The sequence below is a fragment of the Cornus florida genome, unplaced genomic scaffold (assembly GCF_030987335.1).
Source record: "Cornus florida cultivar Cherokee Brave unplaced genomic scaffold, ASM3098733v1 CherokeeBrave_3.0.0_Hap2_Chr05, whole genome shotgun sequence".
Taxonomy (NCBI): domain Eukaryota; kingdom Viridiplantae; phylum Streptophyta; class Magnoliopsida; order Cornales; family Cornaceae; genus Cornus; species Cornus florida.
In genome coordinates this window covers 110,007,747-110,151,201 of record NW_026775575.1, presented here as the reverse complement: position 1 = coordinate 110,151,201, position 143,455 = coordinate 110,007,747, and the positions used below count along the sequence as shown (strand labels likewise).

At 35.2% G+C, this 143,455-nt stretch overlaps 13 protein-coding genes across 19 annotated transcripts; 7 read left to right on the top strand and 6 right to left on the bottom strand.

The window, feature by feature from the left end:
• The first annotated feature begins 890 nt into the window (after positions 1-890).
• LOC132309955 (ABC transporter G family member 9-like) lies at positions 891-4,737 on the top strand. The gene is made up of 4 exons (XM_059808204.1): positions 891-977; positions 2,161-2,950; positions 3,300-3,619; positions 4,081-4,737. The coding sequence occupies exons 1-4, from the start codon at positions 891-893 to the stop codon at positions 4,735-4,737; spliced, it is 1,854 nt and encodes a 617-aa protein (XP_059664187.1).
• A 7,569-nt stretch (positions 4,738-12,306) lies between these two features.
• Positions 12,307-14,070, top strand: LOC132308528 (NAC domain-containing protein JA2L-like). Its single transcript, XM_059806634.1, has 3 exons — positions 12,307-12,588; positions 12,686-12,954; positions 13,057-14,070. The coding sequence occupies exons 1-3, from the start codon at positions 12,408-12,410 to the stop codon at positions 13,594-13,596; spliced, it is 990 nt and encodes a 329-aa protein (XP_059662617.1). The 5' UTR covers positions 12,307-12,407; the 3' UTR covers positions 13,597-14,070.
• Positions 14,071-24,930: 10,860 nt separating this feature from the next.
• LOC132310477 (NAC transcription factor 56-like) lies at positions 24,931-26,533 on the top strand. Its single transcript, XM_059808648.1, has 3 exons — positions 24,931-25,178; positions 25,420-25,727; positions 25,811-26,533. The coding sequence occupies exons 1-3, from the start codon at positions 24,995-24,997 to the stop codon at positions 26,402-26,404; spliced, it is 1,086 nt and encodes a 361-aa protein (XP_059664631.1). The 5' UTR covers positions 24,931-24,994; the 3' UTR covers positions 26,405-26,533.
• Positions 26,534-32,673: 6,140 nt separating this feature from the next.
• Positions 32,674-37,067, bottom strand: LOC132308527 (uncharacterized). The gene is made up of 7 exons (XM_059806633.1): positions 36,450-37,067; positions 34,865-35,005; positions 34,651-34,764; positions 34,398-34,571; positions 34,019-34,134; positions 33,231-33,300; positions 32,674-33,143 (listed from the first exon to the last, which is right to left on the bottom strand). The coding sequence occupies exons 1-7, from the start codon at positions 36,978-36,980 to the stop codon at positions 33,138-33,140; spliced, it is 1,152 nt and encodes a 383-aa protein (XP_059662616.1). The 5' UTR covers positions 36,981-37,067; the 3' UTR covers positions 32,674-33,137.
• Positions 37,068-39,655: 2,588 nt separating this feature from the next.
• On the bottom strand, positions 39,656-48,919 carry LOC132308526 (peptidyl-prolyl cis-trans isomerase CYP37, chloroplastic). Its single transcript, XM_059806632.1, has 12 exons — positions 48,677-48,919; positions 46,215-46,475; positions 46,041-46,130; positions 45,051-45,146; positions 44,286-44,393; positions 44,028-44,077; positions 42,772-42,874; positions 41,805-41,858; positions 40,595-40,753; positions 40,374-40,496; positions 40,135-40,184; positions 39,656-40,026 (listed from the first exon to the last, which is right to left on the bottom strand). Exons 1-12 carry the CDS (start codon positions 48,869-48,871, stop codon positions 39,915-39,917), a joined length of 1,401 nt encoding a protein of 466 aa, XP_059662615.1. The 5' UTR covers positions 48,872-48,919; the 3' UTR covers positions 39,656-39,914.
• Positions 48,920-50,606: 1,687 nt separating this feature from the next.
• Positions 50,607-52,609, bottom strand: LOC132308525 (uncharacterized). 4 transcript variants are annotated; one of them, XM_059806629.1, is made up of 3 exons: positions 52,292-52,609; positions 52,069-52,218; positions 50,607-51,826 (listed from the first exon to the last, which is right to left on the bottom strand). In XM_059806629.1, the coding sequence occupies exon 3, from the start codon at positions 51,748-51,750 to the stop codon at positions 50,872-50,874; it is 879 nt and encodes a 292-aa protein (XP_059662612.1). In that variant the 5' UTR covers positions 51,751-51,826; positions 52,069-52,218; positions 52,292-52,609; the 3' UTR covers positions 50,607-50,871. The 4 variants fall into 4 exon arrangements, with proteins under 4 accessions (XP_059662612.1, XP_059662613.1, XP_059662611.1 ...); XM_059806630.1 differs by having other exon boundaries at positions 52,414-52,609; XM_059806628.1 differs by having other exon boundaries at positions 52,069-52,609.
• A 14,024-nt stretch (positions 52,610-66,633) lies between these two features.
• On the top strand, positions 66,634-70,324 carry LOC132308524 (receptor-like protein kinase THESEUS 1). The gene has a single exon (XM_059806626.1). The coding sequence runs from the start codon at positions 67,412-67,414 to the stop codon at positions 69,950-69,952; it is 2,541 nt and encodes an 846-aa protein (XP_059662609.1). The 5' UTR covers positions 66,634-67,411; the 3' UTR covers positions 69,953-70,324.
• Positions 70,325-70,928: 604 nt separating this feature from the next.
• LOC132309954 (protein ULTRAPETALA 1-like) lies at positions 70,929-75,676 on the bottom strand. The gene is made up of 3 exons (XM_059808203.1): positions 75,604-75,676; positions 71,556-71,765; positions 70,929-71,269 (listed from the first exon to the last, which is right to left on the bottom strand). The coding sequence occupies exons 1-3, from the start codon at positions 75,674-75,676 to the stop codon at positions 70,929-70,931; spliced, it is 624 nt and encodes a 207-aa protein (XP_059664186.1).
• Positions 75,677-90,579: 14,903 nt separating this feature from the next.
• On the top strand, positions 90,580-95,565 carry LOC132308523 (uncharacterized). The gene is made up of 12 exons (XM_059806625.1): positions 90,580-90,753; positions 91,245-91,358; positions 91,709-91,819; positions 91,902-91,964; positions 92,090-92,203; positions 92,286-92,435; positions 92,743-92,820; positions 92,888-93,109; positions 93,202-93,288; positions 93,637-93,756; positions 94,777-94,869; positions 95,110-95,565. Exons 1-12 carry the CDS (start codon positions 90,580-90,582, stop codon positions 95,167-95,169), a joined length of 1,386 nt encoding a protein of 461 aa, XP_059662608.1. The 3' UTR covers positions 95,170-95,565.
• A 1,691-nt stretch (positions 95,566-97,256) lies between these two features.
• On the top strand, positions 97,257-102,000 carry LOC132308522 (uncharacterized). Of its 2 annotated transcripts, none has more exons than XM_059806623.1 (5): positions 97,257-97,388; positions 98,194-98,488; positions 98,603-98,725; positions 99,896-100,186; positions 101,502-102,000. In XM_059806623.1, the coding sequence occupies exons 2-5, from the start codon at positions 98,240-98,242 to the stop codon at positions 101,706-101,708; spliced, it is 870 nt and encodes a 289-aa protein (XP_059662606.1). In that variant the 5' UTR covers positions 97,257-97,388; positions 98,194-98,239; the 3' UTR covers positions 101,709-102,000. The 2 variants fall into 2 exon arrangements, with proteins under 2 accessions (XP_059662606.1, XP_059662607.1); XM_059806624.1 differs by lacking the exon at positions 97,257-97,388 and adding an exon at positions 97,575-97,715.
• A 914-nt stretch (positions 102,001-102,914) lies between these two features.
• LOC132308520 (uncharacterized) lies at positions 102,915-110,176 on the top strand. 3 transcript variants are annotated; one of them, XM_059806620.1, is made up of 7 exons: positions 102,958-103,545; positions 104,434-104,511; positions 105,784-105,818; positions 105,921-105,976; positions 107,964-108,062; positions 109,533-109,620; positions 109,845-110,176. In XM_059806620.1, the coding sequence occupies exons 1-6, from the start codon at positions 103,093-103,095 to the stop codon at positions 109,589-109,591; spliced, it is 780 nt and encodes a 259-aa protein (XP_059662603.1). In that variant the 5' UTR covers positions 102,958-103,092; the 3' UTR covers positions 109,592-109,620; positions 109,845-110,176. The 3 variants fall into 3 exon arrangements, with proteins under 3 accessions (XP_059662604.1, XP_059662603.1, XP_059662602.1); XM_059806619.1 differs by having other exon boundaries at positions 102,962-103,545; positions 109,533-110,176; XM_059806621.1 differs by lacking the exons at positions 107,964-108,062; positions 109,533-109,620; positions 109,845-110,176 and adding an exon at positions 105,483-105,600 and having other exon boundaries at positions 102,915-103,545.
• A 1,883-nt stretch (positions 110,177-112,059) lies between these two features.
• On the bottom strand, positions 112,060-116,066 carry LOC132308521 (uncharacterized). The gene is made up of 4 exons (XM_059806622.1): positions 115,856-116,066; positions 114,674-114,744; positions 112,758-112,847; positions 112,060-112,351 (listed from the first exon to the last, which is right to left on the bottom strand). The coding sequence occupies exons 1-4, from the start codon at positions 115,980-115,982 to the stop codon at positions 112,328-112,330; spliced, it is 312 nt and encodes a 103-aa protein (XP_059662605.1). The 5' UTR covers positions 115,983-116,066; the 3' UTR covers positions 112,060-112,327.
• Positions 116,067-138,798: 22,732 nt separating this feature from the next.
• Positions 138,799-143,100, bottom strand: LOC132308519 (uncharacterized). The gene is made up of 2 exons (XM_059806617.1): positions 142,754-143,100; positions 138,799-139,315 (listed from the first exon to the last, which is right to left on the bottom strand). The coding sequence occupies exons 1-2, from the start codon at positions 143,031-143,033 to the stop codon at positions 139,029-139,031; spliced, it is 567 nt and encodes a 188-aa protein (XP_059662600.1). The 5' UTR covers positions 143,034-143,100; the 3' UTR covers positions 138,799-139,028.
• Positions 143,101-143,455: the final 355 nt, after the last annotated feature.

Sequence of the window (143,455 nt, the reverse complement as noted above, 5' to 3'; positions counted from 1 at the left end):
TATCCAAACACCATTTTCACAATTTATTTATTTATTATTATTATTTTTTCTTTCCAAATTTCTCCAAATCACTCCAGACAAGCCCAAACCAAGCATAAATAAAAGTACAGTGACCATATAATTTTGGTGCCATATTTGCCTACTCTGCTCTGTCCTGTTGATACCGTGATGTCACCACGCTCCTAAACGGTTGGTCCCAAATATTTCGACTAGAAAAATAATACTCCGTAAAATAAACGACGCAACCAATATCTAGTTTATTGGCAATCAGTGGAAATTAATTAAGAAGTCAAACTTATTGAAATTATTATTATTTTTTTCCCCGGTAAACAAACAACTTCTATAAATGGACAAAAATATACAAAAGGGCCAAGCCCAAAAGCCCGTAGGCATACAAAATATCCTACTTAACCCGATCCATTGACCTCACAAGTGAAACGTTCCAGAGATTAATTTAAGAAGATCTCTAACGTTTCCGGGAAGATAACATAATCTACATTTGAGATTGTAGAAATTAAAAGAAGCAGATTACAGAGAGAGAAAGCCAGAACCAAAAATAACTCAATAAAAGCGGTCAACCACTTGTGACCAAACCCCTGTAATCCAGGTGCCCTGTCTTCTCTCTCACGCATTACATGAATATGTGGCATGTCTACGTACGGATCCTTCTTCTGTATGTTCCCTTCAAGTCCACTATCATTTAACATATTAACACCTCTATATAGTATATATACAACAAACACATAGAAATAGGGAAAGAGGGATATCAGTTTTTCTCTGTCATCATATTTATTCACTTCATCCTGCTTTTTTAGAGAGAGAAGAAAGGAGTTTGAGAGAGAGAGAAGGAGTCGGGAGGTAGGAGGAACTAAGCAAGCGAGGAACTAGAAATGGCAGAGATAGAGGTGCAAATTCAGACAACACAACACCACCACCCTACCATTTTTAAGAAAGCTAAAAGTCCTGTTACTGTGAGGGTACGTTCAGATCATGATCATCAATGTTTTATGCATGCATGTTCTTTATTAGTCTCTTTTTGTGATAAATATGAATGTGAATATATATTTTTATCATTCAAAGATTGAACATGCATGGTTCTCTGTTCCTGGATTGAAAGAGTGTTCTGTTGGGAAAAAGGGCAACAGTCTCACTAATATATTATTTAATTTTGATCAGAAGATAACACAGCTTACCATACATTATAATACATAAGATCTTACATATCTATTTGAGATTTTGGTGTGTGTGTGTGTGTGTGTGTGTGTGTATAATAGGTGTATATATATGTATAATTATATATGAGAAAGCCCAAGAAGGCCAAACTGGACCAATAGAACCAGACCATGTCCACCCTGATTTTTGTATTGTTTTACTAAAACAGTTAACTAGGTATTTTATAATTTTTACCTTGAAAAAAAACATAGACGTTCATTTTTGCCTTTATGGAAACTTGAACGGTGAATAAATACTATTGGGCTACAACATTGATGGTAATTAACTATGTATTATGGGTTCATGAGTTTGTAGTACTTTTTTTTTTTTCTTTCAAAAATATATTGGAAAAAATGAGATTGTTCAAGTTTTCTTTATTTTGACCAAATCGATTTTCAAGGGTATATAGTTGTGTATTCTTAATTTTAAATTTACTTGTGAAGAGATTAATTATTATCTTGAGAAAGAAATAATGTTGCATTTGAAAGTATTGAATCCATGTATTGAAACTAGATTTGAAGAAAAAAATTAGTTTAAAATTTGAACTAATTTTTCTCAAATTTCAAATCCAATTCAAATTCCAAAGGACCCAATCCATGCTCCTAAACATAACTTCCATGATTTTATTTTGGGTAGTGTTAGCAGATTTTTTTGACCAAGTAATTGAAAAGAATAACTTTGACTGAACAGTTTTAATTGGTCATGTATACAAAATATAAAGAAATTTTTTTAATGGTGAACATGGAAATATATATAGACCCTAGTGCCTCACGAAACATTAAGTTTCAGAATTGATTCTATGCAAAAAATTCCTTGGTGGGGGTGTATGAGTACCAACTAGGAAAAAATTATATATATACACACCAAATAATTACATTATTATAATCATCCATCACTACTTTTATCTTAATTCAGTAGGTTGGACTAATAATTTAACTAACTTCACAGTTTGAGGATGTTGTTTACAAGATTAAAACCAAGAAAGGAGGAATCCTAAAGAAGAAGTCAAAAATTGAAGAGAAAACAATATTGAAGGGAGTCACAGGCATGGTCCTGCCTGGTGAAATGTTGGCCATGCTAGGCCCTTCTGGCAGTGGCAAAACAACTCTCCTCACTGCATTGGGTGGCCGACTTGGAGGCCATATCAGTGGAAGCATAACATACAATGGCAAGCCTTTTTCGAACCAATTGAAGCGGAACACTGGATTTGTCACTCAAGATGATGTCCTGTATCCTCATCTGACCGTGACTGAAACACTAGTATTCACTGCTCTTCTCAGGTTACCCAATACTCTCACTAACCAAGAAAAGGTCACACATGCAGAGTCTGTGATCACTCAACTTGGATTGACCAGGTGCAAGAACAGCATTGTAGGGAGTCAATTCCTAAGAGGGGTCTCAGGAGGTGAGAGAAAAAGGGTAAGTATAGGCCAAGAGATGCTTATAAATCCAAGCCTGTTGTTTCTTGATGAACCAACATCAGGCCTTGACTCGACAACGGCTCAACGGATTGTATCAACACTGAGGGAGCTGGCTAATGGAGGAAGGACGGTTTTGATGACGATACACCAGCCATCGAGTAGTATATTTTACATGTTTCACAAGGTGTTGTTGCTATCAGAAGGTCATCTTTTGTATTTTGGTAAGGTAGCAGAGTCCATGGATTACTTTGCTCATATCGGATATTCCCCATCAGTTACCATGAATCCTTCTGATTTCTTGTTAGATCTTGCGAATGGTATGTGCACTACAACTTATTATCTTATATTGGAACTGATTATTATGTTAATTAGTTCATTACTGCTGCTTGATTTTTATAGGAACTGCTTAAAGAATTGAGTCAATGAGTTTTATTTTAGAATTTATTGCTAAATTTTAGGAACTTCATATTGAATGTAAGTCAGTGATTTTTGTTTTCATCCTAGCTCTTTGCAAATACATACCATGTTAACATCTCCTTTCTCCATTTATTGCAATGATATAAAATGTCACTAGAGTAATAGTTAAAAGAATTGAACTGCACTAAAATTAATTCCTATGTTAGGCTGTATAATCACATTAAGTTGTCATTGTCCTTGTTTCTGTAGGCGTTTTATCATATGATGGCCGGGAGGCTGAAGCTGTAGTTAAGCAGACTCTGGTTTCGGCTTTTAGAACCAATCTAGCTGACAGATTGAAGGCAGAGCTTCGTGAAATCAGCGGAGAAGTTCGTGAAGGTTTAGAAGACAAGCAGTCCACAAAGTGGACCACAACATGGTGGCAACAGTTTTCAGTGTTGTTTAGAAGAGGGGTGAAAGAAAGGAAGCATGAGACCTTCGACACCCTCACAGTTGTGCAGGTACTACTGGTAGCTTTCCTTTCAGGTTTACTATGGTGGCAATCTGGCATTGCTCACATACAAGAACAGGTAACATATCTTCGTCTCTCTCTCTCTCTCTCAATATATATATACATGCGTGTGTGTTGCAGATAAAAATGTGGTAGAGAGTTATGGTTTTATCAACTCCAAGAAAGTCATTAGTATATAGAGGATTATTTATAACAAAAAATAGTTGAATTGAAGTTGAATTTGGTAAAGGATGAAATGCTTAATTAAAATGGTCTACTGCAATTCAACATAAACTTCATTTCAGTTATATTATGAACAGAAGGGGTGAATAATATTCATGCCATTTACAAGTTGAGATGTGAGTGAAATTTCTTCAATCATTTTAACAGCTTGAAATGTGAGCATATCAATTATTTGTTCTTAGCATACATTCATATAGGGCTTTTTCAATCATTTTAACAGCTTCAAATGAAAGCTTATCAAGCCTAACATTCTTACCAACTTAATTGAATTCCCTGTTTGGCTACACATGCATGCAGATGGGGCTTCTCTTCTTCTACTCAGGATTTTGGGGCTTCTTACCTATGTTAGAAGCCATTTACACTTTCCCCCAAGAATGCATGATGCTGGAAAAGGAAAGATCTTCAGGGATGTATAGGCTGTCATCATATTTCATAGCGAGGACCGTGGGTGACTTACCCATGGTGCTTGTCCTCCCCACAGTTTTCGTTACCATAACCTACTGGATGGGAGGGCTCAAACCCACAGCTGGAAACTTCTTGGAAACCCTATCTGTTCTCCTATTACATGTGCTAGTCTCTCAAAGCCTAGGACTTGCCATTGGTGCTCTGATAATGGACCAAAAATCTGCCACTATACTGGGAACAGTGACCTTGCTTTTGTTCACTCTAGTTAGTGGATACTATGTTCAGAAGCTGGCTTCCTTCATAGCTTGGTTTAAGTACATGTCTATCCATCAGTACACATATAAGCTGTTGTTGGGGTCACAGTATAAGCCCAGTGACACGTACCCTTGCGCTACCACTGGCACTTGCTTGGTTGGGGAGTTGCCTTCTATAAAGCTTGTTGGTCTTGATGGGCAACTCATCTCTGTGGTTACTTTGGCTATGATGCTTTTGAGTTACAGGTTCATTGCTTATATTTCTCTAATGAGGATCGGAAGGACAAACAAATAGGTAAGAGTCCAAATTAAGCCTAGAAGGCTAGTCCAAGAGTTCTCTGTGGAACTGTATCTTGTTCTGACTCTAAAACAAGGAAGAAGCTAGCTAATATATATGTATGTGGAATAGTTTATGTGAAATTAAAGGTACTTTCAAGTTTTCTAGTATTACTTGTTTTCTGTTTTCTATAATACTTTCAAATTTTATTTTGGACAATGCTACTCTGACTTGATAGTCTAACCGGTCATGTTAGTTTAACATTTTTTTATCCCTTGGATGCATTGGATAGAGTCAAAGTTTTGACGTTATCCAACCTATCCCATGGTAAAAATTCCTTGACGTACTAGACTTCTCGGTTAGATTTACCGGTTACTGGACATTCCAATGCCACAAATTGTGCGGGATGATATGATGATGATGAACTAGTTATGTGTGGTATCAGAATTGGCAGCCCTTATTAATGAGCCACAGAACATGCAACTGTAGTACTGGACAGCTTTCCAATTGTTGGGTTCCTAGTGAACAAGCAGATGGGTGTTTTCCTCTGGCGTAATATTTGGGCTTGCTGCAGGGACACCATATCAGCAGACCAAACACATGCATCCAGTCCAAAATGGTCTGCATCATTTTCTAATTAGGTGTGTATCTACCTAAATCAATGTAAAGTTCTCATTCTGGTGTCATATTTGCCCATTCTGCTGTGTCCTGCTTGGATGGCTCAAGTTTGTTCTATTGTTTGGTAAAAGAGAGAGGAAATGGAAGTATATATAGACAAAACTTTCATATGCACCCATCAATTTGGTTGTGTCCAAAATTGGGTAGGAAGGAGAAGGGAATAGAAGAATATATTTTTTACTAAAATGGAAAGTTAACAGTGAGAAAATTATATTAAAAAATTTCTAGTTCCGTTCCTCGTACTAAACAATGAAAGGATTAGGTGATTTCCTTCACTTCCACTAGGCCTAGATTCTTTATTTTTTTTTTTTTTTTGAGAGACTTGAAACCTCTGCCTTTCGTTTAAAAAAAAAAAGTTACCACTTACTAATTTACGAGAATAGTTTTTTTTTTTTTTTTTTTGTTCTCTAGAAAAAGTAATAATAATAATAATAAAAGATGGTTGAAAGGTTTTCAAATAATCAACCAAACACCTAGTTTTCTTTCATTTGATATGTCTTTTCCACATATTTCTTTGGAAACTTTATGTGACTTATTTTTCTTTGTTTTATCATGTAATTCTCAAATTCCAAATCAATGCAATGTTGATTATATTCAAATTTAAAATAATTTGTTATCAGCATATCTTGAATTTCATATCAGGAATTGTTACCAATAAACACAAGTCTAGATAGTATAAATTATACAGGACAAAGCTCTGTAGGCCCAAGAGAAATTTCTTTTTTCTCACCCACTACCACTGTTAATTACCAACTAATAATAATAATATTATATTTGGAACAATTGGGAATTTAGTCCTAAGATTTTTGTAATTCATGTGGTTTGCAAGTAATTTTACTAATTCGAAGTTACACAGTGAGTTTTGGGGACTATTGAAGGAGTGATGTAAAGTCGGTGTAGTTGAAAAGGAAATTACCGAAGGCCCCACCCAAGAGAAGATGAATAAATGATGGTATACTGGTTATGGGATCGTGACTGTGTGCACTTTAAACAAAAAAAAAAAAAGAAGAAGAAGAAGAAGTGTGGAACTCAACAAAAACATTGTTCTTCATGCGATTGTCCTCCTAATTTTGATAATGACCTAATTGGCCTCTCATACATTGTCAAATTCAACCAGAAATTCTTAAGTCATTCACCATATTAATCTAAGTCTAATCTTAATTACACACGTATGGTTGAATCACAAGTCTCATTATGTTTGTAAATTGTTTTTAACAATTGGAACTGACATGATGAGGAGCTCAAATTTCGCTTCAAAATTTTACAACTACAGGTAAAGCATCCGAGATTATAGAATGAAATTTAGTCCAAGTCCAAATTTGAACAAAATTCAATCAACCTCAGTAATCCAAAAAAATCTCAAATATAAGAAGAGTTAAATCATTTTTGTTTCTTTTAAAGCAAAATAAGGTTGCATGTTTTATTCACTGGTGACATAATATTCTTAATTATAATTCATTACCCTTTTTTTCTCTCTAGCCACTCTAAGTAGGTGAAAAGTAATAATCAAAAGCTTAAAGTAAGAGATATTGAGGGGTGTGGCCCCACTATCTCACCATGTAGCTGTATTTTTTTAACAAAGAGTAATCATGGCGTTGAAAAAAACAAAAAAATAAAAATTATAGCAAAAGAAGTTTTTTTACTTTTTTAATTTTGGGATATGATCCAACATTACAGACATAGCCTAAACCAATCACGAATTATATAGTTCCAGAACATTTAAAAAGTTCTCAATGGTAGCCTAGCCGCAAAGGCAGCCGACCACTCAATGAATGGTGGGGATACATATGTGTGTGTATAGATATATATATATTTTGATCCACCCAATGATCTTTTCTTGTCTGCACTCCACTGCACATACATATATACTTGTATGTTTGGACTTTGAACAGTGGTATGTAGAGGCAATCTTTCTTTTTAATTACCATGTCCTATAGCTACATGTTTATTTGATGTGGCACCTAGTAGACACCCACTTACAGTGCCTCCAAACTCCAACCATATTGTCATTGGTTTTTGACTCACTTCACGTACGAGGATGACTAGCTTGGTTTTTTTTATATTATAAGCTAGACTCCACAGTAAAGTCTCTCTCAATCTCCTAAATTTAAAAAAAAAAATTTATTTCACAGTTGTTAGTGTTAATAAAAGTTTATCCAATTTTTTATTTTTAAAAAAATGACTAAAACAAGAGAACAAGATTAAAAAGTACAATCAGGGAGAGCCAAAGCCAAGATATGAACAAGGGCACACTGTATGAATGGGGGTATTTGACAACTTGGCGATCTCATGGACTACGTTATGTATTGTTTTTGTTATTATACTATCATTTTCTCTTTAATTAATTTATGTATGATATTATATATATATAAACACAAGCTTGTATAGAATTTTCATGTAACTACTATGTGATCGTTTCAGCTCTAATCCACTTCAAAACAAAATGATATATTATTCTTACATTTGGAATATATAAAATTCACATAATTTCAAGAATTAGTTTTGATGAAAGTTTTATTGTCTGGTTAAAAAATATTCATTACTTATTTATTTATTTTTTTTGTTTTAGTGTTGAACCTATCAAAGCACATACAATATTATCTCAATAGCAGCTGAATGGTGCTCTCGTCCTACACCATTTTACTTGCCACTTTTGTTAATGACAGTATGAACTCCATTTAAAGATATTAAAATGGCTGCCTAAACGTAAGCTCTATGTCAAAAGAAAATTCCATTTAATCTCTTATATGAGTCTCATTATTTTTTAATAAAAATTGGAAGACAGTATAGATAAATAGCCATTTACAACCACTAATTAAGGAATCGATGAAAAGAAATTAAGTAAAAGGAAAAATTAAGCTGAAAATAATAGCATTAGTTACAACATTTTAATTTCTCTTTTTCACATCTTTTCATTTTCTCACCTATTTAAAAACTTCCAAACTTCAAAAATATTGGGACACACACTAAATTATTGACCACTACAACCGTTTCTCCTTTGTTTCAAATTTTTAATGCCGTTGAATTAATATTGTTTATTTATGAAAGTATATTAAAAGTTAACAGCACATGTAAAATTTTCATTTATGTGGATCCAAACCTGCAGGTCAATATAACTACCTAAAAGAGAATAATATAAAAGAATCATTACCGACCCTAACCAAACAGTCAAATACCTTTGACCCTTCTGATCATGTCAAGTGATATCATTTGAACTTCTAACCATTTTAATTGTGTTAATTTTGAGTGTATGGCAATATACAGAAATATTGCGACACACTCAATTATTGACCACTATAACTATTTTCTCTCTGTTTAAATGCTCATGAATTAATATTATTTATTTATAAAATTATATTATAAATTAAAAGGCACGGGTAAAATTGAATTTATGTAGACACAAACTTGTACAACAGTATATCTACCTTATTAATAATTCTCTAATTTAAAGAGAAAAATATAAAAGAGCTAGTAATTGTTTCGGAACTAGGAGCCAATGACCCTAGCCGATGAGTAAAGCACCTTTGTCCCTTTTGAACGTGTCAAGTGGCATCATTTAGGCCCGTTTAGCATAGCTTTTACTTTTGCCCAGATCATGTAATCTTTACTATGTGAAGCACAACATTTGTTTGTATCAAGAAGAAAAAGACAAGTAGAAGCCCTCACTTCTATTGGGCTTATGTATTAATGCTTGGAAATTGCATTGTAGAAGAGTTTTTAATGTTGTAAGGGTTTTTTAATCTGTTTGGCAAAAAGTTTGCTTAAACTCTTCTACTACTAATATAACTATTTTGCCATTTATTCAATTTATCTGTAACAAGCCATATATATATAATAAAAATTTTAAAAAAAAATTGCAAAAACTATTTTGCGTTTTATAAAATTTAATAACAGTGTTTCAATATGCTATTAAAAAATCAATCAAATGAGCATTTTTACCATGTAAACCAATGAGCTTCACAAGCAAAACTGAGACAAAATAAAATTGAAAGGAAAAAGCATATGATGGATGGTAGTGAATATGAGAATAGGCAAAAAAAAAAAAAAAAAATACCAAATTACATATGGCAATAGGCATATATTTATATATATATGCCTGTTGCAATGTGTAACATATATATATATATTGTTCTCAGCCTTTAGTGGCTTACTTAGGATTTTGCAATTTAATGATTTGTTAGAGCTTGAACGACAAAGAAGAGAAGCCAAACAAGAATCTTCTTCTGGGTTTACACCCGATTGAATGCTCTATTAGATCAGTCTTTTGAGTATGAAGGGAATATGTAATGAATTTTTTTTTTTTTTTTTTTTTTCTTTTTGAAAGTGGAGAGGCAAGATATGTAACGGTTTGGAAAGAAAAATAAAGGAACTTTTATAGGAATACGCTTGGAGTTATATTTTTTTTGTTAAGTAATAAAAAAGGTACGCTTGTCATTTAAAAAGTTTCATTAAAACACCAAAACTCTTCATGTGTTGTTTCAAAAGAGCGTTTTGAAAAAGTTGGAGTCCACAGCTTTTTTAAAACGCTCTTCCAAAGACTCAAAGCTCTTCTAAAAAATTTGTCAAACACCACCCAAAATAGCTTTTTAGTCCAAAAAGTCAAAAACAGCGTTTAAAAAGTCAATCCAAACAGGGCCTTAGAGCCGAAGGGCTAGCGGAGCACTTCTGACCACTTTAAATTTATTTGATGTTTAATGTGTTGTGAAATAAAATATTGTGTTTTATTTACTTGATTCTTTATTTATGAATATATTAATTATTGTATTTAAATTTATAATATTACAGAAAATCGATATTAAAAAAATGTATTTTTTTGTATGTAAAATATATATATATTTTAAAAAAATATTATATATTGCTATATCATTATCTTATTTTTAAAAAAATTTAATCGTATTCACGTATCTAAACCGTATTATACTCCTATCCTATGTTTTTGCCCGTGCTTTTATAAAGTGGCACCATCTGAAGTCCAAGGGGCCCTTGTGGAGCACCAGTTACCACTTTAATTGTGTTAATTATGATCCCACTTTGACACAATCAAAGGGGGGTTGAAAGCGTAAAGTGTTAAGACAATCCCTCAATATAAAATTGAAACAATGAAAATCATGGAATGTAAGCGTCAATGAGGAACATATTCCTTTTTTTTTGGGCTCAACGAGGAACATATTCATTTTATGTAATACGTGACGTTTATGTAGCATCAATTATATATTTACTAACACGTGGCAGAACATAAAGAGTTGAGGCACCTACTTAGTGGTACTAGTCTAACCTTAATATTCTAACTCCACATTAATACCATTTGCTAAATATTATATGTAATGCATTCAAGTTCCACACACGTGCAAACTCTTAACTTAGACAATATATATCTTAAAAAATATGCTTCTACTTGTCAAAATCTCATGCACACAATGTCACGGGTCTACACTAAATGAACCAAAAGCCTTTGACGTGCCCATTTGACCCACCCAACATTTCAAAGCTCAATCTTTTGACATGCCCATGGATTCCAATTTCAAATCCAAACTCACTTTCTCTCTCTTGTTTTCTCTCTCTAAACATACAGCTAGCCTTCCACGTTCACAAAGCTTCAAAGAGAATATCAATCAATGAACATTTCAGTACACTTGTAGACCATTCGGACCTTGACCGAACAATATTTGATATTATAGATAACTCCAGAGAGATTGAAGAGTGAAAGAAACTCTTTGTATTAAAACCCACACCAAAGACAAAAAAAAAAAAAAACAGAAAGATTAAAGAAAAATAAAAAGAAGAAAAGCAATTTTGTGCTAACGTGTCAGCTAATTGTGACGCCGTTACCACTTTTTTTCTTGCTTTCCCTGTCACTACTCCATCTTTTGAAAAAATTCCGCCTAACTTCAAACGCCTCTCTCTCCAGCACTCCACGTGTTTGCACGTGTCCTTTACTCCACCTTCCTCTCTCTGCCGACGTGTTTTACTCCACGCGTGAAAAATGCTACCCCAACACGAATTAAACGTTGTTTGTTTGTACTACTTTGTATATGTTGTGTCTGCATCTATATATATATATATATATAAATTAGGAAAAAAAACACACACACACACCTACAGTAAAATTAGTTCATTTTAAAAAAATATTAAATTATTTTAAAGTTAATTAAGAAGAATAATTAGCTTAGACTATAAAAAAATAATAATAATAAAAGAGAATGAAGTTAATAACTTAATATATGTATTTCACATATATGTATAAATAATAATAATGTGCACTTGTAAATTATTTGACCATTGAATTGAATAATTTGATGGCTATCTCATAACTTTTGTGATATCTCATGATAGACATTATTACAAATATTGTAAATGAGTCTTTGTACATTTCTTATAAACAAAAATTCAAGAAGCATATTCTATTTAGAATTATAGATACACAATACACACTTTCTTTCTCACTACTTTTTCTTTTCTTTGTAAATGAGTCATATGTACATTTCTTATAAACAAAAATTCAAGAAGCATATTCTATTTAGAATTATAGATACACAATACACACTTTCTTTCTCACTACTTTTTCTTTTCTTTTCTTTTCTTTTTTTTTAATTTTTTATTTTAAAGGATTTATCTCTGTAGCTCGTTATCATCTACTAGAAGTTAATTGCAAAAGAGGCACGTGTCACTGAAATTTGATGATTCACAGAGTTTTTTTTTTTTCTCTTTTTCGTGACGGTTCATGCACTTGGCTCTACAACCCGGACTTCAGGATAAGGTCGGCCGCTTGATAAACTTCGAACCTTGTGCACGTGGCAACCACTTAACGATGATCAACTCTGTAGGTCCCACTTCAAATCACCGAGACAGTGACGACCGTACTTATCTCTCTCCTTCACTCTTCCCTATATAAATAACCGCCATCTCTGTTATCTCTGAAAAAAAGAAGAAATAGAAGAATTAGAAAATTTTACATCTGTCATCTATCTTTAACCATTATCTATTTCTCTCTCTAGAAAACATCGAACGAAATGGGAGTGCCGGAGACAGACCCGCTTTCTCAGCTAAGCTTACCGCCGGGATTCCGATTCTATCCGACCGACGAAGAGCTTTTGGTTCAGTATCTGTGCCGGAAAGTTGCAGGGCACCATTTCTCTATGCAACTCATCGGAGAAATTGATTTGTACAAGTTCGATCCATGGGTTTTACCCAGTAAGTATTCAACAACGAGAAATCTGAATCTCGTTCATTATCTGAATAATTTTGTTGTAATTGTTCCGAAATTGAATAAATTGGTTCGTTTTCGCAGGTAAAGCTATATTCGGAGAGAAAGAATGGTACTTTTTCAGTCCACGGGATCGTAAGTACCCAAATGGGTCGCGACCAAACAGGGTAGCAGGGTCTGGGTATTGGAAGGCTACAGGAACTGATAAAGTGATTACGACGGAGGGACGAAAGGTGGGTATCAAAAAAGCTCTGGTTTTCTATGTGGGTAAAGCTCCAAAAGGAACCAAGACCAATTGGATCATGCATGAGTACAGACTCTCAGAGCCTTCAAGAAAAGCTGGAAGCTCCAAGGTACCTAGATATCAAATTAGCATTATTCGATTTGATTCAAAGTTTCAATTTTGAATTTGTAAAGATGGTTTCATTTTGCTAATATATATGCTTTGGGTTCAGTTGGATGATTGGGTTCTATGCCGCATTTACAAGAAAAATTCCGGTGGTCAAAAGCCTGTTTTGAGTTTTCCGAGCGTTGAACATAGCCACGGTTCATCATCATCGTCTTCGTCTCAATTCGACGACGTGCTCGAGTCGTTGCCGGACATCGACGACCGGCTATTCGCTTTGCCGCGGATGAGTTCGCTGAAAGCTATGCACAAGCTTCAGAACCTTACATCGGGGAATTTTGACTGGGCGAGTCTCGCCGGAATCAGCTCGTTGCCGGAACTCGTTCCTGGCGGTCAAGCTCAGGCTCAGGAACGTACACAAGCACCTCTTAATAACAATAACGGAATGTATGTCTCTTCTGTCCCATCGATGTACCACGTGGACTCGCAGTCTCATCAGAGGTTTGGTGTCTCCGGGGGTGAAGAAGTTCAGAGCGGAATCAGAACTCAGCGACTTGAGAACTCGGGGTTCTTTCAGCCGAACCCAAACGCGTTCACTCATACTTTCACTAACTCGCTTGACCCGTTTGGCATTCGGTACTCGACTTAGTATGGAGGATCCGGATTCGGATTTGATTTGGGTTTGGAGTACAGAACAGAAACAAAAAGTAGGGAGGGTATATCTGTTAGCAAAATCAATTCTGGGTGGCGTTCCTGTAAATACCTTGAATTTTTTGGGCTAACATTTTGGGTTTAGACGCGGGGAAGAAGGCTCAAGTGTGGGTGTTTTTGGGCACCAGAAGAGTTCATGCCATTTTGTTAATGGTTAGGGGCGTAGTGCACAAATTGAATGTACAAAACAAGTACAAATCAATCTCAAATACATAATTACAATGTAATTTCATTTCGGATTTGCAAAGTTTATGTTTATTTACTTCAATATCTAATATCTTTAGAACTCTAAATTTTGCAGTCGTTTTAATAAATGTTCCTCTCAGTTACTATGTAGGGGTTACCTATCTAAGCTTGTGTAATGTATAATGTATGAATATTCTTATTTATTTATTTACTTATTCATTTTGAATGATTGGTGATTGTATTACATAATCAGGAGTATTAGGCTTTATTTTAGGTTTTGTTAATATTGTTGGAGAAATTTAATTTAAATTCTTTATTATCAATTTCATCCATTTTAATACAAAGCTCCAATTTCATATAAATCACCAAACACAGTTGTAAATTATTAGGTCTAAATTGCATTGTTTTAATTATTAGGTCTAAATGAAAACATAATTTTAATTATTTAATAATAATCTTGTTTAGGAATGTACTGATTTATGTTAACTATTGGTACTCAGTCAAACACTTGAAAACATATATATACATCTGTAGATCACATTGTTCCATTATGGTACAACTATGATTGAATTGTCTACAACTTAGAACCGAATCAAAATGGAATCAATTTAATTTGTGCTTTTAACAAGACTAGTGGTGTGTGCTAGATTGTCGGTCGATTGATATTTTCTCAGAACGCGCATGTTTCTCAGATGGTGTGGCTCAATACTTTGAAAAGGTGCCAATTTTGGTATTGGATTCGAACTTTGTAACTCCACATTAGACTGGAAAGTTGGACTCGGAAAACTTTTCTACCTAAATTAGGCCTACTTCACATGCATATATTGAATTGAATGTACACCAATACAAAAATTCAACAATAACACTTGATTATTATAAAGTGTTTGATAACATTATGGTAATAATGTTAACATATTTTATTATTATTATTGCTTTTCTTGTAATTTTAACTAACCAATGTTTTATTATTATTTTTCAAGGATTTTTTCAACATATTTTTATTAGGACAAAAATTGTCTACTCGTCCCTAAGTATGTGGTTCAATTATAAATGTATAAATAATTCATAATTATAAAATCAAGAAAGTAATAAAAAAGGACATTAATAATTTTTTTAAATTTTTTAATAATAAATTCGGTCATCATTTCGGATTTCCTTATTTATCACCTTCAATTTTGTAATTACAAGACTATTTTTTGCATTTATGATTGAACCACATCAACGGTTAGTAGGATTGATTTATTCACTAGTGAGTTGACAAGTATTTTTTTTTTTTTTATTAGGACAATATTTGCATACTCATTGTAGAAAGTACATGCTTACCTCTGATGTAACGTAAAAGTAATATGACAATGCTTATCGGATCAATCCAAAATGATGCAAATCAAATCATAATTTAACTCTCTCACTCTCTTTCTCTCTCTCAAACTACTACGCTCTAAAATCGATTGTATAGAATTAATCTCATAAAATTTAAATTTAAAACAAATTTAATTTAAATTTTAAACTAAATTTTTACGATTTTAATATTTAATTATTAATTGAACATAGCAAAAAGTATTTGGTACAACAATAAATTGAAATCCGAATGCTGTTTCTTTCTGAATGAAATCTAGAGATGTCCATATCAAATTACTCTATGCCAAATTGAAGTGGCCTAAAAAGTTTTAAGATATGCATTGACCAATTTGATTGTTTGAAAAATAAATTGGCATGTGACCTAATTAAAGCTTCACGTTTTCCAATAGTTTTTGCGGCGCCTTTAAATGTATAGAATTTTCCTATTGAAGTTGTTTTTAATATTTGAATTATATTTCTTCTCTGGCTGATTTCAAGGAATGTTAGACTCCTTCAAGCAATTTCTGTTTGACACGCAAAGTAACTTGCATCATAAAATTTGGTGTGGTGACGCTTGTAAATGTATGTGTGTTGTATGGTTTGCATCATAAAATTTATTCTCTCATTTATGAAAATACTTTATGAAAAAGAAATGGGAATAAAAACAGCTGTGTCTTCTTTGAATAGTCCTCTCTCGTACATAGATTTTTTAGACTCAATGGGTTTTTACTTTTTAATCTAGTCTTTCTTATAATGTGTACAGTGTATATCTTGAAATACACACGTATCTATTTTTTTTTTTTTTTCTTCTTATTTTATTTTATTTTATTTTTTATATATAATGGACAATTGGAATACTACGCTATATATAATGGGTTTCTTTTAACACTTCATTGCTTGCAAATGCCTTTGTAGCCCAACGATTGAGTTGCTCTTCGTTCTCATTATCTTTAGAGCTCCGATTTTAGATTTTCGCACCCTCTAACTTCTAATCTAACATTTTTGTCCTGAAAAGCAAAAAAATAAATGAATAAATCAGTTGCTATTATATTGTCAAGTCCAAGAAGAGCTCATGAGATGGGCTATTGTTGATCATTCGACTAGGGTCAGACCAACTTAGTGGGCTACAAAACCATCGTTGAGGCTTCCAAACCAATTAAGGTGGGACAAAGGAAAATGTGATATCTAGAGCAAGCCCCATCTGACCCCAGTCCTATGGGTTATAGTGGACCTGGCCCAATTTAAAGTTGTAAACCACGACCAAAACCCATTATGGTTCATTTTATTACCATTCAAGCGCCAACATGAGCTTCTGAGTATATACTATACATTTCTTAAAGTATGTTCATTAGCATATAAGAATTTTCTTTCAACTTAAAAATATTGATCTGCAAAATCTACCTAAATAAAATCCTTTCTACTGAAAAGTAGTCCAGTAATCACATCAAAAACGCAAAGAAAAAAAAAAAAAAAAATATTGATAGGCTCCGTCAGTTTATTTCAACGTATAATATTTTTTCAAAGTACGGTTATTAGCTAATAGTACTTCTTTAATTTTTAATGGTTAAGTCCGTAAGGACAAGCAGGCATGTGAATATATTTTTTGTCAACGTAAAAAATAAATAAATAAATAAAAATAATAAAATAAAAAATGAAATATTGTATTCTTAGGCTTCTATATATTATTGCTAATCATATTTTTTGAAAGATAGAATAAATTAAAGACAAATTTAATAAACAAATTAAACTAATCCTGTAAATTAAGACAATTACTCTATCGGGAGCTCCATTGCCTCTAGAATATGACTGCTTTATAGATTTGAAATAACAAATTGAATAAAGAAAGAAAAAAATAAAAAAAGAGTAAACGCCAAGAATATTCATGAAAAAATCACGAATTTCACTAGTACACACAAGTGAAATACAAGGTTTTTTTTTTTTTTTTTGGTTAAAAGGTAAGCTTGATGATCAATCCTGCTAGATAAAGTATATAGTTTTTCTATATATATAGTCATTTATGGTAATAGATTTTGCATTCGGTATATTCTTCCACATGCTCTCTATTTTCTTGGAGATATATATATATATATATATATATATATATATATTGATGGGTGTAAACAACTTAATTGAGAGGGAAGCCCAATGGGTTGACAACTCCGTGGATGAAGACGTACAATGACCAACTTTTTTTTGTCTTGATGAACAAAAAAGGGAAGTGACTGTACCTTCAACAGTGTGACCAAAACTAGCTTAAGAAGAGCTATTAATGAAAGCAATCACATTATCTTGCCTAGCATTTTTGAGCTCTACTCATTTGGAATCATCACCATCTCACAATTATCTTATATCGTCATGTCTACTTTTCTTAATTTTTTGAAAATGAAATCCAATTATTTCAGTCGTTAATGCAGTTAATTAAAATGACAGTACTTGGTTAATTGTCACGCACGCCATATCATTCTAGGAAGATCATCATGACACCCTAATCTACACCATATATATTGCGTAATCAATCTATGTAATACACATGCATGACAAAGGTCATGCTAATATTTCTTTAAGATCAATTCATTAACAAAGTACACACAATCTCCATTTTTTATTGTCGAATTAACCATTTTGACATCTAGTTGGGACCAGAAAAAACCTTAATTATGAGTTTAGAATTATATTATGTATTGTATTTTGTTACAATGATGAACTACATGCATCACAAGCTAGCCAATCTCCACGATGAGCAAATTTCATTTAATTCTACCCTGCAAATTTATGATTTAACAAGATAATTAGGACTGACAAGATTAATTAATTTTTAGTGACGGTGACTTTGAAATTGAATGTACACAATTACAGAAGTGGTACTAGTTGAAGATAATTAAACAAGATGTAATGCAGATTAAACGAAGAAAGAAAAAAAAAGATGATGAAGAAGAAGAAATGGACAACTTCATGTATATATATTTACCGAAAAAAAAAAAAAAATCTCCAGGTGTAACCTAAACAAGATTATGACATGCAACAACATGTTACAATTCAGATTCTCCAAAATATATATGTCCACCCCCCAAAAAAATTAAAGATTGTAAATTAAGTTAAATTGTGGAATCTTGGGATATATATATATATATATATATATATATATATATATATATATATATATATTGTATGTTGTCATCTTTGAAACGCAACCCTAATGGCCTCAATTCTATGACATATAGAGAGAGAGAGAGAATATATATATATATATATAAAAGAGGTAGTTTGAGGGTTAGGCTTCCCACACGTGGGTGTATGGATGGGTTGTATGATGGCATTAGAGTGGAGAAATAATATTGGATAGAGGCATACCTAACAAAATTAATGATTACGTTAGAGATATGGATAATTATGTGCAACGGATTGGATTAGCAAAGAGTCTGGGTCACATGTGAAACCTAAAAGGTCATGCAATTGTGACTTCCCTCTCTCTGTTACGAAACACCCATGTGTGCCTTTCTCATGCCTTATTTCCTGCCCTTAATTGTCTCTTCAACTTAATTTGTTTTTTTGGCGGGCATCACCATTAACAAATAAACTACAGTGATGCCACTCTTTTATTCATCACAATATATATGATTCATATTCAGAAATAAAATGTGTTTCAAATATATATATATATACCTAACTGCAGCGAAGGAGCCAATCCTCAAAGTCCATTTCCAGTTCTACAGTAAAAGGTGTAGTTGTTATGGTTTAAAAAAAAAAAAAAAGGAATTTATACATGTCCCTTTTTTAAAAAAAAATTATAAAGCACTAAACCCCTCTTTAGCATCAAAAAGTTACAAATTAAAATGCCGCCTCAATTTTTTGTGACAACAAACAATCTCAATTTATAAAAAGTTGTAAACTACGCATGCATATTTTACCCTTTATGATTTATTTTACAAATGAGGAAGTTGAAAGTGTTTGTTGCCTGCGAAAGGTATTTTGGTCAAAATAATCAACTCATGTGTCATATACTTTGTACCCAGCCACTTTAACACTAAAAATTTCAATTTTTCTATGCCAAAGAATAATTTGTAACTTTTGATAAATTGAGAGTTAATTTATTGCCACAAAAAATAAGAAAGGAGTATTTTATAACTTTTTGATAGCACAGAACAGTTTAGTGCAATTTGGCCAAAAAATAAAAAGAAATTCAAACAAACACACATTCATAGAATTACCTCTAGAGGGCTCGAACACTTACCTCTCTTTTGAGAAGGTGAGATAATACCATTTAAGATATTCATTAATAAATAGAGTATATGCTAACGAGTCGACGACTATAATCTAATAACTGGGAAAAAAAATGACTATAATCTAATACTATCTCATTTATCTTTTAAAATAAGAAATGAGTGTTCATGTTCTTAATTATTAGGGCAAATGAATTTGTAAGATTTTTTTAAAAATAATAATAAAATAAATTAGACTGTATATTTCAATCAACAACTGCATGAAAACTCAACATGTAAATAAAACTATAATATATATATCACCAACTTGATTCTTATGATATTCCATCAATATTGATTTTACTTATGATCTATTTAGAGGATCATTGAGGTTGGCTACTTAAAATCTTGTGTGTGAACAGACTTTGATATGTATAGAGAGAGAGAGCATAGAGAAAGTATATGTCACGAGGTGGTAGTGATGAAGCAAAGTATAATACGCACATGCAATATTGACTCTTTCCTCACTCGATAAATATAAAGGGCAAATTAGGTATACCATCACAAAGAAATTGACTTATACCATACAAACTTCCAATTCCTATTATTAACTTGAAGCCTTTTTTCTTTTTCTTTTTCTTCTTCTTTTTTTTTTTTTTTTTGACTCTAAAAGCTTTTAAGCAACTCTCACATGGATGCTAATACAAATAACCACCCACGTTCTAAAGATTCCATCTCTTACATCGACTACTCTAGAGGACATTTAAGTAATTAAACACACAATTAATATGTCATATTGTCATATATATATATGCTCGCTAATTAATCTCTACACAAATTCACCAACATCATCAGGCCATCAAAGAAAATGAGTTAATGAGTGTATTAAATGGATTCGTTGGGAAGTTAGGTACTTAATCCAAAGTTTATCCTTTTTTGGACAATGAAGAACCTACACGTTTTAACTTAATTGGAAGTTCTTTTAATCAAGATAATTTTACTCCATCATTGCCAATGTTAATATTAAAAATTGTTTAGAGAAAAATTAGTTTAAAATTTGAACTAATAAAAAGTGTTCATATACTCTCTCTGTCCCTTATTAGTAGTCTATTTTTTCCTTTTAGAATGTCTCAAATTAAATGTCCACTTTGAAAAGTCAAACAAAATAAATGCCATATTTCTATAATTACCTTTCTAATTTTTCAAAAATCTTTACAATTTGGTGTTATATATATTTAAAATTTGAAAGACAACTTAATAATTTAAAATAGGAGTAATGCATTAATTACATATTTTTTTAAAAAATTATAAAATTAAATATGAACAACTAATAAAAGACAATAGAATTATATGACTAGAGACAGTAGAGTCATATATAGTCCTCCTCTTGAAAATAACTTGGTTTTTGTCATGTGTGCCTCACAGTCAGAGGTCCATGTGAAGTCTGTTGTTCCACATCAATGTCTAATCGGTTTGTTGAGGCTAATTAACGTTAATTTAGATTAAGTTGAACAGGATAGAGTAAAGTGAGCTAAGCATGCCACTATAGTGATTTTTATTTAACAAACTTTAATGCGTGTCTCTGTGAGAGAGAGAGAGAGAGAGAGAGAGAATGGTGTCAGATGTGATTGGGTGAGAAGGGGCTGTGCCCTGGATGATAAGGAATGGACTACAAGAAGTGAAACAAATGGGACCCTGGTCGATCATGAAACTAACACTTGACCCCACCCACCCTACCCTACCCTACCCTACCCTACCCTACCCAAAACCTATATTTGTTCATCAAGATTATATACATATATATATATATATATATATGTATGTGTGTGTGTCAGTAGTAACTCTCATGGATATATTCAGTCTGGAAGACTACGGATAAAGAAGCTTATTACTACTAAATAATTTAAGTTTTTAAGTTAAAAGATAATCGCTCCACCAATTACAACAAAATCGGACTAAAAATTGAGAAAATTACTTGCAGGATTCAAAATTCTCTCTATTTGGTTTTTTTCCCCCACAAACCTCCCCGTCATATGATTTTTTATAAACTTTGATAAACATTTTACTTTGCACGTAGTTGAGGGTGTTTTCATTTCTTTTGTCATCCTCATAAATGAGACCAAACATATATAATTATGTTTAATTTGTAGGTATAATTATGTTTAATTTGTAGGTATCTCCCGATTTAGCAAATAAGATCATTGATTAAATTTAGCTAGTTTTTTAGATTAAATATTTATCTTGACCTGCTTTTTAAAATTGCATATTTTGTTGAAAACCAGGACGTAGTTTTTTGAGTTTGACCAGCTTATAAAACATGTTTAATTCCAAAAATCTGCTAATGTGCATTTTGCTACTTTTTCGGTTGAATATTTTTTTTTCAAAAATATAACCATGAAACTCTCAAAATACTCCAAGAAACATGTTTTCAAAAATCACTTTCGTGTATATATATTTTTTATTTTTCAAGCAAATAAGCTTTTGAAAAGGTTGATAGATTATATGACAAAACCGTGGTTAGACCTACGGGCAATTAATTACCATTCTGATAATTGAATCTTTAAAAATGAAGAATGCTCGATATATAGTCAAAACTTTATCTTACAATTCAAAAGAAATCATTTTCATGAAATTCCTACTGATCATCATTCTAAGTTTTCACAAAATATATGTGGAATCTTCTCCCCCAAACAATGATTTAAGTTTTCACTTCTCACTAAAATGAATTCACAAAGTCGTTTCCGTGGATGTGATTTATCTAGTTTATTGATAACATCCATTCATGGCTATTGATATGTACATATTGTAGCTGTAACATCTATTGGGACCCATGTACATTCTTTTTATTTTATACACAAGTTTACCTTTTAATCCAAAAAAAACACGTTATTTTCATAATTTTTTTAATTCAAAATATATTAAACCACATAAAATCTCCATGACATGAACCACTTCAATAATAGTATTCATTTCTACTCTATACTTTAATACTTCATTCTAAATGAATTAAGCGATTCTCTAATTAAGTTTGTCTAATAATACTCGAATATCACTTTAAAAACAAGTGTCATCAAAAAAGAGTTAAATTTAAGTGGAAAAACTATTTATCACTAAACATTTAAAATACTTCATGAGTTTTCACTAAACTATTTAACAAATTTGGGCCTCAAGTGTGTTGTTGAAAATGCCTACCAAATCTCATGGAAAACTATTCATATAATTTGTCTAAAATTTTTAAAAAATAATAATAATTAAAATTTCAAAAAACCATTTTCAAGAATTTCGAAGCACCACAAGTGTCATATTCTTAGTTGAGGTTCGTATTCTCTTATTGTATGATATTGTCCAACAAATCTATTCCACCAACTTTTCATTAAACCTCAAAATCAGTTAAGTCAGTACTTCAACACTAAAATTTTCGCTCCCATTTCAATAGTGAAAATTTTGTTTTCTTCCACTAAAAATTATTCCCCATTTATTACATAAAATCATATTTTCAACCCTAAAAAACAAAATATCATCTTAATTTCCTCTTATTCTCAAAAGTACTTAGACCATCATCCCACACCTCATTATTTCAAAATTAACCATTTACAACTATTTGAAACTTGATGGAGAAATCTCATATGGTTAGAATACTCTTGAGACTTTTTTATAATAAATATTTAGTAAACACATTTCTATTTTTTATTTTTTTTCGTAAAAATTCTAATTTGACTTATTATAACCTTGTAAAATCAAATAACTTAAAAAAAGAATTTAATTGATAGATCGAAAGATAAAAACACTCAATAATTTATTATCATAACACGACAGATTCTCGACAGTGATATATTTTTAGTACTCCTAATCGGATATACTAGATAAATTGTCCTAAATGAGACAAAGCAAAGTGGTGTTTGTATCAAACTTTATGATCATCATAGTCATTTCATTTGAATAGGATCAATATATATTCCATTAAACATATGATAAATCTTTTGACAAAAGTAATATATATATATATTTGACTGTAAATGAGATGGTCAAAGTTGTTTTTTTGTTTGGGCTGACGAAGTGGGGCCAGGTGGAATGAGTCCAAGAAGAGTGAGTATTGGTGGAGAAGAGATTTTTTACAGGGTTCAATCAAATCGATATATAGTGAGTGAGTGTGAGTGTTACTTTGGGTTTTTGTTTTGTGGGGTGGCATTTGCATAACAAAAGCATGACATCTGAAGCGTAAACCTTGTCGACTTATCTATCTTCTTCAATAGTTCATTTTTGTTGCCTTGTGTTGTGTGTGTGCGCTGTGTGGTCCCCGCAATCTCTGATGCCACGTGTTGACCTCTCCGCCATTTGGAATAACACGTTTCGACTCCTTAACGGCGAAATATATCCGTTACCGTCATTAACAGACCAGCTTCTATTGCTAATCACCCTCCAGTCTCCGTTTGTTATACACGTTGTTTTCATTCCACCAACCATCACACGTTAACGTGGGCCTATCTATGGATTTTGCAAAACCATACTCATTAAATTTCACTATTCGGACCCTTTCCCAAATCCAAATGCAAAGGTTTGTTAGTGAAGCTGTAAATTTTAATATTTTTTTGTCATTCTTTTTTATTTGATTTAATATGTGTTTTAATTTTAATTCTTATAAAAGAGAATTAAAGTTAGGATTTGATTATCTATTATTAATCATTTATTCTAAAATTTCCATCATTTAAAAAGGAGAGAGAGTGTGCAATACTCGAATACGGACCCCCAGACACAAAAAATAACTCAATCACTCCGACCATGCAGCAATTGCTATTACATTTAAAAATTAAATGCAAGAATTTATATGTCATTGCACATTTTAAAATTTATATTGACACAAATTAAAAGATAAGGGTTAAAGATATAAACAAATAGTAGATATTTTATGATAAAAGAAAAAAGAAAAAAAGTCAAAAAAAATGTTAACATATTAGTTAAAAAAGAATTGTTATTTTCAAATCAATTTATAAAATTTATAATTTATGTGACTTTTTTTTTATTATTTTAACCTTGACAAAAATACACTTATATATATTCACTTTTCACACTACTAGACTTTAATACTTAGACTTTCTATCAAAAAAAAAAAAATCATTATTATCTTGGTACGGGCCTAAGTATATCACAACGGCGGGAATTCAGAAGATAAGTCCTTGAGATCTAGTTTTCACTCCTAATTTAAATAATGAGTGCGTTATAATAATTTTATTTTCAAAAATATCGTAGAAATGCGAGAAAAATAATATCTTTATTTCGATCATTTCTTTTTACCAACCACAATAAAAAAATAAAAAACAACATGATTGCCTTTTTCTTCGCCCTTTTACTAATATTTTTCAATTACTATAGCAAACAGGATTAAACTGGCCCTTTCTTTTCATTCCATTCCGTCGATCCAAACAGGGCCCCATCACAAATCTCATAACCTCGATGCCATATAAAACAAGATTCTCCCCAACTCTTACCACCATTTCTCTCTCTCTCTCTCTCTCTCTCTCTCTGTCTCTACGCTCTTCTTCTCATCAATTTACAGATTGAATCCGAAGAATCGCTGCATCAAATTCAACAATAGAGAGAGTTTTGATTCCATACATGGAGAGTACGGACTCATCAACCGGCTCACAGCAGCCGCACCTCCCGCCGGGTTTCCGCTTCCACCCCACCGACGAAGAACTGGTTGTTCACTACCTCAAGAAAAAAGCCGCCTCCGCTCCCCTTCCCGTCTCCATCATCGCCGAAGTCGATCTCTACAAGTTTGATCCATGGGAGCTACCAGGTAACAATTCATTATATATATATCACACGCACACATACATATGTGCGTGTATATTTATTTCTAAAATTACATAGAATCCAATCGAGTGTATTGGAAGGAGTTGACGCTCAAGTGTTTGTGTTTTTGTCACAGCATCAGCCAGTGACTCTTAAGTCTCTTATATATATACACACACACAAACACACATATTAATTCATTAATTAATAGTAGTAATAATTAATTGTTTGAATTGTTTTTTCAGCGAAGGCTACGTTTGGGGAGCAAGAGTGGTATTTTTTCAGTCCTCGGGACCGGAAGTATCCGAATGGGGCTCGGCCAAACCGGGCGGCGACGTCTGGGTACTGGAAGGCGACCGGAACGGATAAGCCGGTGCTGACCTCCGGTGGGACGCATAAGGTGGGTGTGAAGAAGGCCCTTGTTTTCTATGGAGGGAAGCCCCCAAAAGGGATCAAAACCAATTGGATCATGCATGAATATCGCCTTGTTGATAACAAAGTGAATACAAAACCCCCTGGCTTCGACGTGGCTAACAAGAAAGCCTCCTTAAGGGTAATTCATTTTTCATCTATTAATCCAATACCATTTATTCATACCATATGATTCATTTGAGTGATCGCTGAATTAATCTGTAGCTTGATGATTGGGTGTTATGCCGAATCTACAAGAAGAACAATACAGCTCAGAGACTGATGGATCATGAAAGAGATGATCACAGCTGTATGAATGATATGTTTGCTGGTTCGGTACAAGCTTCACTACCTCTGGCTGCCCAACACCAAAACAATCCTAAACTGCAGGCAGCACTAAAGGGCTCAAGCTACGGTCCATTGCTCGAAAATGAAGCCACTCTGTTTGAAGGAATGATGAGCAACAATGGCGAAATGAACAACACTGTGTCAAGCTCAAAGCAGCCACAACTACTTTCTACTAATTTGGTGACCACGGCCTCCAACAACCATAACTATCCCCTGAAGTTGTCACTCCCATCTATATACTGGAGCGACGAAGCCACAGCCTCCGGCTCTTCCCTGGCCAAGAGATTTCATGCAGATAATAGTAGTGGCACCGGAAGTGTCGCAAGGACAGATGATCAGAGCAGCAGCTCTTTCGCCACTCTGCTCAGCCAGCTTCCACAAGCAGAGGCCCCTTCATTGCACCAACAACAAACTTATCAACAGCAGAACTCCCTGCCATATCAACTCCATGATGTCAATTGGTACACTTGAAGCTAGTCTTCAGAGGTCGGTCTCAATTATTATAGACATAAATTATTTATAACTAAGCAAAGCTCTTTAGTGTAGTTATATATATACTGCCAACAAGAGAGATGTTTTATATATATATATATATATATATATATATATATATATAGTATATATAAACACCCTTTGATACAGTCTATTCATTTTAGATTGTTGAATTGGGTGTGGAGATTTTGTTTGGTAGGGAATTGCAAAAGGACTTGTTTGAAGGCCTCTGCAGTTTCTGGGAGTGCATGTGTAACTTGTTCCTGCCAACTTTAGGTCATCCCACACACATATTATATATATATATATATATATATATATATATATAATCTGTAGTTATTTTTATATACATATATATTACATGAGTGTTTTATGTGGAGCTGGAAAGAAAAAGATGAGCTAGATGCTCTTGATGTAGAAAAAAAAAAAAAAAAAATTAAGACATAATAATTAAATATATTGACAAATAGGATACAATTACAGTACTTAAAAGCTTTGTAGTAGTGTTATTATGGGTTATGGTTGGTTTATTTGGTGTGTCACAATCACAAACATGGGCTCGTGCTCTAATGTCCTGATACATCATTTGATCATATATTTCTAATTTAAAGACAGCAAAGTAAGGCCTGGTTTGGCTTGTTTACATTTAAAAGCAACCTTTGTGTGTCACCCAGAAAACTCTACAAGGTAAGAATATTACATCTTTCCATTATCTCTCTTCTTATTTCCTGCTTTACTCACTAAATGATGCAATATTTAAATAGTGATTTTCCAAGAATCAAACTTTATAAACAATTTTATTTCAACAAGTTTTCACAGCCAATGGTATGTGAATATGTTTATGGGTCTACTTTCCCATCATTTGCGAACCTTTCGATTTCAAAAAAGAGTAAGGTGATATAAAAAGACAAGAATTATTACTATATATTGTTGTAAATAACACATAAAGAATGGGTTGGCCAAAAACTTAAAAATACTTTCTAAATCATCATCATCATGATTTGTAGTTGTTGTAACTATATGGGGGTTCTATTGTTGATTTTCATCCTCCTCCAATGAAACTGTCTCTGTCGCTAATACTTCACAGCTACAGCTCCTTCCTGTTGTTTTACATCTTTGTCAACTTTTTTTTTTTTTCCTGGAAATTAAAAATAAAAAAAATAATAATAATAAAATAAAAAAAGGTACAGATATAAGGGGATATATATATATATATTTTTGGGTAAGATTTATTATTATTATTTGGGTAAGAGATATAGGCATGTTGAACTTTGTTTCTAATTAATGAATTAAGTTACTCTACAGATGAGATTAGAAAATCATTGCTCGTTCATTTATGTTTGAATTTCTAGCTATAGGATTTCACTTTAAAATTAAAGTGAACGTATTATTGATTATCCCCTTTTATGTTGTCCTCTTTAATTTAATAGTTGGGAGATGGTTTTATCTCCAATTTTTCTAATTATATATATATAATTGAATAACTTCTTATTTTAAAGGGTTAAGTGTAAAAAATCTCCCTTATAAAAAATGTGCCAAAAAAACACTATTTTTTTTTTTTTTTTGTTCCCTAATATCTATTGACGGTCAATGTTGACAAAATAAATAAATAGACCACCAAAATACCTTTAAAATTAAAGTTTTTAAGGACATTTTAGGTATTTCAATCTTGAAATTAACAAAATGCCGGTCAATTTGAAAAATGTAGGAATTTTTTTTTAACAGAATATGCTAATTTGCACATTCTCTATGTAATAGGGATTTTCTTTTTTTACACTACCCTATTTTTAAATAATAGTAATCGAATTTATCATGCTAATTAATCCATCTAAACAAATATTAGTTTGTGAGTTCTCAACATATGCTTTCATGCCCTCTCGTGTTGAAGGATAAAAATATTTAAGTTACACCCTCTTTAATAACCCAAGTTTTTGAAATAGATAGTAGTTAACATGGTATCAGAGCTAAAGGTCTCGAGTTCAAATCTCACTGTCACCCTAATTAAAAAAATAAAAAATACGCATTGAACCTTAAAGAAGGCCACACGTAAAGGGCGTGAAGGGCATGTTGAAGGATAAAAATATTTAAATTACACCCTCTCTAATAGCTTAAACTTTTGGAGTAGATGATAATAAACATTAACATTTAAATATAGATCATGATCATTTTTTTATCATGCAATATTTTGTGCAATAAAACATAATTGATCTGCATGAACTATGTATGTGTGTGTGTGTATCACCATTTATCTTTCCATGACCAAAAACAAAAACAGAACGGATCTCTCTTCTTCTATATAGGTGCAGGCACATAATATCATCCATTAGGATAAGTAAAAAGAGGAAGTCGGTATTTACCCAAAAAAGAAAAAGAAAAAAGAAGAAGTAGGCGTACTATAATAAACATGGGAATATTTTAAGTGCGTTTCTTACAATTGTAATTTGAATCATTTTGGCACTTAATCAATTGACATAAGGTCTCATTTACATGAGAAATATTATAAAATGAGATTAAATAATAATAATAATATTTATATATATAAACTGTTTTGAGGCATAAATTTGAAAGTGAGGCATGAAGGATATATATATATATATATATATGCACTTAGACATTGAGGTGTAGGGTTGAAAAAAACTTTTGACTCATATACTATCAACTTTAAATCATGCATTTTGGGACTTAATCAATTGATGGACATAAGGTCTCCTTTAGATGATAAATTAAAAATTAGTTGGAAATTGTGTTGATGTATAAATTTGAAAGTGAGAAAGAATTATGAATGATAAACAAGGATATATATATATATACTTAGCCATTGTGGTCTAGGGTTGAAAAGAACTTCAAAGAATTATACTTTTTTCTCCTATGCAATCAACTTTTTTTTTTCTTTTTCTTTTTCTTTTTTTGGTAAGGCACATGCAATCAACTTTGTTAAAATAAACTTGCCAAAAAAGGCAACTTTCTTAAACTAATAGTATCAAATATTGGATCCATCGGCCAATTTTTCTATCTTGACACACTGCATAAGCAAGGTCTGATCAACTATGTCTAACTCTAACAAAATCAAAGTAATTTAGATGGACAAGGTGGTGGTAAAGTCTAAGCTAATATATATATATATATATATATATATATATATATATAAAATAAGAAATTATTTTATTTACGAGGAAAAGTAAAATTAAGGCATGGTAGGTTACATGCATCTCCAAAAATATATACACAAAAGACAATACTACTTGATGCGTGTTTTGACCTCCGTGTACTGTGTTTTTCTATGGTGCCTTTATATATCAACCCCCTCCCCACACACACACACACACACACACACACACACACACACATATATAATGGAGAGATTAGATTATGGGTGTCATTTTCTTTGATGGGGGGGTTGAAAAGACATGGTTAAGTATAATGGGAGACCCGAAAGGTCACACAATGTTGACATCAAGAGACAAACCTCACGAACGGCTTTTCTCTTTGCTGACTTTAGATTTTAGAGAAATGGGACCATCTTTTCCCTTGCTGTCATCAGAAGGAATCCATTATCTTAATAATATATATCTAATTGCGTTCCTTTCCAAGTAAAGAGTACAAATAAACTTTATCATTTTTCTTATAATTTGTGCTTATTTTTGGTATACATATCACTGCGTCCAAACACACCACCACTACTCCCCTTTTTTCTTCGACTAGGAGGAAGCTTTTACAAAGCCTACAAATCGATCTCACCATCAATCTGATGTATGTATTACACTAAGCATTTCTTAACATGCATATGTTTAAGATACATATAGAGAATAGACGGATTGATGGGTACGGTATATATATATATATAATACATATATACACACATACATGGTTTCATTCTTCTTTTTCTTTTTTCCCTGCATAAGCATAATTTCATAATTTGCATGCTACAGAGGTTGAGAAGGACAATAAGTCATGGACCTTATTTAATTTTCATGCCTTGGAAGATAGCCAAGGAAAACAATTTCGAAATCCAATAATTGTGTGTGTGTGTGTGTGAGAGAGAGAGAGAGATGAGTTTCCTTATGTAGCGAACTTGTTGAATGGAATTAAATTGTGTATCCCATAATGGTTTTTAACCAAAACAAATTTCCTAAAAATAGGCACAAAATTGAATTGGAGGATAGAAGCAAGCATAACTACCCATTGGCACTGGCCCACTAACAATCCACAGTAGGAGGGTTATCTACTCCAAACTGTGGATTGCTTTGCGAAAAAGAGGCCTTAGACTTAGTATGTCAAAGGCCCATATTTAGCCCATCACATGCCAACCTATTTCAATTTTTTTGTTTTTGTTTTTTTCTCATCACATCCCATTTCATGTTTGATTAGTTTAATTTTAGTCTAAATCAAAGCCTACAGTACATTGCATCAAATTGGATGTTGGTCAACTCTAGGGGCATTAGTATTTGCAAAGGGAACAACCCAAAAGTTTTTGTGATAGATTGTTCCAGAGATGCAGATCATGCATATGACACCCATCGTCATTAGTAGGGGCCATATTCAATTGGGCTTAGTGGCCCAATACTTCTTTGTGTTTTTTTGGGTCCCTAGTTGATGTTGAAAACTGAACTAATGCATAAAATTTATATTCCAATATGGCTTCTCTAGCAAAAAACCCTTCAAATCAAACATCAATGAGTTCTTATCTTTCATAACATTTTTTTTTTTTTTTGGATTACTACTTGTTCCATTAAGTAACCATTGAAGCTTAACAAAATGCAGCAGACAATACTCCTAAAACAAAAGGTAGAAAAAAAGCTTCATCTTCCTGCAAAGTAGCCATCGATTCCTGGAAGTGGAAACAGGATAATCACAACTCAGGGTCGGCATTTCTTCTTGTTCAATTATGAGTGTGATGTGAGCTAAATTTTTAGTTCAATTTTTCGTCATGCCATACTTTATCAGATCACGCACTAAAAATCATCTTGCTTTTGATTATTCCATCCTCATCAAATACGGTTATACGGTAACACTAAAGAAGTTGAAAAAACTTGCAAATCTTAAAGTACAAAAAATAAATAAGTAGAACTAAATGGATAGGGGTTAATTATACGGACACTCCCTCAGGTTTGGTTAAATATCACTGAAATACCTTTCGAAAAAAATTATCACTTATATTACAAATGTTTGATCTGCTTTTCACTCACCCCCAGACGTGTCAAAGCACTTTTTATATGTAAAAAAACATTATTACCCCTTTTGACTTTGATAAGCATCAGCACAAAAAACTACATGTTTCATCATAATACATAATATATTTAATTTGGAGAACTTTTTCTAATATTATACATATATATATAATACATAAAATTTATATATAATTTATTTAATTTTTAAATATATTTAATATTCATATGCATTTTTATTGAAGGTTAATATTATTATTTATGTAAATGAATAAATTTGAATTTAAATCTATAATTAAATTTAAAAACATGAAGTTGAATATTATAATTAAAAAAATTCTTAACATATATATTTAAATAAACATTTATATATACATATATATATTTAAAAGTAAAAATAAAATTTATTTAATGTTAACATTATCTGATGCAATTCATGTTTGAATACCACATTATCAACAAAGAACAAAAAAACTCATTTGAAACTATTCAAGTAAGAACTAACGAATCTGAGTTAAATCAAGCAAGAAATCTCATTTTACATGGCATGAACAGAACAAAGTAAGGCAAATTAAATTATATTTACCAAAAAAAGAGTGAACTAAATTATTGAATCAGTAATGTATTATATACCCGAACCCATGATCATGAATGATATCATTAAGGAACTATGTAAATATGATGATATATATTGAGTATATAGCTACTTTTTTTCTTCTTTTTTTTCTTTTTTTTATAGTAAGAAACCCATTTTGAAATGCGTATCAGATTTCTATTGTACTGAGGTGTAAATCTCCAAACCATGCTTCTTACCAGAGACTTGAAGCTCTATAATCACAGATACCTGAGCTCTCTCTCTGTCGGAATATATATGTGCAGAGGGAGCATGATGAAGGGCGCCATTGTTCAAAGTCATTATTATTTAACTTTTTAGTGAAAAAAACCCCATCACCAAGAAACCATGAAGTATAAGTTTTTATTATTGTTTTCAAATATATATATATACACATATTATATATATATATACATGAAATTCCCCACAAATCTGTTATACTCATCTACTTTGGCCCTACACAAAAGGAATTGCGAAGAGAAACCGTTTGTGCATTAATAAACATCTATCAATTCTTCCCACAATTGCAAGTTCGAAATTTGTTGCAACAAAATGAATTATACAATTCCAGGAGTTCAAAAATAAAAAAGAAAATAGTTGTATCTGTATAGATGCTAAAAAGGAAATTTTCACAGAATTTTTTTTTAGCACCATGTATAATTTAGTAAAAAGCAGTTGGTTAGAGTATACCTCAAAAAATATAGAAGATTTTGCATACATAAAGATAGAAAAAGAAGGTGAATTTACAAAACACACACAGGCAAGTATCACGGATGTGAGCAAAACTATAACCAGCCTTTCCAGCATCATTACCGCCATTGCCACAAATTTCTCAAGCTGTGGTCCATCATGACAAAGACTTCCATCTTGCAATGCTACAAAGTGAGAAAGATGGAAAGCTTTGTCTCCTTTCCCTCTCTGGTTCTCAATTAATTTACTCCTAAAAAGTGAGAAAGATGGAAAGCACATTCAAAATCGTATAACGCAAAAATGACCATGTCCCAAATTAATCACTCACTTGGCGTACCTTTAGAAGATTGGAGTTTTCTTCTGCTGGTGCCTCGGAGATTCTTGCTTCTGATTTCTCATTTGAATAACTAGAAAAAAAGAATGACGGCAATGTTAGAGATAACCAAAAGAGTCCACCTATATTATGACTCAAGTAAGACATACACAGAATGTGTTAGAATCAGCGTAATGGATTATTTCAGCCACAAATTATCGACCAGAAAATCACTATTCTCATGCTCACATGTGACAACAGGACATGGCTCTAGTGGTCCTGAAAAGATCGACCATCTCTCAGAATTCAGGGACTTCCACACAAGCCAAAAGGCTTAAAAGGAAGAAAACTCATTCCCCGAAGGATTGGATATTATCCCCAGACCAGGAAAATTGTATGGTTGTATGTATTGCAACTATTGCTCAAAACAGTGGCAATCTTTTCAGTTCTTCCAGCTAATAACTAGTACAATACACATACCCGTCATAATTGGAACTTAAACCCCACTACAACTGGCCCTTCTGGGGCGCAAAATATACCACTAAACCTACACAGTGTGTTACCCCAATAAAAACTTTTGATTTCCCAAAATCCTATCCAAATGATTAGAGATTACACATACTTGAATAAGCCAGCAAATTCATGTTTATATACTGTTTTCTTAGCAGTATGAATCATAAGTTGGATAGCTGAGGGTTTTATAAATGCATTCATGCATATTTATTCACACAAACCAGCGATTTTCCTGAAAATAAGTGCTTTCACTAAAAGGCTCTTAGTACTCATTATTTTAATCCAGATCCAAGACTTACGTTGAGAGTATTGTCACCCAAATAAGCTCTATGCAGTCAACCCAAAGAAGCCTTTGTTCTAACGGGATCACACCATAGGTAATAAGGTGCGCAAATGGCCAAAGTTTCCACCCCGCCTGCAAAACAATCAACACCAAGAACACCATTAGATGTGCAAATAAAGCGCACACTACAGCAAGTTCAAAACCTTAACCTGAGATGCATGTAAGAAAAAAAATGAAATTACTAAAACCATGAATCCCCCCTTCTTCTCTTCTACAACACCCCAACCCAAAATAAATAAATAAATAAAAATTCTGATTTATTCACCTCTTTCAAGTTTGGCTCTAAAACCTAAAGAGATAAAAACAAAGACAGAAAAAACAGGTGATATTCTTACCGTCAACATCGGCCAGAATGTTGCCTTCAATTCGCTAAAAATACTGACAGGGGATTCAAACCGTAAAAATCCTACAAATGTATAGTAAATGCTGTTCCAGACTGCGGCCCATACAGTTTGATCAAAGATCACTTTAGCAGGAACCACCCACCAATCTTGAGAAGGAAAAAGTTCCTGGAAACCAGAGAATGTCATTTTGTAATCCAAAGACACGACCAGCCAAACAAGAAAAATTTGCAGCCGTAATGGTTACCTCACAGAACTGGTAATAATAATGAGAAAGCGATCCATGAAGTGTAAAGCCAACGAGGCCCGATCTGAACATGCGTGCGCGGTCAAACTCAAAAATAGGTTTTCCTTCATAGCACTGCATATTGATTGAATATAAACTAATGAACAATCATGTAAAGAACCATTTTGAAGCTAAAAGCAATACTGATCATAATTATCTCAAATTACCAACTGACCTGTGCTATCCAATCCCCTACAGAGTAAACAACTCCACTGATCATCATTTTCGCTAAAACTGGGTTTGTTTTAAGAGCTTCCTCATATGCGCTCCAATTGTGTTGAGGTGCATATCTCAGTATCTCAAAAATTGTCCAGCCCTATTAGAAGAAGGGAATGAGTTGTTGCACATTATACAAATTAGTAATTTTCATTAGCACACTAATTAACACCACATTCTGGAAAACACATTCAAAAGGAAACCAATAACCATGAATGTATGAAAAATACTATAGCCAGACAGACACGAGGTTTAGTGAAAACAACTCTCCAAAAATCCGAGACATTACACAGATGCTTGTAGCTCTTTGTAAGCATACTGTATAAGGACATATATTTATCTGCACTTGAATTTCATTTGTATAGAGTTGGCTTTAATATTCAAGCCAAGGTATACCAACAACAATGGAAAATGAGTACACAAGCACCAAGCATTAGAAAATAAATAAATAAACCAATAATGGAAATAATGATTTCAGTATTTTATAATAGAAAAGAGCATCGCAAAATTCTTCTTCCCCGCATCTTTTTCTAATTCAATATGACGTTCAATAGATCATCATGCAAAACTCGCACACAACCCAGTTTTTATCTTCATGTGAAATTCAACAGGAAAAGAATGAATCAGGAGCATACAAACATTATACGATAACTGCACACAGAACAAGAATCTTATCTCTTAAAAACAAATAAAACCATGGCTCAACTCACTTAAATATCAACCAAACCAAGCTTAATCCCAACCATTTGAGTAAACCATATGAATTCAATGACAGTATTATATTCTACATGAAAACTAATGAAGCATGTGATTCATCCTTGCATGCCTTTTATTGCTACCTTAATCACAACCATTTTCACATTAAGTTGTGCTCCTAAACATTTACAAATCTTTTAACAGGTTCATAGTAAACAATCATCCAACAAGTTCCTCGACTTCATATTCTATACAATACACTAGAGTACTCTTCTAATTATCACAAATTTTTTGCTTCAATTGATTAGCATTCATCAATCATGATACAATTCCACAATTAGTTCTAAGATTAGTTAATTGATTCCAGCCTCAACTTAATAGAAATTCGCTGTATGTTTTATATCCTGAACCAAAAGCCTTGATACTCTTACAGTATGTCATTGATAAAACAAAACAGAGGATATGACCCGGCTCATGTATATACACAAACAAATCCATAAAAAAAAAAATGACTACTACTAACAACCATGATTAACATAAAGATGTTATTATAACTTACAATAACACACAAAACAATGACTTGACTGAAAATTACCCTTCAAACACAGCCAGACCCAATGGGGAGAAAAAGAAATAACTTGACTGAACTTAACAAAATCAATTAACGAAATCCATATACCCAACAAATTCTACCGGTCTGCCAAAACCCATTTCCTTATTGCAATTGTACTAATCAGCAACAGTCCACACCAAATAACATCTCAAAATTGTAGAACAATATATCACACTTACCCATATGGTATTACATAACACACACATATATAAAGTATCAACTTTTCTTGACTTACATGCCAGTAGTCCTGGTCGATGGTGAGCAACTTGGTGATCGCGAAAGTGCCCGCAGCGAGAACAATAGAAGCATTAATGGATCTATCAATCAATCTCTCTATATCTTCTTCCTCACTCTCCCCATCAGACCCACCAGAAGAAGAAGCACTCGACGATGAAAACCCTTGAAAATCACCAGCCCCTTCGAACGACAACCTTCCTTCATTCCCGAACCCACCAACCACCTGATTCACAACCTCTCCTGCTTCAATCTCTCTATCAGTCCCGCTCACCACGCCGTCTTGATGGTCCGTCATGTCCCTGCTCTGTACCGGTATCACATCCAGCTCTTTCGCGACTGACCCGACGACTACCCAGTTGGTCCTCTGGTTGTTTCTCGAGAAAATTTGGTTCTGGGTCGGTCTGAAACATTGCAAAAAAGACCCAGAGACACCCTTAACGTGGGAAATTGAGGGTTTGGGCTTGGAATCCTTGATAGGTTTGGAGAGAGAGAGGAAAGTTTGGGGTATGATGCTATTGACAGAGGCCATTTGGGGAGGAACGAAGCGAGTGAGTTGGGATCAATCGTCGACGTGGTTTCTCCAAGTCAAAACCAGTGAGGAGAGGGTGTTGTTTATACGAAGAGGCCGTTGGATTGGGTGACCTGGTGAGAGTCGAATTACCGTATTGTGTTGAATCTGGCGGGTCCAAGGACACGTGTTTAATGATAAATGGTGGACGAAGTTCATTTTTCTGCTATCAGATTTTGACTTTGGCTGCCAATTGGAGAGGTATTATCCACTTTATTATTCTGATCGACGACGTTACTCAATGCAGTCCACAGATTAAATGGAGCCTGTCATTGGACAATTTTTTTATAAACAAATAATAATACTCCTTTGTCCCTTTTTTATAAAAAAAAACCATTAACTAAAAAGGAACGGAGATAATATTAAATAAGTACAAAATTTTTAAATTGCATTACTGAATTAATATTTATTTTAATTTTTATAAATAAATAACTATATGAGTTATAATTTACGAAGCGAATAACTAAAAAAGAATGAAGATAGTATTAAATAAGTACAAATTTTTTAAATTGCATTACTAAATTGATATTTATTTTAATTTTTATAAATAAATAACCATATTTTATATCTATTTTTAGATTACATTCCTATATTGCTATTTATTTAAAATTATACTAAGTATTTATTGGACTTAATTTGAACAGTACTCTTTTCTAAGCCCTTCCTCCTTGTCTTTGGGAGAGGTGGCTGAATGATTGATACATTTAAGTTGTGTTTGGAGCATATCCTGCAATGATAAGTATTAATGTTTGAATAAGTAGTTAAAGAAAATAATAATATTTTTATTGAAAAAAATGAATGATATAAAAAAAAAAAAAAAAAAAAAAATTATTTAAACCAATTTCTATCATACCCTAATCATATCCCTACAAATCTCTCAAAATTCTTTCTTCACTCCTTAATAACAACCAAATAAAAAAATCACTATCCCACACTTACCCTTTTCTTTTCGAAGCCTTAATTTGAGCCAAAATCTCAAGGTTATATGCGTTTTTCAATGATTCATCTTAAGCGACCCACATTTCATAATCTTGAATAGTGTGGGCCAGCAAGAGTTTTGAGGAGAGAAAACATAACATCTACAGTACCACCAATTCCATTACGTAAGTGGGTCCCACATGATCTATATGCGCTTCCAAGCAATGAGTAGTCCACACATTCTAGGTCCAAGGGCCCACTACCATTTTGTGGGCAGGAAAACTTAATAGTATATCGAAGTATCTGTCTTCTTCTTCGTTATTCTATTCTACTACCCACCTGTAATCTTGTACTGACATGAACAAGTTGGGCTCTTGTATAAGCCATTCAAAATTTTCAAGGTCCATCTTAGACTTGATCAACTTCTCTTTGTTTGTATTTGAAATAATATAAAAAATGAGGTGAGGTTCTCAATTTTCGGTACTAGGTATAAATTTGACCATGGCTTGTAAAACACTAGGCTTGCCTTTGTTTTTTTTTTTTTTTTAAGCCGACCTATTAAGCATGGACATGAATACAAAATATAAGTATGATATGATATGAATACATCAACAGGTAAAAAAAAAAAAAAACACGAATACGCCTATAAAATAATATATATATATAATTATATATTCAAAATATAATTACTAGAACCTTGCAAATTCATTTTCTTAAGAACAAGCAGGTATATATAAATACAAAATTACAAATAAAACAACAAATAACAGGATTAATTTCAATAATTTTATCTCTATTATAAGAAAAACATAGATAAGACAAAATAGAAAATAAATAAAAAAAATAAAGTTGATTCAATCCAAACGAATATGTGTAGAAGAGATATAGTTATAATGGGCTAAATATGTACATGAATAAACATATATACTTTCAGTTTTTCACAAAGTCTTCTTCATGTAACTTAAAAAAAAAAAATATCTTGTTCATGTATAGAGATAATTAAAGGAGAGGAGAGACTGAGAGAGGAAGCGAAAGAAAATAAATTTTCTATGTAATAGTCTGTTGTCTGTAGTTGTTTTTTTTTTTTATTTTTTTTTATTATTTTTTTTTTAATCAAAATTTTACTTTTAAACTTCTAAAATTAATAAATTACATTAAGTACCCCATTTATTTTTTTAAAAAAATTACAAAATATACCCTGCCGTGTCCCCCACGTGTTTTCCGCGTGTCAGAGCCGTGACCACCCCGTTTCCGAGCTATATCCACCCCGTGTCCAATAAAAAATAATTTTTGGACACTTCACAGAAGTGTTGGACACGTGTCCGAGCCACAAACACTCGTGTCCGTGTCTGACACTGGTACGAAATTCCTAAAAAGAGTGTCCGTGCTTCATAGTTGCAGGCACATTTATTACGACACCAAGCACTATAAAACCCAAAACTCATGAAATATGGAAGCCATGAGCCTTCTGCGTGTCTATATCATCAAGCAAGGCCCTCACAACAACCACCAACCATGCCTTTTTTCAATTAGTTAAACTCGTTACTTGAATCATATACTATTTCGCTCTATTTAAATATTTCTTTCTATTTAAAAATATAGCCTCCAACACTTGCTTAATACGATTTCATATCGAACTTCTAGGTACTTTTGATAATGGGGAGAATTAGTAAATAAAAATTGATGCGAACGAACACACATACACCTCTCTCTACACATACATGGCAAGAACTTCTTCTGGCAAACAGGAATTTTATTTTTGTCCTTACAATTTGATACCAAAAATCAACAAATGTACAAAAATTAAAAATTATACAACATCTTTTTTTTCTTTATTTCCCGGTAAGGGGTGTAAGCAAGAAATCACCAACTTGGCAGAGCAACCTGAAGAGAAAACCAGGCTAATGACATATAAATTACAACAAATTCAAATGAATGAAAGGAACTCAGGAAGTTTAGGTCTGGAACAACAGCAAATTAATTCTCATTTGGCAATACGAGGCGGTCTTGACCTTCCACTAGCTTTGCAGATCGAATAACATCCCCAGTTTTAATCTGTGGAAGTATTTCTCTACCAACAGTTGTATACCTACAAATATTTAAAATTAGAAGAAAATGCAATCAACGTTTTATAGCTAAAGCAATTGAAAAATATACTATACAAATGGATAATACTGCTGATGTTTCGAAAACGTACCCAAAGACTGAAAACTGACCCTCATCAAAAGACAACCCTCCTAAGCCAGCCTGTTGAATATATTCATCATACCATATATCAATATTATGAAATTTATATCTCAATCATCAAAGATAAATATTAATACTGAAGGAGCATAAACACGACAGATCTTCCCTTTGTTGGTGAATAAACAATACATTCAAACCTTGCTTACAGTATTTGTAATAGAAAATATGCGCCCCAGATATACTACTTACATTTCTCTTGTCATAAAGATAAAAGAAAAACTGATTCGGTGACGAGAACTCCTCAGAGACGTCACTGTGTGCCATAACAACTGCACCATAAACAGACAGTGGAAGCACAGGCAGCTCCCCATCCTTCATATGGAAAATGTGAATTGTGAAACCAGAAAAAGTAACACGGTGATAGCCATTCTAACATCTACAAAGCGGAACATATTGAAACAAGAACAAACCTGCACACTTAAAGTGGTTTTATACAACGGTTCAAACTGTCCAGATGGCATTATTTCCAAGGGAACACTATAGCCAATGTTCTTTCCAAGCCCACTGTCTGAGAGAATTGCTTGGTCCGTACAGTTGACCCTCACCCCATTGTATGCCCCATCAACCACCTAAATCAGTGGTTAAGTAATTTTCAGTAAGTTTAATCATGCGACTATGTATCTTCCAAAATTAGTTTTGACATGGACAAGAAAAGGTCTGAACACTGGTGAGAGTTTAGAACCTCACTCAAAAATTTTGGGTAAAACAATTTATCAAGTTCCTGAATCTTACGTTGAGACTTCACTACAACAAACATAAGCATTACAATGGCATGATACTTCCACAATTCCAGAAATCCAACAAAACAGATCATTGTTGTAAGGTAATTCGAAATCAAAAGTTATATATTCTTTCAAAGTTAATTATATGGACTCAATAAGTACAAAGTCGTAATTTTCATCTGAGAAATTCCTAGTTATTCCCTTGAGACCTCTTCATCCATGCATTAACCAAATCTCAAGTTGTGTTGTTTCACATATTTGACAAAATTTTAAACTTCTTGCCTCCAGTTCTCCAGTTCGTCTTTGAGTTTACAGTCCCACCATCCCTCCTCCCTTCCATAAACAAACTAGTCATATATAAATAGAAATAGTGAAAAATGAAAAAAAATATACATGCATATATACACAAACACAGAAAACTATTGAAAAAGAAAAAACAAAAAAAAAAAAAAGGAAAGAAAGAAAAGCTTATAATTATAAATGCCAGTTGTTCTCGTGCACTGGGTTTTCCCTTAGTTGTTCTCAATGCAAGTCTTAGTCATCATTTTAAAATTAAAAATGGACCACCAACTTAGAGGATGGAAATAACATGCAGGGTAGAAAGAAAAGGGTTAGCTCAATGCAAGAGGCTCCTGCCACTGCGGGGCCTGGGAATGGTCAGATGTATGTAGCCTTAACTCCGCATATGGAGAGGCCATTTCCTGTTTCAAACTGATGACCTCCAAGTCCTAATGGAGCAACCTTACCATTGCGCCAAGGCCTACCCTCATGTAAGGTAGAAAGAAGAAAAAGAAAATTGGAACACCGAGATCACACATTTAATGTTGACATCAAGTGAATGTGTATGCATAAGATTGGCAAATATTTGACAAGGATTAAGCAATACTCACTACCTTACCAGTTTTGCAAAGTTCCCTGCTGTCAACGGTGCTGAATATCCATCTAAAACAACCTGAGTACATGTTTAATAATCAGTTAACACAGAAGTTATGGAAACAGAAATCAACATCTGAACCCCTTTTGTGGTCTGGGCATCTGCAGAACTATAAGTAGACTTAATGGACCATATGAACACTTAAAACCAGTGACCATGGTACTAGGCATTTATCTGACTGACCAAATATTGTCTAAACCAGCTGTTGGGCCATGATCAAAATATAAACTGAAGAGAAGATAATATAGCAATATAAGAATAAAAATGAAAGTCAACATGCAAATAACACCTCCCCCCAACCAAAAAAGAAAGAGAAAGAAAACTAATTGCAGATTGCTTCACATTTTGATATTCAGTTCTTTAAGACAACATTAGCAGACAGGTCGCCTTTAAATAGCTTTTTTTATTTTTATTTCATACTAAAAATGTCCAATTAGATTAAATTTGGACATGAGGAAAAGATTTCCTTCAACAGTCATAAGCTATTTTATTTGGGAACCAAAATGCTAATTTAGTTCTATTCCAGTCAATTTCAAATTTTATTAAACACACTCTCTCATAACTAACAAATTTCCAGAAGATTTAATTTAATTTAAGATAAAAGGGACTTTTAGAAAGAAAAGTTCATTAAGAACCTAAACTTGTTATAGCATGACACAAAAGTATAAGGCATCAAGTGTGGTGTATTTTAATTACAACTTTTAGTGTTATTAAGACATACTTGAATTAATATTAAGCTTTTTGGAATATATCCACATGATGACTATACCAACAGTCAACTCCAATTTAATGCACCTAAAATAAACTAGGCAGTGACGGAGCTCAATGCATTCTTTAGTCTCTGCAAGACAAACTTCCTAGATGTCCACCACAATCACCTAAGTGCTGCCGAATAGACATAAGCCTTTCTTCTAAGCATGGGGTACCATACCTGAATTTTGGCAGTGTTTCTTGGTTCACCACCAGCTTCTGGAGAAAATGATGAACCATCTCCTTTCTCAATGGCAAATTCAACAATTCCTCTCCCTGTGAGCCTAAAGATTTCACCAAAACATTAATGGTCACTATGTGTAACCAGCAATACCTACTCATCTCACATAATTCTGTGAGGTAGTATTTAAACTTCACATGCTAATCAGAACGGTCCGTAGCAGATTATAAAGCAGCTGAATTCACAAACTTGGTGGTGTATGGTTAGACATCATCATAATCACCAAAACAATATGGAAACAAACCTTAGTATGAAAATGTTATGAAGAAATCATATATAAGTTGCTGCTGAAAAAAGGTAGATTCATCTTACTCGATGAGAAAAAGAAAAACACACACACACAAGATATTCATGTCAAATCCTATGTAAAATATAATTAAATGCTTCAATCTCCATGGGACATCCAAAAATATCCCAAGTGTTCAATAATAGATGCATACATGTATTCAAATTTATAATTGACTCATTATATATGCCATGAGATGAGTTTTTAGATAAAAGGATTACGTCCTCCATGATTATAGGTCTTGCTGTAGGTACTCCGCAAGGACAGATGATACAACCAGTTATCTCATGACTATTCTTTAAGAGGCAGAACATAATTTACTTATTTTTTTCTCTGGCCAGAACATAGTTTACCCAGAAACTTCTCAAATAAAATGGCTGAAAAAAAAAAAAAAAAGGAAAAGGAAAGAAATAAAGATGGGTATACATAGGACTGTTTGGTGAAGTAATTTTAATTAGAAAAATAACGAAATATGATGTTAGATAATTCATTTACTACTTTTGGTCTCAATCTTGAGTCAAATTGGCCCATTTGACCTACCAAAAGTTGTCACCCAAATAAGCTACATAGGAGCTGTTTGATGAAGGAATTTTTAATTAAAAGTTGTTGATAAATAATTCCTTGATTTTGCGTTTGCTTCCATTTACAATTTTTGTATCAATCTCAAACCAAAAACGCACGAAGACTGTTCATATTGGTGTGATTTGTACAAACACGTGTAGTTAGTTGAGGGATCACATCCCCCACAATTAATTCCTAATCTTGTTATTTTCTATTGTACTATGTCTCTCCATATTTAATGCCTAAAAGCAGACAAACCGTGTGTAGGCTCCTCTGCTATTAAGGATATGATCCCATTTATTGACATTGTGAATGGAATGTTAAATTAGAATCAATGGAAAATCCTTACCTTGGATATTCCAAGTACTGCCGAGGCAACAAAAATGATAACCCGGGAGCCTGTTGAAAATCAAATTGTTGACATTTCACTTACTCATATCTACCACTCGTAAGTCAAAAATATCCATCAAAAAAGAAACCACAAATGACATTGAATATATATTTTTTTTGGTATGAAAAGTTTGCCAGTTCAGTAACATGGCAGTAACGCTATTGAAAACAGCTCTCTGCTTTTAGTTATTTAATATCTGTGGGGATTCAGAATTACCTGTAACAACTCCAGTTGTGCAACATTATCCAGAGTAGATGCAAGACCTACTGATACTTTGTCTGGATCCTTGTCTTTTATAGATTCAAGAAGGGTTTGTAATCCACCCTGGCCAACCAAAACAAAGTTCACATTATTCTTGTCCCAAATAAACTTTTAATGTTATTTATTAAATTTCATGCATAGATTCTTATAGTGAAAGTGTAACTGGGTTCTGTTACCCATGTAGGATATTTTACCAGCAACATATTATGATTATCATATTTTAGAGAAAAAATATCAAAAGCATCTTACTGCCCATAAATAGGTAAAGTCTAAGGCTGTTAACACTCAGGCGCCTTATGTTTCAATGGGAAACAATATTACTGAAGGAATTGTATCCTTGCTTTCAAATGAGGCTGCATATCACTGCAATTATGAAATTCATAAGCCTTACCGCCGAATATATTAAATGAAAATAGAAGAGCAAAGCTGGTTCATCCATCCTCTATCTGAGAAAGTGGCTTCCATAGTAAAAAGGAATCCACTTGTAGATCAATTTCAAGAAGAGAAGTCTTGAATTTTTGTAAACAAACTACCCAAATTCTTATGAAGCAAACGAAAGAAAATAATTTTTTTGCCATCTACTGATCCTGAACAACAAATGGAGCCGGTCCAGCAGGATATGGAAGTGAGTTCTTTTGACTCAAGGAAATCAAAGTGGACATGACATTAAAGCTACTAGCCTTTTTATCCAAGGAGCTATATTCCTTTCTTCCAGAGTACCTTCCCATCTATAAGAGATACATATAACACTGAACCCTTTTCCCTCAAATCAGCTGGTAGACTAGCCAAGATGGACTCCTTTTCATCCATTGCAATCTGAAATTAAAAGAGAGAGAGAGAGAGAGAGAGAGAGAGAGAGAAACAAAAAAAAAAAAAAAAAACAAAAAGATGAGCATAAAACAACAAAAGGAAGAAAAAAATTAAGAAAAAAGAAAAGATGGCTTATTTAACCTGATATATGTGGGATAAAAAGGAAAGGGCAGACACACAAAGGTATACTAGACTTGCAAGTCAAAACAACCACATGCATAAGAAAAAGCTAATAGCAGGAACCGAATGAGCTCAAGAAATAGGCATGTGTTGCATTCCATACAATAAAAGTTGTCTGAAATGTTAATTATGCAATAGTAGAAGAATGTGACTCCTATGAAAAATCTCATATCCATGAACTTAGGCCCTGAATGTACTTCCATCAACAAGCAATATGGGAAAATTTATAAATAACTGGATGAATTTGCCCAATTAGTGAAATTGTAGTCTTTACGATGGCTGACTAAGCTCATCCAGAAATTTTCACAACATTCCTCTTCTTACATATCTTCTTTTTGGAGGTAAGTTTGAAGAAAAAAGCCTCATTGTCATAGTTCGTGTGCAATTAAACAACTAGCAGAAAAGGGAAAAAGTTAATAAACAAGTACCCCATATATAAATTTTGGTTGTTTCATGTTACTACTATGGTGCACAGGAAATGGAATAACATTAAATGATAAATGGAAATTTCAATCTACCTAACTCTATAGAAGGTATTAATATTGAAATTGTTTGACAACTTGAATGCCAAAGTTCCACAATGAAACAAATGATATACAACTGAATAAACTCATTTGAATGTCTCTGAGATATAAAGTTCTAGCTGAATTGGATTGAGACAGTTTTAGTTTAAGTTGTTTACTTACCCTACATTATACATCAAAAGCAAATAAGCAATACCTTTAAAGCTTTCTTCACATTACTCTCCATCGTTCCATATGGCTTTCTCTGTGGAATCCTTAGCAAGTACGAGATGTCCTCCAAAGAATCCTATAACAAGAAGAAAGAAAGGCTGTAAAATTGTTTACTATCTCAGCAATGGTATTGTGGAAACAATTTTTTTAAAAAGAACACCTGTATAGTTTTCATGTTCGCATTTGCAGGAATAGCCTTTCTCAAAGCTAGTTCCCCTGTTCTAGGAACTTTTGTGTCTGGGGAATAAAGCACCGCCTTAGCAGGAGAAATAGACCACGAATTCCAACCAACAAGAGGCAAAGGCGAAGTTATCTGGACAAAAATAAGAATAACAGAAATTGAACTCTCAAGTCTCTTCATCACATCTTCCAATGTTGACATATACAATTTGGTGATAACCTCATGCCGGCTTGTGAATTCCTGCATGACTAAGAATCCATTTTAGGAGCTAGGAGAACCTCAAGATAAAGGAAACACAATTTCATAAATTACGTTCAAACATTTATGAGAGAGAGAGAGAGAGAGATTATTTTTAGCATTTAAGTAATCCAGCAGTGAACACGGGTGAACAATGGAGCTGAAGTCTTACAGAAGGTAGAATCAACTCCAGAAAAAAGCAGAAGATGGTCAGCACATACATATCAAAACAAGAAGCCAATTACTGTGGTTATTGAGCGGTGAATTTAATTACAGTAGAAATGCATCACAGAAATTTAATCAATGTGCTAACATTGGATCACATTTTTTGTCACTTCTTGCAGTTTTTGACCTCTATGGTCTTCTTATCATCCAGAAAGGTAATAAACTATTAGTGCTCGTGATTACTTATTAAACAAAAAATAAAAATAAAAATAAAAAATACTATTAGTGCTCGTGATGGAAAAATCACAACCCATGGTTCTTTTCCATGAATATGATGGTTAGAGCATGCAATGGTACGAGTTTGCCCAAGATCAGATTAGATCAGATCTGATCCAAACCAAAGTCCATTTAACTGGAGTTAGATTATAATTTTGAATCTGGATTTTATAATGAGTCCAACTAGTGGGTTTTACCCAAGATCCAGTCCAAATTGAGTCGTTTTATATAGATTTTAGACTTTATGAAATTGTCCTTAGATTTCGAAAACTTTTTCAAATCAGTAAAGTAAATGTTTAATGTTGTTGGGTTAGTTTTGTAATTTTCAAGAGAGACAGTGCATTAAATGCATGTCCCTTTAAAAAATTGGGATCCCAAGGTGCGACAGTTATTTTGGTACGGAGGGAGTATTATATGGGTCGAATGTGGATTTCGTAGTATCAGACTTGAATCTGGATCCAGATATGGATTCTGACATAAAAATATGATACACTCAATTTCATGTCCTAATGATGGTAATAGTTTATTTATGAATGGGTACTTGGAGAGACACCAAAAATTTATCTGAGTTACCCAAGCATATAAGGTGGCAAGGAAGCTAGAGGGTGAAGAGAATGGAAATTATGTAACCCTTTGGATGACAAAGGGATTTTCAAAGAGCGGCATCTTCCCAAAAATGCAAAGACTCATAGATTGTTGAACGGTGGAATCAGGTGTTGGTCCTGCACTAGCAACAGGTTGTGTGTAGCAATGGGTTTAGGGTTATTGATTAAGTTGTCAAAGAGATGTTAGTGGGTTTTCACCAAGTAATTGAGAAAGGTATATTCCCATGTTTTGATCCCCAATTTCAAAGAAATAATTCTCTTACGGGTCACCAGTAAATCCTCGTTTTTTTATTCTATTTTATTCATTTTCTTACATTGTACATGTGCACACGGTTTTGAAGGTTTTCCACACTTCTCACTTAGTCACTTCTAATAAGTGGTATAAGAGAATTGGCAGGGTGTTTCTGAAACTCCAAAGGGAGAAAAAGTCTTTTTATTTATACTTCGGGGAACAGCAAAGTTAGAGACCTCAAGTGACAGTGAGAATCATGTGGCCTATTGGGTAACAAAGGGCTCTTGAGGGAGTAACCTATATATCTGCAAGCACTCTCTTCCACAATTGGTATAGCAATTCAAAGACAAGTCCCAAGGTTCACAAATTAAAGCAATCCTTCAATGTTGATCTTTATTTTTCTTCGTTTTATTTAATTCAACTCCTGAATGCAATCCTCAGTTTTCCACATTTTTTCAATCACAACAAACACAATGCTGAACAAAAACACTTTTAACACAGGAAACATTAAATAATTCAAATACAAATACTTATCAAAATAATAATAATTCACTTATCAAAAAAATAATAATTCAAATACAGATAAATGAATGTTTGTATCTCTCTGTGTTCTTAGTACAAACAGCTGGTCTACTGAATTAAACGGCGTCACATATTTAAATATCAAAGCGAGCATGTCCAAAAACATTTTGACAGTTTTAAGGGATTTTAGCTTTTGTTGATTAGTTTCATAACATTTGATGCCAAACCCAATGTAACAAAGAGGAGTTTTTTTTTTTTTTTTTTGCACAAACAGCGTTGATCAAGTCCACAGCATTGTGCATTATTGTGTATGTCCAAATTATTCCTCAATTACATTGTTGAAAAGATCAATTCCATAAACCATGATCACAAGAAGCAGGAAATTTGAGTAGAACTGAACTAACCATTGAAGGACTTTTAGCGAAAATGCGGCGGAACTTGCGGTGAGCTGATTTTGGGGTGTCGTCTTCTCTACGCATTGGGTTGAATGGAGATAGAAAAGGGGTTGAAAGAAAAGCTTGCTTTGGGATAGAGGGAGTGTGGGAGACATTGAAAGAGACCTTGTGAGATAAAATGGCGGAGGATAAAGGGAACGCCATGGAAGGTGTTTGGTAGTAGTTGCAAAGACACTTCGGCGCGCCTCATCTGAAAGCCTATCTGTTAAATGTCTGCCTGATTTTGTATGGTTATGAGAATTGAAATGTCTGTATTGCCCCTGATTCAGCGATTTATTCTTCTTCTTGGTCTTTTCTCTTTCTTTCTTTCTTTCTTTCTTTTCACTGATTAATTAAAAAAATGATATTAACAATCACGGAGTATAAGTTTTCATAGATGTTTCACTTATATAAAATATGTTTCACTTATATTTTATACATTTAGGCTTATACTTTATGGAATTAGAACTTTGAAATTGAAATTGATATAATTGAAAAAAAAAAAAAGAAAACAACTAAAAAATTAAACCAAAATTTTCTTAAATTCTATCGATTTCAATTTCAAAACTTCAATTCTATTTAGCCTAACACACCCTTCGAGTATTTTTTTTCACATCCCAAATGCTCACCCCTCGAGAAATCAAAGCAAGGAAAATTATATATTTTGGAGTCTAAAAGGAATTTTTGGTACTTCTATTTTCTGTGTAATAAATTTTCATACTGCATTAATTAGTGGTCTAGTTGCAGAGTGTTCAACTCTCCATTTGAATTTTTCTCTCCCTAATTTGTCAGAATAACAAATAAAATAAATTTATTATGTGCAGTTGATTTGTATCAGATTATATGATCTATATGATATCTTCTTTTTGCATAATGTTAAAAGAGAGAGATTTGAAATGAATCTAGCTTTAATATTCTTTTTAAAATCTTGAATGTGACATTTTTCATTTTGACAATTCAAACTTTTTATTCTTAACTTTTTAAGAGAGAAAAATAAAATAAAATAAAAAATAATAATAATAACTCATACTTTTACCACTACACCCATGAAAGATGTAGCCACAGTGATAAGAGTAATACATATTACTAAAACTGAGAGAAAATTTCTGTAACAACATTGAGATTTTTTTAATGCATCAGACTTTAATTAACAAACTAACCATTCACTCTGTCCATTGTGTTGCCCCTTTCAAAAGATTTAAAATGGGGACCTCTCAATAAGGCAACCTTCAATAAATTGAACAGTCACATGGAACAAAATGTATTATTATTTGTCAACCGCTAAAATGGCTACCAATAATCAACAAATCCATTTAATGGGCTAATGAAATTAGTTGATTCAGAGCCATCAATCAATTGAAATTTACACAATTGAAATGTTTTCAGGATGTGTCCGGCAGTATAAAATTAAAAGCCTTAAAATTGAAATTGGTAAAATTTGAAAAAAAAAATTAAAGTTTGAAATTAAAATTTGAAAATATTTTAATTATTTTTTTCAAATTTCACAAATTTTAATTTCAAACTTCAATTCTCAGCCTCTCACTAGAATCCAACACAAGAAATATTTTTCTCCACACATATTGTATACCATTCTCCACAAGAAATATTTTTCTCCACACATATTGTATACCATTCTCCTCTTTTATTTTTCAAATTTTTAATTGCTATGATTTAAAAATTATATTTAAACAGAGATACAATTTATTGATACGTTTAAGTGGTAAAGCATGTTATGAAATATCATGAATAATCAATTCAAGGGACATTTCTAATCGTTTAGAGTTTTCAACGCAATAGTTAACATGTAAATGGGTGTCAGACTTAAAGTACACAAACAACTTATATATAAACAATAGTCATTTCTTTCCTAAATGAAAATCAAGTAAAAGGAATATAAAAAGATCACAAACACCCACAAAATATCATTATATACTCTTAGGCCCTATCAATTACAACTTCCATAAACACACATTATTACAATTGTTTGCTAACTTATAAAATGTATATCTCTACATTAAAGCTCATTTTCATCTTCATCTTCCAAACAAACCATCTGGTTCGGCTTCGTCTCCCCAGATTTTCCAATCTCAAAAATATTGTCTAAAAACATAATAAGAAAAAGCTTCATGTTTTTATCACCATATTAATTATGTTGTCTCTTGAAATCAGCAGATGTTGTGGCACCAGTCCAGCCTAATTTCAGTAGGGCCCACTACATGCTGACTAGGCTTCCGGAATGATACGATGTGGCTACTCACCATGAAGGCCGTTACACGCTCGGATACCCTGATGTCCTCCATCTTTAATTCCTGCAACCTCCTAACATACTCGGGCACGTGGAGCAGGTCCCACACCACTCCGACCCCACCGGGTTTCAAAACCCTAACCACCTCCCCCACCACCCTCATCCTCTCGGCCGCCGCCGCAACCGTCCGATGCCCGAACTCCTTCCCCACCGTGTGGACGAACACGCCCGATACCACCACGTCGAAGTAGTTGTCACCAAACGGCAGTCTGCGCGCGTCGCCCTCGCGGCACGTGACGTACTCTTGCACTCCTTCCATCCCAGCCGTCCGTAGGGTCGAGAACGTCGTTTTCTTCGGGTCAAGTCCGACGACCCGACCAGAACTGCCTCCTTTCTTCAGTTGCATCGCGACCGCATTGAGGAGTATGCCACGACCGCATCCGACGTCCAGCGCGTGCTTGACTGATGACCAGTCGTTGACCGCGCTGACCATGCGCTGCGCCATGTCCCAGTGGAGTGACACGGCGGAATAGAAGATGTTGCCGGCTGCGAAGAAGAAGCAGACAGCGGAGAGGGCGGTGACGGAGCCGGTGAACCCGGCAGCGAAGCGAGCGCCGCCGCCAGGAAGGGCGGAGAAGTGAGACTCGAAGAAGCAGCAGATAGGGTTGAAGTAGAGGAGGAAAAGCAGGGAGAGGGATGAGAAGATGATGGCGTGGATGAGGAGGAAGATTGGCGTTTGCCAATTATCCATGCCGTAGATTGCATAGATCTGTGTCCAATCTCTCCCTGTTTTCCCCATTTTTAGAGGGTTGCAAATAATATCTTTGAAGCTTCAACAGTACTGAAGTCAGATTCTCGTTGATTGAGCTCAAAACCTGCAATTTTGAAACCAACTATATCAACAACTTTCTACTGTGTGAGATTGAGAATAAAAGGTTAAGTTAATTGTGAACAAACAGTTCTGATTGAGAAATCCAATTCGGACAAAAAAAGAAAAAAAAAAAATTCACGTTCAAAATCAAACATAATAAGGTGCAAAGAGGAATGGTTTCTTAAAATTTTAGTTTCTTATACAGATACAAAATAGAAACAATGAGAGTCGGAAACTTTGACTAACGAGTGAGGAAGCTTCAGTCGTCTGAGTTACAGATCCGCGAAACGCAGAGAATATTTTGAAGATCCCAAGGAGAAAAGTAAGAGCACATATAGAAAGTACTATCCGAATCACGCAAGAACACTGTGATGACAATACTGGAATGCCAACTTCCTACACATTCAATTATTTGCTCAAAGTCAGGAAAATACAACAGATAAGAGAGAGAGATTAAAAGAGAACTAACAATCATAAATCTGCAAATTGGTAGGCTTGTGATGATAGCATTGGTGATCTCATTCATGTGTGTGTTTTCGCTTTTGGTTCGTCGGTTTCTATTTCACACATTAATACTATATAGCCACAAACCTCGAAATTGGATTCCGAAGGAACATACTTTTTTTTTTTTTGGTCTCTCCCTCCACCAGTGGAGTACCGGCAAGAATGACTAAAGATTAAAGAGAGATATGATAGTTGTACAGGTAAAGTAAGTGAGAGAATAAGGAATATATATATATATATATATGTATGTATGTATGTATGTATAGAGAGAGATCAGTCATTGGTGTTAAGTGATTCTGATATTTATAGTGTGGCCATATGGCACAAGCCTAGGGTGGAGGAAAGAAAAAAATCTCAACTGGGACCTTCTCAACTGGTGACCTTCTCAACTGGTTGCTCTTGTAAATAATTCTTTTTTAACTTGTATTACGGTAATCTCTGTATATTACGGTAATCTCTGTATATTATGGTAATCTTTGTTAGAACTTGGGCTTGGATGTGGTTCTTAAGATTTTTGTTTGGTCTAATATGGTTAGAGATTTTTTTGTTGCTTCTATATAGAACTTTTCAACACTAAGCTATTTTGGAAACTAACAGAAAAAATAACAATATTACCTCAAACATATGTCTTTTGTGATGTGATGACGATATGACTCATTAAACTAGGGTGACAAAAAAAGTCAAATAATCAGAACTAGAGATTTATTTCTATACAAAAATTTTTGTAATCCATGTGGGATGAGCAAATAATAAGTATCTTAATTTCTCCATATTTTTTTGAGCCTCCTGTTCAGAATCTTTAAGTTTTTTTCCTGGATTAGGAATTTATTTTTTCACAATAAATAAATAAAATAATAATAATGATTCTCTTTTAGAGCAATTCCACCCAACTAGAAATGAGAAATTCGATTTCCAAAACCATGTGGGTTGGAGCCTTAGATATAGTTCAAATTTGCCAAACTTTTAGGCTCCCTGTAAAATATTTGATTTTAGGTAAAATACTTTTTTTTTGATATTTGGCGAAGATTTAGGCTGAGGTTGAAATTGAGTCCATAGAATAGGACGTGTAAAATAACTTGTCTAAAATTAATGAGTAAATTATTTTTGTTAAATTTTAATATTTTTTTCTTTGTAAATATTTTACAACAACCAAATATCAAAAAATATTTTACATCCAAATAAACGGAGCCTTAATGATTTTTTTTTCCTTAGTTGGTATTCACACACATTGCCTCCACGAAGTTCTTTCCTAGTTGGTACTCATACATACTGCGTCCACTGAGGTTCGAACCCTTTATATCCCTTTGGAAGGTAAGAGTATGATACCGCTAAACTACAGGCCTATTGATAAAGCCTTAATGATTGAAAAGGTCATGAAATTCAACAAAACTATGAAAGATGCAATTTTTTTTTTGTATGTTTAATATAATTGTTGCCAAAAATCATGTTATTTTTCCGCTATTTTTCCATTCCCTTTTAAGTACATATTGTATAATATAATAAATTATTGATTTGGTATAAATAAAAACATTAAAAAAAAGTATAAATAAATTAATATTTGGTGAGCTGGCGTGTACCTCCTCATCGGTATGCCTACTCCCTTAAAAATACACCCTTCAATAAAATTAGTTATACTACAAAATAGAAACTTATTTTAACTAATTCCAATGGTATATTTAAATTTGGCAAGCATACCAATACTTGGCATGCCCGACACACTCGGAAGATACTCTATAGTTGTTTTCCGCTATATGAAATTTGACCTTTAAATTTTGATTTGGTAAATTTAGAGAAAATTTTATTTAATTTTGTAATTTTTTTTTTTTCCTCTTAATTGGTATTCACACACACATACCTTCACCGAAATTTCAATTATCTACTTTCCTTTTAGAAGTAAAGACCTGATATCTTTAGGTCACTGACTCGTTGATTAATTCTAAAACTTTAATTTTATAAAGTCTAATATTGTATAAATAAAATTAAAAAATAAAAAATAAAAACATAAGGAGTATTTTTTTATATTTTTTTTCTCTTCCACTTTCCTGCATCCCCTTTTCAGTTTTCATCTCTCTTATTTTCTCACTCCACAAAATTGGAGCAAAAACACTAGTAAAAAAAAATAAAGGCCTTTGCAACGCCATCATTCAAAAGTACTGTAAAAAAAAAAAAAAAAATAGGAGAAACTCCTTTGCCGACAAACATGTACTTACTATGTAGACCTACCTACCCGAGGAGGCACTTGAATTTAGAAACATCAAAACAAACTTTGTCTTTTTTTGGGTTTAACTAAAATTTACAACCGTATTAAGTTACCAAAGTGTGCTTGATAGACTCCGCAAATCAGGGGATTGGCGCGTGATTAACCCACCAGTGTTTTACATAAAAGGTAAGTGAAGCACTAAATGCATTTATCACTTCTGCCATTACCTCTTTGTTGAACTTTCCTCCTTTTTAAATTTAGAATTCAATGCAACGCTCCAAATAATTATTAATCCAAAATATGTTTAGCAGCGTTCATTTGTTGTAATATGTTTTGAAGTAAAAATATATTTAATAAAAATGAGTTATAAATTTAAAAAGTATAATAATTAGTTTTAAAATGTTATTTAAGATTTTTTTTAAAAATATTTATTATTTATTGTTCATCCTTATAGGGTTGCGATATTACTGAAACATATAAAAATACTAAATTAGTGTTTTGAATTTTTGTCACTATTTTATGAAATATTCCAGCACTGTGTAAAACAAAATATTTTTTATCAAATATGTTTTTTCCACTGTCACCGTTACAACATCTGACAAAAACAAAACGGTCTTATATAAATCAAGAGCTTTTACTTCAAAGCTAAGAAGAGAAAATAGATAATAAATACTTATTCTAACTACATCAAAACGATCTTATATAAGTAGAGAAAATAGTAGAATTATGGGTGTTATGACCCTTCTAATCATCTAATGGTGAATGATATTATGATCAAACATACACTTTTTTCATCAGTATTATGTCAAACGTTGGACCAGTTTTGCTATATAGTAGTCCTATATTTTAGTATTTGAGTTGCGAAGCACCTTATGAAACTCGTCTTTGTTTATAAAATTTTCATTTTTCTTTTGCTAATCAAGCAAACATAGTATGAATTTTTAAAACTACCTAACCCGTGAATAATCCTAAGAAATACCATTTTTGGTATCTAGGGAAGGCTGTTGATTAAAAATTATAAATATGATTTTTTTTTTCAATATCTAAACGTAACAATTAGTGAAAGACAGCAGTTCGCATATAGTATTATTAAAATAATATATTAAGATAATCAAATTTTGGATTCGAGCCAGCCACAAACACTTACGGAATCATCCACTGCTTCTGCAATTTCAAGTTATTGTCTGTACATTGCTTGATGTTTAGGAAATACGAATATTTCTACATGAGACGCATTTATATTGCGTCTTTATAAAATATCGATACTTTTTAAATATTCGTGAATACATTTCTCATAAATGGGTATCTAAGAAATTAAAATTTTTAGTTTAGTGGTATTTTTTCTATTTATAAAAATGAAAGATTGACTGTTGATGCGAACAAAGTGAATTTACAAATTATTTGTCAAGAGAAAAAAATATATTAAAATATTTACAATAGAAAGTTATGTTGCGAAATTAAATAAAAAATACAAGAAAGAGATCAAATACACACAAATAATAATCCATAGATTTTACTTAATTCACCCAAAATCAGAGTTACGTCCAATAATTATAAAAAATTTCACTATAATGATCAAGAATAACAAGAAGTTGAGAATAAATAAATATATTTGTATTACGACGATGTGATATGCACGAAAATTATTAAAACACCTTTTCAAAAAATTCAAATTAGGAGCAAGCCCACAAACGCCAACCACCTTCGGTGGAGATCCAAATGCAGTTTTGTGGGAAACTCCACTTGGTGGGGCTCACTCAAAATCTTGACCAACAACTCCAAATTTGGAGTTCAAATTAGAACTTTCACAGTAGACCTTACACCATTTATTTTAAATAAAATACTAAGTTAATCATATATTGTGTTAGAATAATAATTTAATAAAAAAAATTTAAATAAAATACTAAGTTAATCATATATTGTGTTAGAGTAATAAGTTAATAAAAAGGAAAATTAAAGAGCTACTCATTGATTTTTTTAATTTAATTTAATTTTTTTTTATCTTTATAAATAGCACATTCAATTCACTCAATTAAATTAGTCATGATCTATATATAATGTCTTTTTTATTTTATTAACTTATTTGTTAAAAAATATGCATAATGTATTTTATTTATTTCCTTTAAAATATGTAAAATGCCAACTAATATAATTGTTGGCAATATACACGCTGTATTTTATTTATTTATTTGTGAGAATATGATTAATGTCAATAAATAAATTTGTGAGAATATTCATTTAATTTTTGTAATAAATAAATTAAAAAATTTCCCACTGTGAATGCTCTAAAAAGTCTATGGGAAAGTTCAGATGTGAATGAATAAAATATTAATATCAAATTAAATGAAAGTTAGCATATCTAAAGGAAATCAAATTTAAATTAGATTTAAATTAAAAAATAATAAATCTTTGAAAAATGAGCAGTTTTTAAAAGCATTTCAGTGAAATTAGGAAAATGGATTGGAAGAATGTATAAGAGGTGTGTAACTATCTAAGTTCCAACCAAAATCTAACCCACCCCCAAAATACCCACCATATGACAGACTATAGAGTTCGACAGTGGTAGATTGTATGGTCTTTATTTTGTAATACTCGGTACGATTCACAAAATATAACAATCATGATAGGATCATACTTCTCCTAGTTGCTTTAGGTAGTTGTTCTGTTGACCTTTTTGGGCTTGTTGGGCCTTAGAGCTCCTTGGGCTTCAACATGCTTTGTGTAGTTCTTTTTTGGTTCAATTTATTGTTATGATATATCGGGAAAAAAAAAAAAATCGAAGAAGATATAATACAACACACAAATTCAATAATCTCCTTGCTTAAAATGATAATACGGATTAATAATTAATGTCATTTAATTAATAAAGTGATTATGTTTAAAATAATGAATTGTAAATGCAAATGGCACCATAAGTAGGGATGGCAATGGGGCAGTTTGGGATAGGGAACATCATCCCCTTTTAGAATAGCTACTCCCATTCTTGTTCCAAAATCATTTATTAAACGGAGTGGGCGCGGGGCGAGGTGAAGCGAGACGGGAACGGGGGACAGTTTTGTTGAGTATTTTTATAATTGGAATACGAATCTAATGAAAATAAATAATATAACAAATTTTCAATTATGATTTTTTTTTTTTCTCTTATGTTTTAGAAACAAGATTCAACTTCTCAATGAAAACTCAAAACTAAAATTATTGTTGGAATATTAAAATAATACATAAAAGTTCTCAAATAAGAATAATACAAAAGAATATTTAGTGATTGTAATAGAATAAATTAGGATTTGCTTAATATATACTAATATTATTGAAATATAGACAAAATTGTAATTTATTACTATAAACGGGATTGGGGCAGGCGAGACGGGGCAGAGTGACCTTTTCCCATCCCCACCCCGTAATCATAGGGCTTTTCAATCCTAACCCCAACCCTGTCTCAAAACCAATAATCGCACCCATAACCGTTCTAAACAAGGGTGAGGCGGACACACGATGAAATTAAGTATTTTGCCATTCCTAACCATAAGGCACGTCAAAACAAAATATAACCAAAACAACATGTAGGGGTGTAACTTGGGCGGCCCAACTAGGACCCGAATCCAACCCAACCTTGACCCTAGTTCGGTCTATTCTGGCCGAACCTGACTTTAGGTTCTGCCTGCCGGACTGAACCCGATTGTGTTTGGGTTATATTGGGTTGGCCCGACTTTTATTTATTTATTTTCCATTCTCAATTGGAATGAGAACACAAACTTCAAAAGCCACAATTGTATGATTATATATCTATATAGAAACATACATAAAAATACACACACAGATATCTTACTCGAAGATATTAAAGATTAGAAAACGAAAAATAATGGGTTGAGCAACAAGTAAAATGTGACTGGTATAACTTGGCAATGGAATGAGATGTAATTTTGGAATGTTTTTATAACATATGCGGGGTAAAATTGATTAGAAACAGAATGAATTGAATGAATATAGAGTAGCCAAAGCTGCAAAAGCTCAAATTCATTTTCTTGAATGTTATCATCAATAATCATGGATGATTACAATATGGTTGCGATCCGATCTTGTCAAAAGCTTTTTGGAGCAAAACAAAATCTAAGATGATTGTAGCGATATTTTCAAAAGCTTTTGGAGCAAAACAAAATCTAAAATGATTGTAGCGTGGTGGAGGATTCAACCCACCTCAAACAGTAGATGATTAAAACCGCTGCGGCCAAGGTGACGAGAAGCACCATACGATGGCAACCACGACAACAAATTATCTGCAATGAGGTTCTAAAAACCCATTATATTGTGTTTTTTCATGAGTTTGTTTGGTTAGATAGAATCAACTAAAAAAAAGAAGAAGAAAAATTTGGTTTGATGGAATCAACTAGAAAATAGAAAAATTTTAAAATTTTTAGAGTTTGAATAAATGAAAAAAGAATCATAATAGAAAATATAATTTCCCGCATTAGATTAATGAGAAAATAATATTTTCTCGTTAACTTCTTTTTATTTAACGTTCCTATTTTATCCAACAATTGAATCATATAAAACAACTAATTAACTACTTTTTTTTTTCTAAATCTGATATACACACACACACACACACACACACACACACCTCTATTATATATATAGAAAATAATATATATTTTGCTCTTTTTGTATTCTTTGGTTGGAAGCCCAATCTTATTTATTTATTTTATTTTTTAGCTTCCTTATTTATTTTTAAATGAATAGTTAGTTCTACTTCCACCTAAGAAGTCTTGAAGTATTATTTTAATTTAAACATAATTCATCATTTTATTAAAACTTTGATAAAAATAGGCATCTTCAAATACAATTTTTTTTTTTTTTTAGTATTTGAAATCATAAGGATAATTTTGATATGCATAATCACTTTCTTTTCATTTTCATTATATCCAAACTAACAAATTAATATTTTCATACAATTTTTCTGAATAAATTTTTACACTAATCAAATACTTGATAGAAAATAACTTTTGTTTTCATTCACTTCATTTTTCTTTCATTTTTCATTTCATTTCATTTCAGGCTTATTTCTATCCAATCAAACGGAGCCCAAATGAATAATAACGGTAAGATTTAATATGAAATTTTAAAATATGATATAATAAAGTATAATAGGGTTAACTGGGTAAAAAAAATAAAAATAAATCAATAATTAATATGCTTTCGGGCTTTGGGTTGTACTCGAGTTGGAGGAGACATTCTAACTCAAATCCAAACCGTTTTGTGTGTGGACCGAAATTCTTGAGCCCGAACTCAAACCATTTTATGATTGTACTCAGATTGGGCGTTAAAAAACTCAGGTTATTGGATGAGGCCAAACTCACCCGTTGTGCACCCATAATGTATGCCGAAGTAATAACATCCTTAGAAAGAGTAGGATTAATGAAACTAGACAAGAACATCTATTAGAAATAGTATTAGAAACAGTGCTATAGAGAAAATGTTCAGACAATAATATTTATGTATATTTCTCATCTTATGATCAGAATGCATTAAAATCGCACTCCTAATTTAAATGATAATATACTTTTTATTAGAAGGGAAAAAATAAAATACATTATAACACTCCTCCAAAATATCTCATATATTTACAAACTTCACAAAAGTAAAAAACTCTAAAATTCTACTTTACTCTTGTCGTGCAGACACCACGTCAAGTTGTGTAACGACCCTCACTCTGGCCAGACACAATATTGTCCGCTTTTGGCTCACTCTGGCCAGACACAATATTGTCCGCTTTTGGCTCACCCAAACCAGAGACTTCCCAGGGGGTCACCCATCCTAGTACTACTCCAAGTTAAGCACGCTTAACTACAGAATTCTGATGAGTTCACGGCCATCACGGCTTTAAAACGCGTTGTGTCATAGAAGGGTGTTGAATCTACATATAGCACTTGCCCCATCCATACCCAGACGATGTGGGATTGTGCACCTGTAGTTCGCCCAGTGTGGTAGCCTACTGGTGCCCCCTGCACACGCTCACACACACCCGCCCACAAGGTCCTCACAATCACCCCCCCTTTGGGACCCAACGTCCTCGTTGGCCACACTTCTGGCTGCGTCAGGCTCTGATACCATTTGTAACGACCCTCACCCTGGCCAGACACAATATTGTCCGCTTTTGGCTCACCCAAACCAGAGACTTCCCAGGGGGTCACCCATCCTAGTACTACTCCAAGTTAAGCACGCTTAACTACAGAATTCTGATGGGTTCACGGCCATCACAGCTTTAAAACGCGTTGTGTCATAGAAGGGTGTTGAATATACATATAGCACTTGCCCCATCCATACCCAGACGATGTGGGATTGTGCACCTGTAGCTCGCCCAGTGTGGTAGCCTACTGGTGCCCCCTGCACATGCTCACACACACCCGCCCACAAGGTCGCCACAATGATTGTGATGACCCTGTGGGCGGGTGTGCCGTGGGCGGGTGCGAGAGACACTGTCAGGTTACCACACTGGCGAGCTATGGGTGCGGTGCACAGTCCCACATCGCCTGGGTAGAGGAAAGGTGAAGTGCTTATATGTAAGTGTGTCACCTCTAATTGGTATGAGGCCTTTTGGGGTGAAGCCCAAGAGCAAAACCGTGCGGGTTCAGGCCCAAAGCGGACAATATCATACCATGTGGTGGAGCAGGTCGTTACAAATGGTATCAGAGCCTAACCCAGCGGGAAGTGTGCCGACGGGGACGTCGGGCCTCCAAGGGGGGTGGATTGTGATGACCTTGTGGGCGGGTGTGCCGTGGGCGGGTGCAAGAGATACTGTCAGGCTACTACACTGGCGAGCTACGGATGCACAAGTCCCACATCGCCTGGGTAGAGGAAAGGTGAAGTGCTTATATGTAAGTGCATCATCTCCAATTGGTATGAGGCCTTTTGGGGTAAAACCCAAGAGCAAAACCGTGCGGGCTGAGACCCAAAGCGGACAATATCATACCATGTGGTGGAGCGGGTCGTTACAAATGGTATCAGAGCCTAACCCAGCCGGAAGTGTGCCAACGGGGACGTCGGGCCTCCAAGGGGGGGTGGATTGTGATGACCCTGTGGGCGGGTGTGCCGTGGGCGGGTGCGAGAGACACTGTCAGGCTACCACACTGGCGAGCTACGGGTGCGGTGCACAGTCCCACATCGCCTGGGTGGAGGAAAGGTGAAGTGCTTATATGTAAGTTTGTCACCTCCAATTGGTATGAGGCCTTTTGGGGTGAAGCCCAAGAGCAAAACCGTACGGGCTCAGGCCCAAAGCGGACAATATCATACCATGTGGTGGAGCAGGTCGTTACACGTTGACCCGGCCTCTATCACATAACCTTCTGGCCTATTACTGTGACACTAGCCAAAACTAATTATGTATTCACATACAAGAGAGAAAGAGAGAGAGATATACATATATATATATACATATATATACATACATATATATATATATATATTTTGCAAATAGCAGCATGACATTAGCCAAAGCCCAAAACTAATATGTATTGAAGAGATTGAAACGTATAAATTTTTGTTAGATTATACATTTTGAAAGATCTTAGAATTTTCGCATAAAAATGTTAAACTTGTTTTTTAAAATTTTTTTGTCAAAGTTTTATTGAAAAATTATCAATTTCTTTCAAAGAAGACAAAAATAGTACCGAACATAAAGATGGTAAAGGGGTAAGTATAGGGCGCTGCCCAAATCCTTATTTTTGTTTCAATTTAGCATAGTATCTCCATCCCTGCGGGAGACTCACATTCTCCCCCTTTTTAAAACTTTCCACCACGTTTCCATCCTGTTTAGAGACTAAAATATTTGGTCAAAAAAAATATATAATTTTGTAAATACCTGGTCAAAAACAGGAAAAAATATATATATATATATATATAATATTAGGCATTCATATTTGTATCAGTAATATTAATATTAGGCACATTCCAAGTCAAGTGGTAGACATTAGAAGGAAATTAAAATTAAACATAAAGCAGAAATCTAAAATATCTGGTCAAAAACAAAAAAAGAAAAGAAAAAAGAGAGATAAAACAAAATAATATAAAAGAAAATCAAAACCCATATATTTCTATATATATTATATATTATATGTATATTATATATATTTGATTATATTATTATTAATATATATATATAGAGTAAATCATTTCAGCCTCCCCAATCGCCTCCCCCCCCCCCCCCCCCCCCCCAAAACTGCTAACTTGTATGTATGGATTTTGATTAAAATTTTTTTTTTTCTAAATCGATCAATTAATCAAGCTCTGTAATTCTCTGTAATTTTTTTTCTAAATCAACTAATCCATGGTAGGGGCGGCCTCTGCTCTCTTCCTTTTTGACATCAAAGGCCGTGTTCACCTACGACATTGCCGCTAGGTCTCTCTGCGGCCCCAAGGCCAGATAGTTGAATCCACAGCCGAAGTTTAGAAATAGCTTAAACTTGTGGTTGACAGCAGATATCGCATAAGCAGATCGTGGGTTGTCCTCTTGTCTCTCTCTGTGTAAATTGGATGCTTAAACTCTCTCTTTCTATATATCTATCTCTCTCTATATGTATATATTTGTTATGTGAATACTGAATATTGGTTGCAGATAGCAAATATCGTTGCAGATGAGAGAGAGAGAGATGATAGTTGCAGATGAGAGGGAGAGAGAGACGACAGAGATCACAATATTGAGGGACAGAAAAAGCAACAGAGGATTGAGGGAGATAGGAAGAAACCACGTCGCAGTGCATTAAAAGAGACCTGCCAAAAAAATTGGCAGCTCCTACATTTGAGAGAAAATTTGAGATTTTCAAATCTTGAAAAGCTATTGGAGAGCCCCTTTTTGACCCATCTCTCAAATTATGAATATGAAAGCCCAAAATGAAAGAGCATTGGAGTTGCTCTAAGGGAGTCAAATTGGTTGATTTTTTTCACAACCGTTAAACTTTTGCAGATACAAGACATTGCACTATTGCACACACATAAATTAGTGTATGTATAGAGAAATCCACGTACACATTTTCAGTCTCAAGATTGAGCCCAAGTTAGAAAGAATTAGCTAAAATCGAGTTAATATTGGGTTTGGATTAAGATTATTCCTAAGCATAATAATAATCTTATTAAAAAAATACAAGTATGGGAATTACTTCTCCAAAGTATTAATATGCAATACATTAAGATTTAAATAAAAAAGAAGTTGATAAGAAAATAAATTTCACAATTTAAAATATAAATAAAAACTAAAAGGGTTAAAGTGCAAGAAACACCCTCATTAGATATAAAAGGTGCAAAAAATCCTTACTAATTTTTTTTTGTGCAAATAAAACCCTATTGATTTTTTTTTAGTGCAAATTACTCCCTAATTAGCCATTTCGATCAAATTATTTTTTAAAAATTCTAAAATACCCTCCCTTGCTGATATAAGCAATAACTTTTTTAAATTTTAGGTCAGGTCAACTCAGCATGTAGAGGAGATCTTCGTTTTACAAAAACAAACAATTGAATTGATGATATTAGTTGACGTCACCCACGTGGGAAAGTTGCATTACAGTCATACATTTGCATTTTCATGTCTTTTTCTCTGTGTCACGCGCTACCATTTGCCCTTCAATCATACAAATGGTTTAGTATCAAACCAAATTACTTGGCCATGTCCACCACCATCTTAAACATTATCTCACCGTTAAATCTCTAGTGTTTTTTTCCATCCATTTTATGAAAAGATTAAACATACTCTTATTTTTTGTGTGTAATATACTTTTGTAATAAAAATAATTCTCAAACCAAGCTAGTACATTTTTTTGAGTATTGAGTTTCACTCTCGATCTTTTTGCCAGAGAATAGATTGTAATATATATATTTTTTCTAGATAAATTTGAATTTTAAATTTATTTATGCAATAAAGCAATAAATGTAAATTTAAGTATGAGGATAATATCGAGCGTTCCAAAATTTTGCCTAAATAATTAAATAACAAAATTAATCTTTAACAATCTTCTTGATACTTATATAACTTGGACGGCATCTCTCTCTAATCTCTATCGTGTTTTGGATGAGTACGAAAACCTCTTCATAATTTCAACTTTTACTAACGAGGTGACGTTCATTGTTAAAATACAGTAGGTATAAATATATATATATATTTTCAATACTTTTTTCAGATCGATGAAAAAGAAAAAATGATGGATGAGCAATTTTTCTTACTTCACAGAGAGAAAGACGTGAAGTTAAAAAACCAAGGTTATTATAAAATACCAAAAAAAATGTATAATATTTTTTACAATAAAGAAGGATATTTTTTTTCTTTTTTCTTTTTTTGTTTTGGATACACTCACTTGCTCATTTAGAAACTTGTATTCTACTTTGGAAAACTTGAACAATTAAAAAGTTAATTTTGGTCAACTTTATTTAATTTCAAAGTACATAGCCTTCTTAATACAAAGCTGTAATTTGACATATTTAGTTTGTAATTAAAGAAAATAATGACGCGCCGATCGGCTGTATTCACGGACACAACGTGAATGGCGGTGTCTCTCCTCAAAAGCCATATTCATGTAACGAAGCTCCCAGTGCATGATTCTATTGCTACCCACCATATTTTGAAGCCAAAGCATGTCCCACATGTTTCCTTAAAAATTCCTATTCTCCAAAAGCGACATCTAAATTAGTATAAAGGGAGTAATAATTTGTTAGGACAGAAAAAAATGATGTCATATTTTTGTGGGTTTTTTTTTTTTCGTCTTTGTCTTTCTTTATTTTATAAATTAAATTGACCGGCAAGGTGGAGTCAATTTCACATTTACCTGCAAGCTGGAGTCAAGTGCACATTTTATAGTACTGACAACAAGGTACCACCATACCGATATGCTTCTCATTTGCAATTGGAACTTTTCAAGGCCTAAATCATCTAATCATGTGCCACCATACCAATGTGCTTCTCATTTGCTCTACCAATCATATAATCCATCAATATTCAATATAATTTCACAATCTCATTTGCTGCCACATTGAAAGGAAAATGAAATGAGAAGTCAAGGTCTACCTCAAACTCATTCATGATTTCATATATCTCATTTTTATCTATATTACCAAATTACAACTTGTCTCTTTATAAATTACATTCGTACCAAATTTTTTTTCTGAGACATACTTTCTTAATGAAAGTATCATTCAAATGAATGGAGTCTTATCAAAATTTGGAGTAGATTGATTATAATTTTAACGGATATAGAAAAAGTTGTGTCTTAAATATTACAATGGACTCTTGAATTAGAAAGTGATAACTCTTTAACGTATAATAGGAGACTAGAATTATAATTGATGCTCGCGGACTATTCTGATTGAATTTGCTACTGAATCGTTTTTGTTCTTACTTTTACCTCCTCTAAATAAAGTTGACCACCGAATGTAATACTAAATAATTTATGAAAAAGTGAGGAATTTAAATCCCAAATTAATTAATTCTCATATTTTGCTTAAGGTACGTTCTTAGTCATATTTTGGGAGCGAAAACCCACATTCATGATTTTCGGCAACCATACTTGTAACTAGCTACTCATTGTAATATATATATTTTTTAAATTCCCATGTCTTAAATTAAATATCACTTTTACTTTTAAAAATGTTTCAAAATAAAGTTTCTTTTTAAAAGTTAATGTGGGAATAGTTGAACTGGCTTAAACTACCCAACTATGTAGATCTTTAATTTTTTCGAAAATTTAGAAAAGGAATGTGAATTATGTACAAAGTTAATCATAAAGAGGAACATTTATTTTAGGAAGTGAGAGTTTCTTTTTAATTTCTTCACTCCATTTTGCTGAAATTTAATGCAGATAAAGGGTATTTTCGTCATCCGATTTTGGAATATTATATTTTCCCCTTCAAAACACACACAAATCCAAACGTTGCTAACGGCGTGAAACTGGACGCCTAACATGGACGGCGTCACACGAATCCGCTCATTCACATTCAACCTTCTTCAACAAACGCCGTGATCTCTGACCGCTGTATCTCATATCCGCGTAAAAGCGGGTCCCAGACCTAGTTGTCTTGTTAGCAACTATTTCTTACAAGTAGCTTCACATATATCGATATATATGTATAAATCTAAAAGCTCCTCAGTTGCAGAACCTTCATGGTATTTTCTGCTATTACAGTATATAAAAGTCTTTACAAAGATACTGATTTTAGTATGTGATTTCATAGTCTTTCTTTGTGGGTCCACCCTTTTCGTCCCTGTAAATGACAGCCTAATTAACAGCCTGGAAAGAGCTGTTGGAGTTGCACTAAAAAGCTCCGGTTTGTTGATGGGTTCTTTAATTTCATGGTGGCATTGATGTAATCTACTCTCCACTGGGTTTCTCTCTCTCTTTCAATCCCATTTCACCCTACAGCATATGTCAGGCTTGTTTTACTCTCTGCGTGAGGTAAGAGAACTAAAAATTCTTTCATCTTTTCTATGTTTTTTATGTCATAAAGCTTCAAACTGCACTCTATCTTTAAGCAAAAGCTCTTGTCATTTGAAGGTTTTATTCCTTTGATGTTTTCGATATTTCTGTTCTTTTTGTGTAAATAGAAGCCATCTCTTGTGTTGAACAGTATTTAGATAGATCTGGGGGTTCTCAATGTATAGCTTGGGGCATGAGTTTTTGGGGAACTGGGTTTGCAACATTTGAAAATTTGAGGGCTTGTTTGTGGTAAATTTGGGACCTGGCTGACTTGGGTTTTGCAAATCTTGGAGTATTGGAGACTAAATAGGTTTCTTTTTTGGGGATTGATTACTTGATTGGTTCAGTTTATGGTGTCCTCTGTTTGGAATTTGAGTTAGTGGGTTGTTGGGCAGTTTATGTTCTCTAGGTATTTGAGGAATTGGGTAGCTAACAGATGGTAAAGATGAAACTAGTGAAGTGGGTACCTTTAATTCTAGCTGTTGTTCTGCTTGGGTTTATAGGTCATGGATCACATGCCTCATTCACTCCTGTTGATAACTACTTGATTGCTTGTGGATCTTCTAAAAATGTCACCTTCCTAGGTCATACTTTTGTCCCTGATTTAGTACAATCTTCAATCTCCTTGAAAAGTCAAGGAAATTCCATTGTTGCCACCTCCAATTCTAGTGCCCCTTTTGCAGTGTACCAATCTGCTCGGGTTTTTCCGGGTACAGCATCATACAAATTTGGTATCGAGCAAGAAGGTCGGCATTGGGTCCGCCTCTACTTTTACCCTCTTCCAGACTCTGGCCACAACTTGACATCTGCCTCAATGACTGTAATCACAGAAAATTTTGTGCTCTTGAACAACTTCTCTTTCAAGAACTACAATGGTTCTTATATGTTTAAGGAGTATGCAATCAATGTGACTTCAGACTCCTTGACTGTTACCTTCATTCCTTCGAACAATTCAGTTGCGTTTATTAACGCGATTGAAGTTGTCTCCGTCCCTGATGAGTTAATACCTGACCAGGCTCTTGCTTTATCCCCCTCCGGCCCTTTTAGTGGTCTTTCAGAATTTGCCCTTGAAACTGTTTACCGGTTAAATATGGGTGGTCCATTGCTCACTGCTGAAAATGACACCCTTGGAAGAACTTGGGAGAATGATGAGAAGTACCTTCACGTGAATAGCTCTGCTGTAAGTGTTTCGGTTAGCCCTGCAACTATACAATACCGAGCTGCTGCCACACCTCAAATTGGACCAAATTGGGTTTATGCAACTGCTCAAACCATGGGAAATTCAAATGTAGCCAACTCGAACTTCAATATAACTTGGGTCTTCCCTGTTGATCCAAATTTCACTTATTTTGTCCGGTATCATTTCTGCGATATCATGAGTGTGTCTATGAACACTCTCGTGTTCAATCTATACATAAATTCTGATCTTGCTTTTGGAAGCCTAGATCTGTCAACCTTAACTGGTTACTTGGCTGCGCCTTACTACAAAGACTTTGTTTCCAACTCCTCGGCTGATACAGATACTTTGACCATTAGTGTTGGTCCAGATACAAGGGCTGACTTCATAAATGCACTTCTGAACGGCCTGGAGATCATGAAGATTAACAATGAAGCTAGAAGCTTGGATGGGATTTCACCTGTAGAGACTCTCCTTGTATCGCAGCCATCGAAAAAGAACAAGATGGGTATCATAATTGGCTCCGTTGTAGGAGCTTCTGCTGCATTGGTGTTTATCAGTTTGTGCTATTGCTTCTTGGTAGCCCGCAGGTCAAAGACTCCTCAACAGGGGAGTACTTGGCTTCCCCTTCCCTTATATGGAAACTCCCAGACAATGACAAAGATGTCCACAACTTCTCAAAAGAGTGGGACAGCAAGTTGCATCTCCTTAGCTTCATCAAATCTTGGCCGGCTCTTCATGTTCCAAGAAATAATGGATGCCACCAACAAATTTGATGAGAGCTTGCTTCTTGGAGTTGGTGGTTTTGGTAGGGTATACAAGGGAACACTGGAAGATGGGACCAAAGTAGCTGTCAAAAGAGGCAATCCAAGATCTGAACAAGGTCTGGCAGAATTCCGAACAGAGATTGAAATGTTATCCAAGCTCCGCCACCGACATCTTGTCTCTCTCATTGGCTACTGTGATGAACGGTCAGAAATGATTCTGGTTTATGAATACATGGCGAATGGACCCCTCAGGAGCCATCTTTATGGAACAGATCTTCCACCTCTCTCATGGAAACAGCGGCTTGAGATTTGCATTGGGGCTGCTAGGGGGCTTCATTATCTCCACACAGGAGCAGCTCAAAGTATAATTCATCGGGATGTGAAGACTACAAACATACTCTTGGATGAGAACTTTGTGGCCAAAGTTGCTGATTTTGGCCTCTCTAAAGCAGGTCCAGCAATAGATCAGACTCATGTGAGTACTGCTGTTAAAGGTAGCTTTGGATATCTCGATCCTGAATACTTCAGAAGGCAACAGCTCACAGAGAAATCAGACGTGTATTCGTTTGGAGTTGTCTTAATGGAAGTTCTCTGCACAAGACCAGCTTTAAACCCTGTTCTTCCTAGAGAGCAAGTCAATATTGCAGAATGGGCTATGAGTTGGCAAAAGAAGGGCATGTTGGATCAGATCATGGACTCTAATCTGGCGGGAAAGGTGAATCCAACTTCTCTGAAGAAGTTTGGGGAGACAGCAGAGAAGTGCCTGGCTGAACACGGGGTTGATAGGCCTTCAATGGGGGATGTTTTGTGGAATCTAGAATATGCTCTCCAGCTTGAGGAGACCTCATCAGCTCTCACGGAACCTGAAGATAACAGCACAAACCATATCCCTGGTATTCCATTGACTCCACTTGAGCCATTTGACAACAGTTTAAGTATGATCGATGGGGTGAACTCCGGCACAGATGCTGATGCAGAAGATGCCGCAACAAGTGCTGTTTTCTCTCAACTTGTAAATCCTCGTGGAAGATGAGAAGAATCAACTCCCACTTTGCGATCTTGCCCACTGGATGCTCCCACTAAACATTTGATTGTCTTGGCTTGAGGGAGTAGGTGAAGTTTATTTCTTCTTCTTTCCCCCAACCCTCTCTATTTGCCTCATTTTTTTTTTTTTTTTGGTTTTTGGTGATAAAAAGTATTTTGGTATATGTTATAGTTCATTGGTAGGGGCTAAGAAGTCCATCAAAACTTGTTCTTAAATTACCACGAGGTTGTATTTTTCTTTCAATTCGAGTTGATATGGGTTTTGGCTACCGTTGTTATCGTTCAATTTACCAGATATGGATATGGATTGCAATTGTATTGTAAAGGGTCATTCAGAAAATGAAAGGCATAACTTTTATCATCTCTTTGGCTGAAACTCTCTTGCAATATTGGTATTGTCTTGCACATCATTTTCGTTTAAAACCTCCTATATGTTGTCTTCTACTTGCAAAATCTATAGAACCTGAATGGTAGGAGTATTTACTTCCCATATTTCAAATACTTAAAACTCTTCCCAGGAAGGAAACACAAAGTAACAGAAAATTTGAGGTAACTTGAGCGAAAAATCAAGGAAATGCCAGGAAAGTAGCCAGAAGACCATATGCATAGTGCTGAAAATGACTATAAAACTATGAATGCCCATACTGGATGTTTATTAAGCCAAGTTACAAATGAACTAAACATAAATTTCAATCATCCATGAGTTGGAGATCTAACTAAGGAGCTGCATTTTGGATGCAATCAACGCATGTGCGGCAGTTGCAATCTGTGAATCGGCACATGGTGCAACCAAAGCAGACACATGAGGTACAACCTTCGCATCTTGGAGATATCAGACAACCCCTACTAGCTTTTCTACAGTTCCGCTCTTCAGCACTGCTGCAATTTATCCTACCAAAAATGAAGGATCAAGAAAGGAAGTGTTGATTGAACCATGTATGCAGTAATGAAGGGAACTAATAAACTTACTGATCATATGGCACGTCAGAGCATTTCCACTTTTTATTGGCCAAAGCATCATGGTAAATCCTGCATTTTTCTTTGGTCTGCAGAGGGAATCGACGCTCTTTATGGCATACAGAACAACGAATAAACTCATCACGATGAACAATTTGGTGGCGTCTGCGAGACCCTTCAACCTCTACTACTAGTGCTGTTGTTTCTTCTCTGTAGTATTTCAACAGACAAGTCCTCCACAACCGAATCTTTTTCCCTTCATTATTGTTGATCCAAATTCGGTTCTTCCACTCCTTGAAATCTTTTCTCCCAGAATGTTTTACAAACTCAGCAGGAGATATTTTATTCCCTGATCATCAAACTCTTCAGTCTATACTCTATACCATCAAGAAACTTTAAAAGAATGTGTTCAAATTTTAAGTGTTAATTACCCTCCTTTTTTTTTTCTTTTGTGTGTGTGTGTGTCTGTGTGTGTGTGTGTGTGTTGGGGTGATGAGTGAACTCATCTCCACTTAAATTTTTATCAATCGGTGACACTTAAGTACCAATGAATTTTCATTGAACAAGCACTTAAATCTATTCATAATTAAGTACCAATGAATTGAGTAATCAAATAACAAGGAGTGTGTCAATACCCGAATTTTCATTCAGATCGCAGCGGTTGCACTGACAGAATATCTCAAGTCTTCCCTCGGCATAAATCCTAAGCTTCCCAGCTGTGTCGCCAAAACGACGGAGGGTACATCCACATCCAACGTCAATATAATCTGCTTCTCTCTCCAGTACGATAATGTGCTTTAACTCTTCATCAGTAAATATGGTTGTAACAACTTCTCCTAGTGACTCTGCAATGAAGAAAGAAAATAGTAACAACAAAAAAAATATTGCAGATTGGTTACAAGAAAAAAAAATGAAAATGACGGTAAGTGAAACTTTTGAATTTGGTTCAAATATGAACTGGGGTTCATTAAAAAATGACCATTTGGATACCTTAATTTAGCCTCAAATGACATTAGCAGTAAAGATTCATCCACAAATAAAAGGGTTTGTGTATGATCCTCATTGTATTTCTCATTGTATTTTGGCAAAAGTGTAAGGAAAGCTCCTAAAGTTATATCAACTGAGCAGAATACTCCTATGTGGTATAAAAGTGAGCAACTTAGTCCTTGTAGTTTCAAAAGCTAACAACTTATCCTCTTGCATTTCACCTCCAACCATTTTTCACTCATTGTGTATTTATCACACTACCCCATATAACTAAATTTTTTTAATAAAATAAAAGACGAAAAATCTTAAATGTCCTTTATAATAAACTGGGATATTACATGGCCCTAAATTGATTTAAATGTTGTAACTCCTTGTGTGGGCTTCTACTTGGTTTATGTGAACTTGGGCCGAATGAGTTTCTTACTTCTTCTATTTTTTTTTTTTTTTTAGAATTGGAGAACACGCGTTCATTAACTTTTTCCTCATCCGTATATTTATTTATTTATTTTATAACGCTTCCTCATTTGTATTCATGGTCTGGTTCAAGTGAACAGATGAAAAATTATTCAGAACACAAAACTAACTAACAACTTATTGAAATTTCAAGTAAATGAAATCCTTGAAAGCTATTTTAAGGTGAGGAATGAGGAAGGCTTTGAAGCCAAAAAGGAATTTACAATCTCACATTTCAAATCATATGTAAAAGAGACTTTGACTACGTACCTTTCATAATTGTATTATATCCTCAGTTATATTGTATTACATTACAAATCGTTTGATATAGTCTAGTTCCCAAAACTCTTCTAATAACTAAAAAAGACAAAAGTGAAAGAAATACGCATGAACATATATATATACATGGTCCAACAATAATTTTTATATATTACAACTTATTATAATCAAATACATACATACATATATATATATATATATATATATATATATATATGTTTAAGTGAACTTATCTTGGAAGAAGAGCATAGAGAGCACATGCAAATGGAAAGGAGATAGTAAAAATAGGTTTGATTGTACCAAAGGAATGCTAAAGCCTTCTTCTAGGAAGATAGGGTATAACGGTTATATTCGAGGGTACTTCCAGAATTAATAAAAAAAGTATCAATAATGTACCTCACAATATAGAAAGAAAGTGGTTGGAGGTAAAATGTAAGGGGTTGAATTGTTTATGTGCTCACTTGGTGAAACTTAAGGATATATATATATATATTGCACTTTTGCCTTGTTTTTAAACACTAAATTAATCATCCAACTATTATCACTAGAAAATAAAGTGAAAATGCTAATATTAAGCACATTTCAAAATTTATTCTAAAATTTATTTAATTTTTTCATAAGCTAAAATCATAAAAGAGTTATGTGAGCTTCAAACCTCCAAAACATAGATTAAAATATTTAAAAATTAAAAGAGCATAGATCATATAAATAAAACAATGCAAATCTTCCTTACTAAATCCTTATTAAAGTAAACTCATAAAGTCAATAAATTTAAAATAAGCATGAGCCATATTTTATTATGAACATCAAAACTAGAAATGAAATAATATTAACAATGTTACCTTGGATAATTTTGATGCAAAGAAGTCGAATATTGTGTGACTAAATTTTTACTACAACCACTTACTCAAACAAACAATAAATACATGAAATTAAGTCGAGATATATCTATTATCTCTTTTATAAATAAGTTTTCATAGAATAAATTTCTTACAATATATATGTCCAGAGTCACGTCATTTAAAAGGCTAATCAAAATTTATCTTTTAACCTCAACAATTTCTTTTAGTTCTTTGCAAAACAACAATGGCCCTGCATTACTTTGAAGGTTGCTAAAGATTCATATATAAAAAAATAAAAAAATAAAAAAAAGAAACCAAAAGTCATCCGTTATAGCAAGTGATGTAAAAAATAATAATAATAATCTACAAATAAAATACATTTTTTTTCTAAGCAAGAAATATAAAAAGTATGTCACCGTCCATTGCTAAAAATGTGAATTTAGATAATTAAAAATCTAACAATTTAAAGTCCATAGACATAGATCGTATTAATAAAGTACCACAAATCTTATCACTTACTAAATCCAAATAAAATAGATTTAGAATGTTGAACTAATTTAAATTTATTATGTCATAGCATACATTTGGTAATTTGCAAAATTTGCCTGCATTGTAAAACACGCATGCCTTTGAAGATCTTTATTTTTTGTTGCATCAAAACTAACAATGAATTGGATTTTTTAAAAAAAAATTGTACCTTGAGCCATTCTCACTCTCTAGATACGATCGCCTAGGGATTAAGATTTCAAAACTTGAACTCGAGAATTGAAGAATTGAACAATTCTTTAAAATGGAGTTCAAATAATATTTTTTAAGCAGTTTTTTAAATTTCTTCGCAATTAATTAAAATATAATCGAATTAATTGAGATTCTCATTGTGAAACTGGAATTTTAAATAAAATAAATAAATTATTATTTTAGGCTGCAATGCAAGGTAAGGTGACGCACTGCCTGACTAACACAAGTGTTTAATGCAGTTATGAATGTCCTTAATAATTATTACTTATTATTCCTTATCCATTAGAAAAAATTAATTTACAAGTAAGGTTGTAAGGATCATTATGATGTGTTTTTTCAAATTCAAAATTAGGTTTTCACTACATATATAAGTTGCACGTATGTTGCACGCGAATTCAATTTCAAAGCAAATTAGGGGTGCAACTTGGGTTCGGTAACCTGAACCCAATCGAGCCCAACCCAAATTTTCACGAACTTGGACAATCATTTTTACAATTGAAGTTGGGCTTGGATTAAAAAATCTCAATCCAAATTTAATTAGGGTTTGGTATGGGTTGAAGTGCTAGTAACCCGATCCAACCCGAACATGAATTCTAATAGTATTTTCATATACATTTTTACATTTAAATACATTATATATAATATTTAAACTATGATTACTTTTTTCTTTTAACTTTTTTTTTTTTTTTTGTTAAATATTAACTTATTATATGTTAACATTTAGGAGAATTAAATTTTTAAAAAATTGTGTGTAATTTGTTAAAAATTTACAAAAAGTCTTTAAATTTCTTCTTATTTAAGAGTAATTTAATCTAAAACTAATTCAAGATTATATTAAATTTTCGGTATAAAAATTAGCCATATGAGTAACCCGAAATAACCCGAAGTTTTAACTTGGAATCTAAGCCCGAATTGTAAGCCTAATTTAAAAGTAGAATGATGGGTTGGGCTTGGGTTGAGTAGTTCAGGTTGAGGATAATGTTATGATTAAGCTTATGTTTAGCATTTCATATGGTGAGTTGGACTCAAGTTATACCTCAAACTCGCTCGAATTGCAGCCCTAATGCAAATGGAGGTGAACTACATACATGGCAAACTCATTTAATAATTATATAGGGTAAAGTGCAATAAACCTCCCTGAACTTTACTCTCTCTCCCAAGAAAACCCCCTGAACTTTTTTTTTAACAAAAAACCCCCTAAACTATCTCAAATTTTGTAAAAAAAACACAGATTACACTGTTCCGTTAGCTTTTGGTTGAAAAATAATCACTTGCCTTGTACTGTAAATTTAAAATGTCAATCCTAGCCTTATAGAATCTACATACATATATATATATACTTTCCAGTTACGCGCGCGCACACACATATATATAATTTTTTCACCTTTCATGGAGATCGAGAACGGAACAACCATGGCACCACCACCAAAACCCATAACGTCGCCACACAAACCCATCTTCAATCGTTCACAAACCCTAACATACGTTCTTTAAAGTAATTTTCTACAGTGAGAAAATGAAAGGGTCAGATTTTCTGTTTCACAAACCAAATCAAAGCTTTTGTTGAATTTGTGTTGTCGAGGTGAAGAAAAGTGTTGACTACGACACCTCTGGTATGTTGTCGAGGCTTGATCTTTGGTATTGCTTGAGGCTCGATCTGTGTTTCATTTTTCGTTTTCCTTATGATCAATTCAGTTTGAGTCAATTTCGTACCAAGTGACTGGTCTGGTTGTTGTTTGGCGCTAAATTGTGTGCTTGCTGTAAAGTTTTGTTTGGGCCAAAAATGATGAAGTGGTAGGTGAAGTCGGTGATTGGTGTTGTGTTGTCACAATATTATTGGTTGTTGAGATTAAACTTGACAAGTCAGCAAGAACAATTGTCAAACTACCATTTTTACAAAAGGACAATTTCATAATCTCACATCTCCGGTTAGCTCAACTACTGGTAAAATTGATTTTTGTCCTTAAATTATAATTTTTAAATAGTTCAGGGGGCATTACTTAGTTCAGGGGGGTTTTGTGTTTTTTGCTGAAAGTTCAGGGGGGTTTATTGCCCTTTACCCTATTATATATTACAAAAATACTTGCATATTCAAATTCATAACGAGGCTTGCATTGCACATATATGAGTTGCACGATAATTTAATTTTGATGCAATAGGTGACAAAAAAATTATTACTTACTATAGTTTTTTAACACATAATGTAATAAATTGAATATAAAAGAAAATATTCTTACATGTCTTTGGAACAACTGGTATAGCCATCGTACCGGTTGGCTATACACAAAATTTTGCCTTGTTGATGTGGCTGGCTACAATATTTGACTATTCCATGTGTATGGTATAATAATAACAATTATGAGATCCAACACTCTAGAAGAGAGAGAAAGAAATAAAAGAGATAGAATGAAAAATAAAATAAAATAAGACCCACACTTTTGTTGTTGCCATCGCAATAACACTAGCCATAGGTATTAACCTGCAAACTTTTTGGGTAGGGCCCGCCTAATTGCCAGCCCCACACCAATGTAAATCCTAGCTAAATTGTTAGTATGGCTGGCTTAAAACCAGTCATACTGAATGACCTTAAATTTTTTTTACTATTTGTTGTATCAGAATCTGGGCGGAGCTAACATAGGCCCGGGGGGCAGGCTGGGTGAGATACCCCTCGAATCCGAGACACGGGTTGATCAGGCCCAGGCCCAAACCCGAGGGAATATCAAACAATTAATATTTTATAATGAACACGGAATACAAAATAAATTAAGAAATGAAATTAAAGTTGGAAGGAACTAAAAATATAATCCGCAAAATATTATAATTATTAAAATCCATCAAACCCAAACTCCAAAACTCCATCAGTTTACAACTTGGGAATCCATCTCTAGTGGACCCCTATTAAACATCCAAACGGAAGATAGAACAACTGTAATAAACGTCCAGAAATAAAACTATAGAGAGAGCCCTACATCGTCGGAAGAGTGAATAGAAACCTCTGCTCAGCACGAACACGTCTAAGCCTGGAACTGTCGTGTACCTGAAAAAATAGAAGTGGGTCAGGCCCACGCGCAAGTTCTATACTACTACAATCCAAACAGAGGCCCGATACGCATGTACATCCTAAACAATTCAACAATAGCTGATAGTCCGTAAATATATATATATAGTCACACTAAAGGACTCTCACTGGACTACAGGCCGGTCTCAACCTGAATAGAGGTAACATGCTAAAACGCACACGAAGTGGGCATATGTACCTATACCTAAACAGGGTACACCTCCAACCATCGTAGCCAGCTACATATCCCGATGCATATACGCTCCCTAGCCATCTGTCCTGAGGCTCAAGCTCATACCGAGGCACCATAACAGTACATATATAAAATCCATCCAAAATCCCTGGTATTGCCGCTCAACAAGTAGTTGCCATGATAATACAAATCCACGGGACTTAACTTTTAGTTAATCCCATCCTTATTCCAAGTAGGTGGGTAATGGTATTGCTTTAAAAACCAAACCCATCCTTAGTATGCCATCGTCCCATACCGGTGCCTACTTTCCAATCCTCCAGTAGTCAATAATACCAATAAATCAAGTATATATCAACTAAATTCCAACATCCAACATTCAATGTTAGCAGTGATAAAATAAGTATTGATAAACAGGGTCACAACAACAACATATACATGCCCAATTTAAGTTGTTCCCTTTAGTATGATATAAAGACAGAATTAATTAAAACTTCCATTTAACACCTTACAAATGACATACAGATATGTAGGGTATGTATCACAAAATCCTAACCTCCACAGTTGATACTAACTGTGATAATGTAAGCATCAAAACAGTATTCACAGTATGTATGTAGACATGCTCAAATCATAGTGTTCCACAAAACCGATCTAGTGTTAAACTCAAATCCTCCTAGTATTTAAGTTCCAACAGTTGCTATTACAGAAGTTAAGATAGCTATCATCTAGACCCATCCTTCCAATGATTTATACTAGCAGTGGTAAGGAAAAACGTGAACCACAGAACCACAATGCATCCACAAACATGCTTAGTCTAGGTTGAACAAGCATACAACACTACTGTAACTACCAGTTTCATAGCAAAACAAGAATCATTTTAGTTTGGTTTAATCTTCATTAATCCTGGAATCATTTACGAGTGCAAAGAGTATGAAGCCTAAGGGAAAGAGTAAGGATAGAATCTTGCCTCAGAAACTTTTGTTCAAAGTTTCAACGTCGTCTTCTTAAAAAATCCCGGCGAGTTCCAAAACCCGGTTACTGTTCACGGGGACGAAACACTATTCCTGAACTCAAAATCTAATCTCCACCGTTCAGATTGTGCGTCACTGAGTCATGAACCTTTCCTCCAAAATTCAGCTCGATCGGACCACGGACGAAGCGGGATCGGATGTTTGATGAAATCTGGGCAGAATGGAAAAAAACCTGTGCGACCCAGTTACTGTTCACGAGTACGAATCACTGTTCCCGAGGTCAAACTCTGATCTCCACCGTTCAGATTGTGCGTCACTGAGTCGTGAACCTCTTCTCCAAAATTCAACTCGATCGGACCACGGACGAAGCGGGATCGGAGCTTTGATCAAACCTTGGCAGAATGTGAAAAACTGCGTTTTTCCTTCTCCACTTCCACAAAACGTGTGCTTTGTTTAAAAAAAACCCTACACAGACGTCTACCTTATACTTATAGAGTTTTCCTAAACCCTAGGTTCATTTAAGTCCAACTCACAATCCTAACCGGCCCATCCAATTAACGTAGAAACTTACGACGGCTATAATATAAAACCCTAATGTATACTGTAATTAAAACCCCAGTTAGATGTATTTACCTAATTACCCTATTCACCATTAAATACTTAACAAATAATCTAATTGAACAAAATAATAATTAGTAAACCCAATTAAACCAAATAAGACACACATAAAATAAGACACACATAGAATAATTAAACCAATTACACTTAAACCATTAATGCCAATTAAATAATTAAAACACTTAACAAGTAATTCCAATCAAATAACTAAACATAAATATCATTTAAATAAATTAAATCACCACAAAAGAAAACAATTAAGCACCTAATAAAAAAATAATGACACATAATCAAATAAAATGCACTTAAATAATAAATTAAATACCATTAAATACCAGGAATATCCTTTTTAAAATTAGGGGTATCACATTCTTCCCCCCTAACAAAAGGAATTCCGTCCTCGGAATTCACTCTTACCTTCTTCCAATATTTCAGGAAACCGTGAACGAATGACATCCTCTCGTTCCCAAGTGGGCTCAGACTCATTGTGATGACTCCACTGAACACGAACCAAAGGAATAACCTTATTACGAAGAATCTGATCTCGTCGGTCGACAATACGACACGGTGGCTCTAAATAAGTTGCATCCGGCTGCAACGCAATCTCCCCAACATCGATATGCTGATACCGATCCTTATCTCGAAGAAATTTCCGCAACATGGAAACATGAAACACATTGTGGACGCGATCCAAAGTATCCGGAAGTGCCAACCGATAAGCAACAGCTCCAATGCGATCCGTAATCATGAATGGACCAACAAATCGCGGTGATAACTTCCCTTTCTTCCCAAAGCGCATAACACCCTTCATAGGAGACACTTTGAGTAGAACATGATCCCCAACCTGAAACTCCAAAGCCCGAGTACAACGATCAGCATAGCTTTTCTGCCTACTTTGGGCAGTACACATGCGATCTCGAATAAGAGCAATCTTTTCAGAGGTATCCTTGATGAACTCAGGACCTAAGAATCGATTCTCTCCAACCTCCATCCAACAAACAGGTGACCGACATGGTCGACCATACAATGCCTCAAATGGTGCCATACCAATAGTCTTCTGGAAACTATTATTATAAGTAGACTCCACAAGTGGCAAATATTCCTCCCAGTGGCCCTTGAAATCCAGAACACACGACCGAAGCATATCTTCCATAATCTGATTCACCCTCTTAGTCTGTCCGTCAGTCTGAGGATGATAAGCAGTACTAAGGTGTAACTCCGTACCTAAAGCCTGCTGAAAACTCTTCCAAAATCCAGATACAAAGCTCGAATTCCTGTCCGATATAATAGACAATGGAATGCCATGTAGCTTCACAATCTCTGAAATGTAAAGCCTCGCCAACTGCTCCGAAGTGTAGTCAGTGCAATTAGGCAAGAAATGAGCTGACTTGGTCAACCTATCCACAATGACCCATATGAAATTATGCCCCTTGAAAGAATTTGGCAACCCTTCCACAAAATCCATAGATATGCTCTCCCATTTCCACTCCGAAATTGGTAGTGGCTGTAGAGCTCCTGGCGGCTTCTGATGATCAATCTTAGCCATCTGACAAGTACTACATTGAGAAACAAAAAGAGCAATGTCCTTCTTCATACCTGCCCACCAAAACTGCCGCTTCATATCTTGATACATCTTATCGCCTCCTGGATGAACAGAGAACTCAGAGTGATGAGTCTCAGTCATCACATCCTTCCTCAAATTATTAGCAGAAGGTATCACTAACCGTCCCTTGTACCTTAAACCTCCATCAGCCCCAACATAGTAGAATGAAACCTCTCCGGAAGCTATCTCTGCGACCTTGTCGACACACTACTGATCGGTGAGTTGTGCTTGTAAAACCTTGCGAATGATGGAAGGTATAACCACCATGCAAGCCATAAAAGCATCCGATAACTCATCCACACTCTTTAAAGCATTCCACTCAGTAGTGAATAGAGCAGAAAGACTACCAACAGGTCGGCGACTGAGTGCATCCGCCACTACATTCGCTTTCCCTGGATGGTACTGTATAGAAAAATGATAGTCTGTTACAAACTCCAACCACCTACGCTGTCTCATATTTAGCTTCCGCTGAGTGAACAAGTACTGCAGACTCTTGTGATCACTGAATAATCTGAAGGACTCACCCAACAGATAATGCCTCCAAATACGCAAGGCAAAGACCACTGCTGCCAACTCCAAATCATGTGTTGGATAATTAAGCTCATGAGGCTTAAGTTTCCGAGATCCATAAGAAATCGGTCGCTCCTCCTGCATCAATACACATCCAAGACCCTGCAACGAAGCATCCGTGTAAACAAGATACTCTATCCCGCTCTGCGGAGTAGTCAGAACCGGTGCAAAAGTCAGCTTCCTTTTCAGCTCATCAAAAGCTCGCTGACAGTGTTCATCCCACACGAACTGTACACCCTTCTTGGTCAGATGAGTGAGTGGTCCTGCTATCTTGGAGAACCCCTGGATGAATCTCCTGTAATATCCTGCCAGACCGAGAAAACTTCGAATCTCAGTAGGTGATGTAGGTTGTCCCCACTCAACCACCGCTGAAACCTTGGCCGGATCCACTGCTATCCCCTTTTCTAACACCACGTGACCCAGAAATTTCACCTCTGGCTGCCAAAATTCACACTTCTCGAACTTGGCATATAACTGGTGCTCATGAAGCGTCTGCAAGATTATGCGAAGATGTCTAGCATGATCGTCTTCCGACCGAGAATAGATCAAGATGTCATCAATAAAGACAATAACAAACTGATCCAAATAAGCCCGGAAGACTCTATTCATTAAGTCCATGAATACTGCAGGTACATTAGTCGTCCCAAACGGCATAACTCGAAACTCATAAGAACCATATCGCGTGAGAAATGCTGTCTTAGGAACATCCTGCTCCCTGACCCTCAGCTGATGATACCCAGAACGCAGATCAATCTTAGAGAAATATGTGGCTCCCCTTAACTGATCAAACAAGTCATCAATCCTGGGCAAAGGATACTTGTTACGAATCATAACCTTGTTCAACTCCCTGTAATCTATACACAGACGAAGCGAACCATCCTTCTTCTTTACAAACAGAACTGGTGCTCCCCAAGGTGATGTACTCCTATGAATAAAACCCTGGCTGAGTAACTGCTGAATCTGATCCCTCAGCTCTCTCATCTCTACCGGTGCCATCCTATAGGGTGCCCTAGCAATAGGTGTAGTGCCTGGAGCTAAGTCTATCACAAAATCGATCTTGCGACTAGGTGGCAACCCTGGAATCTCCTGAAATACATCCGGAAAATCCTGTACAATCGGTATGTTATCCAATGACACAGTAATCCCCTCCTCATTTTCCTCCTCCACATGGAACAAATAGGTGCTACCGCCCCCTTTAGAACGTGGCATAGCTACTACATACATATCCTGACCAGGTATGGTAAAAATAATAGATCTATCAAAACAAACAACTTAGGCATGGTAGTGAGACAACCAATCCATCCCAAGTATCATATCATAAGTGTGCATGTCCAGGACCAATAGATTGGCTAGAAATCTGAGTCTGCCAATATCTAGTGTCACAGGCCCATCACTCTCGTGTATAATAGCTGTATCACCCAATGGTGTAGAAATACCATGAGGTCTAGTGTATACCCTCGTCCTCATCCCAGACAAAGTAACAAAAGTCCTAGCTACAAATGAGTGTGTAGCACCCGTATCAAATAAAACACGTCCATACAAACTATGAATAAGAAACTTACCCTCAATAGTCTGAGGTGCCTGAACATCCTGTGGCATGGGGTTATACACCCTGCCATAGTGCAACTGCTGTGGTGTCTGTCCCTGAGTCTGCGGCGGTGTCGGTAAAGCCAGATGTGTCTGTCCCTGAATCCGTGGAACCTGTGGAGCTGGTAGAGGCACTGGCGCCCTCTGTCCCTGCTGCACATACTGTCTCTGTCCCTGTCCTTGTCCTGCTTTAGGACACTGCCTGGTGGTATGACCATACTCTCCACAAGTGTAACAACTCCCTGGAAAGTACCAAATGGCCTCCTCTGTCGGTTAGCCTGTGGCTGACCCTGTCCTGCCTGTGGTCCCCCATTCTGTTGCCTCTGAATAGGTGCCCCATTCCGGTGAGCATCTGAACTACCTTTGTGCTTCTTCCAAGGCTGTTGTCCTTGGAACTTGCCTTTGTCATTCTGCCGGTGACCATTGCCATTCCCCTTTTCAGCTGACTGATTAGTAGAGTCTTTATCTCCTCGCTTCTCACTACGAGCCTGTCTGATGTCCACAGTCAACTGATACTATTGTAGAGCGGCGTCTACCACCTGAGCATAGGTAGTATAGGTTGGACTACCTGTAATAGCTCTCTTGATAGACCACATCAGTCCCTTGACAAAACTGTTGCGCTTCTTCTCCTTTGTATCCACCTCCTCCGGTGCAAAGAGAGACAAGCGTGTGAACTGCTGCTCATACTCCGCCACTATCATGTTTCCTTGCTGCAGACTTAGAAACTCGGTCTTCATAGCTGCCCTGACTACATAGGTAAAATATTTCTCATCAAAGCGAGCACTGAACTCATCATAAGACAATGTCATCCTCTCCTCTGAGGTGGTAACTGACTCCTACCACTGTAGTGCATCCCCAACTAGCTTGAAAGTAGCAAGCATCTGCTTCTGAACCTCCGTGCACTGAACCAAACAAAGATGACGCTCAATGTCCTGTTTCCACTGGTGAGCTGCTCTCGCATCGGTTGAGCCTGAGAACACAGGTGGACTCCCCTTTGTGAAAGAGCTCATAGCTTTTCCCCAAGAATCCGTCTGAACCACTGGTGCTGGTACAGGTGCCGGCTGTACCTGAGGCTGATTCCGAAGTGCAGCTGTTACCCCAGCCTCTATAGCCCTAGCAACGAGGTCATGGAGGTGAGGAGGAATCTCTAGATCTCTGACCTGGTCCAGAGTCTGTTGAACATTCTCCTGTTCCTCCTGAAACTGATCCATGTATCTTGAAACCCAAACCTTTGCTGCTCTTCCTCCATTTGCTGACGCCGTAGGAGATATTGTTGCCTACGTGCCGTTCTCCTTTCCTTCCTAGTTCTTTGCATGTTCCGTCCATTTCTAGCGTTAACCATCTGTTAACACGAAAAGACAGAAGTCAGTACCCTTTCTATACGAACCATAAGGAATACAATGAATCCTAACTTAAGCTCTATTCAAGAGAAAACGCTACGCGGAAGACTTAATACGAAAACATCCTAGAGACACTTGAACCTGGAGTGCTCTGATACCAACTGTGATACCCCTCGGATCCGAGACACGGGTTGATCAGGCCCAGGCCCAAACCCGAGGGAATATCAAACAATTAATATTTTATAATGAACACGAAATACAAAATAAATTAAGAAATGAAATTAAAGCTGGAAGGAACTAAAAATAGAATCCGCAAAATATTATAATTATTAAAATCCATCAAACCCAAACTCCAAAACTCCATCAGTTTACAACTTGGGAATCCATCTCTAGTGGACCCCTATTAAACATCCAAACGGAAGATAGAACAACTGTAATAAACGTCCAGAAATAAAACTATAGAGAGAGCCCTACATCGTCGGAAGAGTGAATAGAGACCTCTGCTCAGCACGAACACGTCTAAGCCTAGAACTGTCGTGTACCTGAAAAAATAGAAGTGGGTCAGGCCCACGCGCAAGTTCTATACTACTACAATCCAAACAGAGGCCCGATACGCATGTACATCCTAAACAATTCAACAATAGCTGATAGTCCGTAAATATATATATATAGTCACACTAAAGGACTCTCACTGGACTACAGGCCGGTCTCAACCTGAATAGAGGTAACATGCTAAAACGCACACGAAGTGGGCATATGTACCTATACCTAAACAGGGTACACCTCCAACCATCGTAGCCAGCTACACATCCCGATGCATATACGCTCCCTAGCCATCGGTCCTGAGGCTCAAGCTCATACCGAGGCACCATAACAGTACATATATAAAATCCATCCAAAATCCCTGGTATTGCCGCTCAACAAGTAGTTGCCATGACAATACAAATCCACAGGACTTAACTTTTAGTTAATCCCATCCTTATTCCAAGTAGGTGGGTAATGGTATTGCTTTAAAAACCAAACCCATCCTTAGTATGCCACCGTCCCATACCGGTGCCTACTTTCCAATCCTCCAGTAGTCAATAATACCAATAAATCAAGTATATATCAACTAAATTCCAACATCCAACATTCAATGTTAGCAGTGATAAAATAAGTATTGATAAACAGGGTCACAACAACAACATATACATGCCCAATTTAAGTTGTTCCCTTTAGTATGATATAAAGACAGAATTAATTAAAACTTCCATTTAACACCTTACAAATGACATACAGATATGTAGGGTATGTATCACAAAATCCTAACCTCCACAGTTGATACTAACTGTGATAATGTAAGCATCAAAACAGTATTCACAGTATGTATGTAGACATGCTCAAATCATAGTGTTCCACAAAACCGATCTAGTGTTAAACTCAAATCCTCCTAGTATTTAAGTTCCAACAGTTGCTATTACAGAAGTTAAGATAGCTATCATCTAGACCCATCCTTCCAATGATTTATACTAGCAGTGGTAAGGAAAAACGTGAACCACAGAACCACAATGCATCCACAAACATGCTTAGTCTAGGTTGAACAAGCATACAACACTACTGTAACTACCAGTTTCATAGCAAAACAAGAATCATTTTAGTTTGGTTTAATCTTCATTAATCCTGGAATCATTTACGAGTGCAAAGAGTATGAAGCCTAAGGGAAAGAGTAAGGATAGAATCTTGCCTCAGAAACTTTTGTTCAAAGTTTCAACGTCGTCTTCTTAAAAAATCCCGGCGAGTTCCAAAACCCGGTTACTGTTCACGGGGACGAAACACTATTCCTGAACTCAAAATCTAATCTTCACCGTTCAGATTGTGCGTCACTGAGTCATGAACCTTTCCTCCAAAATTCAGCTCGATCGGACCACGGACGAAGCGGGATCGGATGTTTGATGAAATCTGGGCAGAATGAAAAAAAACCTGTGCGACCCAGTTACTGTTCATGAGTACGAATCACTATTCCTGAGGTCAAACTCTGATCTCCACCGTTCAGATTGTGCGTCACTGAGTCGTGAACCTCTCCTCCAAAATTCAGCTCGATCGGACCACGGGCGAAGCGAGATCGGAGCTTTGATCAAACCTTGGCAGAATGTGAAAAACTGCGTTTTTCCTTCTCCACTTCCACAAAACGTGTGCTTTGTTTAAAAAAAAACCTACACAGACGTCTACCTTATACTTATAGAGTTTTCCTAAACCCTAGGTTCATTTAAGTCCAACTCACAATCCTAACTGGCCCATCCAATTAACGTAGAAACCTACGACGGCTATAGTATAAAACCCTAATGTATACTGTAATTAAAACCCCAGTTAGATATATTTACCTAATTACCCTATTCACCATTAAATACTTAACAAATAATCTAATTGAACAAAATAATAATTAGTAAACCCAATTAAACCAAATAAGACACACATAAAATAAGACACACATAGAATAATTAAACCAATTACACTTAAACCATTAATGCCAATTAAATAATTAAAACTCTAACAAGTAATTCCAATCAAATAACTAAACATAAATATCATTTAAATAAATTAAATCACCACAAAAGAAAACAATTAAGCACCTAATAAAAAAATAATGACACATAATCAAATAAAATGCACTTAAATAATAAATTAAATACCATTAAATATCAGGAATATCCTTTTTAAAATTAGGAGTATTACACTGGGCCACTATTTTTTTTATAAATATGGGCATATTACTTATAAAATATTATGTTGTGCCCCCCCTGAAATTATTTTTTTAGGGTAAAATACAACACACCTGAGGTTTGCCAAAAGGATATACAAATGCAACTTACCTGTTTTTGGGACAATGACACCCTTTAAAGATTAAAAAGTGAATAAAGACACCCCATGTAGCCAACTGGCATGAAAAATTGACCACGTTACTCTTTGACCATTTAGTTTACCTTTTTAACTTTACAAGTTAGTAAATTGGACGAAACTACCCATTATGAACAATTTATGAGTACAATCATAATGCTAGGAATATAGACTACATATATATGTGTGTGTGTGTGTGTGTGTGTATATATATATATATATATATATATATATATATATATATGCATTCCTGAAACAAATGAAGAATTATACATCCTTGTAATCATTTTCTACTTTACAAGTTAATTAATTTACTCAATATACCTCTGATGAACAATTTATGCATCACTGTACTCCTACCATATTACAGGGATGCATAAATTATTCGAGGGTTAACTTTAAAAATGTATATTTCTATGACGATATTAAACTTTTGCACACTTGATATGTGATATAATGGTAACATGACATCATATGACTTTAAGTTGCCTAATTTGTTGACATTGCATCAAAGAGTATGCCATCATAGTGATTTGGACCATAAGACATGGATTGTGTGATTAGTATGATTTATGCGTGCTTGTGAAGTGCAACTTAGGCATATAATGATATATAGATTATTTTGTGGACTTGGTTGTTGATTTTGGGAGATACTAGTGGGTTGTTACTTTGAGAAAGCAAGGGTTCGACGCTCGCAGGTGAAATATGAGTTTTCTCACTTTATATTAGCCAATCGGTTGGTTTCCGGCAGACTAGTAATTCGAGAACGACTATTTTTATTTAGGCGCATAACATGACTATGTGACCAGGAGTGTGGATGTGTACCGAGTTATCCCATTAATTGATTTCAACTTTCATTTTTAAGTTGACATTTATGTACATTACACTGTATTGTTTATGCTTGTCTTGATGAATGGGTTAAATTCTAGACTAGGATGATCTTATTTAGATTTCCCTTGAGACTAGACGTTAGGAAGTATATTCTTGTATGGCCATGCCATGTTTGTAGAATTTTGAGAGATATTGTTTATATTCATGAGACATTCCTAAAGAATAATTTGTTGCTCACCCCATTGATTCTTATATTTTTTAGGATAGGGCACTGCCTAAGAGGAGGTTCCTTATCCCTAGCCTGATTGGGATCTTGACAACGTTTTGAGTTACTTTACGATAATTGTGATATGTATTGTATAGCTTACTTTTTGACTTATATTTTGACTCATGGTATATTTTAGATATTATAATTGATGACATGTTTGTAATATTTTTTTGGAGGAGGACAATGATTTAGGAACTCACCCATTTATTTTTTGGAGTTCTTATTGAATTTCCTCTCTTACCTCTACTCATGTAATCCCATAATATTATTTCTCATTTTATGGATTGTAACGAGGCTACGGTGGCCATGACTTCTATTTAGACATATACATCCTTATTATCCCATAGTTTTGGGAATGAAAGTTATGGACTTGTGTAGTGAGTTTGAACCATTATTACCTGATGTATGTAAACGAGTTCACTTAAATAGTCTAATGTAATTGATTAATTAAATATTTAAACATATTATTATTATTTTTATTAGTATTTTATTTTTCATGAAACCAATGATAGTATTTCGTGTGTTTATGTATATTCAAGTTACACCCAGGATTCATATTATTAATGAAACTACGTAATGATCAGGTGAGCATCTAATGCTATATATTGAATTGTAATCAGATATATGTAAATTGATATTAGGAGCACCATTTATACCATACAGTGGCCCCATCCATGTGAATTCGTTTAGTTATTTGAGAAATTAGGGCTGGGATATGAGAGTTTAAATAAGTGGACTTCATTTATTTAATTAGTTAATTATTTATTTATTTTAATTAATTATCTATTTGTTTATTTATTAATTTTTATTTATTTCTTCGCAACCCAAGTTATGGGATTTCGGGGCGTGACAACATCATCTGGGAAATGTGAAGTGTTATATATTGTAGGTTTTATACCATTCTATTAAACAACACGTTTTAAAGCCGTAATCACCATGAACTTACCGGAACTTCGGAATTAAGCGTGCTTAACCTGGAATAGTACCAGGATGGGTGACCCTTTGAGAAGTCTCTGGTCCGGGGGAGCAAAAAACGTATAATATTATGTCAAGATAAGGTGAGGGTTATTACAAATGATATCAAAGTTGGAACCCAGCCGGAAGTGTGACCAATAAGGACATTGGGTTGGATGACCCCCTGGGAAGTCTTTGGTCCGAGGAAGTAAAAAACGGATAATATTGTGTTTGGATAGGGTGAATGTTATTACAAATGGTATCAAAGCCAGAACCCAGCCGAAAGTGTGGTCAACGAGGACGTTGGGCCTCATAGGGGGTGATTGTGACGACTTCTGTGGGCCGGTGTGAAGTGGGTGAGTACTGGCAAGCTATATGGTGTTATGATCCCACTTCGCCTGGGAAAAGTAAAGTGATATATATTATAAGTTGAATACCTTTTTACGACACAACGTGTTTTAAAGCGATGATGACGGGCGGGTGTGATATGGGAGAGCATTGACAAGCTACATGGTGTCATGGTCCCATATCGCATGGGAAAGGTGAAATGCTATATATTATAGGTTCTATACCCGACTATGTCTGTGATATAATACGTTTTAAAGTCGTAATGACCGTGAACCCAAACAAATTTTCAGAGTTAAGTATATTGTGTCTACGTAGAGTGAAGGTTGTTACACACAATTTGATTTCTAATTGTGTTTTGCTAGTTTTATTGTTTCCTCTCTATCTGTATATAAACTGAAGCAAATAAATTTAAAGATGCAATTTAATGAAAAAGAATTGAAATCTAACAGCATTGCCTGCTTCAAAAGTGAGAAGATTATTCTCAAATGGAATTGATATATATTCTTCTAATACCAACAAATTTTTTATTTTGACAAGAAGCACATATAACAAATTATCAATCGTCATGATATTATTAGAGGTAGAATAGTGAAAAGGGTAGTCAAACTTGAATAGTCAAAAATGTTTTGATGATCACTGTTGACTTGAATGCTAATTTTGATTCGTTGAAATTTGTGTGGTAAAAAATAGTAGAATATTTTTGACAAAAGATTGCCACGGAGAACATGCTTAATAATTCTCGATATACATTATTTTTCGTAAATTTTTTTTTTATCCATAAATATTTATAGAGTCAATTCTCCTTGTGAAATGAATGTTTGAAATAAAAATAAATTATTATATTAAGTTATATTCCAAGGACGTGTGACATTTGATTTAATTTTAACTATTGCAATCTCACATATAATTATTAATAAATTAAACAAAATAGCACTAGCAATTCAATTGCAATTATTACAATTCACACCAATACAACTAATTCAATATTTAATTAAGATTAAAAATAAAAATAAACACGAATTATTATCATGAATGTCACTTACAATTATTATTAAGAATTTTTTATTGGCTAACAAAATTTAATTCGCAGGTTAGACTGTCAAAATTAGGTATTGACTACGAATATACTCCGTTATGTACTCCGTATGACGTTCCGATTCTATTCGAAGATGTTGGTCTTATCCTGCGCTACCTCTGCTTATCCTACTCACACTCTTACAGCTTCTAGAGCCGTAGTTCCAGTGCGGTCAAGCTCTCGAGTCTCTGTTACTCATCATCATCATCATCATCATCGCTGTGATCATCCCTTTGTGCCTGAGGTACAATGCCTACAATTCAAATTTTTTATTCATGCTACTCTTAGTACCTATGCCGAACACGAAAACCCCACTTTTTATTTGTTACTTCTGTTAGTCTCGCAAAACCCTAAGATGGATATCGGTTAACCCTCTGTTTGGTTTCTGAAGAAACCTAGGAAACAAATAGAATTGAAATTTTGAATCTTGAATTTATCATTATTTGACACCCGTGAATAAAACCCAGAATTTATAGTTGTATTATCGGTTCTGTTGTTTCGTCGATTTTCTCAGCTGTCAAATAGAGGGTTATCTATAATTTCTGTTGTAAAAACTTTACCGAATTTATTTCTTGCTCAGACCGGTTAAACAAACATGTACTAATTTGCTATTATAACCGTTAAAAATTTACAGAGATTTTGAAGTTCTCGGTTCTTGTTTTTTCTTGCTTGTAGAAGGATTGAGCTTTTGGTGCTGATATGTGATCATATTTGCTTCATCGGTGTGCAATGCAGGTTGAAAAAGCCGTAGATTCTCTGTACTCGGAGTTCCGAGCTGTAGATAATCTGGTGGCCCACAACACTTCCCGTGTTCTTAGAGCTTTCCAGAATGCTCGGGTTGGATACCATGTAAGGGGAATTTTGATTTTTTTGACTAATCATGTCTAATCCTTTTGTATATGTCCTCTTGGATATTAATGACTTGTTGATTATAGGCTGATAGCTCCATTGGTTATGCTAATTTCTTGAAAGTGATGAAAGCATATAACGTCTGATCATGTTATTAGGTTTACTTTATTCTGTGTCTTGCTCTTGCATTAAATACATTTACATCTGTGTGCAAATGCATGTTGCCATAGATCATTTACTAGAAAATGTCATATCGTCGAAGGTTACTTGATTATTTTTGAACCTCAATGGTTTCATTCGTAAACATTTTTCTTAATACTAATTGTCATGATTTTGTATGTATGCATCAGCACTTTGGTGGATGCACGGGCTATGGTCATGAAGAAGCTGGGGGGCGTGAAGCCCTTGACCAAGCTTTTGCAGAAATTTTTGGTGCTGAATCTGCAATTGTCCGGTCACAGGTTTACCATCTGTTATTCTGTGTATGTACTTCTTTGGGGCATTTACAAAACTTCTTTAACGTACTTTCTCCTTCACCATCAGTTTTTCTCAGGGACTCACGCTATCACTTGTGCTTTGTTTGCTCTTCTAAGGCCAGGGGATGAGGTGAGCTGTCATTTTGATATTTCCTGCTCTTAATCATTGATTGAGATTTGAGAATCTATATCCTGTAACCACATTATGCTCTCTCTTAAATTGTTACTATAGTTTAGGACTGATTTGCTTTTCAGATGTTGGCTGTTGCTGGTGCTCCTTATGATACCTTAGGGGAAGTTATTGGTATCAGAGACTCTCATGCGCTGGGTTCCTTGAAAGATTTTGGAGTGAACTACCGGGAAATTCCAGTGAGACACTACTTAGTGGTAACAACATTCTTATGACTTCTGATGTCCCACTCAAAGACTTCTCATTTTGATTGTGTTACAGCTTGCAGATGATGGTGGGCTTGATTGGGGTGCACTTAAGGTAGCTTTAAGAGCTCAAACAAAATGTGCACTCATACAGAGGTCTTGTGGTTATTCATGGCGTCGTAGTTTAAGTGTAACTGAGATTGGGAGGGCAATAGAGATGATCAAGGTATACCTTCTAAAATATGCTTTAAGGGTTAAAAAAATTAAAATATGCTTTAAGGGTTATAAAATTCATACTCATCTCTGGGTTGAGAGATAACTGGTATCAATACAAAAAGGAGATGCACTAGGATCTGGATGGGTGGGTGCAATTAGCCTCATCCTTGCGTTGTATTTCCTTGGTTGAAATGCTCGAACTTTCATTGGAAATCATGAGAATCTTGCTCATATTACTTTGGAGTCTCGAATATTTTTCACACTATTTTGATAAGCTCCAGTTGTGAATCTTGATCCGTCCATGTGTATTTATACAGATGCAGAATCCAAACTGCTTGGTCATGGTGGATAACTGCTATGGTGAATTTGCAGAAAGCATTGAACCTCCAATGGTGGTACGTAACATATTTCTTGCTTCTTATGTCTGAAAAAGGTTAACATGGTGTAGTTAATGGTGAGCAGGGTGCAGATCTAATTGCAGGCAGTTTAATAAAAAATCCTGGTGGAACCATTGCACCATGTGGTGGATATGTTGCAGGGAGGGAAAAATGGGTAAAAGCAGCTGCAGCTCGTCTCTCTGCACCGGGACTTGGGGTTGATTGTGGCTCAACCCCTGGTGATATAATGCGAGCATTTTTTCAGGGATTGTTCCTTTCACCTCAAATGGTTGGGGAAGCAATCAAGGTAATAGGTTTGTAGTCTTGCGTCTTCTAGCTTTATAGTGATTTTGATTACTTCTACGAGGCTATACTGGTTTTCTCATTCTCTGTTACAAGGGAAGCTATCTGATTGCTGAAGTCATGGCATCTAAAGGGTATAAGGTTCAGCCACTTCCCCGGGTATCCCGTCATGATACAGTACAGGTTTGTTATATCCATTGTTATCTTAAGATGAAGCTATAATGTTAGGATAGCTCATTTTATCTTTCACTTTGCTGATGATCCCACTTGGTGGCTTGGATAAAAGATGTCTTTTATTTTCACATCATCCAATTACTTCCATCGATGTTATTTTGTTATATACCCCGTCCCGGTATGCTCTGTTTACTAGTACCCATCATGGTTCATAGTTTATAAACAGAATGCTACTCTTATATGATAAATGTGAAACGATCATGTTTCTGGTCTGTAGTTCTGATCAGTTCCTCGAAAGATTTAATTAAAGTGAGCTTCTGCAAAACAACAACTCAGTTGCTCTGTGCTGCTTTTCAGGCAGTACAGCTTGGAAACCGTGAGCGTCTCCTTACTTTCTGTGAGGCTGTGCAGAGAAGCTCCCCAGTGGGTTCTTTCATCAAGCCGGTTGCGGGTTCTACTGCTGGTTATGCGTCCGAGGTTTGACCATATTTAGCTTTGGTCTCAAACTTTAATTATACATTGTTTGGCGATGAACTTTCAACATCGCTTATTTCGCAATAATATGGATAGTAGGATCTTGAATACAAGTGCTGCCCCTGAAACAGATTGTAAGTCATGAACGGTTGGATGTGCAAATGGAATTCTGTTAACACCTCATTTTTCTATCATGAAGTGAATTTCAATGCAATGTGTCTCCATGAACCACCAGCTCATCAAGCATTAGTGTTCTCTTTCTTTTTTTGTTAGGTAAATACAAGTGCCCACTATTGGGTTCAAACCCTCACCTTCCTTTGGGGAGAAGAGATTATACCACCTGGCCAATGGTTTGGTGGTATTAATCATTCTGGTAGTGCCTGCATAGGAAGACGTGCCCCTCTCTTTTGGATAGAAATTTCTTTCTTTCTTTTCATCTTCTTTGTTGTTGCACTCGTTCTTTTCAGGAGTGAGGGAACTATTGAGGAAATCAGCAACAATATCATACCAAAAATTATGAGGGACGTGCTACCCCACCCCCTAAGTCCCCATTTCCAAAGCATACAAGATTTATTATTTGACCCATTGCAGAAGAATTCATCTTTCGGAAAGCATACTGATGGACCCACTGCACAAGGGGTATTCAAATTCTGGTTTCACTCCTCTTGTTGGGACTGGTGGGCTCTTGTTCATACGTAGTTTGGAAGTGGTCTTTATTAAGAAGTTTATAATTTTGCCATAACATGGCAGAAATAGTAGTTCTTGTTGCTTTTCTGTTTTGTTGTCAAATAAATGTGGTAATTGATCTTCTGCGTCTGGCTTGTTTCCTTTTTTCTTCATCTCTCCCTCTCTCATATGTTTGTTGCTTCATTTTTTATTTATCTTTTCATATTCAACTAATACGATATTGAGGCATGTGGTCTTTATTTCAGAACTTGCCTTGAGTTTGGGATTTATATAAGTAGTCATTTGCACTTCAAAGTGAAATCCTAGCACTGCATGAATAATTGTTCCATGGTTCAGGTGATCTTTGCTGATGGAACCTTCATTGATGGGAGTACAAGTGAGCTCTCATGTGATGGGCCATTAAGGGAGCCTTTCTCTGTGTTTTGTCAGGTCTGCACCTACCTCATGTTGTCTTCCTCATCTGGTTAATAGTTTACAGATCTGCTAATTTATTGATTTAGAGTCGGACCAGAAAAAAGTAGAGGTCCTTCTCCTTAGTATCTTGGAGTCTTGAGCTATCAAGGACATTTCACTGGAAATGATCCGTCGAATAAAGTTAATGGATTTATTAAAAAAAAAAAAAAATCATTAACCATTGAATTTGATATTTGCTTGAATTTTCGAATGCAGGGTGGCACCCATTGGACTCAGTGGGGGCTAGTTTTGGGAGAGGTTCTAAAATCTGTATGATCTGAGACTAATTTTGGAAATGAAGCAAAGTGTATTATATTCTTCTGGTGAAGTTATTATTGTTTTACCCATCTCACCAGACTTTTAATTGAGCCATTCGATTGTGGCTAGAACAATATTGCTTATGGAAGATGGCTTAAGAACTCAGCACGTTCTTGAGTTGAGGTAAAAGATCTTATTCTACTTTGTTTACTAGGACCATTTGGTGATGTGGTCCAGATTCAATTAGTTATATTATTGATGAGCTTGCAACTTGAAGCTGAATGCTTTTCAATTTGACACTGGTGCCAAGCAGCCATCTGAAACAAGGATATTGGACTGTCAGCTGACTTCCTTTTCATTATATATATATATATATATAGTGTATATTGTTGGGTTTTTTTTTTTTTTTTTTTTGCTTGGCCAGTTGATAATTTATGATTGTGGCTCAACAATTTAGGAACAAAGCTGCAAGTAAGAAAAAAGAAGGTTTTGGGATATCGAGTGGCGGAGCAGGGCTTCTTATAAATTTAGTGGCATTTATTTTTGTATTAATTATATTGATTCCTTTCTCTTTCTCTCTTTGTTATTATTTTTTAAAATCATTTGGGTCAGTGATTCGTTACAAATTCACTCTCATGGGATGGAATGAGTTGCATGTAATGGCACAGAGAAATCCTCATTAGAAGTTTTGGAGGATTGCCATTTCAATTTTCAAATTTATCATCTATGGTTCATCATTTATTTCAATGCCTAATCCATCAAACGTGTTATAAATTAAGAGATAAAATAGTCCTTAACGATTATGATGACAAATTAGTGATTCAATTAGCCTATTGAGCAGCTGCTTGTTGTTTGGTTGGGAAATGCATTAGTTTTGGGAGATTTTGAAAGTAACTGCCACGGTATTTCTATTTAAAAAATAATAATAGACTGAAAGTTAGAAGAAAAAAATGAAAAAAAGAAGAAGAAGAAACTTATTAGTAAAGTGGTCAGAAGTTATCTGATAATTAACAAAATAATGACAACCTAATAGTGATTATCTCCCTTCCAATCAAGTATATGAATCAGATAGTGGTGTCCATTGCCAAACTAACAGCTTGTATTTAGGGGTGACAATTCGTGTTCGTGGGCCGTGTCAATGTAAGAGCATAAAATTAACTTATTTAATAATCGTGTCAAGAATTTTCAATACTAACCTAATCTGTTTATTAAACAAGTAAACGTGTTAACTCGTTTAATGACCCGTTTATTAAAATAAAATATTTAATTTTTAATTAAATACTAAATAATAGAAAAATTTTTGTTATAACTAACCAAAATATTCAAAATAAAAAGAACAATCATAAGGCATAAACAAGGTGTATGTTGAAATGATTTAATTATCCATAAAAATTGGGTTTAAACCGAATTCACGATTATAACATGTTGAGTTAAATGGGTCATAAACTAGTTACATAGGTTGAATCTCTCAACTTTAACCTGATACGATTAAGTAAACGGGTTAATCGTGTAGACCTTTTTATAACCCAAACCTGTTTATTTTAAACTCAAACCCTTTTAACTCGCGTCGTGTTGTAGTGTTGTGTCGTAATTTGTCACCCATACTTGCAGTAGTAATATGATAGGAAATGCTGTCCATTCATATGTTAATTAATGGCTGCTGTTTTAATATATTGATGATTCATATATAAATATAATTATTTTTGGCAATTTTTTCCTTTTTATTTCTTTTACACTAATATCAGTTATATATTTCCCATAATACAATGAAATAAAAGTTTTAAAATTATCAAGATGTCAATTAATTCACTTATTTTGCCCAGTGAGCCCAAACTTATCGAATACTATATTTTTATTAGTGCATTTCGCACCATCTTAAAGTCTCTGTCGGTGACCCACTGTCACTGCAAGTTTTTAAGAAGCCCTTTCTCAGCGGTACATGTGGTGATAAGTGCGAAAGATGGGCATGATGGGCCAGAGGCCCAGGGCCCATGACGCCTCTCCAGTCAAGAAGTGGCCCAAAGATATTATCGAAAACCTTTTTTACATGGCTTTTTCGTAAATATCCTCCTCCCTCCCACCTATATCGTCTCATTCCCATTACGAGTATTTATTCCCAGGCAAGAGATACTATCAATTTGACGACATTGACATTGATTGATATTCTGGGTCCTCTCCTAACCTTTTCTGTGCACCACATTCACATTTTGATCATCGATCCATTACCCTTCCACTCTGTAAGTGCTCTCTCTCTCTACTCCGATTCAGTCAACTCTCTTCACTAAACACATTCTTCTGATCACCAAAAGAAAATTTTAATTGTGCTTTAGATTTTTCTGTGTGTATTTATTTGATTATACATATTTATACATCGTTTTCTTTTGGTTGACTTCAATATCTATTCGGTAAATTTTCTATTAAATCGCATAGTAAGCACAGGAGTTTCTACTGTGATAGATGCGATTTTTGTTCTTGTTGAGTGTGCTAATTTGTTAACCCATAAATTCACCCACCAAGAAGTTACTTTTAATTTTCTAGTGCTACACCTTGAGCCTTAAATGTAGGTAATACTGAATTAAGTTCCATTGATTCTTTATGAGTGTGTATATGTTTTCTGGCATACGAATTTTATGGTAATAGAACATGATGTTGTTGTCCCTGTAAATTTTGGTTATTTGATGTAGAGATGCAGTAACTCTGTGATATTTTGAGCTATAACTCATAGAGATTAGTGATTAAGGAGATTCTTTGGACAACATTGTTTCTTAGTTTTTCTTTTTCTTGTGTTTTTTGGTTTTGTGATTGTCGGCAGATGGGATAAAAACTCTACTGCTGTATGAACTATTCCAGATCATTTGCTAGGAACTAGCGTTTCAGAAATTTTTAGCTTCATCCAGTTTCACTTGTTCCCCATTTTCATTTACTAGATTCTTTCTCTAAAGAGTTTACAATTGGCATCACATTTTGCTCCATAAGATAATTGGATTGGACTGAGTTTTTAAATCCCCAATTTCCGAATAAGCTTTTATTATACTCCTGCAGGTCCTGTTCCTGATTTTCTCATTCGTGAGCAAGAGATATATTCAAAATGAATCGCGGACAAGTCACTCTGATGGGATCCACTATCTGTGTGATGCTCACAATGCATTTTACAGTACAGCTTCTATCACATCATCTATTCCACTGGAAGAACCCAAAGGAGCAAAAGGCCATACTAATTATCATCCTTATGGCTCCCATATATGCTATTGACTCCTTCGTTGGTTTGATAGATTTTCAGGGGAGCAAAGCATTTTTTATGTTCTTGGAATCTGTTAAGGAATGTTATGAGGCTTTGGTGAGTCTTCTGTTCTGCACCTTGCATGCTATAAATTTTAGGTATAGTTGAACAAGTATATATATGCAAGCTTCTCATTTGTTATTTTTAAATTTCTCTGTTCATTACATGCAGGTGATGGCTAAGTTCTTGGCTTTGATGTACACTTACTTGAACATATCCATAAGCAAAAACATAGTGCCTGATGAAATCAAAGGAAGAAAGATTCACCATTCATTTCCAATGACTCTCTTCCAGGTTAAGTTGTTGATTATAAAATTTTCATTTTATCTATTGCTTGTATATTGAAAAGGAAATACTCAACTTATTGAATGGAACCCCAAAGAAAAAAAAGAAAAAGAAAAAAGAAGAAGAAGACAGAAACCCATTCTAGACATTGATTTTGTGATGTTGATAGATAGCATGATATCCTTTTAGTTCATGAGCTCATTTCTTTTAGGACTCCTTTCTGTTGTAAGAAATGGACCGTTCCTAGAGAATGGACACCAGAAATTACTTACTAGTTGCTGCAAGTGCACTTTTGCTTGAAAACTGCTGCATAACCTGCATTGTCTTTTTATGGGGAGCAGAGTCCATCTAGCAAACATAGGCCTGCTCATGTAACTTCCATCAATTGCTTAGGCATTAGCTTGTGCTAAATTAGGAATGTTGGAGAATTTTTTATATTCATTCACATCCCAAACCCTTTAAGATAAAATTTTCTATCCAGATAAACATGGCACACCAAATGCAATGGTACTTTCATGCTAAATATGCTAGTGCCTTGTTTTAAAAAAAATGTGGTGTTTGAAATTTTTCTGTATTTTCTTGAAGAATTCTGGCACAGTTTCTGTCATACAACACTTACTACTTATTAAGAAATAACTTCTCATCTTTTTCCGTAATTTTTTGCCTTCTTTGCTTATGTCTTGTTAGTATTAATAGTTTCCTTTACAATTTACTTTCTTGTTTCTTTTTTTTGGCAAGTATTTCCTTTTAAAATTATCCGAGGTTAATTTTTTATTTATTTATTTTTTAACAAGTGCCCAAGGTTAAAACTTGTTCCTTGCATCTTAGGTGCTGTTTGATAACTCAATTCAGCGCTTGATTGCTTATCCAATTAAGTGTGTTTGATAATGCAAGTGCCACTTAAAATAGGGTAAAATTTTAAGTGACAGAGACATCACCTATAAGTGAACACTGAAAATTTTAAAAGATATTAAAAATATTTGGTTTTTTTTTTTTCTTCCTAAATATTTGGTTTTTAATTACTAATTACAAATTTCAGCATTTAAAATTCAGCTCTTAAAATTTTCAGTACTTAATTTTCAGTATTATTAGTAAACTGTGGTTGTTGTGTTGATTTTGCCTCATGCGGATCTCCTTGCATCCATCTTATTCATCTTGCACTATTTCTATCAATTGCAGCCTCGTACTGCCCATTTGAACCATCATACGTTAAAGCTTCTCAAGTACTGGACATGGCAGTTCGTTGTGATCCGCCCTGTGTGCTCCGTCTTGATGATAGCTCTTCAACTTCTTGGAATATATCCCAGTTGGGTCAGCTGGACATTCACCATCATTTTGAACGTCTCAGTTTCACTAGCGTTGTACTCGCTCGTAATTTTTTACCATGTGTTTGCTAAAGAGTTGGAACCGCACAAACCCCTTGCCAAGTTCTTATGCATCAAAGGGGTTGTCTTCTTTTGCTTTTGGCAGGTAGGCTTCTCACTTCCTATCCCCAGAAATATGAAGTTTAATTTAATAAGAAGCTGCAAATTGAATTATAGCTTTTGTCATGTATGAAACCAGGGCCATAGTTCTCACACTTTTAGATTTTGGTTAAATCTTCCATATCTTGGTATTTCATTTTTTTTATTGAATAAATGATGTGGATTCCTCATTAGTTTAGGCTACCAAAATAGATGTTGATCAATTTTAGGCTAACATTCCTATACTGAAATTGTTGATCAATTTTAGGCTTCTAAAATAGATGTGGATTCCTCATTAGTTTAAGGCAATAGATTTGGATTATCTGTACAGAAATATCAAACAATTACTGACATGCTAACTAGGAATTTTTTTTTTTACTGACATGGTCTTACATTCCTTTAAAGTTTGACTGTTGAACTATTGTACATGGACTCGGGTAGTGTGTCTACTGCTGGTATGTATCCAAGCATGGACTCGGGAAGTGTGTCTACTGCTGGTATGTATCCAAGCATTGAAAGTGTCAAATTTCCAAATTAAAGGACAAATGACACTGCTAAATATTCATAATAATTAATATTTTATTTTTATTTTTTAGAGTAAAATAATGTTGTATGTAACATGGTGTTCAATGTAGGCTTTTCTTTCATTTTGAAGTAATAATATAATAAAAGTGAATTATTGGATATATTTTTAGGTACATGTCCATCCAAAAGTGTCATACATGTATTTCATACCCATTTTCCAATATTGTGTGTCCGACACAGGTACTTCGCATACTTTGGAAGAGTCCATGTAACATAGCTGTTGAAGTATTAACATTTGTTCCTCCAGATCTTTGTATCATAGGAAAAAATTACATATTGTTGGATATCTATCCCTTCAGCGGTCATGCCCATGTGTTTCACGTGCAATTAGCAATACATCTAAAATTCTTTAATTGCAGTTATTAGTTTAAGGGGATCTTTAGACACATAAGTTGCTGTTTGTGTAACACTTGTGTCTTAGCTGTGTGGGGCACCCCATATCTGTGTTGGACACTGATAACACGTCTCTGGAAATTCATATTTACTGTCTTGGGTCAGTGACATAAAATGAATTTATCAATATATGTGTTCTGCTGACATAAGTAGCTAAAAATACTTATTTAAAGAAATTCCAAATGTTTTTATTCACCACAATTTAGTTTCACTTCTGGTTTCATGTCTTCTAACTTCGAAGGTAATTGTTGGTGTTGGAAGCATGGCCGCTCCTTGGTGTTGTTGTACTACAAGTATTCTTAAATTTTCGTTGACAGAAGAAGCTGTTCTGATCTTTTTTGCAGGGAGTTGTGCTTGACGTTCTTGTAGCATTGGGCATAATTCGATCACATCATTTCTGGCTCGATGTGGAGCATCTCGAGGAAGCTCTTCAAAATGCATTAGTGTGTGTGGAGATGGTTTTCTTTTCTGCGTTTCAGCAGTATGCATACAGCGCTGCACCATACAGTGATGACGCTGCTACAACAGTGAAAGACAAGAAGAAAGAGTAATTTGTAGCTGCGGCTTGATGTAAGATGTTTTTATTTTATCTGCATCTGGATGATTCAGAAGCAGCGATGGTGTGAGTTGTATGCTTTTACGTATAATTAAATATGGTCTGTATGTTGTGTAATCAGAGGGGGGTTCTATTGGTGAACCTATATCTCTGGATGATTTGAGTAGCAACAAAAGGCATCTGGATGAAACTATAATACCTTCCCACGAGTTGTGTACCATCTTTTGTTTCTCATGTTCGTTTATTCTTAGATTCCTTCTTCATCTAATGCTTTTGTTGATTTTGTAGTTTTTTGAGCCTAATAAGTGGGTGTGCTTTTGTTGATGCGCATGTGTAATCAACGAAACTGTGTTGTGTCACACATGTTCAAGCAGTATCTTATGGTGTGATCAGCATTTTGAAGCCACTTTTAATTGCTTTTGGAAACAAAAAGGTCCATTTAATTTTTCTTTCAAAAAGCAAAATCATACCGATTACAAATTGCTACCCCAGAACACTGTAAATAAATTAACTGTGAATTTTATAGGGACCTAATGTAACTTGGCTTGAATTTTTTAATTTTTGACTCTCCGGATTAGCTCTCAAAATAAATAATAATGATAGCCTTCCCAAATCAAAATTTCTTTTTCAAGGTTCTTAATTTTTAAGGAGACAAATTTTTAAGGAGACAAATTTTTAAGGAGACAAAGCTTGTCTCTTTTTAAGATTCTTAAATTTTGAAATTGTTCAAATTTTTTTTAAAAATTTTTTTATTAACTTTTCAAATGAGACAATTATTTTAGACTGAATGAGGTACACTTGAACAACCTGAGTTTTTTTCTAACTAAGTTGAGTTACTAGCCTTCTATGCTTGAGCTCTATTATTTCCCAATTTAGAAGAAATTAAGTGTGATTCATATCTAAAGGTCAAAATTGCACGGCAAGTGTTGTTCTGAATTGGAACTACTTGCTTAATTTATTTTTATCTTATGACAATATAAAACAGTTTAAATAAAATTTATTTGACTGATAAGTCATTGAGAAGTTATTCTCTAAAATCAATTTTTAAAAGGTTTAATTTTAGGGAATAGTTTTCTCCAAAATTCATAAAAAAAAAAAAAAAAATGTTTTTAGATAACTGTGGAAAAGGTTCAGTATATAATAACTGGATAAAGGGCAAAGAGGAAAGTAGGACCGTGGTCCCCAACTCGGAATAATGAGAGAGAGAGAGATTCTCTCTCTAGAAAACTACATGTAGACTGTAGAGCTAGTAGTTACAACTTACAAATAATATCTCAGAGAGAGAGCTAGAAGAATCGGTTCGGTTTTTTTTTTTTTTTTGTCTGCGTATATGTAAAGCCAAGATCAGTGTTTTATATTAATTTCTTGGAATCTTTGCGATGACAACACTGTTACAGGTTTCAATCAATTTCTCACATTTCAACAGCTTACGCGATGATTCAAGCAGGAAACACAACTGTTGTGTATTGAAATTATCAGCACCCAATTGCTGCTACACACTCTCAGGAACAAATATTGGCTCTTTACATCAACGTAAATTCAAACCTGGTGGCTATAGAGGGAGATGGTCGTTCTTGGGACTAAGCAGCTGTAAAGATGAGTTTTGGGTGGCAGAACAAGGGTGGAAGAGGAAGAAGAGCCTAGTTGTGGTTAGATTTAATCAAGGGTTTCGCTTTAATGATGGTAGTGGTGGTGGTGGCGGTGGTGGTGGTGGGAGAGATAACGGTAAAACTCTGAGGCTTTTGGGTAATCTTGCATTTGCTATTGGCTTGACTTATCTTTCTGTAACTGGACAGCTTGGTTGGGTTTTGGATACAATCGTTTCTATTTGGGTATCTCTCTCTCTCTATATCTTTCTCTCTATATATATTTGCATAAGAAAGCATATGGCTCTTCGGATATATGGAATTTTATATATTGGTAATAATGTTCTTAACATAAGAAGATAGAGAGCTTGGATGAAGTGGCCTATGATATGTTTTATGATTTTACTTTGATGTGTTTTCATAGCATTTTTTAGAATTGAGACTTTGATGTGTAAGCTTTCTAAAATTCCTCTTAGATTGCCAGATTACTCAAAAATAAATAAAAATAATATTGTTTTCGTTTGTTCTATTCTGATGTTCTAGTTAGTCTTGTACCAAATCAATTTGTGAGTCTTTGAAGCAATCCGCCAGACTGATTCCATCTTTATAAGATGCTTTAATTAATAGTGAAGTTAATGTCCGCAAACTGCATGTGTATCATGCTGAAGTTACCTTTGACATCTCAAACTGCACACGTTTGATATTTACCATTTCCTTTTATTGTTATATACATTGTTAACTTTTATTTTCAATTTTCATCCACAAAGTGCACATACTGTATAAAATTTTATTTGCTATGTTGGGTGGTTTTTGTGCTTGAAATATTACCCTATTTATCATAATCAATTACTGTCTTTTGTTCCTACTATTTTGAGTTGGTCACATGATCACATCAACTCTGTTTTGCTCTGATTTAGGTGTTTCATCTATGGTTCTTACTTCTTGGTTACATGTATCTCTTATAATCAGGAGATGTTTGCTCATCTTTTCATGCTATAATTAGTTGCTCTGTCCGACATATACATCGAAAAGCAAGATTTACTTTGTTAGCGCCCTTCTGAAGATTACACCCTGTAAGCACTGACAACAATTTTTATATTTAAATCTAATTGGTGGATCCTTTTTCACATCCAGCTCCTTGCAGTGCTGCTACCAATTGTGGGTTTGGGAGCTTTTATCTGGTGGGCAGGACGAGATATAGTTCAAGGCAGCGTGAGTCTGCTTTAAATTTTGGTCCTATATTATTCTGCTCCTGAAAATTTCTTCCTTTTGTCCACTGATTGTTTCATGTGCCACATTAATACAAGGTTCTTGACTATCTTTGATAGATATGGCATGTATAACTTTGTCATTTCTTTTGCCAAATGACCAATTGGCATTGAAGATGTATTTTTTCCTAATGAAGACATTATCATAATTTTTCATGTCATGCCATTGTTTGTTTTGACAAGTCAACATACTAGCTAATAGCTAGACCCTCCATGTAACTGATAAACCTATGATTTTATAATTGGTTTATGTCTATAGCATATTAGTATTGTTTTTGACTGAAAATTTTGGATGTTTATTCTTCTAGTAGTTTTCCTTGAAATTTTTTGTGTACTTTTTATGCATGCGCGTGGACAAGTACATATAGTCTATTAATTGTGGGGTGATGCACCAACATGAATGTTGGGATTTGACCCTTTGATGCACCATTTATTGGAATCGCAAATTCATCTTGATCTTCTTATTGTGATAATACTTTCAAGATGTACTGATTATTAAAGGAGAAGATGAATTGCTTTTATTTGAAGGATTATTGGAAACTGCATGCTTTTGACAGATGGCTGAAATATTTAAACTGCAATTTTTTTTTATTTTTTATTTTTTTTCCAAACAAGGTTATGCTTTACATTTAGTTGGTCTGGATAAATTAATGATCTTCGATACCTGTGAATGTTGTCCACCTTACATAAGTTCTTGTGACCTTGTCTGAATCTGATGATACTGGAGACCTAAATGAAAATTTTCACCTAAAAAAAATTCTGGGGACTAATATCTCAAAAATTGTCCAAATATATGTCAGCTGTGCTCAGTACGGCCTGTTAGACTTCTTCCTTGTCCTAAAATGTTTGTGCGGAGGTTTAATATGAGTCTAAAGAATAGATTGCCTCTTAATGTTTTCCTTCCTCCTGTAACAGGAATTTTGGTTGCAAACATCTGTATACTATATATATCAAGTCTTAACTTATAGTACGACGATACCACTTTCTGTCTATGCAGTTACACACGTCCTGACACCCTCAAAAAGTATCAGAGGTTTTTACTTGCTCCTAGTTTTCACATCTTCATATGCTGTTCTGTGTGTTTCCTTACAAATTTGTTTGAATTTCATTTTCATTAACAAGAAACTGTTTGGATGTGAAGTAGTTTGTAGAACATACTCTATTATCTGCTGCCTTTATTAATCATTTTTTTCTGAACTTGCTGTTATATATGCAGTGCCCAAACTGTGGAAATGATTTTCAGATATTCAAGTAAGATCAATTAATACCCACTATGATATGATGATAATTTGTGAAACCATTTTATAAAGCTGTTGTGTTTTTGAATTACTATACTGATGTAATTTTCTGCAGATCTTTTCTAAATGACGATTTGCAGTTGTGCCCCTTTTGTAGTCAACCTTTTTCAGGTAATAGCCAAATGTGAGCTAATAATTCTTTAGATTTCCACGCCTTCAAGCACTATATGTCATTTCCATTCATATGGGAGCACTTCATCATTTTCTTTTTTAAAGAAATGAAGTATTGAACTTTTCGTTGCCACCCAACTATATTAACCAGTTTTACTTATCTTCTTCCCAATTGGTTCTGTCTCTTCTCACTTCTTTTGACAAATATTAGTCATTCCTTATATGTCCACTCATTCATGTCAGCATCTGCATTTTAGTCATGGTTACTCTTCTCAATATACAAATTCTTACTTACCCAGCATTTACTACCAAAATGCATGGCTGCCTTTTAGATTTCTGAAAGGCTATCCCACCCCAACTTGATAGATATATGATAATTGCACGACATTGTAGAAGTATTTCATTTCATGCATCGTGTTCTAATTCTATGACAACATCCTCTTTGTCTGTCCTTATGGATAATAGTGCAGATCACAAAGATGGTTTCTTTATGGAATCTCTGTCAACAATCTTAACCACTTGCCCATTTGCATTGCTACTTTGCTAGAATATGACTCCATACATTTTGTCTTAGTTTACTCAAGTTGATAAACCTTTGAATTCTGAAGGCTATTATCAAACATTTTTTTACCTCTTCCTTAGTATGGGTTAAGGATAGTGGTCTTGAGGAGTCAATGCATCTCTAAGCCTTTTCTAAAGTTTTTATTGTGAATGTAAGAAGATTGACAAATTGTGAAAAAAATTTCTTGCTCCTATTTGGGAATATCATGATTTTTTCTCCCATTGACATTTTATGTACATGGTTTTAATGCAATTATAAAAAATTGTGTTTGAGCATGTCTCTCATTTGACTGTTTACTGGGATTTCTTGTAATATAAAGCTGTACGTTCTAAAATACCATCCCCTATAGACTGTTGAATGGCAATACATTTGATGTTCTCCAAATTGTATGAATTTAATGTATGTTTAAATCAAGTTGGTCCCTCAAAAGGGTATTATTGATATGTAAATAATATCAACTTAAGCTTTTTCTAAAAAAATTTTCTTAGAAATGCTACCAACTTGACGTTCCAGTCTATTGCTTTGGATTGTTTTCTTTCATCTTTTAAATTTTGAACTTAATTCAAATTTTCATCCATTTAGCACTGGTCTCTCATACTTCTGTATTTCTCTCATGGATTATCAATCTATAAATTGGGGTACTGTAAATTGCGGTACTGACTGTTTTGGTACTCAGACCCAAGGTTTTGGCTTAATTGAGAAAATTCAGCTGAGTCATTCACCTTTAAATATTCAAGATTATGTTGGATGATCAACAAGAAGCAGAGATATAAATTTTGGTGTTTGGCATTGGTTATATTTTGTTGAAAATTGAACTCTAGTAAAACTAAAAATAAAAACAAAAAAATTGGAACTTTTCATTTTTCTGCTCATCTATAAAGTTTGGAACTTTTCATTTTTTCTATTCATCTATAAGTATGGTACTTATAGATTTTATACTTATTTATTACTATGAACCAAATTTGCAACTGACACTGAAATTATCTTGAAATGTCAATTGCTCGTTGAACACTGAATTCTAAGTTGAGCCAATCAGATTGACCCTACATATATATATATATTGGGTGGGTTGGTGGCGTTTGGGATCAGCCTAACCTGACTTCTAGTTATCAATTTTTTTTTTTTTTTTTTTGGGTTGTTGTATGTATTGTTTTTGTATCTCCTTGGTAACATTACTAATTAGGTGGTGATAATCATTTAACGCTATTATTCTTAGAAATCTCTTTGACTTGGGAAGGGTTTTGTGCAGGTCAGTGATTTATCTGACACAAGATATTTGTGGTGATCAATTGGCATTAGTTTTAGCTTTTAGCTGAACTTGTTCGAATCATGTTATCCCCCTTCATTTAGATTAGTTTATAATAGAATTCAGTAAAGATATTAGTTTTCTAATTTATATATCTAAGAATTCTATTTCTATTTCAGTGGTAGGCAACGAGTTTGTAAGGGATCCTGTGAAGTTCTCCAATGAATCTGCGACATTTGGACAAGCATTTCATAGAGTCTCTCGTGGCTCAAAGAAAGGTACTCTCCGGTGAAGTCTTAACACCACCTGCATTAGATAGTTGTTAGAAGAGTGCACAACTGGTTCAATAATGAGTTTGATAAGCTAGGTTTAATGCTTTCTGGGACATCAAACCTGGGTGGGCCTTCCATTTCTCTTCTGTGCCTGATGAGCTATAGTGCCATCATGACAAAATTATAAAGCCTTTGACAATGCTTGCATAGATAACCTACTTCTTTCATAAGGTTGTGTTTGTTACTTCATTTCCTTGTAAAAAAACTGTTTTATTCATTTTATTTATTTATTTATTTATTGTTTTGGTAAGTTAAAAACTGTTTTAAATTAGTGTGGAATCAATTTCAAGGACAGCCACTTTGTGTAAATAATGCCACTATACTCAAGTCTATCCCTCCGAGCCTCTTGATCATAATGAAAACAGAAGGAATCTGAAATAATGGTTTTAAATTAGATATTAAGCAACACAAGCATTTCTGTACTTGTTGGATAAATATAAATTTTCCCTAGATTGACAGGAGAAGGTTAAATAAATTTGGGAGGAAAAGTCCCTTCTGTGAAAAATTTCAAGACCAATGATGCAGGCTAAGGATCAACCTTGTTATTGAGGAACTAACATTGAAGATGAGTTTCTTTACAAGGAATCAATTTTCTAGAAAATAAATGGATCCCACAGGTTACTTTTCTTCTTAGGTAATTCTCCTACAAGTTACATTTGCATAACTAAAGAATTTATGAATCTTTTATTAGTATAACAATCGACTGATTTGACTTGGTGAAATTATAAAGTTCATTAATTTTGTGTTTGGGAGCACCGAATCGGTGCTTTGGATTTGAAATTGGAGAAAATTTAGTACAAACTTTGAACTAAATGTAGTACTCCGAATTGGTGCTCCCAAACACAGCGTAACTTTTTAAATCGACAAGAAATGCTCGCACCACCAAATTCTCAAATAAATAAATATAAAAGAAGGGAGAGAGAAAATTCTGGTTTAACTGTTAATAACTGTTTCATTAACTGTTTTAAAAAATGCTCCCACCACCAAACTCTCAAATAAAGAGATATAAAAGAAGGTAGGGAGAAAAGGCCAATAACTTGAGTCAACATGAAAATAACCATTCCTGTTCTTTCTTTTTTTGTTCTCAAGTTATTTCTCCCATTTCCTCTAAACTTTGTTATCTATACCTCTTCTTTTCTTTTTAACAGTTTATTTTTCTTTCCTTTCCTTGAATAGGCAAATAGATGAATTCCCAAACAGATATAATCTATATTGTTCTTCTGAATTGTAAAAGATTTTTGGTTTTAGTCATTTAGAAATCCTGAATTTATTGCCATGGTTTGTCCACAATCCTTCTAATGGAGTGGAGATGATCCCAAAGAGAATAAACATATACTCTATATTGTTCTTCTGAACTCTAAACATTGTTGGTTTTAGTCATTCAAAAATTCTGAATATATCACCATGTTTGTACAGGAAAGGATTCTCCTCAAGCAGTTGTTGATGTTGAAGCTGAAATAAAAGATGTCGACTGAGACTTTATCAAGAATATCGATGGCATCTGGTAGAAACCTTAAATCCCTCAATGACACAACACAATTGTGCACATGCATTCATACCAGGGAAAAAGAAAAAAAGGCAAAGAAGAAATATATTAAGTTAATATCCTGAACAAATTTGTAAATTTGATACTACTTTTGAGTTGACTAGAATAGTATGAGAAAAATATTATGGAAACTTGTTTGTGTCTAATTTTTACCCTAGTAACATTGATGCACACTAAAACAGGTAAAAGAAAAGGATGGAAGTTTTTAAGAGAAGTTTTTGGTCTGTTTTCATGGGAAGTGGAGTCGACGCTGCTATCAAATTGCTGGCCAGAGTATAGGGAGATACAAGTATTCTTTCCTTATGTGGCCGGAAATTTTTGATATTGGCTTTCTTTTACAAGTATATAGAAATTGAGTAATCCCATAGTGTTTCAGGATGATGATGTTTTTTTTTTTTTTTTGCCTCGGTTGTGTGTATAATTATTGTAATTGGATTATTACCAAAAACAGCAACCGTCATTGTAGACAATGTTGGCATTATTTTGAATGTCAGACCGACATTGCAGTAGTACCCATCAGTTGTGGTGATGCCTTGAGTGTTGGTTGATGGCCCCATTCTACATGATTTTTATGGGCATCCAAACGGCATATAAGAATGATAAAGACATTCCATGTCCATCATACACCCAATATAATTTTTTAGTCTTACTGAATTTTTTAATATATATGTTGTCTTTTGTATGATGTTGCTAATGTATTTCATTGACAAACCTTGGATGCTTAATTAGAAAGTTACCTCGAGTGTATGCTGGAAACAAAGGGTGAATCAAAAATCTATGAGGAAGGCTTTAGATTTAGATTTCTGTGTGCAGAAGTCTCAACTTAAAAGTTTGGCATTGGTGACAAGTAAGTAAGTAGTCTAGTATAGCAGCTTTAGGAAGGCTGCTGGAATCATTTTTCTCTCTACAGCCAAAGGAACTCACTCCTCCACCCCCCTCTAAACCCCCACTATTCCAATGGAAATAAGGGCTTAGGTCTGAATAAGAAGGTCGTTTTTTTGTATGCCTAGAAACATTATAAAAACAGTTGATGAATTTTGAAATCAAGCGTTTTTGTTTTTGTTAATGTCCAAGTCTGATAAGTTAGGGAGGCATTCCTGTTGAAACTGGAATCGAAGATGATCCCAATTCATAACAGCATCATTACAACTTTCTTGCATACATTTGTATATTATTTTTGGGGTTATTGTCTGCTGCTGCAGTCCTATCTCATCTAATTTTAAGCTAGTTTACTATGTTATTTCATTTTTAGCCGTCTATAACAACATTTTGTGTAAACAGATTTCTGAAACATGGTATGGGAAAAACATTGCAACTCCCACAAGTGGATGGGTAACTGTCATTAAGGCCCCGAACGCAGTAAAATATTTTTCTCGAATTTTTTTTCCCCTTTTCAAATAAAATATATACTCAGTATTTTTTATTTTTACTTTTTAGTGCCAAACTGTCACCGCAAAAGTTTAAGCCGAGTCTGTCTGTCATGAGTTATTTTTATTAAGTTTTAATATTTTTTTTCTTCATAAATATTTTAGGACAACTAAACACCAAAAAAAATATATTTTTTAAACTTAAGTATCAAACTGTTGCTATATCTCTGATTTATGTGACTAGATAAACTAATTAAAGAATTTCGAACCACGCACCCATATGGACCAAACGGTTTTCAATTTGCTTTTAGAGACAATAGTAAACACGATCAATTCATATATCGGATTGACCATGACTAGTAACCCATTCAGAGTTAAAACTGTTTCCTGAAAATCTTCTTTAATTTCACATTATGTTCAGATGGCTGATTTTCCAAATATTACATCATTTATCTCTTGGCAACCAACATCATGGCCAAAACAAAGGCCATATTCAATCACAAAACTAAATAGGTCATTTCTTAGGTGGCATAAATTCAGAAGCCTTCGCTTAACCTCCCGGAAAGAACAATATATATATATATATATATATATATATATATAATCAGAGGGCTGTCCAGTACTTGGAAGATGGCAAAAGTTACGAAGTGAAACACAAATTGAGATGAGGGTAAATTAGTCTCAGAAGTTTCTATCATGGTGAATTGAAAAGGGAGAGATGTAAGAAGAGAACAACAGATGCTAGAACATAACCAGGTATAGATTAAGATTTTAGAGAACATTCAATAACATAACAAACTAGAGATTGGCCTTCCTAACAACATCATAGAAAATGCCCTAGGAAAGATGATACAACTATGCATTGCAAGGTAAAAGAGAGAATATTCGAAGGGATAAAGAATGGAACAGAAAACCAAACAGGTCCAGTTAAATCTACGCGTATGAAATAAATATGTCAGTTGCACACGTCTCCCTGACTAGGTAAATTTAAGTTAATATGCCATTCCACCGATACCCTAGCAGAGTAAAGTAAAGAAGTTTCAGCCTTGGATTCAAAGGACTATTGATGATTTCTTAAAGCTTTTAGAAAAAGTTTTAGATGCATCAGGATATCAAAATAACACAAGGAAAAGCGACTGAAAAGTCCTAACATATATCATCCATCTGTCCAAGAGTTCATTTGCCGCAGACTGCCAAAACTGGAGAATTTCACAAGTCGCATCATATAAAATTATTCTTCTCTGCCTGTGAAATCCAAGCAAACCACTTCATTTCTAGGTGTTGAGAAACAGCCCAACCTAATGGGATCCTTCTGCAACTTTCTGCAAAGAGACTAGGCAAGTCAGAGCAAGCAAAAAGAGGATTTCTCATACAATCTTTGAACGTTGGCCAGTAAATAATGAAAGAGTTAAAAGTTTCTGGTCCACTGAGTGACGGCAGACTCCAATTGTTTCAAACATTAGACATACTTGCATATTCAATGATCCATGCCATTCAATTGTGAAAAACCAAGTGCCATCAATCAAAACAACATAGATTGTCAACGAGTATGTGGTAAGGCCGTCACCATATAATTGATATTGACTCACTGATTAACAGTTAAGATGAATACATAGTAATTTCAAAGTATCTAATCAAAACATAATTTTAATTTGAGATCTGTATATATGAAACTAATTATATTGTCAGTTTAATTTGTTTAGCAGCTGGTCAAAAAAAAGAAAATACCTCTTCCTTCTCCTCTTTCTTGCCCTTTGTGAAGAACTTGTAACCCCCAAAGATGAGCATTCCCCAGCCAGCCAGAGAAACAATCACAAACTGCAAAAAATCAAGGGTCTCAGAAAATTGTTGAGAGGTACCAAATTTCCATTTTAATTAGTACAAGAGATATCTAGAATATACCATGGACAATGTTTGCAGGCTTTGATATGATAAATATAATCACTGAAAAAGTTAGACAGAAGGAAAGTGGAGCCACGAAAACAATACGTAAACAAATAAATAAATTGGCTATGTCACAGACACCATAGTACCTAATGATGGAACTCGAACTCATAAAAAAAAAAAAAAAAAAGTAAAGAGAAACAGAAATTAAAGGGACAAAAACATATATGATTTAATTTACAACTAACTGCAACTTCGGAGATGCATCACAACTAGGAACCATAATGAAGAAACTGAATGCAACATTCCAGCTGCTAAATTCAAAAGAAAAAAATAAATCCTTACCACAAAGACTATATAAATTTATAACTGTAGATATTTTGGTGGCAGAATATGACACCTATTTTGTTGCAACCATTTGATAATATTATACGAGTAATAAACAAAATATTGCGAATGAGTTTGTCACACTGCATAGAAACTGTCATCAATGTTTAGCAAGACGTTTTGGGCACACATGCTATTAAGTACTGAATCTTCAACACATTTTTAGAAGATCAAATAACCTTTCACATGAACTGTTACAAACTATGGCACTGAAGGATAAACTTAAATATACTGAAAGAATGTAAAACTGCCAAGTACATACAAAACCTATCCACTACCAGTTTATCCATGATTCAATATGAATATAATAGAAAAACCTTTACAAAGATTTTCTGAATTTTGGTTAACTTAAAAGACAGCCACATATCTCTGACCCTAGATAGGAATAAGTAATAGTAACTACAAACTAATGGAACTCTAAGAAGCTGCAACCAAATACAACCAAGGTTGTTTTCTAACATTTTTCCACTAAAAAAGAAAAAAATAAAAAATCAGACTTACACAAATGATGGAACAGAACTTCATGTGCATAATTGAAGGGAAAAAAAAAAAAATTAGAGAAGGAAAAAAAAACTTTGTTTTTACATCATAAGTGAAGAAAGAAAAATTTTGAAAAAGGAATGAAAAATTAGAGTAATTGAAGAAGTGGGATATTTGTAAACTTTTTTTCTTTTCAAAAGGAAATTAGAAAAATTTGAAAATTTTAGGGGGGCCATCATTCAGAATTGGCATATAAATATATGTATATAACAAAAATATGTATGTATGTGTAGTAAGTTGGAGAACGTTCAGGGGGGGCACGTGCCCCCTCTGGGCCTTAATTGGCTCTGCCCCTGCATACATACACCATCTTTACCTACATTGGTTTCTCACAGCATCACATTGAGCCAGGAACATCGCTCCATAACCTGAAGCTGTTTATATAACAGCAGTCACAGTGAGGTTGAGAATTTTGAGGTAAAACTTGCCTAAGATCCGTATCCATATCCATCTTGAAACACATATCATCGGTTACTTTGAGCAGTAAGCAATATATGAGCAGTAAGCAATATAACATGTGATGTAATAATTTCAGAATACTCTGGGTCAGCACCACCATTTCAGGGGTAGAGTGTATAATTTACTTCTTTACCACAGCTTCCTTCATTTATTTGATGGAGAAGAATAATTGTGGCTAATTTACACATAAGACTATATAATTGTCACTGTCACTTTATTATGAAGTATGATCCAGAACTGGATCAATAAATGCAGTACATTACTCCAATTTCGAATAAAGTTTTGAGAGATCTCAAAGACACAGCAGCAAACATGCTATAAACTCTACAAGATTAGGATTCTTAGCATTTCAAAAAAGGGTAAATAAGACTCACGTGCTCTTCTTTCCATTTAGATGGGCTCAATGGGTCCTGCCAGAAATTCACCTTAGGAGGTCCATGATGATCTGCAATATACACAATGTGATAATATTTTTATTCAAGATTTTAAAAAAGAGAAGAGAGGGTAAAAAAAAAAAAGTAGTAGTATGCTTGCTTTCTAAGTTCTAACTAGCAGGATGATCTTCTTAATATATATATTTTTAAACTTCTCTGATTTTCATTGCATCCCAAGTTCAATACCTTGTTACCAAGGCCCACAATGGAGCATGAAGTATTTCCACATTTCTCACATACATTTAGTGTTTGGAAGCATAGAATCCATGCTTCGGAATTGGAATTGAATTAAAATTAATTTAAAACTTTAACTAACATGATCGTTTTCAGGTTCAGGTTCAAAAATCTTACTGAAAGGAAGTTTTCTCTCAGCTAATGGAGATAACTCGTATAAGGATGAGGGTGGGCTATTTTTGAAGGCTAGTACTAAACCAAAGGGATTGCAGAAACAGACGGATGCAAATCAACCTATAATAGCATAGACAAGGGGTTATTGTTTAAATAATACTAGCATATTGTTGTGTGGGCTAATATTTATCATATATGAACCCCAAAGACAGTTTTCATGTTCATGTTCCACTAGTAGGAATAGGTTACAACCGATTACGCATGTGGAATGTGTCACTATAAATTTGAAAATTTTCAAACACATTGCATGTCAATGATCGGATGGATGTCAAGGTAGGTAGGTGCATGCACTGAGAAAATCCCCATTCTTGACCGACAACAAAGCATGTCGAAACAACAGCTCTTAAATGACATTACTTCAACCCATTCAAGAAAACTAGTTGTTATTGATTTACTAAAAATGAAAATTGATAAATGGGTTAAATTCCACAACCAAGCACCAAAAAACCTATTATGTGTCAAGTTCAATTTCCCATCAACACCCGCATGATCTAAGTAGAATTGCTGGTTGCAAAACCCAATAAATTATTAAGAGCAAGGAGCCAAGCATTAAGTAATAAGAGTGTTCGGATATACATATAAATACATATATTACTCCTGGGTAAAATTTTCACATAAAAAGGTGTAATACAGGTTATATGTTAATAAGATCTGTATTTATTTATAAGAATTAGATATTCTAATTCAAGACGGAAGAAAGAAGGGGACAATTACCACCGCCACCGGCGAGACCGCGCCGATGGATTAGATTGGCGGCTTGACTAGTCGTAGCGACCGATTTGGGAGAGGAGAGCCGAGAGAGGTTCGAAGCTCGACGAGCGACAGCTGTCCACGCCGCCATGGTTGTGTTCGGAGCTTTTTTTTGGAGAGAGAGAGAGAGCGGAGGAGTTACAGAGACTACCAGAGCGCGACAACGAGAAATGTGTATATGAAAATGGAACCGAGAGGAAAATGCTTCTTAACTTACCGAAATTAACCTCATCTTTCTATGTAATTCCTATCCAGTCCATTCAGTCCATTATACAACGATGCCGTATTAAGAGAGGTTTTTTGTTTCTTTTCAAATACCGGACAACCGGACAAGACAATCTCACACACACACTTTATCGTGCAGCCAAGTTCAAACAAAAGTTATACCTTAATCATGAGCTCGGAGTGAATGTAATATAACTCAGGATTATACAGATCAATCCCTTCTCGTATCACAGATGTTTTTACTATATTCGAAGTAATATATGTTACAGTACATCTTTGTTTTTTTCTCTTTCTTTCTTGATAAATTGCATCAAATACCCTTAAGAATGATAAAATTCATTTTCTAAGTATAGTGGTAATCCCACATTTTGATTATTTAAAATTGTTAGGGATATTAACTTGAGTTAAATCCCCTCTTATCATCACATTAAGGAGATAACAATACGATCGTCTCTGACATTTTAACAGGTCCAATTCAGGTTAAATTTTTCGCAACATACTCTAAGTAAACAGATTCAACTTCTTCAAAACCCTGTAAACACGCTCTCCACAAAATTCAACAAAAATTTCACAATAATAATAGAAATACATAATTTGATAATTTTGTTTCATTTGAGCATTAAAAAATTGGCATCCTCTTTTGTCCAACGGGCAGAAGACCCTCAATGATTCCTTCTCATTAGGTCGCAGCACATATTTGTCATCTATTTTTCTCTTCCATGAGACCATTCGACAGACGGTTCAATGGTCGGAATTACTCACAGTGTCACAGAGTTGTTGCTGCTACACTGCCATGATGTAGATTTAAGTTAAAAGATGTATCTGATGTGCTGAAGATGGCTCCTTTGAAAGGAAAGGTAAATTGATACGAAAAGTATAAAGGCCAAATGATTTTCACAAATCTGGACGCATTCAAGCTAGCACAATATAAAAGACAATTTGTCACACCATATGATTACAATATAGGCATACAACAACAATCATTTGGTGAAACCACGAGTCATTAGCAAAAGCAAACTTCACCGTCTACATTTTTCACAAAACCGGACGTAATCAGGCACAACACGAGAGGGAGAAATTTCACACCAAATGATCCCAGTTTCATAGCTTGGAACGAATCATGATCTTTTTCACATTAGCCTCCATTTCATCCATCTTAGCCTGCATTTTCTCCACCTTAGCTTGCAACTCCTCCACCACTATTGTAATATCTGGTTTCTTACTCTCATTTGCATTATCTGAAGGTAGTTGATCATATAAACCTTCCTTCAAAATCTTAATACACTTCAAGCCATCCTGCAGAATATATACTCAAGAATAAGGGGAAAATAAATATATATTACTGTGTTTCGACGAATAAACCAGTAATGTAGCACAAATTTGAAATGGAAGTAGGTCATAAAATCCGCTGAAGATACTGGTATTGAGAAGAAGCAGTTTCAATCATTGATAATTGTTTAAATCAAAACAAGCATATAGTATATACCCATATTGGAAGGAAATCAGAATGTATGCCAATATATTAGACCAACAGAAATTTGAAATAAATTGGTTAAACTCGGCTTCGGCCAGGATAGATCAAACTTGAATTGGGCATTACCAACCATAAAGTTGGATTATCTTTTAAATGCATTGTGATTAGATAAAAGTAAAACCCATGCTAGAATGAACTTGATCTCAATTATGACCCAAAAAAAAAAAAAAACGACTTGATCTTCAATGTAAAAAAACTGTTACTTACGTTATTTATTCTATTTTATAACTTTCTATTTTGATCAGCAAATAAAATTGCCTAAAGGTAGTGCAATCCAACGCACACTGAGATTAGAAAAGCTTAACAAACTATGCAACTACTTAACTATTAGTCTCTCTCCAAGGAAATTCTACCCAAAGGTTACGCTGAAGTTACTAGAAACATTAGTTTTGATTTGCGAAACAGCAACTCCAACTCCTTAAGGACCCGTTTGGCAACCATTGTTATTTCATGTTTTGAGTTGTGGGTGGTGTATTGTAGCCAAGCAAAATACCAAAACCCATTTGGTAACTTTTATTGAAATTTAAATATTACGTCATTATGACGTAAGGGACTGTTGATCTTTGCTCTGCTGCAACTTGCATGGGCCCGTGACAATTGGGGATGGTGTATTTACGCCCGCATTATCAAATAGGGAGTTGGCGCTCCACAAAGTCCTAAGGGGCTTCACTCTGTTATTTTCCTAAAATATAATTACAAAAGAGTCCCTAACCACATCACAATTTGGTTCTTACATTTTTTAATCTCATAATTGCCCCTAGTTGTTTACAAACTCACTTACACACGCATTTGTCTAATATGGAGAACAGAGTGAGAAAGTCTAGAAGAGAAAATCACAGAGAGAGTACGTCTTGATCCTAAACCTCTCTAAATTTGTTAATCAATGTCTCAATGAGTATTGACTTCGACCTGTAATTTCAAAGCTAATATCAACAAACCATGAGAATCTATGTCTAAGAGGAGTAGGAAAATTGGAATTGAACATCAAAACGAATAAATCATAGATATATTTAATACTATAGTGAACTTCACAAACTAGCAGGTTGATCAAAGATTCAAAGAAAAAGAACCCAAAAACCTTGAATTAGCTTTAGAATGCTTGCTTCAAAGAGTGAAAAAAGTAAGCAAAAAACTTTAAGAGAGGGATGTAGAAAGTTGGGGCCTGTCTTCCCACTTCAAGTTCTGGTACAAGAGTGTTTTTGGTGAACTTCACTTCCAATAACATACATACATAGTCAATGCATATACATATATCTATATAGAAAGAGGTCTAAGAAGATATATGATGATAATGGGTACACCAATTTAGTAACAATTTTATGATTCCAAGTTTCCAACTGAAAGATGCACCCAAGAGGATAAGTGGTGAAAATGGGTACTCTATCTAAGAGGATGAGTGTTATGTTGGAGTTGCTGCACAATCAACTGGATGCTCTGATATCAGTTGTTGTGGCGGAAACGTAAAAACAACGTTGTTCGAGGAATTAATACAAGCAATCACGAAGAATTAAAAAAAATAATAATCAGACACAAGAACACAAGATAAACATAGTTCACCCAAATATTAGAGCTACGTCCATGGAGTGCACCGAACAAATTCCATTATGAAAAAGATGGAGAATTATAATGGAAAATTTTCTCTCAATCTCTCTCAATTGCTCTCTCTTGTGTTGGCACAAATTAATCAATCATCTCACACACCCTAAATCTGATTAAGTTTGATATATATAGTCCTAGACAATGGAACACAACTTGTCCTACAAGAATTTGCCTTCTAGAGTCCAAAACCAATAAGGAAGTTAAATCGCGTAGGTTCCTAGGGGAGTTGAACCGGTTCAACTTTGTTGCCCAAACGTGTTGCAACTCATTGCCCTACTTGAACCGATTTACGGAGGTTGAACCGGTTCAACGTTGGTAGTAGCCAAAGTGGACGCCACATTTGAACCGGTTCAAGTGCCCTGAATCGGTTCAACTTTGGTAGTAGCCAAAGTCCAAATCAACCACTCTAGTTGAACTGATTCAAACACACTGAACCGGTTCAAACATGTCAGTAGCCAACATAGAAACCTTTAGCTTCCCAAATCATTCAAGTAATAACACGTGATTAGACTCCACAAGTTGATGGGTTTATGAAGCGACATGACAACAAGTGCAACGCTGACCATTGTTGCTACTTCAAGAGGTTTAAGTCAAGTTTTATTATCATTCTGCTTTATGTTGATGACATATTAGTGGTAGGTTCTGCTTTTGAAGAAATCAGTAAATTGAAGAAGCAGTTGTCTAGTGAATTCGAGATGAAGGATCTTGGTGCAACGAATCAGATTCTTGGAATGAGGATTAACAGAGACAAACAGAAAGGTATTTTGCAGTTGTTTCAGGCTGAGTACGTTGAACGGGTTCTGAAGAGGTTCAACATGAATAATGCTAAGGCGGTGAATACTTCCTTAGCTAATCACTTCCGATTATCTCAATATCAGTGTTTGAAGACAGAGGATGAGAAAAACTTCATGGCTAAAATTTCGTATGCCTCAGCCATTGGAAGTTTGATGTATGTCATGGTGTGCACAAGACCAGACATTGCATTTGCAGTGGAAGCAGTAAGCAGATTCATGAAAGACCCGGGCAAGCTACACTGGGAAGCAGTGAAATGGATATTGAGATATCTACAGGATACCACAGATAGATGCCTATGTTTCAGAAGGGGAAAGGTGAAGCTACATGGTTATGTAGATTCAGATTTTGCTGGTGAGGTAGACCACATAAGAAGTACTATTGGGTATGTCTTCATGATGGGTACAACTGCAGTTAGTTGGGTTTCACAAATACAAAGGATTGTAGCGTTATCTACTACAGAGGCAGAGTATGTGGCGATGACAGAAGCCAGCAAGGAGATGATTTGGTTACAAGGTTTGTTGATAGAGTTGAAATTCGAACGAGTGAAGAATGTTTTGCACAGTGATAGTCAGAGTGCCATACATTTGGCGAATAATTTAGCATTTCATTCAAGGACCAAGCATATAGGACTTCGGTATCACTTCTTCATATCTTTGTTAGAAGATGGGGTTTTAACACTTAAGAAAATACTTAGCACCGAGAATCCGGCTGACATGTTCACCAAGATAGTGACCATGGAGAAACTAAAGCTGTGCGCAGCTTCAGTCGGTCTTCTAGCTTGAAGACAGAGATAAGCGCACCGACATACATTGGACACTTCCTTGGGGCTTGCTTCAAACCATACAAGCTTTTCTTCAACTTACACACTAGTTTCCCTTTCCCTTTGACTGAGAAACCCTCCGTTTGTTCCATGTAAATCTCCTCCTCTAGGTCATTATGGAGAAAAGCAGTTTTGACATATAACTGCTCAAGATGTAACCCCTCTGCTGCAATAATGCTAAGAACTGAGCGAATGGTACTCAGTTTCATAATCGGGGAAAAAATGTCTGTGTAGTCAATGTCTTGCTTTTGCTGAAAGCCTTTTACCACCAATCTCGCCTTCTATCTCTTGAAACCATCATGTTCCTCTTTGACCCTGTACACCCATTTGTTGTGAAGTGTTTTCTTCCCCATGGGCAACTTAGCTAGTTCCCATGCTTTGTTGGAGATAACGGATTTCATCTCATCTTCCATTGCAAGCTCCCACTTGCTAGCATCTTCAACTTGCCATGTTTCATCATAGCATTCAGGCTTACCATCATCTGTGAGCAACATATAATTCATATACTGCCGATTCGGTACATAAGGATGCATGGGCCCTTTGGGTGCAGGCGTAGGAGTTGAAATCCGCAGTGAGCCATGCTCTGTGAGTTCTGGTCAAGAACCCTCATCTGTCTACTCCGCAACAGTATTCTCTGGCTCATTATCCAACTCAACAAACTTAGGCTTACTCTGTACAGGACTAGTTGATTGTGCTGCATCTCTATCCTTGTACATCACCTTCTCGTTGAAAACCATATCTCTACTTCTAATGATTTTCTTGTTCTCATTATCCTAGAGTCGATAACCAAACTCATCTCTGCCATACCCAACGAAAATGCATTTTAGTGACTTAGGGTCCAGTTTTTCCCTAGCATGTTCACTAATATACGCATATGCAATTCAACCAAAAACTTTCAACCATGAAAGATTTACCTTTTTGCCACTCCGTACCTCTTCCGGTATTCGATGCGCTAAAGGCACTGATGGTCCACGATTAATTAGGTAAGCTGCTGTATTGACTGCTTCTGCCCAAAACTGCTTGGGTAGACCCGAATGTATGTGCATGCTTCTGGCTCTCTCTATCAATGTTTGGTTCATCCGTTCTGCCACTCCATTCTATTATGGGGTTCTTTGCACAGTCTTCTCTAATCTGATCCCATTTTCAAAACAAAATTTCTTAAACCCGGTGTCTTCACACTCACCACCATTGTCTGACCTCAACCTCTTGATCTTCAAACCCGACTCATTCTCCACCATGGCCTTCCACGTCTTGAACACATCAAATATCTCAGATTTGTGCTTCAAAAAATAAACTCATATCTTCTTCCTCGTGTAGTTATCAATGAAAGTCACAAAGTAGGATTTTCCGCCAATGGATGAGACTGGCCCCAGACATCTGTGTGAACTAGCTCAACCTTATCCTTTCTGATATCTCTACCACTCTTCTTGAAAATGGCCCTCTTCTGCTTGCCCATCACCCAACTCTAACAGAAGTCAATATCAATTGCCCGTATGCCTAGTAGTTTCCCCTTTGAGTGCATAATCTTGAGCCCCTTTTCACTCATATAACCTATTCTCTGGTGCCAAAGGTTGTGATCTTCTCTGTTTTTTATAACTGCTATAGACCCACAAACACTGGTAGTTGTGTAAAGAGTGTCAGACTTCTTACCACGCGCAATGGTTATAGCGCCTCTGGAAACTTTCCACGAGTCTCCATTGAAGGTTGTAACAAAACCTTCCTCTGACAATTGTCCCACTAAAATCAGATTCGTCCTCAAGTCAGGAATGTGCCTCACATTCTTCAACTTCCAAGCTGACCCATTCAACTTGATTTGTACCTCACTATTGTTGACGACGATGCAAGGTTGATCATCACCAAGATACACCTTGCCAAAGTTACCCAGTTCATAACTATTAAATAACTCTTTGCTTGAGGTGCCATGAAATGATGCGCCAGAATCTAAAACCCATGACTCCGCCTTGCTCTCCAAAGAGCATACTAATACATCATCTGATTCTTCTGAGACAATGTTTGCTTCAGTTTTTTTTTCGGTTCCCTTCTTCCGAAGTCTGCAATCAACACGGTAATGTCTCTTCTTGCCATAATTCCAACACTCAACACATCACTGAGATCTGTGGAATTTCTGGAATTTTGAGATTGTGCCCTTTCATTCCTTGACTTGGATCTACCTCTATTTCCATTATTGTTGCCCTTCTTCTTGTTTGAACCCCTGCCTCTGCTTTCAACATTCAATGCCAAACCACTGGTGAAACCCCTGTTGTTTGCCTTCTGATTTCTTCAGTTAGAATCATACTCACAACTTCATCAAACTTCAACTTGGTCTTCCCTGCAGAGCTACTGATCGCTGTAACTGTGCTACTCCAACTCTCGGGTAACTGCCCTAAAATTAGCAGTGCTCGGACCTCGTTTTTAAAGTCGATATCAACAGACTCTAATTGGCCAACAATCTCGTTGAACACATTTAGATATTTATTAAACCTACCACCTTCGACCATCTTCATGTTGAACAATCTCTTGATCAAGTGCACCTTATTCGCTGCAGATAGTTGTTTATACATACTAGAAAGGGCTGCCATGAGAGACTTTGTCGTCTTCTCGTTTTTGATGTTGAAGGCGACTAACTTTGACAATGCCAATCTGATGGTGCAAGGAGCCTTCCTATCAAGTAATTCCCATTCTGCATCCTTTGTATCCTCTGGCTTCTCTCCCAAAGGTTGATACAGATTTTTCTGAAACAAAGGTCTTCTATTTGCATCTTCCAGAAACCGAAGTTTGTGCCAACGAACTTCTCGATCATGGATATGGATGTCTTATGTTTTGATGCTATTACTCCCATTCACGGACAGATATGATCGAAAGACTTTCGGAATTTCGTCAAACACCTTATGTGCCCAAAGTTCTCAACCTAAGGCTCTGATACCAATTGTTGGAGTTGCTGCACAATCAACCGGATGCTCTGATACCAGTTGTTGTGGTGAAAAAACACAAGTAATCACGAAGAACAAAAAAAAAATCACACACAAGAACACAAGATATATATGGTTCACCCAAAGATTAGGGCTACGTCCATGGAGCGCACCGAAAAAATTTCACTATAAAAAAGATGAAGAATTACAATAAAAAATTTCTCTCAATCTCTCAATTACTCTCTCTTGTATTGGCACAAATTAATCAATCATCTCACATACCCTAAATCTGATTAAGGTTGATATATAAAGTCCCATACAATGGAACATAACTTGTCCTAAAAGAACTCGTCTTTTGTAGAGTCCAAAATCAATAAGGAAGTTATATCACATAGGTTCCCAGGGGAGTTGAACCGGTTCAACTTTGTTGCTCAAACGTGTTGCAACTCACTGCCTTACTTGAACCTGTTCAGGCTACATTTGAACCGGTTCAACTTTGGCAGTAGCCAAAGTCCAAATCAACCACTCCAGTTGAACCGGTTCAAACACACTGAACCGGTTCAAACATGCCAGTAGCCAACACAGAAACCTTTAGGACTCCACAAAACCACAACATGTTGACGATTAGGCGAGCTAGATAGAGATGGAAGTGCTTTGTCAAGTTTGGCAGAATTATTCTTCTCCCACTGGCCGTCGCAACATTCCAGACACCGTCTGACAAACTTCTGGCGTTGGCCACAAAGAAGAGAATTTGGCCAAGTTCTGGAATCTATGAGATGTATATGTACATATCATACATATAATATTATATTTAAATATACATATATAAGAAGATGCGGTAAAGACTAAAGAGGGAGAAAAAGAACGAACTAGACAGAGATGAATAACATGCCACGATGGGAGGGCAAATATGGCATTTAAAAATGTTTTCTCTGGTTAGGGACTTTTTTGTAGTTTTATTTTTTAAAAGTAAGAGAGTGGAGCGGTTATGTGGAGAGCCAATATTTCTAGCCTATCAAATATTCTAAATTTCTAATAATGGATCAAGTTTATTGGTCCTATATATATATTTGAAAGTATAAGACACTAAAACAAATTGGGTGTAAGGGGCATTTTTATCTTAAAAAACAAAAAAAATAGTGGACATCCCTCCCTTAGTGTCAATTTTGTGTCAAAAAAAAAAACAAAAAAATAAATAAAACTAAAAGAAATTTAATGCAAATGTTACAAGGGAATTTTTTTGTGTTTCGACCTTTTAGGAGGCAATATTTATACTTCACTCTTTTACATTTACACTTTCATTTAAAATGAAACAACTTTTCTAGCCCAATTCTACAAGTGAATAATTATTATTTTTTAAATTACACAACTACCCTCCCAGATATGCCTAGCCTCCCTCTCTCTTTCCAATCTTTCGGTTTCTTTTAAAAGCCCCATATATATATATGATTTGATGGGAACAAGAAAAAAAAAAAAAAAAAACAACCCAAAAAAAGGTTATGTGTTGAATACATTATCTATTTTAACAGGACTAAATAATTAAAAATAAAGTACAAAAAAAAAATAATAATAACAGAATTAACAACAAAGACCAATTTTTTTTTTTTATTGAATAAATTCCTCTCACAAAAATAAAAATAAAAAAGGAAAACTTCTCTTAATTGCATAAATCACTTTTGACACATGCAATGTATAAAGGGTAATTATGGTATTTTAAATACAAAAAAAAAAAAAAAAAAAGGTGTATAATAGGAGCATCTCCAGCGGCATGTTAAAAAATGCTTTTGTGTAAAATATACCGTATACACTGCCACATATAATTTGTATTTTTTTCCATCTCCAGCAGTCTGTTAAGATACACTGCCACATTACTAATGTGTAAAAGGGTTGTGTATTTTTCACAACCACGTAAGCATATTTTCTCTCTCCTCCCCTTTTTCCACTCGCAGTTATCTTTCTTCTCTCTCATTCCTTTACGCCTCTTTGTTTCCCACTTTTCTAGAGCGCCATAGAGAAGAATCTGCAACTGGCAACAAGGTAAAAACTGTTCGACCATCTTTTATTTATTTATATAGTTTTTTAATAAACATAGTTTGATTCATCACTTTCGATTGATCTTATTTTTTGCAATCATCGTCATAGATTCTAGGGTTTTTTTAAATTTATTTATCCTTTCACATTCTATTCTAATGAGATAAATATGTACTAACTAGCCAAAGATTAGATATATATTTTAATCACGTTTTTATATAATTGTTGATATAAAACATTTGATTATGTAGTTTCTATATACTTGAATCTTATTTCACTATTTGTTATTAAGTTAGAATTCTGGTGGCGGCAGGAAAGGTTTGCTATTGGCGGGATGGGAAAGTGAAATATAGGGGGAAATTATTATTTTTTCCTAATTGAGGAAGATTGGGACATGAGATTTAATTGCGAAAAAGTAAAATAAATCAAGTAGGTTTGTAAAAGTTATGTAGGGTCTTGGGTATGACATGTGGTTGGTTGTTATTGGGGAAATCGACCCAGCATACAAGAAAAGAAAGGGATTGTATACTTGGGGAATCCCTCGGCCGTTTTAAAGCAGTTAGATGGCTAGTCAATTCTTTCGTTGCATTTGGTGTTGATGGGGCAGCGATGATGTAAGGTTTCAGGCAGCCTTTACCTCTCTCTTCCTAAATCTGAGGGCGTACTACCTTGTGTTTACAGCTGCACGCAGCAAGTGGACAAACGAATCCGTCACGTCAATAGATCCGTCCCAGCTTTCATAACAGTTTCACTTTGAAATCCTTCTATGCCCATGCGCGTCTATTGAAGTGGATGCAAACGTTGCTTTTTCCCATTGAATAAAGGCGTGTAGGACTTCGTAACAGACGGCTAGGAACAAGAAAAGGTGGTCCGAGAAAGCTCGACCAGTCTGTTTTCACTTCATTTTATCTATGCAACATCTACTTCCAAGCTTGGATAACAGAAGGAGTTAGCGGGCGGATCAGGCAGATGGATAGCAGTAGCAGGGTCGGCATTTTCTCTCTCTACCGGCTTGGGATAAAAAGAAATAGAAGCTCGTGGCCTTTGGGTGTACGGACCCCTTCTTTTCCTTTAGTTAGCCCTTGTCGTTACGCCCAAGAGGTCTCTGAGCCTTCAGAATCAAAAGAGAGAAAGAAATGGAACGTTAAGATAGCTCTACCAAGAAAGGGATATTGGAACCATCTGTTAGAGCGGGAAAGCTTTGAGTCGGGAAGGTATTCCTGTTGTGAATCAAATAGATGCTCCTCAAAAGAAGGATTCGCTTGTATAGATCATCCCTAATCTTGCCCAATATTCCACCAATGCCTAACCCAAGAATAAGATAATGGGTGTAGCACCTGGGAGAGTCACTATCTCTATTTACGATATTTAGTCAAACTTCCCCTCGCTCCATGTAAAAGTCATGGTCCCAGCTGAGCTGACCATATGTCTGTATTTGTGAGGACTTGAAAATTGGTTTTCTTCAGCACATTCATGTAAATCAGCTAGTCGGCCTTCAAGGCGAAACCATTCCTTCGGGCTTTTGGTTGCCTTACCATCCTTTGTTTTGTGCTCCCCTTTGAATGATTGCCAAAAGAAAGCATTTTCACTCATTTTCACACCTATATCCGACAGCACTTTTTAGAAAATAGAACTCGGCTAAAGGCAGAAATCGAGTTCTTAGATTTACCATCTATATCCGACTGAACGTTTGAAATGGACTGAGCCCACTATTAAGTGAAAAGAGCTTGGAAATTGACAGGTAAATTGGGTGATCTACCTTATATATGGTGCTAGTGTCGCACAAAAGTGGTGTATCGCGATTGGAGAGTGCGCTATTTTAGCTTGATGGATTGCCTGTTCTTCTTGAATGGAATGAATCAATGAGAACGGACAGAGGGGAAGGGCAACTTAGAGATTCGTGACTAGTGGAAATTCTGACTTCTATATAAGCGATTATGTGCGAACGATTTCCTCACTTGCTGGTTCGCTAATTGATTGAGGAGAAAAGTGGAATCATTCAAAGATGATGTGCTGGCAAGAGAAAAACTTGAAAACATACGATTTGGGACAGCGAGAGGATGAAACCCGAGAGATGGGAAGGAACAGCAATCAAACATTGCACTAGTAGGCTGGTTTCCATATTGAAAAACCAAAGGAAAGACATCTTTAGGCTGATTCCCTTTATATGATCAAATCAGAGGTTTGAAAGCCTTTATCTGGCCATACAATCGAGATAGAAAGAAGGAATTGAAATAGCATAGCTTGGCAGACAGGAAATATACAAAGAAAGAAAGGGCTGCTTTAAGGCAAGTTTCTCTAAGGAATTTCGAACACAAGCTCCTCCGTAGAAGCAGTATAAGAAAGCGCGTATCAATAATGGAATCAAAGATGAGGAAAGAATTTCATAGTCTGTCAACTTCTTGTTGAGATAATAGATCGTCCTTCCCTTAAGTTAACAGACTATGAAATTCAATACAGTGGCCTGGACGACTTGCTGCGCATTAGCTTGGTCAACACATCGATTGAGGCACTACATGTATAACTTCACCACCATGCTTATATTATAGCAAGGATGGACCCCCTGAAGTACATATTTGAGAAGCCCTCTCTGACATTAAAGATAGCCCGAGGGCAGATGCTCCTAACAGAGTTCAACATTGTCGTTGTCATTCAGAAGCAGTAAAGGGGCAAGCAGTGGCAGATCAGTTGGCAGAAAATCCTCTACCAGATTATGAGCCGATGAACACCTTCTTTCTTGGTCTCACTGGGCCTTCCCTTTGAAAAGTAAATAGCATAGGAGATCTGCTTTCCTATCAAAGCCGGACCTTTAAGTCTTGCTTAGTGGAATATCTGAAGATATTATAGATTCTAGTAGGAGAGAAGGGGATAACACATCTTAATAAGACATTACTTAATGCCGACCACACAAAATGAAACAAAGGAAAACACCCGACAAACCATCCCGAAGCGAATCATTATTTGGAACACCTTGAATAGCCCATTTAATTGGGATCTCTTCCTTCTACCTTTCGAGCAATGCCCTCATCAGATGAACGAACCACAAGAAATGCCTTACCGGGCCGGCCACGAACGAATTCACTCGCTCTATCGTTCTTTTCTATTTGGTAATGAGCGCTGTCGTTGGGACCTTTTCAAAGGAATTGAAAGCGAGAAAAGTTCTCGTAAATATGATGTTTTTACGCAAGCACTTTACAGTGTGCGCTTTTGTCTAGCGCGCTTATCTAAGTTTGATATAAATGTTATGGAAGGTGATTTCAGTCGTGTGACCTACCAAATGGCTTCAACCATTCATTACCACTAAAGTAATAATTCTTTTAAGAATGGAAAGTTTGAGCAGCCTATGTGTTGGACAAGACTTGGCTCCACATGCTAATGTGGCACTTCACTTCAGTCTTAGAAACCTCGTATTTCCCATTCCGTCGATCAAACCAACGATTTTGCGGAGTAATGGAGAGATTTGAGTTCAAGTTCCCGATGGAATCAGCATTTAGTGATGGGTCTTCGCTCAGGCGTCTCTTCGCAAATATAGTAGTACTGCACAGGAGGTTGGTCTCCTTGACCAGCAATTTCATTGGGGGAGCGCTTTCTTTGGTTGGACTAAGATCCAAATCCAGAAGTCTCCAGTCAAAAAATAGGCAAGGAGGAAAAGAGGCTTCCATTCACCGAGATTAACTCTATGCCTCAGGCCGCTAACTAAGGAGTCTGTGACTTCCCCCCGGCCGGGTAAGAGTCTCTATTTCTTCTTTTTTATGCAGTAGTGAATCGGGCAGAGGTAGAAGAGAAATGCACACTTGGACAAGTTTTACATACAAGAGGGTCGTCATATACTTACGCGAGCTAGGTAAGAGCTTTTGAGCTGTAAGCTTTCAATCAAGCACATACGTGAGATTGGCCCTTTTCTGATTGATAGGTTTGTTGGTTTGTGTGTTTCGGATTGGGTTCACCCCTTTAGAAATTGGATGAATTGAGTTGTCAACATGAACGCGTAAGAACTCCACAGGTGCGTCTTACTTATTTGGTTGCAGTGGGGTGCTTGCTATTGGTTTTCGTTTGTGTTCTGGTCTTGCAATCGCACAATGACGTTCTAACCAGTGATTATTGCCTTTTTCAAATATCAAAGTAAACCAGACCTTAATGAGCGCGTTCTTTCTAAAGGAAGAAGCCCATAACCTATGTTGGTTGAACCAGAGGTGGGCTCAAAGCCCTATGTTTTTAGGGCAAGGTCTTCCCCCCGGTACCTAATTGGCAAGATCAGGCAATATCAAATATGGACATAGCGGAATGCTTAAGGGTCTTACATTACTGGTGGATAGAGAATCCAAGTCTACTTTCACTTCCTCTGAAGAAAATCATTTCATGGCTGTTATTGGTAAGCTTGCTTTAACTAGGACTGAAGTGATGCAAGATTCTACGCGACTCAATAATTCAAAGACAATCCTTTCAATAGTTGGGTTGAAATTCAAAGTTCGGAACGCTATCTTAGTGTATCGGATATGTTCTCTCTTTCTCTTTTGAGCGGAATCTTTCCCTCTACTAACGAATTCATTCAAGGTCTTGTTCCCTTCCCTTCCCGTTAATTGTATTCGATTGGAATTCCAAAGCTGTAAATGGAATGCGGGTTCACGTGTAAGTTAGAGATTGAGTGAATTGCCGATGAGAGGTGTTCCGCCTGAACCGATCCATTGGGAGCAGCTTGAATTCTTTCTATTTGTGATGAATTGTCGGATTTCTGGGTGGAAAACCTGCTATATGAGCTTTTTGCCTCTCTTACATCTCCTTTTGTTGATACGCGAATTGAGTCATTTTGACAAGAATTTAAACTTGGATTATCAAAACCGTGAGATAGAAGTGCGGAGCCTTACACTGTGGACCGAGACTACGCAAAGGTAGAACACCATAGAAACTTCGCTGACTTTCTCATAAACCTTGATTTTGCTACGCTCAATAAGAACCCGGAATAGCGTAAATCGGTTCGTGTTCCGCGTCCAAAGTCAGTCGTCTTTGCCCAACAAGTGTCAACTGCAGACGACTCTCCAGTGGTTCCATTCCTTCTTACTTGACTTCTGGGTCAACCCAACCCGAATGGGAAGAAAAGGATCAGCCAAACTGCGGGCAGCTCCACTTTGTTTGCTGAGCAAACCAATCTGGCATTTTAGAAAAGTACAGGGAACTTCTCGCCTAAGGGGGCAGTAGGAATGAAGGAGGTGGGAAGCTACCGCTTCTAGAATGCAAGCTTATCCATTTTTTGAGAGCGTACCGCTATTTTGAAATCAAAAAACAAGGTTGATGGATGAAGTAATCAGAATGACAAATGGTTACGGTTGCGGAAACCGGGGAAAGTCGGGAACCGTCGGTTACCTTTTGAATCAAAGTAGTGACGAGCCGAGTACTACGACTACAGGGGGGAAGAAAAGCTTTTACGACAGCTTCGTTTCCTCGTCGCTTCTTTCTGGCGACTCGCTTCTAAAGTGGGTGGATTGGTAAGCAAGCTTCCTTTAGCATCGGTCAAATCCCTATCAATAATAGGCCGGAATGGTGGGGAATGAGGGCCTTCCCTACTTCAAGGGGGGAATCGCCGTTTCTCACAGCCGCTCCTCTACAACTACCCTTCGCCCAACATGATCACGAACGAAGACAGAGAATTGCGTATATAGGAGGACGAAACGAACCAACCCTATGTGTTGTATTTGGTAAGAGTTTGTGCAAGAAATGAATTCGATACTCAATATTAAGATCATATGAAAGACTATCTATTTACGCTTGCTTTCTTTAAATTCCCAATTCCGTTTAGTCATAAAGGAATTGAACTAAAGGAAAGCTTTTTGATCTTGGATTAATTCGCTCAAGCAAGCTTTGAAAGCTCTTCGAGCTCCCCTTATATTACAGAAAGGTTTGTAGAAAGGGGCTTCTTCAAATATCCGCTTTGCTTCTTTTCATTTTGATAGGAATAGGTGCTTGCTGCTCGCTCGCTGTCTACTAAATGAGCCTTCACTGCCCGCCCTGCCCCTATCTTTAATCTTAAGTAAAGTAAAGTCAAATCAATGAAGTGAACAACCCAACCTCTTTGTTTGAAGCTTCGCACCAGGAAGCTTCTACTTGTTGAAGCTTTCTTTCCCCTAATTCCGAAACACAACAATAGATTTGCAACTATAGTATAGGAAAAAGATTCTGCGGTCATAGAAGAGTTCAGAAAGGATCTGATCGTAGATAGTAGAGACTTAACTTGGGCGGGGGTAGGGGCGGATGTAGCCAAGTGGATCAAGGCAGTGGATTGTGAATCCACCACGAGCGGGTTCAATCCCCATCGTTCGCCCATCCATAAATGGACAGTTTGTTACGGAGACACAAGACAAACAAACCTAGAAAGCATTTTTGATGCAAGCCATCTCGAGGCTTTTAAACGCATCCAAGCAATTGCCAATTGAAACATAGAAAGCATAGATTCGCATCGCCTACTTGTTGAAAAAATGGAATAGACGATCATTCATTGTATGAAGTTTTTAAGACCTCACTAATCAGCCTTACACTTTTGAGTTCATAATGAATTCAATTCACCCCCGGATAGCCTTCCCTCTCGTAGTCTTCCCAAAAAGCTGGATTCTGTTTTTCTCATTTCTGAAAAAATGCTATAGTCAGAAATAAAGGGCATATATGAGCAAGAAATTCTTGGTCTCCTTAGCTGCCATGATACTCCAAGCCATAATGAATGCCTTGCCCCGTGTGGCCTCAAGGAAAGAGCATTGCCTAATCATCAGCATTTGGCTTGGGGCTTGGCCTAAGATGCATTGGGAAGGTGCGGTCGACTAACCGCAAGAGGCTTCAAGCAAGAATGAGATTCTAAAGAAAGAACCGGCCAGTAGAACTCTTACTCACTCTCATCAGCTAAGCTGCTTCTTCTAGAGGATCATCCAATTGAAAAAGTTCAGTCGCGTATAGCTGTCAAATTAGTCAACCTTGTTTTCGCACTTAGACGAGCAAAGAATGGAAAAAAGCATTCTCATATAGATGCAAAATGACTGAACCAAGTTTTAGCTCGTAGACTTGTTCTAGTTTTTCAAAACTTTAGTCTCCTATAGCAGCAAAATGACTAACTCGTAATCCATGTGCAGGGAGCAAAAGCAGGAAGAATATGCAGACTATTACACAGCCAGCCAAGGAAGCAATTCCAAGGTAGTGAAGAGATTATGGGATTCATGGTTTGACCTTACGCTTTCACTTGTTAGACTTTTGAACCTTGCACTTGACTATGTTGAATCCCCCGATTCCTATTGAGATACTAAGAGTCACTGGAACACTGACTTCATCTGCTCTTTTTCACTTCATAACAGTTTCTCTTGCTTTTCTGCCCACACAAGTGAATCATTGAGCCTTTGTCTTTGTTGTTTCTTATTCCTCCTTGATGGAGTTCACTCTGGTGATCTCCTTTGCCGGGGCGGGGGGGGGGGGGGGGGGGGGGGGTGCTTTCGAGGATTGAGCTTTCTTCGGTCAGCCTTACTCAAAGGGGGGACTTCTCAATATTCCGACATTTGATACCTAGAAAGGGACCTAACTGCACGGTCAGCCTTACTCAAAGGGGGGACTTCTCAATATTCCGACATTTGATACCTAGAAAGGGACCTAACTGCACACGTTCTATATAAGGAGATCCTCATTGCTCTTCGATGAACCAAATAGATCCACAAGAAAGAATATGAATGAGAAGACGGCTGCGAGTCAAATAACTGCTGAATCATCGTCGTGTGAGTATTGCTTTATATATATAGAATGAGAATCCATTTAAGAACTGAGCCGGAAAAACACTCTGTTCACCTAGGTTCTTGGAGGAAGCAGAGCATCTCGATACCCATTTTCCGCTAAAACCTATTTGTTGCTTCTGCCTTCTCTTTGGCCTCTTGAAAAACAGCAGTCCTGTGGCCTAAATCAGGCAAGTCTGCACTTAAGGGAAGGCGGCAAGTATTCTACGGTACGTATAAAGCATATAGCTAGCGTTCCTTCTTAAAGAAAGATGGCAAGTCGTGCGACGGCAAAGGTCAATGGAAAGAACCAAGATGGAAGCCTGATCACACTCACATTAGGGAGAGGAAGTGAAGTGACTGATATCTACTATTTCGAAGCATACCTAAAGCAATAGAGCCATTCCGTGAAGGAAAACTGGACCAGCTATTAGCGCGCGTAGGGAATCTATCTAAATCCATTATCTACGGGTCCTTATTAGGAGCAAGGTATTCATTTGTGGAAGACAGATGTTTTACTAAAGGCCTGATTTGACAACATTAGAAAAAAAAGGTATAAGTCAGTTGTCGTACTCCTTCCCTAGCTAACGAATGGGGGAACGGCTTTTAGTCATTTTCTCCTCAAGATGCTTGATGGCCGAGAGTGCAGCGTGGGTGCGAAGTGTGGCGGTAAAGGTCTTCACAAAAAGAAGAAATCTGTGGTTCTTATCTCTAACCAGTGTTTACTGTCCAGAATATAAAGGTCTCTTATCCCCGCTTTGAGTGGCGAAAATGGACTAAATCGACACTGCAAACCTCACCTCAGGAGATAGGTGAAATGCGATCGAAACACCACCTTTTTCATGGAAATAGCTCCATTTGTCTTCTGTTGAACAACACTAAATCCAGACAAGAAAGGGCTGCCATTAACAGGGAAGCACCCAATTGTGATTCCTAATGTCAGCTTCAGTCCATAGGCCAATGAAGCAGCTTTCAAATGCCCCAAGGCTTCGGTATGATACGTTTGAGAGAACAGAACCACTCACTTTTCTGACTCCGGAGTCTATGCCGGTGCAGATATCATTTTCTTAGATTCAAAGAAAGAGTTGGGCCGCTTTGTTGTCTCTATACGAATTAGCGGGTAGCACCTCTCTTCTCAACGAGTCAAGTTTTGGCAACTGCACCAAAGGATACTTCTGGGGTTGGAAACATTCCCATACCGCCATATCTACTTCCTATTAAATTACAAGTAGGGCAGGAAAGTGCAAGTTGTAGAGAGATTTCCCTTTTGATAAATCACTTCTTCTCCCAGTTTTATACCTCTCAAGCCGCTGAATTAAGCTTCAGCCAAGTTCTTTTATTAGATTCTCATATAATAATGACTTTGAAGTTGAGTGTTCTAATAGCAATCCTCGGAGGGAGGGACGGCAGAACTCAAAAGTGTCCCTTCTTCTTCTCATTTTGACCTGGGGGCGTCTTGGTCAGCCTTACTGTACTGTGTAGCATTAGCTTATGATGGATTTTGTGCCAAGGGCCAACTACGAGCAAAGCAGTATTCGCCGGAACTGGAACAAACCCCCAATCCCTCTTCTCGCCCAGCCTAAGCTTTCATAATCAAATCTTCACATCACGCTGATAACGACGACAATGATGATGAGATAGTGGCTCCATGGAGAGTGTTTCGCGAGTGAATTAGCGTTCAAGGAGATTTTGACAGGTCAGGGAGCATACGCTTCCTTCTATACTGGCTGTTAGCAACGAGAAAGTAATATTTCCTTAGATAGTAATAGTGAAGCTTCACTTTCCTGTTCTACTAATTTGAGTTTAGGAGTGGATCCTTTCTTCACTTGGACTTTTTGCGCTCTTGCTTCGAATTTCACCTTCGTCGTCTCGCAAATGTGGAATCTTTCTTTCTTATTTGATATGGTCTTGCCTTCAAGGGATTTGGTTTCTCGTGAAGTGGGCCAGGCAAGCGATGCTTTGGACACGAGAACAGGGCCAGTTAATCCTAGATTCCTTTCTTCCTTCTGGTTGCGAGAGAGCGAGCCTAGCGGCAACATGGGATTACAAGCAAGCCAACTCCTGTTCACAATGAGGAATCAGAAAAGAGTGGCTCTTCCTTTATTGGCGTACCTGAATGACCTTTCAGAGAGCAAGCAATTGAAGAGCTAGGCCAAATGAAGCCGTTGACCCGCCTTCCCCTAACTGACACCATACCATGTTCTTAGTTCTTACAACCTCTCCAACCTTAGAATTGAACTAACTGATAAGCGGTCTCGCCAATTCACGTCAGGTGTCTTATTGATTTCTTGTCAAATTCCTACTGAACTGAGAGCTATTCTTCTTACCTTGATGCTTCATTCCTATTTCTAGGAGCTGCTGTAAGGTTGGCAGGAGGTTGATTTTCACCTTACGCACTATTTAGGTTTAGGTTCTTGAAATTAGCGAGGAGAACAACTAGGAAGACAGCCAGACCCCCGAGCAATAGAAAGCGAACCTATTGAAGCTATCAAGTCTTTTTTCAAGAAGACAGAACAGCAGACACATCTTTCAAGTCACGTCATCTTACCCCTTAGCATCTTCCTCTCTATCTATCACACTCAACCGGATCTTGAGGTCGTAGATCAGAAAGCAAATGAGTTTCTCTGATGTCCTATTCTAAATCCAGATCTCAATCAGGTTAGCCTGTGACTCTTGATCCACCTGACCAGTGCCCCTCTCTCCCACAAGCTCCCTTTCTCGATCGAAGATAGAAGGCTCACTACGGATAGGCAAACAAAAAGGAATGATGGAAGAAAAGCGAAAAGCCCCTTCAATGCCTCTCTCCTTAGCAGGTGAGGAAGATAGTCCGAGACTCCAGAGCAAAATATAGGAATTGGCATTGAGAAAGATCAAAAAGCATATGAGCTAGTAGTTGAAGAAGTTGATAGAGTTTCAATTAACCTGGCTGCAGGTGACACAATGAGTTCGGAACGCAGAAGATTCAATAGAGACATTGCCCATAACTCAATGCAATAGAAGAGATAGAGACTCAGGCACCTAATAGAAGGAGATGCACAATTGATCGAGTTTCAACCGAAGCTGTGGATCTAGTTGAAGAAGCAGTTACCTAGTGAGTTTGATATGAAATATCTTAGCTTAGTGCAGCGAAGCAGATTCTTGGAATGAGGATTAGAAGGGACAAGCAGAGAGTTATGGGTATGTGTTAGGGAAGAGCTTCTTCCTTGCTAAACTGGAACAACAACAGAATATCTTTTACTTGGTCACTGACCTAGGGGAGAATGATTCGGTAACCTGTTCATACGCCGGAATTTGATTCAAACTGCAGAGGAAGAAGACGGAATGAACCAACCAGATGGATAAGGGGCTCACGAAAGAGAGTTCGCTGGTACCGCTAGCTGTATTTGGAATGAAAGTATGACCGCACACTTCCTCAGACAACGGATCAGCAAGGGAAGCGACGTGGATGGTATTTTATATCGTATACATTGCCACATATAATTTGTATTTTTTTTCATCTCCAGCAGTCTGTTAAGATACACTGTCACGTCACTAATTTGTAAAAGGGTTGTGTATTTTACACAGCCACATAAGCATATTTTCTCTCTCCTCCCCTTTTTATTTTCTCTCTCCTCCCCTTTTTCCACTCGCTGTTCTCTTTCTTCTCTCTCATTCCTTTACGCCTCTTTGTTTCCCACTCTAGCCAAAGATTAGATATATACTTTAATCACGTTTTTATATAATTGTTGATATAAAACATTTGATTATGTAGTTTTTATATACTTGAATCTTATTTCACTATTTGTTATTAAGTTAGAATTCTGATGGCGGCAGGAAAGATTTGCTATTGGCTGGATGGGAAAATGAAATATAGGGGGAAATTATTATTTTTTTCCTAATTGAGGAGGATTGGGACATGAGATTTAATCGCGAAAAAATAAAATGAATCAAGTAGGTTTGTAAAAGTTCTGTAGGGCCTCCGCTAGAGCTAAAAATAGGTAGTACAAAATTTTTGTGTAAATCTACGCTAACACGTCATATTTACACAAAAATATATATACGCAACGGTGGAGATGCTCACACAAACAAATAAAAAAAAATGACATCCAAAAATAAGAAAAAATACTAAAGAAAATAAATGAGGTAAAAAGAGTTAAAATTTAATAATATAAAGAGTAATTATGGTATTTTAAAATAAAAATGGTGCATTAATGAGTTTAGCAGAAGAAGGCAAGTGGAGTGTTGACGTACAAAAGTGGAGTGGTACTCACAAATTTTATTCTATGAAAAAAAAAACGAATCTCAAATAAACTTTAAAAAATCTGTAATCCGCCATAATTCTAAATAAATCCATTCATGCTATGTTGATTGTTAAGAAAAAGTAACAAAATTGGACTTAAAAATCACTTGAATCGAAGCATTCAAATCCACAAAAACTTGAAGAGAGAGAGACCTGTGACGCCTCTGAGGGGCCCGCTGAGGGCGGAATCAACAGCTAGTTTACAAATATTCGTCAGAATCAGGGTAATCTTATCCAGATGATGAGGATCGGCACGCTGTTTCAGCTCGTCACATAATTTTTGGAAGGCGGCGACAAGATCCCGGCCCGCATTTGAAGAGGGTTGTGGATCAGGAACAGCTGCGGTTGCCCGGAAATAGTTCCAAATGCCCATTAGCATTCGGACTAAATGATTCTTTTTTGCAGACTGGTCCTATCCGTATCAATTTTTTTTTTTTTTTTTATTTTTTTTTTTTTTTACCTCAGTTCCCAGCTCATAACTTCCACAATATTCCTTAAATCTTTCACTTTTTGAGAAGTTGAATAGGTCAGACCAATAAATGAATAAAAAGAAAAGAAAAGAATAGTAGTTACAAAATAAAAAAATAAAAAAGAAAGAAAGAAAGGAAAAGCAGTATTAACATTTGACTTTATTTGAATTACAGTATTAAGGAGGAAAGAGAAAGAGAAGGACATTCATTATGTTTGGAATACATAGTGGAGAAAAAGAATGATTATTTATTTTTATGAGTTGTAAAGGAAGAAAAAAAAAAAAAAAGAAAGGAAGGAAGGAATTCACCTTTTTTAATTAAAAAAATAAAAAAGAAAGTAAGAAAGAAGGGGCCTAAGTGCCTACACGTGAGGAAAAGGAGAAGATTCATTTAAGTGAGTTAATGACCAAAACAGTAAAAGAAAGGTATCCTATGCTAAAACATGCATCATCTTTTTATATGCTTACAATTTTCCCTGTTCCTCTTTTCTCACTTGTTAGGCTTTGAAATAAGTGGTAAATTGAGAAGAATAATATAAAAGGCTATAAGATTTTCACACAACTGAACGTATTCAAGCACAACATGAGAGAAAGGGTATCCTCACACCATATGATTAAAACACAGATAAACTTGCAACAATCTTCTCAAAAGCAAACTCACACTCTAAACTCCAATTTATGTTAGATATATATGTGTGTGTAATTTCTTTACCACAAAGGTCACTGGATTAATTCCAGTTTCATAGCCTGGAACGAATCATGATCTTTTTCGCATCAGTTTTTAAAGGAACTGAGCCCTTGACGGGAGGAGTTGAGAACTCTTTCAAAGGCTCCGATCCCTGGGCGCACTGGATTGATATATCATTTTGTTGCTTTGTGCTATTCATGTCTTCCTGCATTTTCTCCATCTTGGCTTGCATCTCCTCCACCACTATTGTAAGATCTGGTTTCTTATTCTCATTTGCATTGTCTGAAGATAGTTGATCATTTAAGCCTTCCTTCACAATTTTATTTACTTGAATCCCTCCTGCAAATACTCAAACATGAGAGGGGAAATACAAAATTTCAAAATAATCTACAGAATGGGAAATTCTACCTAAACACTAGACTGAATTCTACACTACATCTTTTGCACTCACACCACACGGACTCTTTGAAATTTGTGAAGGAGTGTATGATAATGCATGGGTATGACATAGGAATGATCAACATATCTGGTCAAACATGCAACCAGCAAGTGTCTGCTAAATTACTAATTCAAATTTACCATATATTTCCATAAAAATTTCTTCTTGTGTCTGTGTCACTTGATTGCTTTAAAGCCAGTGAAGTGTCCATACTGGACATGGTGTTAAGCTAATCATTTCACTTATGAAATACAATAAGAATATTAAATAATTTGAAAAGTTAATGGCATCCACTTGTCCTTGACTTTGGGTATCAGATAAAGCCAATGCTCAGACACATCCCATATCAAACAATCATGCCCGAACTTGACGCACATAAAACACATTCCTGGGAGGCTGGGAGTATCATTACCCCACCAACCAAATCATAAATAGTCAACTTCTATCCATAAGCTGTATATGAAACAAATAAAGCCACCATAAAGGAACTTCTAAAGATTTAAAATCAACTTCCTCAGAAGAAGACAGAGGAGGTTAAATTGAGGATTATAGGCCGTACTCATTGCACGGGAGACAGACATTTGACAGTTTCTTTAAAGTTCAACTAGTCTTCCCAGAATGAGAAAGAAGTTTAGGGTGTGAACATGAAGTATGTCCCAATGAGGAGAGGCAACACTACCACCTTCACTGCTCCCATTTCACATACACAAAAATGAGACTCAGATTGCAGCTTCCTAGAGGAAAAGAAACGAGAGACTACTTATATAAAAAGCAAATTCCGAGGACTGCAAGGAAGGTGGCAAATCCAATAGACGATATCAAACCTATTACAACTCATTCACACCATAGCACCAGCAAACCCTCTCTCAAGAGGGAAACATGATTTTCCAATTAGTACATTCCTGAGATTGGTATAGAACTTTTTTGGAAATCTTCGAAAGTTTCCTAGAAATTGCCTCCAAAGAATGCCGTAAACATTTTTGGAGGAGGAACACATTTATACCTAAATGTTTCCTATAAATTATGAAAAAAGGACAAACGATCTTCCCCAGCACTAATTTCATCAATGTTTTCCTAGTACTTCCTATCCCCGCCCCCGCCCTCTCACTGTGCAAATATCATGAATGAAAAAGAAAATAACAGTAGGTATTTTTCAGATTCTAAATTTTTTCTTTTACTTTCCTCCATTTCTAAGCAAAATAAACAACACATGAGATTTCAATTAATCTGACCTGAATCAACCTTTGAATATTCATGGCATTTTTGTTTTTATGATATTTTATCTTTCATTGTTGCATATAATAAAACTTAGGCTATGGAAAGTGCGTGACTCAACATTGCACTAGAAGTAGTATAAATTGGATGAAAATCTTTCGTGTACATGCATTTAGCCTAATTTTATCACTCATCTAACCATGGTCCACAAAAGCAGACAGCTAAAACATGCATCATAACCACGTCTGACCTTTCATTGGTATGTTTGAAATTCCAAAATACATAATTAACCATGTTTGAGGACAATATTTCATGTCCATTGGTAACTACCTGCGCGATGCATATATAATTTTTGCATACTTATGGCAACAATTTAGTGCGTATTATTATGATCTTTATACAACTCAGTTCATTAAGTCTTATAAAGGACGTAGGATGGGCAGTTGGTCAGATCTAGTATGAATTGTACATGGACGGTAGCATATATAACAGGGTTAATGAATATTGGATGTCTTTGCTAATGAAATATCCTAGGAGAGGGTTTTAAGCTCATTACTAAACAATTATTATTCAAGCATCTTCTTCTACAGAGAAAACAAGAAGAAGTGATAAGACTGCATGCAATTCTAAAAGATAGAGAGAGGGAGAAGAAGAAGAAGAGAATAGACACGGTGGAGCATAACATGGAAACTTTTTTGAGTTCAACAAAAAAGAAGAAATTATAACTCGAAGTGGTATTTATCAACATGTAACATTATGTTGATGATGACGACTACGAGAGCGATCACTTGGAAAGAAAAAATTCAGGGAGATGTCAAACAAAGAAAACTAGAAATGGGAAAAGATAAATTGAACTTCCTCCAACCACTGCCCATTCCAAATCCAAATAAAAGTACATAAAACCTCACTTAACAAACTTCCTCATCTTTTCTTCACTCACGTGCCATTTGAATCATTTGATTGTCCACTATTTGCACTCTTTTCATACCACAAAACTTGACAAGGATATCCCCATTGCATGATCAAAATTATTAGCATTATGTCAAATGGACTCTTCTAAACAAGTGAGATACCAGTGTCTAATGCGCATCATACACAAGTTGGACAGACATTTTGGCAGGTCACTGATCAGAACCCCAAGCATTTCTCTAACTTTACATAATAGATGTGATGCTACATTAGTATTGCACCGTTTCATTCTTTAAATTTTATAAGCATACTAAACAATTTTATCAATATTACACCCGCTATGCTACCATTGAGCATATATAATTCAACTCATTGAACTTATCCTTGTGTTTAATATAAGCCATCAAATAGATGTAGGATGCCACTAAATAAAAAACAAACTACGGTTCCAGAGGATGAAGAGATTTTGAGAGATGTGTTCCCAAGTCCTTGGAAGATCCAAATGCATGACATTTACAGCGTGATAGAGTGCTCAAGAAACTCGCTAGAATCTGATAGAAAAAGGCCTCAAACCATATTCTAGGGGAACAAAAACAAATTAAAATTAGAAACTTCCCTTCGATTGAGTTGAACTGGCATGTCAAAATAATGCTTTGGAGTTTGGACAAAACCTAAACAGGGACTGGTTCGATTATACAATAACAAAATATCTTGACATGAAGTACGTCCCACAACATAAACGGGTCACCAGAAAGAAAAGTTCCATGATAGCTGTGCATATTAAGTGCAAGGTTTCCTACTACAAAAGAATAATTATTGCTTAAAGCTCATACATCATCATAATACAATGAATCAAAGTCAACAGTACTTTGATTAGGATGACAACCATTTTAAGACTCCGTTCAATTATACCACAATCCATGTAACTCTCCATATCAAAATTCATTAACTAACTTGATATAATAAGAAAAAGAAGTTTAAACGTGATGAATCAACATTTCTTTGTAAGTTTTACACGCCATTACTTATGATGTTAGTCATACATCCAGAACAAATTGTTTTCTTCCAACTCGGAATGGGTAAACAAGTACAATTCTAAATAACTACTTCATGCTCCGTTTGATGGCCGAGAAAACTACCAAAATTAACCCTAAAAATCCTTGAATCGAAGCATTCAAAAGCACAAAAACTTAAAGATAGAGAGAGACACGAACCAGTGACGCCTTTGAGAGACTCGCTGACGGCGGAATCAACGGCGAGTTTACTGATATTCGTCAGAATCCGTCCGATCTTATCCAGACGATGAGGACCGGCGGCGTGCTCTTTCAGCTTCTGAGCTCCATTATATCTAGCAGCGTCACTGATTTGGGGGACAGAGGTGGCGATATCGGAATCATTTGGAATCGGAAACGCATTTGAACCGGGTTGTATAACGGAAACATTCCGGTTAAGTAGCTTACCGGCGGTTAACCGAAGATCGTCCCAAATGCCCATTAGTGTGTTTGGAGCTGTTCAGGGTGCGTTTAGATTTACACTCGGATCGGATAAGTTGGAGGATAAAGAAATGGTAGGTAGTTATGAAATTAAAAATACTCCTAATAAAATAAATAAATAAATGAAATAAATTATAGTTTGAACATTAGATATCATCACCGGCACTACATTATTTATTTTTTTTTTTTTAAGTACCTCGTGAATTATTATTAAAAAATAAATTACCTCAAGAATCACTCTTATATTATTATTATTTTGATAAGTATACCTCGTGAATTATTAAAAAGAGAAAAGAAATTAAAAGATCACTGCATCGCACTATACTCTTACCATCAAAAAAAAAAAAAAAAAAAAAAAGTAGTATATTGCAAATAAATTAAATAAAGAGGTTCATTCATTCGTTACGATAGTAAAATATTTGA

Excerpts from the sequence above, each read along its gene's own strand:
- LOC132308528 (XM_059806634.1), top strand. The coding sequence starts at position 12,408 with ATGGGAGTGCCGGAGACAGACCCGCTTTCTCAGCTAAGCTTACCGCCG. Across the intron at positions 12,589-12,685 it reads CGATCCATGGGTTTTACCCA|GTAAAGCTATATTCGGAGAG; the intron begins GTAAGTATTCAA and ends TCGTTTTCGCAG. Across the intron at positions 12,955-13,056 it reads GAAAAGCTGGAAGCTCCAAG|TTGGATGATTGGGTTCTATG; the intron begins GTACCTAGATAT and ends CTTTGGGTTCAG.
- LOC132308520 (XM_059806620.1), top strand. The coding sequence starts at position 103,093 with ATGACAACACTGTTACAGGTTTCAATCAATTTCTCACATTTCAACAGC. Across the intron at positions 103,546-104,433 it reads ATACAATCGTTTCTATTTGG|CTCCTTGCAGTGCTGCTACC; the intron begins GTATCTCTCTCT and ends TTTCACATCCAG. Across the intron at positions 108,063-109,532 it reads CTCTCGTGGCTCAAAGAAAG|GAAAGGATTCTCCTCAAGCA; the intron begins GTACTCTCCGGT and ends ATGTTTGTACAG.
- LOC132308527 (XM_059806633.1), bottom strand. The coding sequence starts at position 36,980 with ATGGCCTCTGTCAATAGCATCATACCCCAAACTTTCCTCTCTCTCTCC. Across the intron at positions 34,765-34,864 it reads TAGGGGATTGGATAGCACAG|TGCTATGAAGGAAAACCTAT; the intron begins GTCAGTTGGTAA and ends ATCAATATGCAG. Across the intron at positions 33,301-34,018 it reads TGGGTGACAATACTCTCAAC|TTATTCAAATGAGAAATCAG; the intron begins GTAAGTCTTGGA and ends CTTTTTTTCTAG.
- LOC132308523 (XM_059806625.1), top strand. The coding sequence starts at position 90,580 with ATGACGTTCCGATTCTATTCGAAGATGTTGGTCTTATCCTGCGCTACC. Across the intron at positions 92,821-92,887 it reads GCATTGAACCTCCAATGGTG|GGTGCAGATCTAATTGCAGG; the intron begins GTACGTAACATA and ends AATGGTGAGCAG. Across the intron at positions 93,757-94,776 it reads CTGCTGGTTATGCGTCCGAG|GTGATCTTTGCTGATGGAAC; the intron begins GTTTGACCATAT and ends TCCATGGTTCAG.
- LOC132308521 (XM_059806622.1), bottom strand. The coding sequence starts at position 115,982 with ATGGCGGCGTGGACAGCTGTCGCTCGTCGAGCTTCGAACCTCTCTCGG. Across the intron at positions 114,745-115,855 it reads CGGTCTCGCCGGTGGCGGTG|ATCATCATGGACCTCCTAAG; the intron begins GTAATTGTCCCC and ends TGTATATTGCAG. Across the intron at positions 112,352-112,757 it reads AGAAAGAGGAGAAGGAAGAG|AAAGTTGCAGAAGGATCCCA; the intron begins GTATTTTCTTTT and ends GTCTCTTTGCAG.
- LOC132310477 (XM_059808648.1), top strand. The coding sequence starts at position 24,995 with ATGGAGAGTACGGACTCATCAACCGGCTCACAGCAGCCGCACCTCCCG. Across the intron at positions 25,179-25,419 it reads TGATCCATGGGAGCTACCAG|CGAAGGCTACGTTTGGGGAG; the intron begins GTAACAATTCAT and ends TTGTTTTTTCAG. Across the intron at positions 25,728-25,810 it reads ACAAGAAAGCCTCCTTAAGG|CTTGATGATTGGGTGTTATG; the intron begins GTAATTCATTTT and ends ATTAATCTGTAG.
- LOC132308519 (XM_059806617.1), bottom strand. The coding sequence starts at position 143,033 with ATGGGCATTTGGGACGATCTTCGGTTAACCGCCGGTAAGCTACTTAAC. Across the intron at positions 139,316-142,753 it reads GTCTCTCAAAGGCGTCACTG|GAGGGATTCAAGTAAATAAA; the intron begins GTTCGTGTCTCT and ends GAGTATTTGCAG.
- LOC132308525 (XM_059806628.1), bottom strand. The coding sequence starts at position 51,750 with ATGGGGAAAACAGGGAGAGATTGGACACAGATCTATGCAATCTACGGC.
- LOC132308522 (XM_059806623.1), top strand. The coding sequence starts at position 98,240 with ATGAATCGCGGACAAGTCACTCTGATGGGATCCACTATCTGTGTGATG. Across the intron at positions 98,489-98,602 it reads AGGAATGTTATGAGGCTTTG|GTGATGGCTAAGTTCTTGGC; the intron begins GTGAGTCTTCTG and ends CATTACATGCAG. Across the intron at positions 100,187-101,501 it reads TCTTCTTTTGCTTTTGGCAG|GGAGTTGTGCTTGACGTTCT; the intron begins GTAGGCTTCTCA and ends TCTTTTTTGCAG.
- LOC132309955 (XM_059808204.1), top strand. The coding sequence starts at position 891 with ATGGCAGAGATAGAGGTGCAAATTCAGACAACACAACACCACCACCCT. Across the intron at positions 2,951-3,299 it reads CTTGTTAGATCTTGCGAATG|GCGTTTTATCATATGATGGC; the intron begins GTATGTGCACTA and ends TTGTTTCTGTAG. Across the intron at positions 3,620-4,080 it reads TTGCTCACATACAAGAACAG|ATGGGGCTTCTCTTCTTCTA; the intron begins GTAACATATCTT and ends ACATGCATGCAG.
- LOC132308526 (XM_059806632.1), bottom strand. The coding sequence starts at position 48,871 with ATGGCGTTCCCTTTATCCTCCGCCATTTTATCTCACAAGGTCTCTTTC. Across the intron at positions 44,078-44,285 it reads CACAACTGGAGTTGTTACAG|GCTCCCGGGTTATCATTTTT; the intron begins GTAATTCTGAAT and ends GATTTTCAACAG. Across the intron at positions 40,497-40,594 it reads AAACCACTTTAAGTGTGCAG|GATGGGGAGCTGCCTGTGCT; the intron begins GTTTGTTCTTGT and ends TTCCATATGAAG.
- LOC132308524 (XM_059806626.1), top strand. The coding sequence starts at position 67,412 with ATGGTAAAGATGAAACTAGTGAAGTGGGTACCTTTAATTCTAGCTGTT.
- LOC132309954 (XM_059808203.1), bottom strand. The coding sequence starts at position 75,676 with ATGGGTTTGTGTGGCGACGTTATGGGTTTTGGTGGTGGTGCCATGGTT. Across the intron at positions 71,766-75,603 it reads GTTCTCGATCTCCATGAAAG|AGTCACTAGGAGAAGTTGTT; the intron begins GTGAAAAAATTA and ends TCTTCATTGCAG. Across the intron at positions 71,270-71,555 it reads CGATCTGAATGAAAATTCGG|GGAATAAAATATCTCCTGCT; the intron begins GTATTGACACAC and ends TTTGATGATCAG.